The following is a 121,576-nucleotide window of genomic DNA, read 5'->3' as shown; positions in this document are numbered from 1 at the left end:
TTTGAAAACCCGAAAAATGACTTCGAAAAATGTTTTATGAGTTTCCAGTGTTTGGCAAGAGAGGGAAAAATGAAGTCAATGGAAAATGAAGCATTAATCAAAGGAAAATAGGTATGTTTTGAGGGAAAATGACTTTTTTTTTTTTTGGAAGTCATTTTCCAAGGGATGCTTATGCAAAAATTTTCGGGCTTAATTTTTTGCGGGCTTTTGCGAGTCAGCCCAACCTGTAAGATAGGGTTCATGCAATCAAAGTCTACCCCATGCGGGTTGACGGGCCCCGCGGGTCGGCCCGCGATTTTGTTTTTTTTTTTTCAATTCAAAGTTCAAAAAAAAAAAAGTAAAGTCTACGAAATAATATTAATTTTTTCGTATTTAAAAATTAAAAAAAAAGTACATTTTGTAAAATGTTTATATATATATATATATATATATATATATATAAAGAGTGCTATTCACAAAAGAATTTTATCAATAGTATCAAAAAATTAAAATTTTAAAGTATTCATTTCTTTTCATTCTCATATTCATTTTATGAAAAATGAACCAAGCACACAAAGACAGTTTTTCATTGGATAGCCAAACACTAGAAAATAAAATATTTTATGAAAAATGACTCATTTTCTTGCTTTCCAAACGGAGCCTTAATCGAATATTGCATGACTTTTGAATTGAATGCCTCCAAACGTTAAAAGTTCATCAAAGTCTTTGAAAGAGTATGAAAGTTGTGACCGAATAAAGACTGTGTTATTTCTTTATAATATATTTCTTTTAAGTAGAAAAATAAAGTCTGTTTGAAGTTGAATTATTGGCTCTGTTTGGTAAAAAATTGGCCTATAGGTCAATTTTGGCTTATTTAACCACTATTAATTATTTGATTTAGTTAAAATATCAATATAAATGTTTGGTTAATTAGCTTTTTGCAACTCCAAAAGACTAAAATTCAAAAAGCTATTCCAAGCAACTTTTTCAATTAGCTTTTTGAAAAACGAAATTATACCAAACAACTATCAGCTAACAGCTAATTTATCAAACATTTTTCTACACTCAGCTAATGTTATCAACTATTTATACCCTCTAATTAACACAATCAGCTAACAGCTAACATCTATCAGCTAACCGTCATTTTACCAAACATGGCCATTATGTTTTTTTGTTTGAATAAAGTCTACAATTAGTGACCCATGAGCACGGTCAAAATAACAATTAACAAGGCGTTTGGTGGGAGGGAATTTAAATTCCCTTCCCACTTAATTCTCACCTAATTCAAAAGGTCATAAAATGCTTTAGTGTGGCATGGAACTGCAATTCCCCCATTTTCATGGAATTAAAATCTCATGCCCCTGAGATTTTAGGAAGAAAAAAAGCTAGTGACGAGACAAAATTACCCTTCTCTTTTTTTAATCTAAAATTAATACCACAACAACAATGGGCATTTTAGACTTTATACTACTTAGTCTCTTTCCATTCTCATGTATACCAAACATTGAAATTGAAATTTTCAGTAATTCAGTTCCTGTAAACCAAACCCTGAAATTTAAATTATCACTTTATTCCCAGTAATTGATCTCCCATGAAATTGTAATTCCTTTCCCGCGTAATTTTCCCAACCAAATGCTTTGTAAATGATAGTTATAACAGTACTCGCATGGGCAGCTCAACTGATCATAGAGGTGAAAAGTTGGAAGAAGGATAGTTATAACCGTGGTTATAGAGTAAATGCATACAATAAATGCTGATTATATTCTACAACATATTATTCTACTATCAATAAAAATAAATAAATTAAAAAAAAAAAAAAAAAAAAAAAAAAGACAACAACAACAAAACTCAATGATCAAAGGTGGAGGGAACACTACAAAATGACCATCCCCGAACACACTACAAAAAATATATATACACTTTACTAAAAATCATTTGAAGTTATTACAAATTTGAGTTCTCTGTACACTACAAAACTTTCCAAAATATTGTGAATTTGGGTTTGTACTAAACAAAAAAAAAAAAAAAAAAAAAAAAAAAAAACCGTTGTTGTGAATAATAATAATAATAATAATAATAATAATAATAATAATAATAGTATTAGAATTTAGAACAATAGTAGAATGGAGTTGGGAGGAAGATGGCAGAATTCTTTTATGTATTGATTCGGGTGCATTGTACAAATGGGGTGGAAGGTATACTCAATCGTTATGCGTTGGATCCGTGTCCAGCATGCATGTTGGACACGGGTAACAGTGTCGTTAGGCACTGTTATCTTTTCTTTTTTTTTTCTTTTTTTTTTTAAAAAAAATTCAGACCGCTTCGTTATAGAAGTATATGTTCATAATTTTATTACTATATGTTAATAACTGTACATTCATAACTCCATAACTGTACGTTCATAACTCTATAACTGTACATTCATAACTCCATAACTGTACATTCATAACTCCATAACTGTACATTCATAACTCCATAATTATACATTCATAATTTTCGAAGCTCTATGTTCACAATTTTAGAGCTCTATGTTCATAATTTTATCACTATATGTTCATAATTATAAGTTCATAATGTCAGAGCTCTTTGTTCATAATTCGATCAATAACTGTACATTCATAATTCCATAACTGTAGATTCATAATCTCATAACTGTAGATTCATAACTCCATAACTGTAGATTCATAACTCTATAACTGTACATTCATAACTCCATAACTGTACATTCATAATCTTCGAAGCTCTATATTCACAATTTTAAAGCTCCATGGTCATAATTTTATCATTATATGTTCATAATTGTAAGTTCATAATGTTAGAGCTCTGTGTTCATAATTTCATAATTGCATAACTGTACATTCATAATGGCATATCTGTACATTCATAACGGCATAACTGTACATTCATAATCCAAAAAAAAAATAACGCCGTTAACAGCAAAACGCACGTGATTTTTTTTTTTAACTAAATGACGCATTTTTTTTTTTTTAAAACGACGTCGTTTTAGGCCCGTGGGCATAATTTGCCAGGTATAGTATTATGGTTTTGGGTATACCAGTTTAAGGTATAGTATTAGGATGAAAATAAACAAATACGGAGTATTATTTAGGTAAGAAATAGACGACTATTGCAGTTAGCCTAATTAGTTGATCAGACGTTTTTATAATTTATCCGCCCCTATAGGAGGTTCCTTAGTCAACTCCTAAATCTAACTTTAATTTTGTTGGAACTTGGAATTAACTTTATCCAACTTTTGTTGAAACTTGAGATTAACTTTTTCCCATTCAACATTTACTACATACATATAAAATAGAGTAAATACCCAAAATGTCCATCGACTATAGCTAAATTTACAAATTGGTCATCGACTTTTAATTTCAACCAATTAAGTCTTTAACTTTGCAATTTTAACACAATTTGGTCCTTTTGTCTGTTTGACCGTTTGTTGACTGCGCTTTTTGAGGATATATATGTAATTTCATGGTCCATCGTCGGTTTTTTAAGGTTCCGATTGCATTTCTAGACCGCACTATTACATTTGAATCCACTGTCGGCGTTGCACCCCATGCTGGAGAGATTATAGCTTTTGATAGATAGATCGCCGAAGTCCCTAGAGTGGCTCTTCGAGAAAGTCGTGACTCCAAGAGATGTAGGCAAGCTGAACTAGCTCGGGATCCCCAAGCAGCAAGCGGAGAAGCACTCCCCCCCTCCGAAACGGCGCTGTCACCTCTAAGAGCGTTCTCTAAGCTGAACCGGCTTGTGATCCCCAAGCAGCAAGCGGAGAAGCACTTCCCCCTCTGAAACAACGATGTCACCTCCAAGAGCGTTCTCTTGAGCTTTGCACGTGAAACTACATATATATCCTCAAAGATCGCGGTTAACAAACGGTCAAATAGATGGAGGACCAAATCGTGTCAAAATTGCAAAGTTAAGGACTTAATTGGTTGAAATTGAAAGTCGATGACCAATTTGTGAATTTAGCTATAGTCGAGGGATCATTTTGGATATTTACTCTATAAAATATTATCTCTTATGACATTGATGAGCCTTTTTTTTTTTTAGAATACATTGATGAGCTAGTAGCTCGATGTTAGAGAATCTTCTCTCTTATGTAGAAGGGTTGAGTTTGAATTTCATCTTAGACATCTATGACGATTTCTTTTGTTAACACTCCTCATTGGATATCCAAAGGAGGAACGTTATATTGCCTTGTTAACAATCTTAGAGCATCCATATTTGTGCATCTTTCGCGACTTTTTAGAAGATAAATAAATGCCACATGGATGAGAGAGGGTGAGCAGAGAGAAGGTGTAAGGTTCATCTGCAAGCTTTGGGTTATTGTCAGTGTGTAGAGCCCACATGATGGGAAGAACAAACGCCTAAGCTTGTGTTTCAGCCACATTTCGTGCCCTGCACGTGCCCGCTTGGCGCAAAATGCGCCTGACATTTTGTATTTTGTTATTTTTTAAAAATTAAATTTGTTTTTTTTTCTCTCTCTTCTCTCTTATTTTCTCTTTCCTAATAACACTTACAAACCGCAACGAAAATACACTACTATTGATGCTCTTACAAAAAAAAAAGAAGTCAATAGAAAAAAAAAAAAAAAAAATTTGTCGTTTCACTCCCCTGCTCATTTACCCCAAAACCCACATTTTATATTTATTACCCCAACACCCCATTGCAAAATTTACCCCAACCCCCATATAATTGGTAACCTTATTTTAAAACGAGAATGGTATTTTACACATTTTTATCTAATTCTTAAGAATTACACAAAATTGTTGACTTTTTTTTCTCGCTTATTTAGACGTTAAAGTCAAGCTCCCAACAAAATAACAAACTTAAATAATATGCGAATGATCCACCAAAATCACAATTAACAAGTAGAAAAACAACAAAACCTTATTTGGTGGGTCATTCACATATTGCATTTAACGACATTTCAACAGTTTTGTTGATAAAGGACTAAAAATGATAATGTCACAATGATATGTACTTAAAAATAAAAAATAGTTATCAAATTCTGAGAATAATTAAACCATTATAATTGTGAGAATAACGGAAACAAATTATGCGTAATAAATGAGAAAATTCATTTGAAGTTCTATGTAATTTTATAAGAAAATAATAATTTATTAATTATTATTTACACCAATCTATATCTATACTATTAATAAAAGTAAAATCTTCAATTAAAATGTCTTTCACCTGATATGAGATTGTCTTTCAAGTTCTAACGAAAACAATTCACGTTGATGCTCGCATATGTCATGACTATCAACAAACGTCAGGGTCAAACACTAACTCATGTTGAGTTATTACTGAAAAAACAGTATTTAATCACGGTTAATTGTATGTGACTTTTTCCCGAGTCACTCATCCTGATGGTCTAATGGTTTTAACTCTAGACGATGATGGATAAAATTTCGTTACTATTACCAATGTCGTCTCCAAAGAGATTTTCAATAATGTATAATCCAAATCATTGATATTATGTTTTTTTTTTTTAATATACAAAGATGACAAAATTGCTATATATCTACATAGAAAATATATCTTCCGTATAAATAATTTATATAACTGAGTTGCTAGACAACGAGCTAATTAGCCTAATTAATACAAATTCTAAATACTGATATATAAAATCTCTAAAGTTGCAATGCGTATATCTACTATTAATTGTACAATTATTTACTCGAATTTAAGTATTGATAATACCAAAAGACATAATCGGTGCAACTCAATTCTTCAATTATATTATATAAAAATATTCGATGTTATAAATTTTATAATTGTATATGAATCTAAATATTTTTAAAATATTATTACAAATTCATTCCGCTTCCGTGCAACTCAGGTGCGCAAGTACTAGTAATTTATAAAAAGAAGGGAAAATGACACTTTTTACCCCTGAGTTATATACTTATATCACTTTTTCCCCCTCAATTATTTAGGTAAGCACATTAGTCCCCTCAATTATTCTAAAAGTGGTGCTTTTTCCCTCCTGATATATTAAATTGACATTTATACCCTTAAAGTAAACATTTTATTTATTTTACTACTCCAACAAATTATTGCGTATACGTAGGGATGACCACGGTTCGATTTGAATTGAACCGGATACTAAAGCAATCGAATTAATAGTTTACGGTTATAATTCAGATCTAGAACCCAATATTTAAATGTCAATTTATTAAAATTATGTATCAAAAAATTGAATCTGGAACCGTGAACCGGCGGTTCCGGATCTGATTCGCGGTTTTGAACCGTTTTTATTTTAAAATTTTATTTTTTATTTTAAAATAGTCTAAATTCAACAATAAATGTATTTTATTTTTTTTCGGAACATGAACCGTCCGTTCCGGTTCACGATTTTAATAAACTCTAAATATTGAATTTCGATTCTAAATTGTAATTGGAATATTTCGGTTTGGTTGCTATAGTGTTTGTTTAGTTTGAACCAAATTATGGTCATAATTTGTTGGAGAAAAAAATAAATTAAATATTTAGTTTAAGGGTAAATATGTCCATTTAACATTTCAGGGGGAAAAACAGCCACTTCAATAACTTAGGGGGAAAAAATACTATAGGTATATAACTCAGGGGGAAAAAGTGCCATTTTCCCTAAAAAGAATTATAAATACATACATTATACATACATGATGAACTGATCAAGGCGAGAGAAACGTGAAGCAAGAAGAAGCAAAGAGGAACACTGTGAATTTCCCAATGTCGATGACGGCTTCTGTTCAAATCTGGCGGAGATTCTCTCCCCTAGTCGCCCGCCCGGCTATTTACTCTGCCAATTCTTCATTCCTCTCATCACCCTCCTTTGCCTCTTCTTCTCTTTCAATTAAGCCTATTCGCCTCCGCTGCCACTCTGTCCGAGCCGCCGCCACCATGGGGGACACCATCACCGATGCCAAGATGGACGCTGTCCAGCGCCGCCTTATGTTTGACGACGAGTACCTACTCTTATTGTCCCTTTTCTTCTGTTTAATTATTGCTCCGAAGGGTTTTTGTTCTAATTTCTGTAAACCTCGTGCATCGCTGTGTTGTTGGATTGGAGTTGAATGGGCTGAGGGTTTTCATTTTCATTTTCATCTTCATCTTCATCTTCCCTGAATATTAAATTATTAATTAAGTAATTCCAAACAGTAGCTTTTAGGGATATAAATCGCAGAAACCTAGCACCTTCTCGCATATTCTCAATTTTGCGACTGATTCCTGTGTGTTGCAACTCCAAAGATTTTGGCTTTATAGGCCATGCATGGTACTTTAACTTTGCCGGGGCTCGATTTTGTGTCCTTACCAATAATTTACCACTGATTTTGGCTTTCTGAAGTTTGCTTGTTATGAATTGTTTTTTCAAGTCAATATTCAAAGACAGCAGAAGCTTGTTTTCTAGTTTTGATGATCATTTCCACCTATCCTTGTGAAGTTAAAAATGAGTTATTTCTTGGGTGCAGGTGTATTTTGGTGGATGAGAATGACCGTGTTGTTGGTCATGATACCAAGTATAATTGTAAGTCAAATCTATGCCTATAAGAGTTAATTTTCTTTACCATTCAAGTGCTTCTGATAAAATTTCTTTCCTTAATCGTCAAGCATGGAATTCTTGATTTTAGTTACTCCCTATTATTTTCATCATCATTAAAGGGGTGTAATGAGGGCATTTTGTTCAGTTTTGAGTGTTGCTCTTTAGGAATCAGATGACTATTGTCAGCTTCTATTGCTTTCTTCTCTAGTGTTTGATAACCCCCTGATTCTTCTTTATGGTTCCACCAAGTTCCTATTTGTGGCATTTTAGTTCAAGCCTCATATGTCTGACCAGTGAAATTATATGATCAATATGCAGGTCATCTTATGGAGAAGATTGAATCTGAGAATCTGCTTCATAGAGCTTTCAGTGTTTTCTTATTTAATTCAAACTATGAGTTGCTTCTTCAGGTATGTATAGGAAACAATATCAATGATCATTTCAGCACCATTCAGGCCCTGATTGGATGAACACCTTAAATATGTGCTTTAAGATAATTCACTTATCAATAATTACTTTCCAATAGGCTCAAACCTGCTTATATGGAACTTTCATTTCAACTGCTCTTTGAAAACCTGTTTTCAGCTTGTTCTGATAATTGATAAACCAACTTGAATAGTTTATGGAAATATGCCTAAAGAACTTTTCAAAAGATGCAAAACCCTTATTCTTTTTTATCATCTGGTGAAATTTATCTTTCCTTTTCACAAATTTGCATTGATTATATTGTATAATTCCCTCGTTCTTGATATGCACAGCAACGATCTGCGACAAAGGTCACCTTCCCTTTGGTGTGGACTAACACCTGCTGCAGCCATCCTCTGTACCGGGACTCTGAGTTGATTGAAGAGAATGCTCTTGGTATATACTTCTCTTAGTACATCCATGGAATTACCATTTTCGTTCAGCTCATTGTAGTCTGCTTCATATTATAGGTGTGAGGAATGCTGCACAAAGAAAGCTTCTTGATGAACTGGGGATTCCTGCAGAGGATGTCCCAGTTGATGAATTCACAACATTGGGCCGTATCCTTTATAAAGCACCTTCTGATGGGAGATGGGGAGAGCATGAACGTAAGTAATGGTTTTTTTTTTTTTTTTTTTTTTTTGTGACTAGAGAAACCAGCAGTCTGGATAAACCTTATCTTGTGACCGTAGCCAACAAAGGACTACAAGGAGATAAATCATCCTAAGTTGTCCATAGATAACCAACTCAAATCAAGAAGGCCAATAGATCACTGAAAATCAAACTTAAAACCTTGTTGTTACCCGGTCAACAACCCAACATACTTGGCTGGGTTGCCCCACCTTTCTCTTTATCTATGTGAAAATGATCTTTTCAGTTATCTATGCACAAGTGATATGGCTCTTTTCCTGTCTTGCATTGTACACTTTTCATGTTTCATTTACATTAAAACACAAACAAAGCATAGATGCATACCCTGTACTTATGCATGGTTGTAATCATTGGCAGTTGATTATCTTCTCTTCATTGTGAGGGATGTTGGCATGCGCCCGAACCCGGATGAGGTTGCAGATGTTAAATATGTGAATAGGGAACAGCTGAAAGAGATCTTGAGGAAAGCAAATGCTGGAGAGGATGGTATAAAGCTTTCCCCTTGGTTCAGATTAGTCGTCGAAAATTTCTTGTTCAAATGGTGGGATCATGTCGAGAAAGGCACCCTAATGGAAGCTGCAGATATGAAAACCATTCACAAGTTGGCCTAAACAGCCATTGGCTGAGCTTTTGCTAAACCCTTAGATCTACCATTCACTTCACTGAGCAAAAATATATTCTATGGTCTTCTGCTTTGTTTCATGCTTGAAAGTTTCTAGTTTTATGCCATTTTTGGCTGTCAGGAACTTGTAATATATGTGAACTTGCTATCTTTCTTGTGCTATTTTTGGCTGTCAGGAACTTGTAATATATGTGAACTTGCTATCTTTCTTGTGTTATGTAATTCGAGAAATTGCAACCGACTGATATATATGACTACAGTTATGTTAAGCTGGTGCAGTGTAACTGCAGATAATCACTGTTCTTCCATGGAAACTTCAGCTTATTATTGTTACAGAGGAAGAGATAACAAGAGACACTGAAACTGCAAGATACAAGTGATATATGTAAAGATGAAATATACCCAGGGCTGGCTGTTATTCCTCGCCTCCGCTTCTGAAGCAGACAGATTCCGAGTCCTCGGTGTCTTCCTGAAGTGGAGCCGTGTCGTCTCTGGTTATTGTATAGCTCGAAGCAGAAGAATCGACTGTCTCAGCCGGCTCTGCCATAACCTTCTGCCGAAGCATTGCCTTCCTTCTGCTGCTCAGCCTGCGCCTTTTCAACGACTCGGGGACATTTCTTTCCTCCCCAACCCTGTCTTCCGAGGGTTCCAACATTAACCGTTCTTCATCGTACCCCCTAACAGTTGTTGTCAGGACAGGGACCATAAGTGATCTGAAGCAACATAGAGAAACCACGAGGAGCGCCATGTAAATGTACATTGACACCCACACGTAGAACGTCCATTTCCATCTGTACAACAGCTCTTTCATCCAAGGGAGATGAGACTTGAGAACAATCTCGGCCTCGTACACCGCTGGCAGCGCCAGCGTGCTAGCCCGTGGCATCAAGATCACGCGGATTGCCTCTGTTCTTGGATACCCTTCCTTGTGGCTTATCGTTGGAATGACTATCCTCTGAGTTTCAGAGGCTATTCCTAGTAGCAGGGGTACGCCCCAGATGAGTTCTCGCATAAGTCGGATTGGCTGGCTTCTAAACTGTAACATACATGGATGGCTTGATCTTCTCACTATGCCTCCATTGTTTGATATCAGCTCTGCAGCCACCTAATGAAAAGCAATCAACCAAATCATAAAAATTTATTAGCTTTAATCAACTATCAACAACAACTAATTTACCAAACTTGTTTATACAATCAACTAAATCAACTAACGGCTAACAACTATTTAGCTAAGTTCGTTTTGTTGAGCATATAACCATTAATGTGCAATACACGAATAATCAACCAGCAATGTGCAACCCAACTATCAGGCTTTTAGTGCAATCCAACTATCAGCTTAAACTTTTAGTTGTGAAGCACATGCTTCAATTCGGTCATCTCATCATTGAATAAAGTAGTGAATGTTCACAAAAGAATATATATATATATATATAAATTGATTGATTACCTGGAAGATCCCAAGTTCTCTGTTATAATCGGATTCCGGCATTACAAGAAGCAAAGAAACATAGAATGTATGGCCAACAGGAACACCCATTTTCTTACTCTTAGCAACAAATTTAGTGTTATGCGTTTTGAATTCACCGCCGCTTCCGTGAACAAAAGAGAAGATGGCCTTAGGGTGAGCATCTGTGTAGTCAAAATTCAACCTCTCCCTCAACAACACCGGCTCCTCCACCCACATCCTCACCACCGCCACGCCCAAAACCGCCGCCACAACCAACAGAATCGTTAGAATCATCCCAACATACGCCGCCGCTAGTATGCCAACCCCGATTTTCCTCAGCAAACCGCCGCCGCCGCCGCCAACCTCCGACGACGTCGTATCGTTTGCTGCTGCGACCATGCCCGGCTCCACCGCCCTATCCCGCTCGGAACCCGAGAGAAGCGGCGATGAGAGCGCGGATAAGCAGGCGGAGACTGTCTCCGCTTGCACAGATACGAGGTTCGAGAACCACTCCGATAAGTAGTTCCTCGCTTCTTTCGCGTCGGCGAGTTCAGCTTCCCTGTCGGCTATCGGCGCCGGCCGCCGTAGATTTGAAACGGGTCTTCGTGTGTCCGCCATAGCTATCAGCTTGATTCCTTTGCTTCTTACACTGACAACACTTATAATGGCGGGGGAGAAACTCGGACCGGAGCATGCAAGACGAGGAGTTGACACGTAGCCAGGAACACATGTTTCAACGTCAAGTCCTTTTTAATTAAAAATAATTCTTTTACCAATTATCACCAATCCTACGTATATATTTTATTTCGATCTATTAATTATTATTACATTAAAAGCTAGAATTTAGAATAGAATGAATACACATGTTTATGAGTTTATTTGAGATAAATCACTTAAATAAATAATAATTTCGAGTGGAGATTAATAATTACTGATCGATTTATTTATATTTATTATAAGTAAGGGGATACCCTCATATACAATATAGGGAGCAACTTGGTACTAGAGAACTACAAGGTTGAATTTCCGACATTAAGGGCTCTCCTCACTTTGAGAGGTTGGGTCATTGTTTCAAATTTTACTCGTGTGACTAACTGAGCTCTTTATGCGAATTTAATAGTCTATTTATTCTTTTCAAAAGGTTAAATTCCTAACCCCAATGGCCTTCCACACTCCAGTTCGACATGTCCCCTCACTTTAAGAGTTGCAGTTAGACTCGATCTCTGGTCATTCTTTCCAAACTTTATCGATCAAATAAGCAGACTATATAGAACAATAATATTATAGCATATATACCTCCTAGCTACTTGTTACTTTATATTTTTAAATATTGTGAACAGTTATTAATCACTGGAAAGTGTTGATGTTTATTTTTATTTTTATAATTATTTAAAAATATGTACGTCATTAACAAGTGAAAAACTTGGCATATATACGTGATTTTCCTTGGAGAAAATTAGTCAATTCACCGTGCATTATATATAACTTGACATTGTTTAGATTTGATTTAATATAGATAGATCAAACAAGTATGATTCGACTTGATTATATAAAAGGAATTTTAAATTAGTGGGAAAATGAAAAGTTTTGGTGTAAAAATTAAGAATCATTTGATGATTGTCACATGTTTTTTTACCCTAAAAGGCTGAATCCACAACCCTAAGGGCTCTTTGCACTCCGACTCGACAGATTGTCACGTGCTTTCTAATTCTATATATCTTGGTGATTAAAAAGTTAAAGTGACATCACTTCAAAAATGTACACAATTGTCATTTTCGATCAAGGTTAAGGCCCATAACCAAATAAAGAAGATCAATCATATATTAATTAGTTCGAGAGAATTTCGACGACTTTCTACTACTTCCTATTGTTGAAGATTCTCGCACCATAAGAAGTGGGGTATTCGTGATGAGATTATGACTAAATCAGAATATTTTGTGGACTTTTTAATTTATCAAGAAATTGATCATTGAAACCTGGCTTTGTTGATACCAGACATCACATGAATAAATAAATAAATAAATATATATATATATATATATATATATATATAGGTGATAATAATTAAATACTAAATTCATCATAACTAGTGATGGATGTAATATATATGAAGTAAATATATTAATTATTTAGGGCCAAAGATGTTAGGTTTAATCTTAATATTTAAAGATAATAATATTTTGGAAAGAAGAAATGAAAGGAAAAGAAGTTGAAGAAATAATGAAAATAAAATAAAATTGGTAATGAAAGGTGGAAAGAAAAGTGGAAAAAAGAAATGGAAAAAAGGAAGAAAAGGGAAGTAAAAAGTAGTTGTTTATGAGAAGTAGTTAAGAAAGAGAGTGTAGAGAGAGAGAGAGTACAGGTGCCATCCACGCCGCACGTGACAGTAGATGTAGTTGTAGTTGTACTGGCAATATACTTTCTCTCTAACTTCCACTCATACTTTGACGCCCAGCCATGGCCTCTCCCCTCTTTTTGCTACTTTCTCTACGTACAAAATCCATGCAGTCTTTCCCATGCACGCACAATAACCTCTCGTTTGATTCCCATCTTCGAAGAAATTAACGTTGGAGCACCAAATGCGGACGCCGTGGATTATTATTATTGATTTTAATTTCTACTTGATGATCCTCCACGGATTCCCCTGTTTCTGTCTGGCCGGGGATTGATTTTCGTTGTTCTTGAGGTTGTACGTTGTTTAACGGATGAAATAACGCCGTTTGGTTTGGTTTGGTTTGGTTCCGATTCCATTCCTTCGCTTCATGTCTGATTGTTTCATCGTACGTGTCTGCTGCGCCATATCTGAAAACGGAGGACCAGAGCACAAGCACGCAGTATCATTCAAATCAGAAACCCTAGCTAATTAATTCTCTTAATGATTAGGGTTTTCGAGGTTTTGTTTGGTACTGTTGTTGTGTTACGTTATCCACAATTTATCACTCAGAAATCAATTGAATTGAGCTGCTCGGGCGATGCAAGTATCAGACAGAGAGCCGCCGTTCAATGGCAATGAAGATAATAATAATGACGACGAGCGCCGCGGTGATGATGATACCGTGAAGGTTGCTCGAGAAAAAATTGACTGTGAAACTAATAATAATAATAGTAATAGTAATAATAATAATGGTGCAGCGGGGGATTCCAAGCCCCTTGATAAGGCGGTGGCGGACCGCCCTCGGCGGCCGAGCATTGCCGAGAGGAGAGCTGCCAAATGCGGTTTCAAAGCTTCCAGCATCCGGTGCATGGCCTCCGACTCTTCCTCCACCGCCGCGGTGGCGGCTCCCTCTCCCTCGTCTCTCCGGTCATCTTACTTCACTATTTCTCCCGGCATTAGCCCCACGGCTTTGCTAGACTCGCCGGTCATGCTCCCCAACTCTCTTGTATGTAATTATTTTTTTATGCTCGTAAAATGTGATGACTGATATGATCTGACGAATTGACACTTACATATATATGGAGAGAGAGAGACATGCATATATATATAATTGGTTAATAAAATGTATGTTTGTTATGTTGTGCTTTAACACTAGGGACAACAATCTCCTACGACAGGAACAATGCAATTTCCGGCGGCGGAGGATGAAAATTTTGGGTTTAACTTAGCCGGCGTCATAGATCATAATAGTCCAGATGAGATGAAGTCCAGCATAGGTGAATCCTCGGATCCATTTCCTTCAACCTCCGCAAATGAAACGCCGCAGGTTTCATATTCTTCTCAAATGCAGATCACTCCCTCAATACCTTTCGATTTTCCGATGGAATCCTTGGATTGCGGAGTGGAGGTATCGGGTGTCGACACTAACCCTAATTCCAATTCCAATTCGAATCTTATGTTACAGTCGCCGGTTAGTAATTACCGGGAACCGCCATTATCTCCGCTGGGAGAATGCATCAATAATAATGTTAATGGAGAAAGCTGCAGCTCGTATAATAACCAGGAACAGGAGTTGGATCACCGGAGAGGGGCCGCCGCGGCGCCGGCGGCGAAATCGGTAGCTAATAATAATGCGTCTGCCGCCGCCGGTGGCGGCGCCAGTTCGTCGGACGACGGGTACACGTGGAGGAAATACGGGCAGAAGCACGTGAAAGGGAGCGAGTATCCGAGAAGCTATTACAAGTGCACTCATCCCAAATGCACCATGAAGAAAAAGGTAGAGCGTTCGCCGGACGGGCAGATCACGGAGATCGTGTATAAGGGCGCGCATAATCACCCGAAGCAGGCCACGAGTCTCCGGCGATCGCCGCCGTCGTTAGGAGCGGAAAGCTGTTCGTCGGAGATGATGGGCCAAGGCGGCGGATCTTGTTTCAGAGCTCAGGCTCCGATTTGGGCAAACATTCAGCATTATGGCAGCATGCCGGAAAGACCAACATTGGCGTCGAGCAGTGATCTGACGGCGGAGATTTGCGATCCGCTATCTTCGCTGACGACGAGATCGGCGGCCGCCATGAGTGGATTTGAATCCGCAGCAACCCCTGAACCTTCATCTACACTTGCTAGTCAAGATTGCGATGATAATGAAGATGCAGTCACCCAGGGGATCTCCAATTCCCAGTTTGGTGACGATGGAGAATCCGAGCCCAAACGAAGGTATATACATACATACATATTTTTTTTCAATTGAAATCAAATACTGAAATACTTCAACAATTTTCAATACCGATCAATACCTTAAAATTTTCGAGAAATTTTTGGTATTTATGACTATTGTACACATGTACGAGTGTATTCATAAAATTCATCAGGAGAAAAGATGGGTGGTCAACTGAGGCAAGTTTATCAACAAGATCAATCCGGGAACCCAGAGTAGTGCTCCAGATTGAGAGTGAAATTGATATTCTTGACGACGGATATCGCTGGAGAAAATACGGCCAAAAAGTTGTCAAAGGAAATCCAAATCCAAGGTATATATATATATATATATATATATATATATATATATATATATATATATATATATATATATGCTCAATCTCAATTCTAAATTCTCAATTCTCAACTCTTTTCCGGTATATATATAATGGTAGGAGCTATTACAAGTGCACAAGTCCCGGATGTCCGGTGAGGAAGCACGTGGAGAGAGCTTCCGACGATCTGAAATCCGTAATCACCACATACGAGGGGAAGCACAACCACGACGTGCCACCAAACAAGGCGGCCGTAGTGAACTACAACAGCTACAGCGCCGCCCCGGGCACCACGGCCAGCTCAGCCATGGCGAGAGCTCCGGCTCTCGGGGGCGTGGGGGTGCAAGATAATCATCCATCCTTCCCGTTTGAACGGAAACCCATGATTGCAGGTGGCGGTGGGGACGAGCTACTAAGGCCGGAAATGCTGAACTGCTATGCCGGCGACTTCAGGTTCGTGCCATCCTCCATTTACCCGCTCAAATTCCCTCCTCCGCCGTTGCAGGGCCGGAGCAGCCCGCTGACAGCGGCCGCAGCCGCCGCCACCTACAACTACAGCCGGCCTCCGGGCCTGGTGCTGCCGGAATTCCCCATGCCATTACTCCCAATGAGCCTGCCTCCATTCCATGAACTCACCAATTTACCTCCTCTTGCCGATTTTCTGCACTTCAATGACCCTAGCACAAAAGAAGAGCACAAGGAGAATGATCCCCACACATCATTACTATACGAATGAATGAAAAATATGCAGTCCATCATCTTCCATCTTCATCCAATTTTTTGCCTGAATCTTGAAAGAAAGCTCACTTTTGTCTAGACTAGACATTAGAGTAGGAAAGAAAGAAAGTATCATCCATGTATGAGATCAGAGCATCTTTGTCTTCTGGTCGGAACAAGATTTTTCAGACAAGATGAACGTGTGTGAATGGGCATATAACCATAGTCAGATTCTGAAACAACAATGAAATGTAGTACATGTTTTTGGAACAGGACAGCATCAAAATTGCCTTAATTATTCAAGAAATGTTTCACCATCATTTGTCTTCCAAATCAACATGTCAGCACCACAGTTTCCAAATTGAAACCCTGTACACAGCAAACCTAAAGCCCAACAAACAGGAAACAACATTTGGGCCCGCACAAATCGGTTGGTTCCTGAGTGGCATATTGTGGGCAAGGACACAAGATCGAGCCCTGACAGCCGCAGTGGGAGTTCCGGGCACCAGGCACTGGTCCTCCGGACTGTTGCATCACCATAATTTACCCCTCTACAATCTTGTCGGACCAGGGGTGTGGAGGCCCTGGGGGGCAAGGGAATTTCACTTTTTGTGGGCAAGAAAATAACATTTGGGGCGTGGGAAAACATAAGCTACAAACAGTGCTGCACTTTTCACCGGAAATACAAAGCATAGAATGTCAAACTGTACAACAAGAAGTGCAAATTCCTAGACTCAGATGATCCAAACACACTGGAAGAGACAAGGAAACCGAGGGCAAGCAAATGCAAAATTTTACAGTTAGATGCTGAACAGAGCAGGGAAACAATAGTATGGTTATGAGACACTGGAACCGACAAAACCAGCCTGTTGATATGTAGAGAATTGCAGGAACCCAAAAACAGGAAAACTTGAAATGAGTAATGTACAATAAACCAAATCATGGATTCTGAATGATATGAAGATCCTTGACTAAACCCTCACAAATGGACAACAAACAATTACTAAGACAATAAATACTCTGTAAATTATATTTAAACATAACCCGGTATAAAAGAAAGGATTACACTAAATGAAACTCAGAGATTAAGCAATTCATAGGCACAAATGCAAAAGAGGAGGCACAGATAACTAGCCCTGGCACGAAAGCTGTGATCTTGCATATGTTGAAGACATGCTTCACCAATTATGACAAAATTGAGTGCAGAGACATCAGTATGTTCTCTGTTGCAGCAGTAACTCAAATACCATGAATGATGAACATGTTTCAGGTAAAATGCAGAAATAAATCTGAGTTAAGGACTCTAGGGAAGTGGCGGTGATAATTTAAAGAATACACTAACAGCACCATTAGTTACTCCCCAGATATCCAAACTAATACTGGTTTGGTCCTTTATTGCTAGTAATGAAAAAAATTTATGCTATAATGGAGTAAGAATCTCACTTTTAGAACCAAAAAATCTCATTAGTGAGAATTTGTAGAAATGTGTAAAAGTAATATCTATGTTTAAAGTCTTATGGAGCAAGAATCTTTGTGAACAGACAAGAATTTCTCAAGGTAATTATATATATATATATATCCACGGTAGGTAGGACATAGCATATAAAGTGATAGTGTCCACATGGACAACTGCACAATGCAGGTGACAGAGGTTATCCATAAGCATAGAATTTAGGACCCTAGATGCAATATCTAAGGCAAACAGATCCCAAACAGATCCAATAGAGATAAGTACCAACACACGATTAAATTCAATCGGAAAACTCGTCTGACAAGAATGGAAGTGAATGAGTCTTTATTGCAAACATAAAGACATAAAGTCCATTAACCCAGAATGGAAAATAAAAGGCAGAAGGTAGGTAAGTAAGACACTTAGAAGGCATTATTATCAAGTCTGATAACAGAAAGCCCATTGAAAAAAAAAAAATCCAATTGGAACAAAGCCATAACAAAAATAATGATTAGTAATGAAGATAAAAATTGCAACCTGCAATTACACTATACATTACACAAGTGAACATTCATTGCTGCAAAATTACATTCAAAGCAGTAGCAGATGGATCACTAATCTCTCTGTCCTATCAACAACTAATACCATAACAAGAAATAAAATTATGCCACCACAAAATCATTCATCAACCCACTGACCAAAAACAGAGTCTTGATAGAATAATAATAATAATATATATAGATTGAGAAACTGGATGAAAAAGCAAAATTTATGCAAGGAATAAACCTAACTGCAGACTCTAATTCTATTATCTATTAGTACTGAATTTTCTCTTATAACTTTTCTTATGAAAGAAAGAGAGCTGAAGCCAATTGAGAGGTTCAATAAAAGAAGTTGTTGCAGACTTGCAGCATTAGCACTTAGCAATTTAGCAGTTTTGTTATACAGGTAGTTTTTTTTTTTTTGGAAGGTAGGTGAAAAGACAGCCCATTTTGATTGACACTAAAAGCAAAGACCTTTGTAAAAGTATATCACCATAACTTTAGTAAATATAAGAGCATACTCAGAGTTACAGACTGCAACTTTGCAAGTAATATAATTAAGCAGACGACTAAGATGGTAGAAACACACTTGATATTCATAACAATCACAAAAACAACAGCAGTAGTGATTATTCCAGAACAAGTAACTACCACCAACAGATCATCATCATCATTACAAGACCAACGCAGACAATCAGTAAATCAGGATCAAGATTATTCATAATCATGACCTTGAGGACACGGATACGGATATAATTAGCAACAGCAATAGCGAAAACAATCGGACGGCGACGAAGGAGGCTGAGGCTTCGGATTCACTTTTTGAGACTGCCGCGGATCCCCGGTTTGGGCTTGTTAGACTCGCCGCCGGAGGAGGGGGTGGCCGTGGCGTGGAGGTTGTTGAGCTTCGTCTCATCGAACGGGATCTTCGGATGGCGGGCGTCGTGGTGGATCTGCATAGATTTGATGTCCGGCGCGGTGACTTTGCAGAGCGGACACTCCAGCTTCGCATGCCCGCCCTTATCTTGACCCGACCGGTCCGCCAGCCCGGCTTTTCCTCCGCCCCGGTTGGTGGTCGCCGCGTCCACCTTCGCCGCTATCTCCTTCGCCGTGTGCTTCTTCGGCTTCGCCTTTCCCGTCATGGCTACCGCTCGCTCTTCTCCTCTGTACGTGTCCGGACCCGTGTAGTGCGAACTATTTTAGGGTTTGATAATTTGGGTGATAGATGCTCAATACAGGGCTCGTCATCACAATATATATATACACCAAATAACTCTCCCTATTTAATCAGGTTTATAATACCCTAATTTTTTTTATACATGTCCCCTCCGTCAACCATCACCGTTGGATTATAGATTATTTTTTTTAAGATCACCGTTGGATTATAGATTATTGATTACACAATCTCGCAAAAAACTCACGGTAAGTTCATCATATTTTCTATAAATCATTTTCTTTAACTCCTTAAATTTACTTTCTAATATTCACCTGACATTAATATAAATTACTTTATTACTATATCAAAATAGAAATAAATTTGTTTTTACTATATTCACCTCGTGACATTAATATAAAATATTATATTTTTATTTTATAATATTTTTTTTGTTTAAAAAAATAGAAATAAATTTATAAAATTAAAATATAATATTTGGACCAAGAAAGCCCAATAAAGATTCCTAGTACAAAGTAACTTATAAGTTTAATAGGATTGAACTTACTATTCATTCATAATGTAATTAGGATTGAGCTTACTATTCATAATGTAATAAGGATTGAGCTTACTATTCACAAAGTAATATAAGGTTTGAACTTCCTATTTTTAATGTAACAAGGACTCTCAATATTAGACAAATTTTATTTCTTTTAGGGCTCTTTCACAAGAAGAAGAACCAGTAATTCTCAATAATACAAAATATTTATTCTCTCTATATTTCTCATATACTTGTTATAACAAGACCACCCACATGTCATGCCAAAATACCCCCCGCCAGCACTAAGGCTAACCCCATTAGTGACTTTTGGTTGGTTTTGTAAGAGTTTGTGGTTGAGGTGGAAGAGAAATGTGACAGGAGGGAGAGAGAGAAAATTGAATTACTGCAAATATAGTTTTTTCGTGGCCTCATTGCAGACAAAAATTAATGGCTATTCTCATTTCTGGTGCATTAATTGCACCTTTCGCACGCGAGTGTGCTACACGCGCTAGCTAGGTGCGTAACTGAACAATTTTTTTAAAAATTTTTCTTATTTTATTCTTTTTTTTTCCTCCTTCCGTCTCTCCTACATGGCTCCTAAAATTTTGTGGAAAAAAAAAACAATACTATTAAGTTTGCTGACTTCGCTATAGAAAAGTGCCCCGTCATCTTCCCTCATTTTGTTCTCCCTAGAACCATGTTTTCCATTATTTGCCAAAGTGAATTTATATTTTTGTAGGTAAGATATTTAATTTGATATCTTATACACGCAAAATTGATTCTTAAAGTGTACACATTGAATTGAAAAAAAATAGAGCTTTGAAATGCTTTCAAGTAAACATTTATCCCACATAAAAAAAGTACGTGAATTTTTACTAGTATAATACAATTCAAATTTTAAAAGATTTTGAAATGTATAGTATTAGAGGTTCTCTCTCGTGTACGTCAAACCTAGAAGATCGATGGTTGACTAAGATATGAGGATGATTAATTCTTGTCATTTTCACGAGTTATAATATTTAACTCCAATTTTTAAACTAATGATTTAATTTGTAACCGTTGCAACATCATAAGGTATTTCATAATAAAGTGGGGCTTACACCATTAGTACTAATTACTCCCCGACCAATATATACTTTGTTCTCTAGACACCAAAAAGCTCTCTAAAATGTTGCAATCACTTTCAATAAAACTCTCAAGTGTTCTACATTTATTCTAGTTTGCAAAATAATATATTTGAACGCTTAAATATACTATGTTAATTTATTGTATTATGAAAAAATGACGCTTCAACGCTCATAGCACCATCAATAAGAAATAAATCAATTTTAAGGTGTGTATTACACACGCCTTGGATTAACCGAGAAAGTAGTAAACTAATTTTGAGGAATTTTTAATTTCAAATTTTTATTGAAAAAATTCATACAATTATTGTTGAAACTTTGTGTGTGTGTGTGTTTTATGATGATTATATGTAAAATTTAGTAATATAATGTATAGGGCTCACTCATCCTGTGATTGCGGTAAGTCAATTACGCTTAACCATAGAGTTTTTTGGCTATCTAATTGCTATATCCTACTTAAAATGTGTTGATGATAAATATGTGGACATTAACCATTTAACCACATCCCTTCATGGTAAGCCACAACGCAACGTCTCGAATCGAGCAGGGGCTGGACTCGGCCAACCCGGCCGACGCCCAACACATTTCATTATGTAACAAATATATTAAATTATATTATATTATTCTAAAAAAAATTGACCTTCCTAAATTGGTTATTAGTTAGTTGCTATTAATGTTTGAATCTAAATTTATATGTGTACATTTTTGTGTTTTTTTTTTTTTTTTGGAATTATAATTTGAAATATTTAGTTGTATAAAGTGTCTATTTTGATATATTATGTTCGCAAAAATGACGTTGAGATGTAATCTTTAAAATGATGTGTATATAAACTTATAGACACTGCAACAACTCAACAAGGTCAAGTTAATTTATATTTTATAATTAGGCTACAAACTATAAAAGTTTAATATTAAATTAATTTTTTTTATATGTTTGCTATTGTTAGGCATAAGTTAATGTATTAAATGTTTAGATATAATTATTACAAGAAATAAAGATTTGTGCGTTTTTCTCATCGAAAAAGCCTTTATAATATGTTTAAAAAACTTTATAATGTATTCATGTTGTCATATTATATAATTAGTATTTTAATGTTGCAATATTTTTATTTTGGTAATATTTTATTGTCTGAGATTTTTTTTAAAAAATAAAAAATTGTACCCTTCAAAAATTTGGTGTACAATTGTATACATTTAGTATATGACAATTAAAAAATTAATTTTAATTTCAAGTTTAAAAAACAAAAGTAAATTATCAAGAATAATATTGAAATGATAGCATTTTATTTTTCTTTTAGTCAATGTGTTATAAAATGAGCTATAAGTTATCGAGACAATACTTGTTATTACAATTTAATTATGACAATCTTTCTAAATTCTAGGAAGTTGTTTTAAGCATCCTCAATAGAATGAGTTCTTTTATTGATTTTTTCAGATACATATATGAGAGAGAAAAAAATAATGAAGAGAAAGAAAAAACAAAACAAAACAAAACAAAACAAAAAGAAAAAGAAAAAGGGACCAGAAAAACATTCCATCACGCGCCCAGCCATTTGTCCTTCGCACGCGACTTTGCCCAATCTGCTTTGTTTTCTTCTACCATTCGGTGAACCCCACAAAAGTATTGATTTTGCAAGAGAAAACTCCACACAAAAAACTTCATCTCCCATTTGTGAGCAAACAACATAGATGGATTTTTCTACCTAAAAAATTGTAAAAAAAAAACCATAGATTTAGATACTCTATTAAAACTGGTTATACACAACACAAAAATACAAAAATTATGACTCTTTAAATTAGCTTTTACAACGTTTCTTGAGTAACTTCATCCGAAAGAATAGCATTAAACGATTGGGCAGGGAATTGTCACTCCTTTTCTCCTTGGTGGGTTGATTTCTTGATGATATTTCTTTTCCCTTAAAAGAAAAAAAAAAAAAAAAACTGTGCATTAAAATGGTGCTTAAAACTGTAAAAATAATAACTAAAAATAAAAATTAAGAGTTGAGATTTCAAATATATATATTTGAAAGTACAAAAATCCACAAATTTTATCTGATTTGTAAAAGAAAGGAAACATGCCATTGCCAACTCCTATAACTGGTTTAGTAATTTAGTATAATAACCTAAGTTCAGGTACAAGGACAACAAAATTGTATAGAAGTATAGATAAACTGAAAATATAAGAGTTACTAGGAAACAAAACTTGAAGGTAAATTTTGACCAAAACTGAGAGTTGGTAAAAATTTAACAAAAAAGTTGGTGTAAATTTGTAAAATAGAAAAAGATTTGGCTAATAATGCAACTTCAATTATTAAGCCAAAAAGACTAAGATAGGTCAGGATAGGAGCTAAACTGAAGTGATCCTGGGCTTCTGTACACTCTCTTCTCCTCCATACAGTAAGCGCCTCTTCCTTGAGCCATAGTAGCGGTAGATGATGCTCTGAAGGGAATACCGGATGCAAGAAGCATCATATTCATCGAGAAACCTAATGTCAGATTCTCTCCACTTCACGCCAGCAAAATGTTTGTACTCTTCCAACACAGACGACAGACGCCAATTCTGCAGTTTCCTCAGGCACCCCACGAGACAACCAGTTCGGTGCTGCAGCAGTAAACAAGGCATATTGAGTTAGGAACCACCAGACTAAGCATCACAGAAGCACAAAATGGCCTCTAACTTCAAAGAAAGACACTAGTTATGACTGAAAATTAAAAAGGGATTGAACCCCAAACCCGAGGGCACCTCGGTGGAGGAGGTAAATAGCAAAATGTGTCTCAACAAACTACAGGTTCCCCAAATTGCTTGTACACCAAATAGTAGAATATAGAACTCATGGATAAGTAAATGTAGACACAATATTTTTTAGTATTCTAAGATACAGAGTGGCCAGGAAAACATATACTGAGATTGACCATATTGTCAGACAAACTAGGAAGGGTTAACTAGTATGTTACCTTTCCACGCTTGCAATGGATCAGCACTGGATGATTTCTCACATCTACAAACAGAATAGAAGGAAGAATCAATACACATTAAGTAATTTCCGACCAAAAAAGGACAGTTATAGAGTTACAAAGATTAGATCACAAGAGTAAGAGTTATACCAATTAAGACTTTGAGAGCCTCTGTTATGGCACTCCTGGGGATAGCAGATGGCTCCTACAAAGCGGAGAAACTATCAATTTACAAACTAAAAAAGGGAAATTCCATAACATGATCCCAAAATTGGGTCAACCTGCAAATAATTAATAGGGAATAGAACACAAAAATACTCATTCAGAGACATAGAAACTCATTAGAACAATATAAAAGAGATCAAAGAGCATACATATATCAGGACATAAAAAATTTGCAAGTGCCTTCATTTTGTAAGACCACCCAGACATTGGGCATAACTCAATCTAGCCCTATAACATCTCTCTATTTGAAAAATAAAAAACCCCCCAAGAGGGTACTTCATTATTAGGATTCTGTATTTTATCAGTTTTAGAATTCCTTCTCCTTTTCTGTGTATTACTGTGACTCTACCTTTACCCGTCCTGTCTTGTCCTAAGCTGAGACTAATTCTTGTATCTCTATAAATACATCTCTTCCTATACTTTGAAAATATGATTGATCAATAACAAAACACTTTGTAAATTATCTATATTCTCATCTTTATGACATACAACTTTTGTTTAAAGATTATAATTGAACCCCTTGTATGAATTGTTAAACCAAATTATTTGCTAGATTTCCAAAGTAATGGCTACATCAACATAGATAAGGAAGATTCAAGGGAAAATGACAAGAGAGAATAAGAAATTACCTTGGTGCCTTCCATCCCAAATTGGAAAAGCTTAACTTTGTTAAGGCGGAGAAACTCCTTATTCTCTTCAGGGTAAGGCTCCGGACACAGATATCTGCACAGGAATAACGAGATTTTCAATCCCACATCCACTCAAACAAATCCGACGAAATTAAAATTCAAAACGCATACATACGTACATGATAGAGCGAAGATTAAGGGATTGAATAAAGGGGAAATTAGACGGCTGCGGAAACCCTGATCTGTAAATGCAGAAATCTTCCACCGCCGCGAAGTTGGGCGGCGGCACAAACACCCCGCCGATTAAACCAACCCGTTTCTCGTCTTCTCCTCCCTCAAGAATCACACACATTTTGTTTTGCCTCCGAAATAATCTTTCTTCGATAAAAGATTCTTCTCTCTATCTGCGGAATTCACAGACAACTAATGCTGCACCGTCACCATAACCGCCATCATCATCAATTCAGAATCATCGTCATCGTGATGGTAGAAGGAGAGGAAGAGAGATCCATTGTTGTTTCTATTTAGGGAAAAAATCAAAAAAACCGGGAAGTAATAAACCTGAGCCCCCTATCCTAAGCAGGGAGGCGGGGGGGTTTGGGGTATTGACGGAAGTTGGATAGGAGGGGGAATCCTATTTAGGATTTCTAGATTTATTTGGAGTTTATGTCATAATAAAGATAAAGATTGGGAATACCAAAATTTATAAACAATCCATTATCCAATCAAACTCAATCAAATTATAGATACCAGATGTCCTATTAAAAATGAACGCACACGTAATATTTATAAAATTCTACCCACTTTGATGGACATGACCAAATATTAGTGCGCACAAGACAATGAATATGTTCACTTTAAACATAATTCGCTGTCGAAGTTCGAACATTGATCTCTTCACTCAAATACTGTTTACTAAACCATTGAGTTAAGCATCTGCGAGCAAATCCTATAGTTATTTATAGAATTATTGGTTAACCCATAAACAAGTTGCAATTGTATGTCGAGTCCAAGGAAACTCAATCTGAATTTTGGGTACAGATAATTAATCTAAATTTTAATTTACAGAAAAGTTCACAACAGGTACTTCAATGTGCGTTTTGTTTTGGGTGAAGACCACAATGACATAAACAAGACTAGGTTCTTTATTTAACCAATTCAATTCAAGAAAGTTGATAAACAACTCTCTTAAGAGTCGAAATTAAAATCTTGTGATTACCAATTCAATTATCCGACCAATTTGGTTAGGGGTTACCTTTCAACTTAACCTAAATTTAGCAAGTTAGCAAGTCGATTGGGGCATCACTGGTTGAAGTTTGCATGATGTACAATTATATAGACCATTATAAATACTTAGAGAAAAGGGTCAAATAGGCCCCTAAACTTTAGGGCAAAGGTCAATTAGCCCATTAAACTTTACAAAAGTGTAATTAAACCTTAAACATGTAAAATTGGTTCAATGAAGGCCAAAAATTGATAAATGACCTGTTATTATAGGTCATTCAATTATGGCGACATATTCCGACTACCGGTGAAGGATTCCGGCCACCGGTGAAAAGATCCGGTCACCGGCGACAAAATTCGGCCGTCCGGTTGTCATCTGGTGACCGAAAAGATACCGACATTCGAGACGGTCCGTTTCGATGAGTCAACATATCCGTCAGTCGGTCCTTTCCGATGAGTCAACATATCCGTCAGCCATAAGAAAGCAGAAACCCTAGCTTAACTAATACCAGATGAGAACTAGCTTAACTAATACCAGATGAGAACTGATAGAATTGTATTAAATGAATGTAATTAAACAAGTATAGATCATAGGTATATATACAAGGAGAATCATAAGAGACTAGGATACGGAGTCATAGGGAGACTAGGATAGAAAATCATAGACTAACTCAAATACAGAGTCCTAATGGCCCGTTTGGTTCACGGAATAGGCCGGGAATGGCATGGCATTCCCAGTAATAGGCCTATTCCGTTGTTTGGTAACCATTTCTATTACCAATAATAATATTCCTGGTAATAGCCTATTACCTCAAATAAGGTAATAGCATTCCTTATTACCTCAAATAAGGTAATAGCTATTACTAGGGGGCCCCCTGGTATTAGCCTATTACTGAACGCTCATGAATAGATTTTAGAATTTATTTCTTTTTTTTACCCCTTTCTTTAATCTAATTTTTTTATCATATATATAAATTTATCCTATTTCACCACCGTCGTCGCCGCTACCACTATCACCGCCGCCGCCACCACCACCATCGTCGTCGTCACCATCACCACCATCGTCGCCGCCGCCGCCACCACCGCACCATCACCGCCGCCACCACCACCACCATCACCGCCGCCGCCACCACCACCACCACCACCACCATCGCCGCCGCCGCCGCCACCACCACCATCGCCACAACCGTCACCGTCCCCACCACCGCCGCCGCCCCCACCACTGCCACCGCCGCCACCACCACTACCACCACCGCCACCGTCGCCACCACCATCACCACCACCGCCACTGCCACCACCATCGCCGCCGCCGCCGCCACCGCCACCAGAACCACCACACAGCAGCACCACCGCCACCACCACCACCACCACTACCACCACCGCCACAACCGTCGCTGCCCCCACCACCACTGCCACAACCGTCACCGTCAACACCACCACTGCCACCACCACCACCACCGCCGCCACCACCACCATCACCATCGTCACCATCGCCACCATCACATATTTTTATAAGGGTATTTATGTCTTTTAAAACATATTTCATTTCTATTCCTTAAATCAACCAAACACTGTAATATAATTCCTAAAGTCTATTCCTTCAGCGAACCAAACAATAGAATACAAATCCTATTCTATTCCTTGCCTATTCTATTCCTTATGGAATAGCATTCCTATTACCTCAAAATTCATTCCGTGAACCAAACGTGCTGTAATAGTATGAACTCAAACCTGTTCGCCAATCTAATTTAGTAATTTAATTACATTGTCAAATAACATATTAATATGTTATCAAAGTGTTAAACTTATTACACTAATTAAAATTTTAAGGCAACTTTATATGACTTATTTTACCATTAGGTTAGAATAAAAAATGTAATAAGAAACCAATATTTTATATTATCATCTCTAACGTAATTAACTAATTATAATAATAAAACACCAAGTTTTTTTTATAAAATTATATATTTTTACTTACTTATTAAACTGGTAAAAGACCAGGACTATGTGGTCTAATGGTATTTGGATTGGACTTCCATTTAGAAGGTTGTAAGTTCGAACCTCAGTGGAAGCGTTATTAGCTCTTTGTGTTTCAGTGAGTTGAGAAAGTATATGAACAGATATTACCATGTAATAGAGCTGAATATTTGGGAGAATTTTATGCTATAATTAATAATATTTTTTTATTGATAAATAAAAAATAGAGAAAACAAAGATTTTTATTTTTTATTTTACATTTTCTTTCATTTTAAAAATAGAGATTACGGATTAGAAAAAAATGGAGAAAAATTTTTAGAATTTTAAAGTAAAATTATTTAATTTACATACGCTTTGGGTGAAATTCGCTTTGTAATTCTAATTGATAAAAAGTCACAAAGAAAAAAAAATAAATTTAGATTTCTCGCAACTAATCGACTTTAATTGAAAAGACCAATTTAACCGTATAATTTACTTGACTGGAGTTTTCAGATAATATGAACTATTTAATTATATACAAACAAACAATATGAAATAAAACGAAAATGGGATAAATATAGGAAGTGCTAAATTATATGTCATCTAGAAGATCGTTGAATGTGATGTATGATTGAAGACCAATGGTCGAGACTCGAGATAATGTAAACATATTGACTATACAAAACTTAATAATTCAAACATTTTGACTCTGACTTTGACTACGATATTATAATCATAATTGTCATTTACTTGCTATTCATTTGTTGATTCAATAATGCTTCTTTAAAAAAATAATTTGTAAATTCAAATTTTATATTTAATAGTATTTTTTATTTGTTTTTAAATATATAAATTTTATATATTAATAGTGAACTACTAAGGATGTTTTTGGTTCAAACATTGAAATTGAAATGATAATCAGAATCAAATACTTTGTAATGATAATGAGTTTAAGCAGAAGATGTCACTTTATTTAGTAATAAATAGGAATTGGAATCAAAATAAATAAATTAATAAATTAATATAAAAATATATAATACATATATGTGTATATACATTAAAATTACATATTTAATGCATAGACAATGGTCTTTTTATTTTTATTTTTCATTTTTTCTCCCTTATTTTTGATTCTATTGTTCAAAAGTAGAATAGTAAAAGTGTAATGAGTTTTGTAATTAGCAAATCCCTTAGTTTGGTTGGAGGGAATTGCAATTCCCTCATTTTCATGGAATTAGAATCACATGACCCTCCCATCGTATTTCAATTCCGTGGTTTTTAGGAAAAAAACACTGAGATAAAATTATCCGCAATAGTTATGTTGTGGAACCGTGTTCACCATGTGCATGGTGAACACGGGATAGATCTATAATTTCTAAGCTGTATATTCATAATTGCTATATTTTAGATTCATAACATCTATACTGTAGATTCATAATTTCTATACTGTAGATTCATAATTTTGTACTGTAGATTCAAAATATATGTACTGCGAAGACGAAATAATGCATTTGCGAAGAGAGAAACGTCGTTAACAACAAATGAAAAACAAAATTATGAATCTACAGCATAGAAATTATAGATCTACCTCTGTGTTCACCATACGCATGGTAAACACATTTCCACAACATAATTTGCGAATTATCCCTATCTTTTTTTAAACTTAAAATTGATATTTGACATCTCCTTCTCGATCATAGCATATTTCTTCTTTTACTTTCAACACAAACCGTCAATCAATAGGACAACATTAATCAATTGCAAATATATTTTCTTAAAACTCTCTTATCTATTTTATTGCTTTTATTTATGATTTATCTTACCAAACAGGGCCAATATAATACAAAATCTTCATATAAATACGTTTTTTTTTTTTTTAAAGGTCATATAAATAAGTTATTATTAACAAATTTATGAGTTCACCTACGACATTTATTGAATAATTTATTAACCCTTAATATATTGGCCTATTAACTAGATTTAAAACAAAGGTTTCGTTTGGTAAAATAGTTAATTTTGAATGCTACTGGGACTCTATTATAATGTAGTATCTGTTCATATACTTTCTCAAGTATATTGAAACACAAAAAACTAATAACGTCTCCACTAAGATTTGAACTCACAACCTTTTAAATGAAAGTCCAACCCAGGTACCATTAGACCACATAGTATTGATAATTTTGACCAATTTAATTTGACCAATATTAATTTTTTGACTTGGTTAAAAAATCATTATAAGTGTTTGGTTAATTAACTTTTTGTAACTCCAAAATGCTAAAAATCAAAAAGTTGTTCAAAGCAACTTTTTCAATTAACTTTTTGAGAAAGAAAATTATACCAAACAACTATCACTAACAACTAATTTACCAAACACCTTTCTACAATCAGGTAATGTCATTAACTAGTTATACCCTCTAATTAACCCAATCAAATAATAATCATTTACCAAACTGAGCAAAATTTTATCTCTGTTTACTTATCAAAGACTTACTTATCAAACACGTAGTCTTTGATAATTAAAAACCAGCAATCAATTTAATCGATATCTTAAATCAATTAATTACTTAATACAAATATAAATCAATACTTACACCTTAATATATCACTCTTTCAAAAGGCTGAACCCCAACACTAAGGGCCCCCCACACCTAATATATCACGACTCATGACTACTTCATGCATTTGTCAAGACTCAATAAAATCTATCTTGTTGAAGTTTGGTTGTGATGAAGGAATTATTGGTAGGGATGACCACGGTTCAATTCGAACCGTAATCGTTACTGTGCTAACCGAATCAGAACCGGAACCGTCCGTACGGTTCTGATTCTGGTTCCAAAACCGAAACTTTAAGGTTCCTATTCCGGTTCCAGTTATAGAAAATTAAGAACTGGAACCGCCGATTCTGATTCTGAACGGTACGGTTCTGGTTCAGAACCGTAAATTTTTTTTAAAAAAAAATTAAAAATAAAATAAAATAGCCAGTAGACCACAGGCCTAGTGGCCTACTGGCCACTGTCGCCACATGCAACAAACAATATACACATACCATACAATTTCTTAATTAAAAAAAAAAAAATTCCGGTTAGAATCGGCGGTTCGAATCGTCTATTTTCGAAATCGGAATCAGAATCGTGATCATGCCTAATTATTGGAGAAATGAAGTGTAATTTGGTGAGAAAATAATAAAGTGATAATTTAAATTCATTGTTTGGTAAGCAAGATTTTTTTTTTTTTTTTTTAGTAATGGTAAACATGAATATAATTATTAGGAATTGAAAGGAAAAAAGTAAATAAAGACTAAAATGCCATTGTATAATAATAATAATAATAATAATAATAATAATAATAATAACAATAAGTGTAAAATGGTAATTCACCATGGAATTACAATTCCACAAAGTATGGAATTGTCAATTCTATGGTTGGATGGAATTGCAATTTCATAGAGTTTTGTATGAATGAAATTACAATTCCATCCTATCAAACACCCCATTCGTTCGATAACTATGAAGTTCTAAATTTGACCTTTTATTCCAAATGTTTAATGACATTCTCAGTTTAAATTGATACCAACCTAAGTAGTTTACCTCTTTATGGCCATTCACTTATTAGGGTCGCATAGCATGCTTCATCTATAGGCTTTCCATTAAATCAAACAAATCTTTACGTTGCTTGTCCGAACAGCTCAGTTGATTCCTGGATCGTGTGCAAGGAGACACATAATTAGATCCTGTCAGCTGTAATTTAAAAATTTCATTAAATGTGGTGAATTTCTTGCGAACACCAGTCACCGATTATGAGTCCTCTTACTTATTGAGTCGTTGAATAATTTGTCCTTCTACTATATATATTATATATATATTTTTTTTTGAATGCTACTATATATATTATATAAAATCAAAACACTTATCTGAAACGTAATATAAACGCGTAATTGTTGTACAAGAATTTGACTAGGGACTGCATAATTGAGTTCTCCATCGGCAAGAAGTCTGCAAATTAATTAAAGTGGTTATGGACTATTCTACATTTAAGAATAACAGGTCAAGGGCAAATTCCAACTTCCTTTCTTCTTCTCCAATATTCTGTTAGGTCAGGGTGTAGGGACGTTTAAAATTAGAAATTTAACATTTTAGGGGAGAAACAAATTCCAACCTAATAGTCTTGTTTGGATGTTGTGTGAAGCATTGTTTGCTGAAGCACTCGAGAAGATACAAGTCAAGAGTTCAAATCATGCGGATGTAACAATACTATATAGTATTCGTCAAAATTAGTTTCATGTTTTGAGATAAGAATATTTAGGGTGTGTTTGGTTCGCACATAGGAATCGGAATCGGAATGGGTATTAAATACTTGGTAATGATAATGGATTTTGGTGAAAATATTTAACATGTTTGGTAGTATGGTGGAATGAGAATGGTTAATAATAGTAGTGTTTGAGAATGAATAAGGGAATGAAACCCTTATTGTATTTGGGTATGGGTTTTTCAATTGATGGGGTATTCGAAACCCATAGTAGTGTTCTAAAAATCTATCAACCAAACAAACCCTTAGTATAACCCATTCCTATGTGCAAAACCCACCAACCAAACACACCCTTAATATAATATTATGCAACATGCCGTGTGAGCCAATAGTTATATCATAGACTTAGGTTCAACATACACAATTTACATATTAAATATTCATAATTTATCTTTTATAAAATTGTGAACATTCTTAATATAAATTATGTATTTGGATGCAAGATGGATCCGGATCCATCTTGTCGTGGAGCAACTCATAATGAGTTTTTACATTCTTGTCTATGAGTACGACGTTAGACTTGTTTTGTATCTTTTCATAATTGGGTTAGGTGATGAGATGTGGAGGATAGTTTATCTTAACATTAAGGCATTAGATATAGTTAATTCGAGTGGATTTAATAAGTTTGTATCTTAACCTTTCATAATGCATCCATTTGGCGAATATTTTAATTCATACTATTTCATTTTAGATATTTTGATAAGAGTAAATTCTATCAGAGGTCCCTTGTCTTTGGTGACAATTTTAAATTTAGTTACAGATTATCACTTTTACTATTTAACATCTTAGACTATTGTTTTTGGACACTTTTAGTCATTTTCATGACTTTTCCTATTTTTAGTAAGGGCATTTTTGTCTCTTCATATTTTTCTTTTGTTATTTTTTTCTGATTTCAACTTGTTCAATTGGTTTAGAACTTTAGGTAACTCTGATATTTAGGGACCAAAAATGCGATTTTCCTTCCTATAAATGAAGACAATAATGTCTCATAGTTTTCTGGAAAAAAAAAAAAAATCGAAGATGGTTATTACACAACTACTAGAAGACAAGAATGTCTATAGTTTGTCCGTATGAGTTTAACTCACTAGTTTAGTAGGCAGTATTTGAGAGAAAAGATAAAAGTTTGAATTTCAACCGCGACAGTGTGGAGTTTATGTCCAAAGTGAACACATTCATTGTGTGCATCGACATTTAGCCATGTCTATTGAGTCATTGAATCATCGACCTACCATAATTTACATCCTCACAGATATTATATCGAGCTAGAATGTAGGAGATCTTTGAAATTGTGGATTCAACTTTTGGGAAAAGAAGAATGTCTCATAATTGTTTTCTCAAAACTGTTGTGTTTATGTTTTAATTTACTTGATTTATTTATTATACTCCGTTAAGGAAGGAGGATTTAACGTTACAGTAACCGGGACGGAAAAGAAGGGAGTTGCAGGCGACAGGAAGATGCCTCTTTAATTTCCACGCACTTAATTCCTTAAACCGTTCAATGTCGTCGCCGTAGTCTTCGCGCCACTGACTTCTTCCCCTCTCACTCATCACTTCCCCTATACCCAAAACAATTCATAAATCTTAAAAAAATAAAAATAAATAAAACATTCCCCCCAGAGATTATTGTCTCGACATAGGATACAATACGCACACTGGTATTTGATCTATCATCTTCGTCAGAACATGAAAAACTCATTTGTAAGCCATTTGTTTCTCTCTCTTACGTATATATGTCGAGCAGCCATGGTGTATATATATATATATATATATATATATATATATGTATATATTCATTGCATCCATGCAATGTTCTTGCCTAGCTTCTTGAATCGGGTTTCTAATTATTAATGTTTTTTCCTGTTATAGAATAGAATATAATAATGGCCATGCAGAATATATATGTACATATATATATATATATATATATATATATATATATATATATGCTTGTATAGCGCAGTTTTAGGATCCTAAATGGTGTTTTGTTTGCTGATATAATGGCGTTGATTTGTTCTAGGATTAACGTAACCTCTGATGATAGATTCTGGGGAATGTCTGCATTTCTAAACAGACTTACTCTTTCATTTGAATTTGATTTAATTTAATATGTTTTTGTTGGTAATTAACCTGAAAACAGGCGTCTATAGTGAGAGACCAGAAGAGGGGGAGGTCGATTATATGCCTGCTTTTTCCTGCAGCTTCTCTCTTCTTTCTGCTGCTCTTCATAGGGAGTTCATCTATTCAAATTCGTAAGGAGGTAAGAAAGGCCAATAATATACGACGCTCCTACTGGAAGACGAATTTGGAACCTTTAATTTGTGGTTACCGAGTCAACAGTCTGGTTGGAGAAGTGCAGAAATGTTGTATTTTTTTGTAAGTTTGGTTGGAATTGTTGTTTAATTTATGTGCAGAAACTTATGAGATGGAGAAAGGAGGACAAGGAGGATGTAGATTCATGTCAGGTTTGTTCTTCAATATAATTTGCCCTAATTTTCTGCACAAGTTTTGGGTCCTGTTGAGTAGCCCAAGTAGTAAGTGTTTGATAATTTGTCACATCTGGTTTAGAATACATGCAGACCTCCTGGAAGTGAGTCATTGCCAGAAGGCATTGTTGCCAAGGATTCTAACCTGGAAAGGCGGCCGCTCTGGGGTTCTCCAAAGGTACCATAATCTTATCTGTCTCCACCAATGTGCAAAACTACATCTCATTATTGCAACTTCTTTGCATCACAGGAATTAGAGCATGCTGGAAACCTGTTTGCAGTTGCAGCTGGGATCAAGCAGAAAGAAAAAGTGGACAAGATGGTGCAAAAGGTGAAGCTTTCAAATTTAAAATTTTGGGTGATAACTGTTGAGCATATAATATATATAAACATAAATGTGCATTCCAACTATCAGCTTAAGCTTTTAGTTGAGAGGACATAAAAAATGTCATAACTGATCGACTCAAACTAAGAAGGCCATTAGGCCATGAACTTACAACTTTCTGGTTATCATTTTTTTGACATTATTTATAGTTCATAGTTATGATGCTTTCTCTGTATGGAATTGCAGTTCCTTTCATATAATTTCACAGTAATGATTTTCCATTATGATGGCATTGTTGATGAATGGAAGGACTTTAAATGGAGCAATATTGTGATACACATTTCAGCTCTCAACCAAACCAAATGGTATGTCGAATTGACTGATGCGTTTTAACTAAAAGTCTAAACTGATAGTTGAGTTATATATAGACAAATATTTTTAACATAGTATTATTATGTTGTTATTACACAATTATTATTCAGGTGGTTTGCAAAGAGGTTCTTACATCCAGATATAGTTGCAGCATATGGATACGTTTTTGTATGGGATGAAGACCTTGGAGTTGAAAACTTCAACCCAGAAAAGTATGCATATTGCAAGTTCTTTAAATGGTTTTTTTTTTTTTTTTTGGCGGTTTCTGATGATGGATCTTGTATGTGGCGTGTAGTTATATGTCCATTGTGAAAAATGAAGGGCTTGAGATTTCACAGCCGGCATTGGATCCTGGAAAATCAGAGGTGCATCATCAGATTACAGCGCGAGGAAGGAGATCAAAGGTGCACAGGTAGTGTTTGTGTTTTTGTCACAAAGAAGATTTTTCTGTATTGGTGTGTTCCAGAGCTTTAATCTGCTGCAATATAATGGTGTTCATACTTAATGCTAATCGCCATTGCAGGAGGACTTATAAGCTTGGGGACAAGGGCATTCTGTGCAACAGAAGTAGTATGACTCCCCCTTGCACTGGGTACAGAATTTATATGCAGAAACAGCTCTGTATAGTTTCTTGAACTGAACTCTTTTCTGCTGCAAATTCTCTCACTCAGAATCGAAAGAACAATCTTTGCAGGTTTATTGAAGTGATGGCTCCCGTATTTTCCAAGGCGGCATGGCGCTGTGTATGGTATATGATCCAGGTTTTCCCTTTATTTCCCATTTATGGTTCCATTTCACCAAAAAAAAAAAATCGAGAATTTCTCCCGTTAGTAAATGCACCCCAGAATTGAAAACACTTCCATTCCATGTTCTTATTCTAGTAGTCTGACAATCACTATAGTTTTCTCCCTTTTTTTTGATTGTAACAGAATGATTTGATCCATGCTTGGGGATTGGACATGCAACTTGGTCATTGTGCACAGGTGATTCAAAACTCATGATCCTCTCAGTTTGTTTTCTCCTAGGAACCAGAAAGGTGGTTATGGCTGACAGATTGACAGTAGTGTATAAGTAGGTGTCTTTGTTCCTTGTTTCTTAGGGAGATCGAACGGTCAAGATTGGTGTTGTTGATGCGGAGTACCTCGTGCATTATGGGCTTCCAACGTTAGGAGAGCCGTCAGGAAAAAAGTTCAAACAATCATCAGAAAACAAGAACAAGAACAAGAACAAGAACAACGAGGTCAGAAACAAGTTATGCAAATTCTAAAAGTCTAAACGGATAATAAGCCTACATAATATCTTCAATTGCAGGCGACAACAAAAACAAGAACAAGAACAACCACATCCCACTCAATTGACTTCAGAGTCGAAGTAAGTCTCTCTTTCTGACCATATATATATAATATATAAACATAAATGTGCACTCCAACTATCAGCTTATTCAGTTTGGCATCAAAGATCTGATAAAAAAAGACAATATGGAGAGTGCTAAACAATCCTTTTGACAATTAAGATGATGTTGTAGGTGAGAAGACAGTCTTATAATGAATACAAGGTGTTCAAGAGGCGATGGAAGAAGGCTGCTGAGATGGATAAATGTTGGATAGATAAGTATCCGAATGATACATCGTATATTATTATATGAAGTAAAGAACAAAATAGGTATTTCAAAAACATCATATATTTTATGAAGTAAAGAACAAAATAGGGCGTTTCAAAAGCATATTAGCTCTTTATTTTTAAGATTCTTAATCCTTTTCCTAGGAGTAGGATGATTAGTATAAAGGTAGGGGTGTTGGCATAAATGATTGTGGAAATTAGAAAATGAGAAAGTATTTGTTGTGAGTAGCCATTCTATAGGGTTTTTGCATTGTACTGGTCACGTGCAAATTCTTGAATGATCTTCCAAAAAAAAAAAACAAAATAAAAAAAATCACAAGATATAAAGAGAGAAGATGACTATAGCTTCCATCATCATCATCTTCCTGGCTTGTCCTCTATGAGCACATGGGTTGTTTGGACATTGTCATCCCAAAAGAAAATGAGATTTTAGGTCAAAGAGATTCCCCAACACTATTTGTAATTTGAGATCTGATTTGTACATCCCCACCCCCACTCCTACAGTCCCACTCCCATAAACACAATCTTGTTCATATTGTATCACACTCTAAATTATAGTATCATTCATTCAATGTGAAATTCCAAAGTAAACATTGACTTGTAGATTGTTGAAGGAAGCATTTGTCTATGTTCCAACAAGACAACATAGATTTATGTAATGAAAATTGACTTTGAGGTACAATTTAATTGGTTGCCTAATTCAAAATATAAAAGTAATAGTTTGTTTTGCTAGTCGTTACTTTGTCCAGTTGCCATGTATGGGCTCAAATCCAATATGAATTTGTCCGGTTGTGAACACTAATGTACAAACGCTTAAAACAAATTCGAGTCCTTTACTCAATAGTGGATTTTGGTGTAATTTTTGAAAAGTTTTGGTAGGTGTGATTAGGAAAAAGAAAATAATAGCCACTCTGAGCTGCCCCAGTGGGCACGTGGGAAACATACACCCGCTGGGCTGCAAATTGCGCTGCAAGAGCCTATTTTGCTTTTCTTTTTGTTTTTTTGTTTGTTTGTTTGTTTTTTTTTTTAAATTTTTATCTCTGCAAAATCTTAAGGTGTTGCAAGAGAAAAAAAATCATGAAAAGCTTTGTTTCCCATTTGTCTAAACGCTTCATCTTTGGATTTTACTGTTCCAAAATCTCACCAAAATACACAAATGGAGATGCTCTAAGGCTATAAAGTATATCAAAGTTCTAGTGCAAGACCAGGTGGAGACACTCTCGAGTTTGTGGTAAAAAACAAACTTATTGACCTTTGTAACTTCAAAGGTAGTTACAATGCAATGAATTGCCACTCTATCATGAAGTCAATAAAGCAAAGTATAACATCACAACATTATTGTTGTAACAAAATGGTAGCTTGGCTTCATTGCCCTGACCTACTTCCACCCCTCCATAATTGTTAGGGTGGCTACCATTCATAATTCACTTGTCATCCCATAAAGTCTCATCTAATTTATTTATTGCCATTGGTCAAGATAATGAAGGTTCTTTCCCCCCTACTTCCCTCTCTAATCCGCCATTCTAGGGTGGGCACCAGCAAGAGATCTGTAGGGGCTGTGCCTTATTTATCAGGACAACCAAATCAATTTCCATACATAACCATCTCACCTCTTCAACATAAATACACACCAAACCAAACCTTGTAGACCTCACGCCTCCGGAAAGGATTGCACCCTAGACCGGAGGGCCCCACCTACCCCTGCTCGCTCTCGAGGCATGGTGGAGATAACTAATAAGTCGCATAATGTTCCTCAACGGCCACGGGGTACTCACAAGGCTAATTCTATAGGAGCTGAACTATGAACAGAACTCTTAACTTTCTTTAAATTGGTCAACCAGTTCAACTATGCCTCCAGACACCAGAGACCATAAGATTGGCCTAGACTCGATTTAGTTGCAGAAAAGCAAGAGGATCTCGAAACACGAGCCCTTTCCATTGCGTGAGGGAAGCACGCAAAACCATCTCAGTTCTCACTATAGTCAACCTAGCCCAACGAAGAACCGGATAAACGTTGAAGAGCATATGAAAGGGGCACAAAAAAGTCGAAATCTAATCCAAGAATTAGTCAAAACACTAGACAAAAGGGCCAAAGGGTACAAACACACAATGCAAAAGGCTAAATAGCAGCAGGGTGGCAATATCATTTGTTCATTATAAAATATGGCCCCAGCATTATAGTCATATGCACACACCTACCCATTGTCAGACTCAAGTGTAAACAAATAATTGATGATCCAAACATTCAAACAAATAATATTATCTTAATCCCTGTACTAAGTATCTCTGTAAACAAATAATGCTATTCTTAATCCCTGTAATAAGTATCTCTGTAAACAAATAATGTTATATCTTAATCCCTGTAATAAGTATACCTGCAAAACATCCTCACAAGCCAAACATCATCAATCACTAATATATAGAAGAATTTAAAGGAAATATAATGATATAATTAACCCAACTAAGCTTTCATTATGAGAGACAAGCTTTCTTATCTCACACTCAAAGCTCAAAAACAACCTAGTTCTTGGTTCTACTACTTCCAGAACAACCACATAAATTAACACTAAAACAAGGACTAAGTAGCAGCAAAAAATTAACTGGAAATAGCTGTCCTGTCCTCTCCTGTCCCCAAAACAATTATAGACAAGAAATAAACAAATAATCTAGAACAGATATTCCTACTCCTTTCACACACTCAACACAATCAGATTTACTAGTAACTAAATTAATTTCCTTTTTTTTTTTTCCTTAATCAAATAGGGAGCATTAAAGAAGATAGATACAGTACTTTTTTTTCTGCTTCTAGAGATGGCATCCAAAGCAATTACAGGTCTTGGGAGTGAAAGAGCAGAAGCCAAAGGGCCTGTTTGGGATGTTGCAGTTGATGGCATAGCAGCAGGGGGTTGGGAGGCAGTAGCCTTTTCCGCCGCCGCCGCCGCCGCAGCAGGTGCAGAGGGCGCAAATCTGGAAGCTGCCGAGCTTCCTCCGGGTGTCATTCAGCATCACCGCCATCTTCTCCGCCTTCCCCGGCTCGAGAAGCGGCACCCACCCTTCATTTTCCGGCGCCGCCGACACGTTTGCCTAAAAACCCACACCAAGAAAACGGACATAAGCCTGGGAAAAAAGCCAAGAAAATCAAATCTAGAGAAAAAATAAAAAAAAGGGATGAAAGGGTACACTGCCCAGTGCCCAGAACACTCACCGGAGAGTCTATGGTTCCATGGGAAGTAATGAATAGCAGGATGAATAGAAGGGAGGAGAGAACCCTACTACTGGCAGTAGGAGACATTTTTGTGCTTTTGAATTTCTTTCCTTTTTATCTTTTTCTCTCTTTCCCTTTCAGCTAGCGGTGGTGGACGGTGGTGGTGGTGGAGGAAACAGTGGGTGTTTGGGCTTTAGGCCTACAAATCTTCTTCCCCCAAATCTTGAAAATGTGGGTGCCTGATTTCTTGTTGATTCCAATCTAAAGATATATAAAGTGGGTGTGTGGGGGGCTGTGCTTTAATGGCATTCAAGTGTCAACAACTTGGTGAATTTGGATTTTGGAAAAAAAAAAAAAAACTTATTTTAATGGTAGCAATAATAATGCAGAATATACAATGGGGAGGGGAAGAAGAAAGTGAAACCAAATTATATAAAGTGGGTGCCACAGTAACTCAGTGAGTGAGAGTGAGAGTGAGAGTGAACGTCATTACATTATGGGTTGGGTTGGTTCTCTACTTAACTTGGAATCAACTACTCCGACACGTGGTCTACGTAAATACTATTGTTTTTCCCCACCAAATTATATTTCCAACTCATACTTTCATTAAATATTTGTCAAATTATATTATAGATTTCATGAACCCGTCTCTGGAAGTGTAAGGGACGTGAGGTTTGTAATTTTATAACCCGTCTCTAAAAGTATATTTGGTATAAGGGATGTGAGGTTTATAGATTTCATTAACCCGTTTCTGAAAGTATATTTGGTGTGATTTCATTAACCCGTTCCAGGAAGTATATTTGGGGTAAGGGATGTGAGGTTACATCTATTAAGTACTCTTACATTGCTTTTCAATATTTCTCTCGTAATCTTACATTATATCTCAGAAGGAATCTTATTACCCCTACTCTCACGAGTAACTCAATTAGTTCATGAGTGAAAGATTGCACCTAACAATGCAAGATCAAATCTTGAGAGTCGTAATATGTGAATTTTAACATCACTATAAGCATCCAGCATTATCTTTCTACTCAAGGAACCGCTAAGTCACCATGATTTAACTCCAATTTTAACCATCAAACACAGATATTCTTTTTACCCTATTCCCATATCCATATTTTCTAACCATCCAAACGCAGCCGACAATTATATAAAATAATCTTAATGTATATACAGAAGTGTGGGGAACAAAGAGTTGAAATACACAGAAAACTTTTCTCAAGTATAAAGCAAACAGTAATATAGAAATGGACAAACAAATTTGCATAGAGTCAGATCTCAGTAACTAGACAAACATGTAGGCATGATGGAATTTGGCTGTTAGTGATATTACTACTCATTTTGTACTCATTATCCTACAGAATTGCTATACAACTTTAGTTCACTGTATACACATAAAACAATATCATTCCATATGTTGTGCATCTTGTCCCAAGATCTCCCATGTAGCAACCATAACTGCTTATATCTCTGCCTTCAATTCTGAAGTTATTAAGATTGATAAATCTCATGTTTTCAAAAAAAAAAAATGATAAATCTCATGATAAATCAGAAGTCAGTAGTCTCAAGTGATGATAAAAAGTGGCATGCAAAGTATTAGCTGATAAAGTGTTAAGAGTCGTACATTTCTAAGAAGAGATCGAGCTTTATCTTGATTATATAAATTCTCTAGATCTTGCATAATAATGCACGAGCAATAAGGTGAACATAGAAAGCAATAAGGTGAGCGCAGAAGACATTATGTGTTAGTAGTGGTGGCTTAAAGAATGAAGATTCTCAGCTGCAAATGCAGTGAAATATCAAATCATAGATACTATGGGAGAAAAAGAATAGTTGCTTGTTTCCTATGTTCACAATGGAGGCTTCTTTAATCTTTATGGCAGGGAGAGTTGGGGATTTTCAAGAAAAAGCTTTATACAGCAATAGTTCAATATTTTACAGCCAACCAGTTAAAGGGAGTTTTTAAAAGTTGAGCAGCTTTTTACGGTCTAAAGCAACAATGTTCAATAGATAGTCTGCTTAATCACAAGTGACTCTAATCAGAGGCCATTACGAAAGAAAGAAAGAAAGAAAAGAAGAACAACTTCACAGTTAAAATTACCTCTTGACAATACCATAGTGTTAAGGAGTGGGCCATTTAATCTCTCCCGCAGTGAATCAGAGAGCTCGTCTGTTCTTTTGACTGCTGTAGTCACCAGGATCTCCCCTTGATGACTCCTGCAAAGATAAAAATCTGTCTTCCAAAAGAAGAATTAGACAAAGCAAAACGGAGATCAAAAGAGATCACACCAAGAAAAAACAAAAGGAAGAAGATTGAATGAGAGCAGGCATTGGTATCAAGCTGGGCTGCTGGGGACTGGGACAGAATTGATTCACAAAGAGTAGAAAAATGGCTCTGGGAACAGAATATTTCATGGTTAACTTCAAAAAGTGCAATAACATATGTGGAGATTTATTCAGGGCACCAAAGTGAAGCTCTACATCAACATTGTCAAGTGAATGCATTATCAGCACAGAATGGCTTTAATAGAATTATGTACATCTCCAACAATGGAAATGAATTTACAGGCAACTGTTATTAATTCTAAAGGAGTTCGAAGACACTGATACTGGCTGTAACCAAGAGGAAGATCATCCTTCTGTGTCAATGTTATTACCACCAGATGGCATCTGTCTCACTTTTGAGAATGACAGTCACCTGGGCTCCGTGGAACTTGCCTCAACAAGCACCTTCTGAAGACAAAGTCAAAGTACCAGTTCCTGATGAAGAACCCAAGAAATGCCGAACAGTAGGAGCGTTAGTTGTAGATGATGGTGAGATATTGTAGGTGAAAACTCCCATTGGGTGATCAAACTTGCAACTTGGACCAAACTTGCATATCCCATACCGGGAATAAAAAGCACATAATGGTTCTCCCTACAAAGCATAGATAAGGAAATTAAAGTTGTTTCTACTTGGCTAGCTTCATTATTTGAAAGAAAATCAACATGAAGAGCAAAACAAGTATTGAATACTTTTTTTTATCATGATGCCAATATTATTAAGCCAAATAATTAACAACTATCTTCATCCTAACGGCTACATGCACCTACACTTATTCTCAGATAGAAGTACTAATGCTTTAAGTTGTATCCAGTTAGATATGAGATTCATGCCAAATAATATAGAGAAAATTGGAGATTAACTCACTGGGCGTAGAGGAAGTCCAATTGGACTCAACAAAGAATCAGGAGGAGGAATCAATCTTTCCCTCGGATGATGGAATTTACAAACAGCACCAAACTTGCAATCCCCAGTCTTCATGTAGAATTGGCATTCTGGCTGACCTGGTCGTTCAGGGAAGACGTTCTCTCTCTGCAATGCATAATACCCCATAGGTAATGTACCAGCACGATAAGAAGGATTCATCCCTTGAGATCCCACGTTTGCCACCTCACTGGAACGAGACAATCCATAAGCCTGACTATTTCCTACTGTCAGCTGTTGGCTCTCAGGGGATGAAACTGAACCAAGTTGTCCCTGGAAAGGAGTCCTAAAAAAGAATCAGAGTCTAGGATATTCCTGTAATGTTTCCATGTCCCAAGTTAACAAAATCTCATCAAATGCATGTCATGCAAGAAAATTAACCATTTTCAGAATACAATCCATATGGGGTCCTCTTTTCTTTTTCTTCCACATAATTCATAGAGAATTCATCTTCCCTCACATGTCTACCACGTGGATGCTATTCTACCTAGTTGTTTAATTCGGTATCCAATAAATATATTACGTAACGTTAGCTATAGATCAAATCCTAAAGCACAAAATCAGCATCTGAACTTTTATCTCTGTTATTCTGCATTATTTTAATGAAGAAAATATAGTGTGTTATCTCAGTCATTTTTTTGAGGCTCTGAATGACAACAGATATAAAAATATTGACTCAGCAGATATTTAAGCAAAACACACACATTTGCATACAAAAACGGAAAACATTGAACTACTTAGCAAAATGCCATTGTGAAGCTCACACTGTATGCAAATCCTGGAACTGATACTACCCCTTGAGGAACAATCAGGGGTGTGTAACTTGAAGGACCTTGCCAACGTGGATTGGTAATAAAAGAAGCTCTTGACAAGGGATATGATAGCTGACCAGGAGTAGTTGGAGAATGGACGGGAGGATAAGCAGGAGAACCACGTAGAGGGACCATCATATTAGATGGTTGAGGATGGTGAAATTTACAAGTGCTCCCAAACTTGCATTGTCCAGTTCTCATATAATAGGGGCATTCAATGTCATTCTGAGACAATGAACAAATGATTATATTACAATACTTATCTGTTCAAGCATAAATATCTGTCAAAAGGGCAATGGTATCCTTGACCTATATCACATATCATATTCACAGCACAAACTTCACACACTAACTTCAAAAGGGCAATGGGGTTTCATATGATTGGTAGTCATCATCAGAAAGTAATGAAAATGAGTTCAAACTGAGAGGTAAGCTGAAATATGTTCTAGAACAAATTAATAGCAAATGATATGCTTTAAAATTAATCCATCACCCCCATAGTCTGTCATGAAAAAATAGGCTTTATGTTAATAGAAGGCCAACTGTATTTAACGGAGGAAATAGAAGGCAATACCGGGCGAAGTGGATAGCCCAAGACATTTAGAGCAACTCTTCCAGCAATCCCAGCCTTATCTCTAGGATGGTGAAACTTGCAGGTGGCCCCAAACTTGCAAGCTCCCGTCTTCAAGTAGTACTGATCAATAATTCAAAATAATTCATTCACAATTTGAAAATAATAGATGAAAAAAACTCATTGAAACATGGGCCCCAGCAAAAGAAGAATGTTATGGGGCCACGGCTACAACGAATGCACTTTTGGCATTAGTAAATCCATGGTATAGATTATAAACAAAGTTGTAAACACTAAGATCTTATGACAAATATATATATATATTTATATATATATATATATATATATACACACACACATACACACACATATGAGAATAATCTAGTCATGACTGGAAGGGGAAAGAATTGGGGAAGAGTTTCTCTCCAGTCACGAGATTAGAGAATTTGACCACTTATCATTATGAAATATATGTCATCAATATGTAGATTAAAAACAAAGATGGATGGTTCCAGATTTCACGTCATGGATAAGTGAGAGATGGATTGGATATTACTCCATTAAGCAATCTTCTCCTAAAGGCACAGACACATAAATTTGGCTTTCTTACCTGGCATTCTGGCTGCCCTACTCGTTCTGGATACTCACCTTTCATCCTTGCCGCAGCAATTGCCTACAAGTTAAACTTTCTAAGTCTATAAATTCCTGACATAGAAATGAAAGAACACAAGAATATGTAGAAGCAAGATCTAAATGAGTCCATGAATACCAACAATTAGACACAAGTCAAAGGCATAAAAAGAATGCTACATGTTTGCATGAACACTAGTGAAGCTTGAAATTGAATTTTGCATGGCAGACACACGCCTAAGGGAAAAATGTACCTATTCAGCAGATGTTAAATTGGTATGTCCATTCCATCCAACTTGTTCAAAAAATCAACAAGATCTATTATGCATGTCCATCTAATATGACTCCTGTGTTTTATTATGTAAGCTCGGTTTCATCAAGAACCCATTACCACTCCAAAATCAGGGCCAAAAGCTGTAAATCTATTATCTATGTCTTATTTTCTTCTTCTCTCTCTCTCTCTCTCTAGAACTCCTCCAAAGTCCAAACTCTAAAACATGACAGTATTGCAAATGAAAAGTGCATTTTACTGGGTACCCTTTTCTTATCTATTTTTGCATTTAGTATTTCAGAAACATTGCTCTTACCAGTTTCCTGTTAGATGGATGGTTAAATCGACAAGATGCTCCAAATCTACAAAGACCAGTTCTGATGTAGTAAGAACAATCTGGTTCACCATCACGTACTGGATATGTCCCAGACTCCATTGTCTCCATTGATCTCAAACTCAGTTGCCACAGTGTTTCTGAAATAGTAACAAGTCAGTAATTAATTGCAGCATTAAATAGTATAGTAATGTACTCCAAACTGATATTCAAATTAAATAACTACAATTTCCATAAATTTCTTGCCCCAAATTTCCATAAATTTCTAAAGATATGCAATTTCACATCATTTGAATTCAAGAAGACAAGAACCAAAATCCTTACCTATATGCAAGAGCTTTAGAGAAAATAAAACTCAACATAAATACGATAAATTTAATTCAATTTCCAACAGCAAAGCACTAAAATTTCAAAAACTGAAAAGCACCAAGCACCCAGGTCCTCTTTTCCTTCTTCCATAAAAGTTAAAAACTTGCAGAACTATTTCAACCAAGTTGATGTCTTGATGAGAATTTATGTCCCTATAAATTACAGAAATCCCAAAAAACGTGAAAAGCCTGATAATGTATCGACAAAGCCATTCATGGCTCGTCTTCAAATTACTCTTCCACATGACGTTACCACTGCTTCCCTTTACTTTATGCTCCCCCATTGTGATAGCAAAACGAAAACTTCATATGATCAACTACAATCTAAAATAAAATTCAAATTTTATTAAGCACATTAGGGCAATCATTGCTCGTGCACAGAGTAAAGAGAAAAGGAACGCCGATTTCTAGATAATACTTATTTTGGAAAGAAGAGAGATAGAGAGAGAGAACGGGGGATCAAATACCGAAAAATAACCCAGCAGTAAAAAAAATAAAAAAATTCCCACTTTTTTTTATACTTTTATCGGTGTTAATTAAAAAAACAAAAGAAAAGAAAACGCAACAGTGGCATCGACTTCATCGCTGATCCTCCCTTAAAGAGAGGAGACGCGTAGAGAGAGAAAGGCGGACCTTGGGCGAGGGGCGGAGACAGAGAGGAAGGACCTTCGGTGACGGAGGCCATGGAAGCAGAAATTCCGGCGGCGGCTTCAAAATCCATCATGTGGAAGAAGAAGAAGAAGAAGAAGGAGACGATGATGATGATGCGGAGGAGGAGGAGGAGGATGAGAGTGCGGTGGTGCTTCTTCCATCAGCAGCAGCACCGCCGTCCCTCCAGAATTCCCATTGATTCCGAGAGACCAAAGGCCCGCTGTTGCCCTTCCCAACCCCCGATCAAAAATGCGGCAGCAGCTCGGGAGAGGGATAAAAATAATGAACCGAAATGAAATTATTATTTTTATTAAAAAAAATTAAAATCGGAGTGGAAGAAAAGTAGCGTTCTCTCTTCTCCACACAAATAACAGAGGGAGAGAGAGAGATAGGAAGAGAGAGAAGGAGAGAAAAAGGAGCGAATAAAAGCCGCCCACTCCCAGACAGAGAGAGAGGAAGCTCTTTTTTTTTTTTTTTTTTTTTTTGGGGTTTACGGCACGAATTTAGTTTACTGGGTTCGAATTTCGACAGTTCCAGTCTGAGAATTATATTCAAAGTAAAAATGAAGTATTTCGTTAAATTTAATTAGGGATTTAATTTTTTGAGGGGAAAGAGAAGAAGCTTTCACCCGCTTTTAATCTCCAACCGACGCCTCTTGTCTTCCCCACTCGCGGGCGTGATTCTTAACCTACCACTGCCCCGTTCCCGCTTTCGCAATATCATTAGCTCCCAGCAGCCCATCCAATCATAAATTGTTATTGGGACTCTATTACTCCAAAGAGTTAACCAAACAGATGAAATAAGATTCTCGAACTATAATGTTACAAATTTTATTCTTATTAACATTAAAAAAAAATATTTTTAATACAAGTTACTTCTTTTGAGTTTCTAAGTAAATAAAGTTTAATTCTCGTATCTAAAAGTTACTAATTCAATTATTTCTAATGATATGTATCACATATTAGTGGTATATTATTGATCATTTTAAAATTTTATTAATTGTAACATCTACAATATATATATATATATATATATATATATTAAATGAATCAATTTTAAAATTATTTATTAATTGATACATCAAAAAATAAAGTTGGAACATGTATAACACTGCTCTTAATAAATTAAAATAACTTATAAATGTGTGACTGACTGACTGTAACAATATGACATATCATGTTTTTTTTATAGGTGGGAAAAAATTGGTGAACAAATAGTTGCTTTCATGGTAAAAGTAAGAAATAAAAAAGTTGAGTGTTATAATAATATATATAATTAGACAGAGCAATATTTGTCAGGAATGAATCTTATGCCTTAAACGGGACAAATTACGTCTAAAATGATACAATTGATTAGTTATAATATCAAATAAGAGACCTGATTTTGGTTAATGATTACTCAAATAGTGACACTTTGAGCATAATATTTTGTTTGAGTAGTTGAGGCCTTGAGTGTCATCTAATATTATTCATGTTTTCAGTGTCCTTAATTATAATTTGAGTTAATACCCAAAATCGTCCTCGACTATAGTGGTTTTTCTCAATTTCATCCTAAACGACTTTGGTGACCTAGTATCGTCCCAGACTTTTGTGTTTCGCTCAATTTAGTCCTCCATTTGTTATTCCGTCAAATTGGTGTTAAATTTAGGGACAATTCAGTAATGTCAATATTGATCTCTCTTTACTTTCAACTTGTGAAGTGCGAAATTCCTCTTTCTTGTACGAATTACACCCAGAATTACTCCCGGACCTGCAAATCAAATTTTATATTTGCAGTTTTAGGAGTAATTCTGGGACTAATTCGTAAAAAAAAAAAAAAAAAAAAGGGATTTCGCAGTTCACATGTCTATGAGTAAAGAGATGCCAATATTAAAATTACTTAATTGTCTATTTATTTAACACCAAATGGATAGAATAACAAATGAGGGACTAAATTGAGTAAAAACACAAAAGTATGGGACGAAATTGAGCGAAACATAAAAGTCTGGGACGATATTAGGTCACCAAAGTCGTTTAGGACGAAATTGAGAAAAACCACTATAGTCGAGAACGATTTTGGGTATTAACTCATTATAATTTGATGGCAAAAACTTGTGCGAAACCGTTTTAAAGATTTTTATATGTAAGATAGGTTAAAAAAAATATAAAAATATAATACTAATTAGGAATAAAGTGTATTATTTATATGGAGAAGTATAATACTTTTGAAAAAAATGTAATACTTTTACATTTTGATTTAAAAGTAATAAAGTATTATATTTTTCTCCATAAGTATTACTCCATACATTTTTTCTTGTAAGTAACAAACACATACCAACATTACTTACAATGAAAATTATAATACTTTTAATGAAAAAATATAATACTTTTAGGTCACAAGTTTGAATTTCAATGGGACAGTAACTCTTTGTGTTTCAATAGATTAAGAAAATATATATGGACAGATATTATGGAGTATATTGTAACAGAGTCAATAGTACTAAAAAAAAATGAATTAAATTTGTAGGAGCTATCCCCATCAGTTCATAAATGATAAATTAATGCGCCTCATTAGTTGCAAGTTGCAACCTTCACGGTAGAAAGTCTTTGTACTAAAATCCTCTATGGCTATTTTGGAAATAGGTTCATAATAATACAAATCATTCAGCATAGTTTGTGAAATTTTATTATGTATGTTATCAAACATTAGGTACTCTCAAAATATTATTACATATAAAATAAGTATTGTGTGAGACAATCCCACGTGATAGAAATATATAGTTACTATCTAAAAGTGTGTAGTAATAAACTTCACTCCAAAAAGACCCACAAAGGATTTATTTTCCTGTTTTGCCTTCACCAATCAGTACAAATGCATACCAGAAGAGGTTTTAGCACATTGCTCCACTAGTCACCGACTCACCGAGAATGATAAACAATTAACTTCAAGTTTCAGCTACTGTTTCAGTGATTGTTGTCGATTGAACTTTTTATTTTTTTTTAATTAAGGCTAAGTACTTACTCCGTATTAATCTTTGATCTTGTCATATTCGTATTCACTTTTTAGGATTTTTTTTTTTTTAATGACGAAAAAATTTATAGTGTATACTTAAATGTGTGCACGGAATAAACCTTGTTTATATGTAATAGCCTACAAATTACACCAAAAAAAAAAAAAATGTAAACTACTAAGAAAATCATATTTTCTCAAAAAAAAAAAAAAAAAAAAACTAAGAAGATCATATGCAACAAGCTTGAATAAGAAGGTGTTGACTAGAACTTTCTAACTTATTTATACTAAAATACTTCTAAAACTTTATCTATAATAAATGTGCTCATGAATATTGCAAGGGTATGCAACGATCAATTTTGGTAGGTTTTTAGTTAATAACTAAAAGAATGTTAATAGAGTTGTACCCGACCAAAGGACTAAAACACCTAACATCTTTTAACTTCATAACCAATAATCATTCATTGCATATTTCTACATTTAAATGCCTATTGAATTTTTAATCATCAACATAATTATAACCGACCAATAACCAACCGAAATAACCGAAATTTTTTGAACTTCATGTATCACAACTGATAACTAACGGAATATTGAAAATTTCAGTCAATTCGATTATTAGTAATCAGTTACTAAATCGGTAACTTTATTTACTCACCCATAATTGCAATTGAGGGAGAAGAGTGAGTGTATAGGTCCTAACTAATCGATCTAAAATTTAGTTCAGAAGATTTGCACTACCTTGCACACACTATTCAATTAGATCAAATTTTGTAGAACCTAGTACTATAGTACTGTACTGCTGTATAAATGTAACCGGACAATAAGTTAATGACCACTTGTAAGAACTTGTTACCTTAGCGAGTGCATATAGCAGTGTCCTTTGACATAAAAACAGCATAGGTAGGTACTAGTGGATATCAGCAATGAAAACAGTATAGGCACAACTGCCCAATGCTTGCTCATATGTAAGAATCTGAAAGTTTGAAACCAGCATAAATACACCAACTTTCAGGAATGACCAAAAAATACTGCAACAGATTAAAGGTGAGTATCCAAAATGAGAAAGGAAGTGTCATAAAATTACCGTTTTGTTGATAAACATAACTCAAGATCAGTTTCACTCGAGAAAACATAGTATTCCAACTACAGATAGTGCCGCATATCATAACATTACCATATTAGTCCCTACTTAATGTTCTGGATCTCTTCAAGCATCACTACGGCTTGATCACAAAGAGTGGCTGAGGATAGAAATTTGAGATATTGGAGAGCTTATAAAAGGATTTGAAGGAAAAAGGAGAGTACAGAAAATGAATCAAATGTTAATGAGAAAACTCACAGTATCAACGCTGACGGGCTTGCCATCCTCAGCAAGGATCTCAACTATTGTTCCCGATTGATCAGCCTGGAGAGAAGTGTATTTTTTTTAAGGTTAAGAAATCACAGACATTGAAAGGGTATAGTCACAGAAAAGCAAATTGACATCACCAATCATCTTGAAGAACTAGTGCAACACTAAATCATGCTGCTAAAAGAGGTGTAGTTATGCAAATACAGAGACCATTGGACTGTGTAACACCAAAAGAGAAGAAAAAAATTTGAGGTCTCGGACACAGATCGGGCAAAACATGTTGATAATGCGGGGAGGATGTTTATGAAGGGGATAGAGTGCATTGTTTACACATACCCTCAAGGGAAGAGGATCAAACATTAAAGCACTGTAATATCATGAGGTTTTGAGTTCTTGATCAAGGCCACAAAATAAGTTTGCCCACGAATAAGCTATAAATTTATGATGCTAGAATAAGAAAAGAATGCTTACTTCAATTTCATTCATCAATTTCATGGCTTCAATAATGCACAAAACTTGTCCCTTCTGTACTTTGTCTCCAACCTGCATTAAAATTCCATTCATGCCAAGAATTTCAGGTGTGTGTGTGTGTAGAAAGAGAGAGAAGAAGAAGAATAGAAATACTACCTTCACAAATGGTGGTTCACTGGGTCCTGGACTTCGATAGAAAGTTCCTGCCATGGGGCATTTCAGTGGAGGCAAAGATGACTCAGATGGCTTGGTTTTTTGAGGGAGAGGTGCCTGGGCTGGGCCTGGAACTGGAGGAGGTGCTGGTACAGATGAAGGGAGTGCACTGGGTTGTATAGCTGGCATGTAGTGTGACTGGACTGGCGGAGTATGAGGAGGAGGAGCAGCAGATGGTGGTTGCAAGGCCTCCTTTTTACGGATTATCAGTTCACAGTCAAGTTGTTTCAACTTGAGCTCCGCAATATCTCTGGAATCAACTAGCCTTCAAAATATAGAACATTAAATTATTACTACTCGGATAATTGTGTGGAGATGATAAAAGTATCAAAAGGTTATGCATGAATACTTGACAAGAGTTGAAACTTGGCTTAGGAACTCAGCTATCGACTCTTCAGAGGCCAAAACTGCAGGCGAAGTCTCACTCGAGAGCTTGACATCATTGGATGCCGATGATACTTCAGGCTCCGGAGGAGTACCAGGTGCAGCATTTGATGATCCATCCACAGAAACCTTAAGAAAAAGCACATCCATGAAGAAATTCTGAAATTTCCTCTAACAAAATCCGCGAAAGGGAACTTACCTTATTCAATTGTGCTTTTGCTACAACAGAGTGATTCCAGTTGGAATGCAAATCCTGCCCGAGGGAGATTGAAATCATCACACACTTCTCAAAGCAATAGTGCCATCGATTTTATCTCACAAATGAAATATAGATTTGAATCATAACAGTAAGAGAATACCAGTTCCCAAATACAAACACTGAAACGGAATCAAGGAACAGATTACATGTTCCAAATTTAATTTTCTTCCATTATCCTGAATGGAATAAGCATTTCTGTTTATGCAATCCAAGTAGTATATTTTCATCTTTCATTTTCCTGTTCTTTTGTTCCATCAGAAACTTCACAATCCGAACAGAGAAAGATTATTCTCAGCTACTCTTTATAATTATAACAGAATTTTCCTCTAGCATACTAACAAGTAACAAATCACCAATTTTAATTCCAGTAATTTCTTTGTTCCTGCTTTCACATTAAGCTTTTCCTTTCCTCAGTAAATTCAAGAGTTTAACCGGAACGATATTCTCATTCCTATTTCTGCTTGCAACAATTCTCAGTTCATTTTTCGTAAAACCAAAGGAACACAAAAATAAGTAATTAATGTTTTGTTCTACAGAACAAAAAGAGATCCTGCATGCATGGAAGACCACCATACATACATATATAAACGCGCAAATCAATAAATAAATAACAAAAAATAGAAGGCGGTTCAAGCATTTAACCAGAATTGCGCATCTTAAACCATACAAGTATTAACTAATTAAGTATACAAGTACAACGCATGAAATGCTATGCAGGGGTGGGGGAGGAGTCGAGAGATGGATACCTTAGAAGAGGAGAACCGGAGCTTGAGCTTGAGCTTGGGATGAGATTGCGAGTAGTGGTGGCGGAAGAGAGGCAAACATTTTGATGAGTTCAGAACATTTCTCGTCGCCGTCGCCGCAGAAGCTGAGGTAGTGGCGGCGGCTGCAGCGGTAGCTCCGACGGAAGTAGCCATTTGGCAAAGAGCTTCAACAGAAATACAGAAAAAGAGAAGGGATATTTCCTCCGAGAAATTCGATCATCCGAGAGAGACAGGTGTCGGATAGAGGGAGGTTATGATTTATGAAATCCAATTGGAAGAGGAACAGAAACAAGACAGAGCGGAGCAGGCTTTCAGACCTTGAGAGACTTGAGATAAAAGAAACGATGTCGTTTCCGGTGGCACAGCGTCCTTTAGGATAAAGCAAAAAAATGATTGTCCGTACTATCCAAGAAATACGTCAAATTTCAACAATCTGGGTATTTAGTATATTTAGTAATGTCAAATAGTTGAGAAGTGGGTAAAGGTTGATAGAGCAAGCAGATTTAGAGTTATATTATGTTACAAAATAGAGAGAACAAAAACAAAGATAAAATATATACCATAATTATAGAACAGTATTATTATAGGCAGGGATGTAAATTGTAAAGTAGCAAATAAAAAACGATCAATAAGTTAGGGTTAGTTAATTTAGGGCAATTTCATCAAATAGCACCAAAGGATTATAGCTAACTAGTTTGATAGCAAATTAGTACAAGTCAAACCTAACTTCATCTACTCAGTAAAAGTAGATTCGTTGATCAGACTTTTCAATTATGTCTGATTAATCGAGTGCTCCATATTTGATCAAATTTTTCAATCATGTCTGATTAGTCAAGAGCTTCACAGTATTGGTCCATAGACCAATTGAGCTAGCTATAACTCTATCAAAGCCTTGGAACATAGATTTAAGCCTTATAGCCGGAAACATTCAGCATTTCTCCCCTGCCACTTGAAATAAACAAAAGCAACAGAGAATAGATTCTCTATTTACTATCAAGAGCTCAAAAGAATCATCTCTCCGGTGCTGCGCTATCCATAAAAGTTCTTTGCTACTAGACAAGCTAGAATCCAAATTTTGACGGACAAGTTTACTGAACTTAGGCAGAAAATCTAGAATTTCTTCTCTTCAGAACTTAAGGAGGTCAACAAATATTCAAGAACGACTTCAGCCAATGCATAGAGATTATATTCTAAGATTTAATAACTGAAATGGTGAGTTTTTAAAATACAAAATTTCAGTAAGAAAGAATAGAAGTTTGAAGAAAAATCAGTTTGAGCAAGCCAACTCAAGTGCAGGTGCACATTCATCATTGATAAGATCACTAGACATAGCATAAGGTATTCTATGGCGTTTTAGTATACGGGAAGTGGCTACTTTTGCCAAATCGTAGTTCAAAACAATCACCCTCTCATCATCCAGATCGAACCTTATTCTCTCTTTGCTATTATCCTCCACAAGCTTGCGTAAGTGTTTCAAATTCTCAACTTCAACACCATTAACCTTATTGACCTGCATTGCATACCAAATAGTTTCAACTATTTTGAAGCAAAAAAAAAAAAAAAAACGCAGTGACCAGAAACCTGGGCTGTGAATGGGATAAAGATTAAATGCAAAAGAACAATGACTACTGTATCAGATGCCTACACTCAGAAACAATGCAAAAAACAAGAGAAAGAAAAGAGGAATAAGGGTTGGGGGAGAGACTATATTACCTGCAATTCTGCAAGACGCTCATACCCAGTATTAATATCATCTAACAAGACCTACATTAAGTCAATTAGTCATGTTAAACAGAGAATAAAGCTACCACAGGAAGTATAAGGTTAGAAAGGAGTGAAAGCTAAAAATACCTGAGAAAGAATAACAAGTTGTTCTCCAGGTTTTGTTGGAAGTTTCCTGAGTGCTCTTTCACACAACCGCCGAGGTGAGGTATTGTACCAGTCTTCTCCATACTCATGAAGGTATGGTTGAGTTAAAGGAATGAAGACAAGACCAGCAAAAATGAAAAAACTGGGAAGCTTATCAAATTGATGAACCGGAACAAGGGGTTTCAGCTGCATAAATATTAACAGTAGTTACAGCAAACTCTTCATTCAATACTTCCAGCAATGTTGATATAACGCAACTATGCAAGGCTTAAAAAGGTACAGTATTACTAAATATTACACCTGTAGTGTATTCACTATTTAGCATTATTGTGTTTGAAGCCTAAACCAAGTGTTATTGGTTACACCAAAATATTTCATGTGTTGGTGGTTTAAAGTTATTGTGATTTTCCATTAACTTCTAAAGATCACAATTGTTTTTAATCCTATGTTCTCCCTTTTGTCCACCATTAAGGGCATTTAGAGATTAATATTATTATTTTTTGTTTTTGCTCCATATTAGTACATCTAGTTGCAATAGGTTTTTTTCAAATGTTATAACACACCAGAACTTGAACAAAAAAGTGTCCAAGGAGATATTGTCAATTTGCAATCTCAGAGCCAATACTAATGGTTGAGACATGCTATCCAATCACATTAAACCATACTTCCACAGACACTTTGCTGGTTAAAAAGCACAGTATTTTAAAATATAGCCTGCAAAAAGCAAATAATCAGAATGAACAACTTACTGGAAAAAGTTTGATGCTAAACTCATGCTTCTCACCATTTCTCAGTACTTTGAGTACTGCAGTTTCATTAGGTTTCTTCATAGAAACCAAGTGATCAAATGTTATTCGCTCTCTGTTTCGAAAATGAACTGTAAAGCACAGACAATCAGTAGTACTCAGACAACCAAAAAATATTGGAACAAATGCAAGAGTAATAAATCTCAATATTTCTGAACTTATATAGTTATGCACATATTTAAGCAGAGCATCAGGTCAATACTGCAATCTTCAAAAATTCCTGTTATCCATGACCCTGAGGGAACATGTATGTTATGTAATTATTTGTCACTCAATTGCAGAAAAGAACCTCAAAATTAAATGAGCCCAAAAAACATACACATTTAAATACATTCAATTTAGATAGATTGCTGATTCAAAGGCAGTGCAGGCATTCCCCCAGAACTCATCTCTTTCATTTCACATGGCTATGCCATTGATGAGTACCAATAGGGCCAAACTTCAATGTTTTCTTAAATACATAATTTTTTCAAAGTAAAAGAGGAAATGCAAAATATGAAGTGCCCAAAAAGCTTACCTGTTCCGTCATTGGCTATAGGTATGCCATCAAATGAGAGAATGATATCATCTTTTCTCAACACCTTATAAGCATCAGAAAGTGGGTTGATTTTGCTCACAAGCACCCCAGTCAACTCTGGACCCATTTGAAAGTATTCGCGAAGCTGCAAATTTTCTGTAGGTTGGCATGACAAGCCCATAGAGCAAAACCCAACATAACTTCCATTCTCTTCTACTCCAGATATAAAATGTCTTATTACAGGGACAGGAATTATGTAACTGAAAGATCCAAGGAACAAAAACAAAAACAAAAAAAAACAAAAAAAAAATTGTAAAAAACAGACAAACAAGCCCATCAAACTCTTAAGTGACTTTAACTATAATTGAGAACTCAAAATCAATGTGATTACTGTGCATAAAGTTGCAGCTATAAGAAATGTAAACTATCAATTTGCCAAGTTCATCAGTTTTGTGCTAAAGTTAGCATTTTGGAGAAGAAAATAACCGAGAATAGAAAGAAATAGGATAAAAGGCACTGGTTTTAATTAATATTCTACTAAAATAAAGGAATTTAGTTCATAATAGGACTTATTCAAAATGACAATTAAGATTTAAGAAATAAAGATACAAATAACATATAATGAATACTAATTCTATTTTTCATACAAATGGCATGATCTTTAAATAAAATAGACGATACATTTGTTTGTAGTTATTAAAAAAAAAAAAAAAAAAGTTGTCCAGGTTGTTATTTGTGCATCGGTATCTTATTAAGCCTCCAAAAAGACATGATGTAAATTAAAGAGAGTTCTCACAAATTCAATTTAATAAAAATGGAACTAAGTCTCAAGTTATACCCAATATTCTCTGCACCAGAGAGGTTCTGGAAAGCAACCCCAGCAACTTTGTTGCCCATGATTGCTGGCCCTCCACTATTTCCAGGATTTATAGCTGCATCAATTTGTATTGCCAAGAGTTGACTTGCACCATGTACATATTGTGTAGGTTCAACCCTTGAGACAACACCTTTTGTGACAGATATGTTGTCTCCCCCTACAACCAAGCAAAATTTAATTGAAATAGTTGTTTAGAAAGATCATACTTGTTCAAAATGCCTAGCCTGAGTACTAAACTTACAAAAAGGCAGTGAATTTCATTAATCACACAAAGTTATAATCCAAGGTAAGAGGCTGACTGTTGGACCACTGGGGTGGAGGGTGGGGTACCCAAACAAAGTTCATAAAACTGAAAAACTTCCATTTTACCTTTAATCGATTGAAATAGAATGATATTACCTTGAGGATAACCAACTACAGCAACACCTTCTTGAAGAAATGGAATGTCTCCAAGCTCTAAAGAGTTTGTACCCTCCCAGAACTCTTCATTCTGAACCACTAGAATAGCCAAGTCACATTCATGGCCAACTGCCTGGACTTCAGCTTTATACTTGGTTGGAGAGCCATGCTTTCTTACTAGTACAAAGGTATGATCGGCCACAACGTGAGCATTTGTCAGGATCCTCCTTCCAGGAATAACAAAGCCTAAGGGAATAACACAAGTGTAAGACTTCAGAAGATCTTCACATCAGAAAACTATAACCAAGTGAACTTTCAAAATCAAAAAGAAAAAATGACAATATAAAACTTGATTTGCATATGACATTTATGTTAGTCATGCAATACAAACATATGATAATTCTACAGTCCTACACATGAAAACATTTTACTTTGAACACAGACAACATAATATGGATATAACAGAGAACCAAAAAACAAAAAAGGAAATAGCATCTGTTGAGCATAACTAGTAAGATTTAGTTAGATTTCAGAGAAATTTAGTACAATTTCTACTAGCATATTCAAGCATGATCCTCAACGGCTATGGGCTATGGCATTCATGTCATCTAGCTAATTAGCTTATCTCATTTCCTTCAAAAATCATCCTACAACATAGCAGGGCAAAATGTTCATGGAGAAGCAATCTCACAAGTGTGTGAGCACAGGTCATCCCCAATTCTGAAGAGAATATGAAATGCAGCCTACGTTGGAACAAATAACTGCCTCAAAGCGACTCTTCTTAAATAACAAAAGAAGATTTTATTGGTAGATAGAGGGGAGAGGATCACATCACGGCTCGTTGGCAACCTCTAGGCTCTAGTCAAAGGATAAATACAGGTGATAGACTTTGGCAGACTAGTGAGAAGTATTAATCACATTTCAACCTCATATTAATGATTACCGCTTGGATCTGACAAGGTTGAAAGCTAATTCAGCAAAACTTATCAGCTTTAAATATATGAGCTTGGGATTAAATTTCCAACTCTAAATGCTACTTGGGGAATATTCAAAAAGAAACAAACTGGAGTCTAATTCCAATTTTCTATATGCTTCCTCCTGGTTCACGCTTACTAAGATCAATAAACCAGTACTCCATCTACCTGCTGTATCAAGAAACTGATGTTTCTTTGTTTGCATTAATGGTGATTAAAACCTGAGGTCCCCTCTGCTTTTTTGGCAGTTCTAACAAATTGCTTTGGGTCAAATGGGGGATAAGGAGCTTTTCCATTACAAAATTATACAGCATTCCAAGTTCAGCTATGCCATAGTTAACTTCAAGTGTAACATTCAAATTGCAAGCACCTCAACAGGAAACAATTAAAGGAAAAATACTTTGATTGAAAGCCGATTTGAAAAGCTGAAATTTTGAGGGGGAAAAGTGAGGAAAAGATTGCATCCTAATTACTTTATATTATAGCTAAACATATAAAGATGCTATTTGCTTAAACATAACATGTTTACTCATAGGCTTCAAATGCATACAGATAAGTCTCGATGCATATGTATGTCTAGTCTAGGACCTCTAGGTGTATTAAGTTTAAAAATGGAGCGGGAAAAGACATTAAAAAATTCAAACCAGAGCCGGTAGATTCGCGCTGGGATTTATTCTGCCAAGGTAGGAAGTAGCTAGGACTGCTGGAAACGGTGAAAATCTTAACCACAGAATCCAATGCGAGCTCAATCGCGTAATAAGCATCCGAAATGCTGCTTGTTGTGGAAAGAGACTCCGCCGGCGATTCCGAATTAATTAGTTGAACACCATCCGCGGCGGCGCCGCAGTTATTGTCATCCAATCCATTTTCCGCGCTTGTGCTCGCAGTGGAAAATAATACGGAGGAACTGTATTTGAACCCGTCTGCTGAACAAGGGCGAAATGAATGGTAATAGAAGTTGTCACTGTCACAGCGTGCGGGGACTTTGCTAGCGGAGGCTACCCGATCGGCGGAAAGTGGGTTGCGGCGGCGAAAGTAGCCAGCTGAGAGTCTTCGTGCCACACGAAGGGCCGATCGTGTTCCCAGCATCGCTTTTCTGAAGCTACCTCTTGAAGCTTGCGCTTTGGACTGGCTGCTTTTGAGCTACCGCTAGTATGCCGCCATTTTTTCCAAACATGTGGAAGCAGTATTATACTGTGATTCGTAGGGTGCGCCCTGAACGGGCCAACTAACGGACCTGGATAGCCAAACGGGTTGTCGAAATGGATCTTTATCGGTTCGGATCGACTTACTATTCGGTCCCCTTGTCACCCTGTGCACTTACAAACTACGGAGTATTGGGAGCAATAAATTAAGAATAATGTTACATATCAATGATTTTATGGTCTAGTGAAATGAAAATAGTCAATATTAGTTGTTTGACTTGGTCAAATAGTTAATATAAGTGTTTGATTAATTAATTTTTTTAGCATATTGATGCAGTAAATTTGTTCGGGTATAAGTATTCATATATTATTGAGTAGTGTGGATTTGAAAATAGTGGCTCGGGTTATCGTGATCGAAGGTTGGAGGTTCCTGAGCTTATAATTATTCTAGAGAGATAGCCAAAAGCTAGTCCACATCTACAAACATCTAGCGGGGTATTTATATGATAAAGGAAGGGACACATATCGGGAGGTGGACATGTATGCCATGTTGCAAAAAACGTTAGGCGCCGATTTTTTGTTTTTTTTTATTTTTATTTCTTTTATTAAAAATAAAATTAAAATTTTAAAATTTTTAAAATTTAGTAATAAAACATAAGGTTTCCGTAGTTATTTCTTACAAACTATTTACGTAAGTGGTTGTAAAAGAGTTCAAAAGATTGTTTAAACCATCTAAATACATAAAAAAAAATAATAATAAGAGCAAAATAAGCATTTTTTGAGAAATTAGTGGACCAAACCGCATGCGGTGGATAGATCTCGAAAAAATACGCGATTTGAAAAAAAAATTTTGTCCAAAACGGACAACTGAGTCAAAAGTTATACCTTCTCAAACTTTTCCCACTTTACAACGCAAAAATTAAAAAAATAAAAATTTAAATTCAACGCCGGTTTAGCCGGCTAGACGGTCTAGGCGCGATTTTTGCAACCATGACGCGCACGTGTCCCCATGCACAAAGAATTGGATAGCCACCAAATTAGCCAATAGGAGTATATTAGATTAGCCAATAGTCACCAAGCTTGGTTGCCAATGTGTCCTTTTAAGGGCTTATATAGTGGACTCGGGGCTCTAGCCGATCAACCAGATAGGGTTCGAGCATAATGGGTTTAGAGATAGGTCCGTTAAGTCAACTGGCTGCTTAACTCATATGTCGGATTGGTCAGATGTTTTTCTCATGTCGAGTCGGGTCGGAAGCAGGCCCCCACAACCTGTATAGCCGGGTCTGATCAAGTGTTATGTAGGTACAAATAAGTATGACAGGGTATATTCCTCATCACAAATTATTCCTCTGAAACGTTAAACTTCAAAAAGCTGGTCAAACTCTCAATGCAACTTTTTGAAAAAATACATTATTTTTACAAAACACTCCCCGATACTTTATTCTTTTTAAGCAACGAGACTATGTAGACGAGTTCAACAGTCTCGCTACTCTCATTGTCTCTTCACGGTACTACACAACAGGATGCTTGAACCCATCGACGGGGCTCATAAGCTCGTTGCCTAGTGCTGTGAATGTAATTAGCAACGGGACATGTGATTACTGATTAGTGTTCACGGGCTTCCTATAAACATATGTTTATTTATTTTTATATAAATCATGTAATAATAATAATAATAATATTATTATTATTATTATTATAGGTTACAATAACATAATACATTAATGTCTTTAAATGTCTATTTAGATGTAATCATTTATAAGTTAATTTATCAAAGACATTTTTACAAACCGTTAATGTCATCAGGCTATTAGCTAGTTAAAATTGCTTACCCAATCCGCTAACAGTTAGCAATTATGTCAATCCGTAATTAACTTTATTTTATTTTTAATACCCAAATACAAAAATAAAATTTAAAAATTGAAAATAATTTTTGCAAGTTTCAAAAGAAACATAAAAATATAAAAGAGTAGCAATTTTTTTCATTAAAAACTCGATGGGAAATCATGCCACGTGGCAAGACCGAACGGCTCGGAGGTACCAACCCGCCATGCTCCGCGGGCATAATACGGAGTCGAATTCATCAGAGAAATCCGGGTTTAAGTATTCAACCGTATCATATTTTCCAGTTATCTGTACCAGAAAAGCCTTCACAGTTCCTCCAAAAGCCCAGAACCCTTCTCCCCCTTCATCTGTTTACATTCGTAGATGGCGGCGGCTGCGAGGAACGCACTGCTAAAGTACTTGAGAGTAGAAGCAGTGGCACTGCGAAACCCTAATCGAATCCCTAACTGTGGCGGCTCATTGACTCAGCTGCTGAGACAGAAGCGCCATTTCTCGGAGGAAGTGAGAGGCTCCTTCCTCGACAAGTCGGAAGTCACCGATCGCGTCTGCAACATCGTCAAAAACTTCCAGAAAGTGGATCCTGCCAAGGTATCCCTCTACGCGTTCCCGCATTCTCTTTTTGTCCATTTAATTTATGGAGAGAATATAATTTGGGATTTCGGATTGTTGACATGGTAATTTGATGCAAACACGAATCTAATCTATGAGTTATCATTACTAGTGGTGCCGTGTTTATTACTAGTATATGCTTCTGTCAATGTATTCCGCGTACTAGAAGTCTAGAATTGATCTTCAGTTTTGAAAGCAAGGAGAGAAAATAAAATCCAAGTTTTATTTTATTGTCTTATTTTTATGATGAGCAATGCAAGGATTATCTCAGCAGAAAAGAATGTTCAGTTTTATACTTTAACTAAATAAAAGGATGCTTTCAAGGATTTTTTTCTTCTTTGTTTTATCTGAGCTGGAATGCGATGAAGTATGAAATGTGTTATATATCCAACTTGATTGAAGGCTAGGTAGTTATCTGAGCTTGAATGCGTAGGTATGAAATGTGCTGTATATCCAACTTGATTGAAGGCTAAGTAGTTATCTGAGCTTGAATGCGTTTAAGTATGAAATATGTTGTATATCCAACTTGATTAAAGGCGGGCAGCTGGCTTTTAAGGTGATTTTTGAGGTGATTGTTGTGATAACTGTTAAATTGCTTATTATGTGAAAAAGATAAATTTTCTGGTTTGATTCTCTGCAATGTCCAAAAAAACTTGTGAAATGGACACGTTAATATATTTTTGAAGAGGATTAATCTTACCCCTTTCCTTTTGCCTCATTCCAAAGTGGGGTAAATTGGTGGCTCTATAAGAGTAGAAGAGCCTTCGGTGATCCTAGCTTGGCAGTTTCGTACTGATACTCGAAATTGATCACACAACCTTGAAGGTTGTCTTTGCAACTAATAACAATATAAAACTTCTGAAATAACCAATAAATTACATTCTGATTTGTTGTTGTTGTTGTTAATATGAATCCTCTTCTAATATGGATCTTGAATTCTGTATTCTTAAGGCTCGTTTGGAAACATGGGGCATCATGGGATGGGGTAAAATTATTGCAAGCACCTCTTATCTTGCTCACATAGGAGAATATCATTACAGCAAGATGGTAGGAAATGGGATTATAATATATCTCCCATATCCATCCTTGGAAGTTGGAAATCAAATACGGCATATGCATTTTGTTAAAACAAAATTAACGAAATAGGGATACAAAATAATTTTTAAAAATAATTAGGTAGAGGAAACAAAATAGAAGTCCCAATCTATGCCAGACTGCTCAAGTTTGCATTTTAGTGTGAATGCCAACAAGAACAGGGTGAAAGTTCTATGATTTTAAAATCAACCTTTTCATTTTCCATGTAACTGTTTACTAGCTTTTGGTGGGATTTATCTCAATTTCCCTTCCAGTATTCTGCATGACATTATTTCAACTTGCTGGGTCAGATTCAACTTTTTCTTTCCATACTTTCATCCTTTTCACTTGTGTATTCAAAAATTCCAAGTGCTTTTCCATGGGGATTTATTTATGTCTCTAATTTCCCCTGCAGGTTACCCCAAATGCTAATTTCCAAAGTGATCTCGGTTTAGATAGCCTGGACGCCGTGGAAATTGTTATGGCCCTGGAAGAAGAGTTTGGATTTGAGATTCCTGACAATGAAGCAGACAAGATCAACTCAATCAATCTTGCTGTGGACTTTATTGCATCCCACCCTCAGGCAAAATAAGGGAATGTCGAGTTGCTAGAGGAACCTATTTATTCCTATTCTAGTTGAAAACTTTAATTGCTTGTTGGTCTTGTTGGAGCATGTTTGAACTACACTGCATTTACAGAGGCTATTCCACATTCACATAATTCCAGTCATGGAAACTCTGCCTTTTTTAAGGATACCAGATAACCAGTTTCACTTCATTGATCCTTGGATATCTGCCAGATTTTTGGTGTTATGTTGAAATAAACTGATGGCTGTATTGCACTTCACACATTTAAATTTTTTTATTACATTGAATGTGGAACAGAAGCGTTCTCTTCCAGGTTTAACACTCTTCCTGGTTCGTTTTACTTGTTTTTGTAAACCAGTGTTGTGAACATGATCCTATCAATGAGGCATGTAAGATGTCATTAAAGTTATTAATCTAAAACCGAATAAATGCATATTTATTTAAAGTACACAAATGTTTAATTCTTCTCATACTCTCATAGTACAATATATATATATATATATATATATATATATATATATATATATATATATATATATATATATTTTTTTTTTTTTTTTTTTGGGGGTCAAATGTCACTTTACGACAGTGATGAGAAACACAAACTGTACAGCGTACCGAGAGCAAAATAGAACGATTGATTTCCTTGTTATGCTCCTACATGAGCATTATGGATAATGCACAAGGATCAACCATGCATAATTATATATGTTTGCTTAGGACACTTCATGACCTATCAAAAAAAATTGTTTTACAATTAGTGTGGGTAAGATAGCGAGTCTCTCATTTCTCCCAATTTAATCAAAAGTCTCATAGTTCGTCTTTGTAGTTTCTTCCAATTTAATCAAAAAATCTCATGATCCGTCTTTGAAAGAGGTGGATAAGTGAGTGGATCATAATATTTTCTAATATTAATAATATTTTTATAATTTTATTATTTAGTATGAAAATTCTCGTACTTAAATATCACAAGTTTAATTATATCAAAATAAAATTTATTCAATACACACCAAGTAAAAAAAAAAAAAAGTCTCACAAATCCTAGAATTTGTGATGAAATCAAAATATTAACAATATTATTTGTGATTTCTATTTCCAATAACATCCACTATATTTAAAAAAAAAAAAAAATTTCAAAAAGCTTTGAGGAAGAGCAAACTTTTTCTAGCATTTTCCCTCCTTTTGGGCGTAGCTTTGTAGAAGAAATGGTGGTATAATTTAAAGCACTCCGCGAATAAAGAGACAACGCGAGGAAATTTGAACAGAATTTGGAGAAATTTTGCCCCAAAATCGTCACTCTCTCAGCTATCGAGTGATTCCGGCGCGAGTGGTGATGGACTCAACTGCTACAGCTACTGCCGGCGCCGGTATTTCAACTCCCCGGTGGAATGTGGATCGACCTTTCCTTACCGGCCGTTTCCACCAGGTCTTCATCTCCATCTCCCATTTCACTTGATGATTTTGCAGTTCAAATTCTTCTTCTTCATCCTATTCTTTTGTTTTCAGGAAACGAAATCTACATTTTCGGAATCCAAGGGTTTCTCCAAGGATTCTTTCAGGTAGTTACTTCATATCAGCTCATTTTCAAAGTTGAAATATGGCTTGGATCCGTTCAACTTTGTCACTGTTATCTTACAGCTGTCATTTAGTAAGGAAAAAATTGAAGTTCAAAGTTCTGCGAATATAGGGAAGTGACAATCATTGCTGCTATTTTTCTAATTTCTATTATGAAAGCTTTTGTTTCTTAATCTTAAAGAATAAGAGGTAAAAGATGTGTTTGTTTTCTCACAGTTCTGGAGTGGACAAGGCGATAGGTTGCTACCATGCTGCAATTCAGGTATTCAAAAATATTGATATGTTTTAAAAAGTTTTAATATCTGTGTCTAGTGAATACCTGATTTCTTCAATTTACCCAAAAAATAAATAAATTATGTTCTGCATGGCCAAACTGACACATAACTTTTAATTGTCTTTCTGCACCATATGCAGGAACTGATTGTAATTGATGACCTATTGTCTGCTTTGATTGGAATTGAAGGACGCTATATTTCAATAAAAAGAGTCCGAGGGAAGGAAGATAGTATATCTTTCCAGGTTGACGCATCTATGGATTTGGCACTCCAGGTATGATTCTTTTTAATGGTCGGAAAGGGAAAAAAGGAATACATGAACAGTTGTCTTATTGATCTAAATGTTATGAAGTTTTACTGTAGGAATTTGAAGTCATTGAACTTTCCAAAGTGAAATTTCAAAGAACCAGAAATTGCTCTAACTTTTGTGAAGAGCTCTGTTACTCATATTTATTTATTTAAGTGGTACAAGTTTATTGACTGAGCAAAAAGATATAAATTGTAGATCATATCTTAAAGGAACTCAACAACTAATTTCATTTAGAATGTAGCTGAATGCTAATTGTGCTTAAGAAAATATATTATGGACACATCAGCAAGTTTGTTTGCGATAACTATTTGATCAATTATAACAATATAATTACATAAACCTGCAGGAATCTTCAAAAAGGCTGTTCCCTTTATGTGAGAGTTATTTGCTGATCAATCAATTTGTTGAGACAAGATCGCAGTTCAAAACTGGCTTAGTTAATCATGCCTTTGCAGCTGCTTTAAGAGCACTTCTTCTAGTAGGTTTCACATGATATTCACTGTAATTTAAGATTTCCAGAATACTTATATTGCTATTCCACAGTATTGCTTTTGAACTTTGGTTGCAGTTGATCATCTCCATGTCATTGTTTATACTTGCTGTATGTCTGTAACTCTTAGCCTTGAGCTTAGAGTACACATTACCCAACCAACATTTGGTTAAACTTTGGTTGTGTTGGAAAAAGATTTTTGTTCTTAGGAGATTATGGGTTGCTTTAATTTACAAGGGTGGGAAAAGGGTCAGAAGAATAGCTACATGAAAGAAGGATGTTGTCTTGGTCCTACAGATGAAACAAAATTGATACTTCCATTGGATTTTTTTGGCTGTTTTCCCATACTATTATCACAAGTTTTAGCATATGCATGGCAGAACCCTTTTGATGTGGCTATAAAATTTGAGCATCTAGAAGTTGAAAGAAGATTCAATTAGAGAAAAGTAAAATAATAAGTGAAATAAAATTCCCCATCTCAGGATTATCAAGCCATGGTGGCTCAGCTTGAGCATCAGTTTCGGTTAGGAAGGCTTTCTATACAAGGATTGTGGTTCTACTGTCAGGTATTTAGACTCTAGTTCCTTTTGTTTGTTCATCTTTTATTTTGGAGATATCCTGATAATTGCTAAACTGTTTCATTTAGCCAATGATGGGTTCAATGCAAGCTTTATCCATAGTGGTGAAAAAGGCTTCAGGCAGTGATATATCTGGTTCTGCAGTCATTAATCTTTTGCAAAGCCAGGTACGTACTTAGAGTGTTTGAGTAAACCTTGGATTTGTTTAATCTGCTATACTTGAAACCTCAAATTTCTTTAGTGTTAGAAATTTATCTTTCTGATCATTTGTTTCCAGGCTAAGGCAATGTCTGGTGATCATGTAGTCAGGTCTTTGCTGGAAAAGATGCTGCAATCAGCAAACAGTGCATATCTTGGGATACTAGAAAGGTACTCTGTACTACATAAATATGAAAAGAGGTCACATTCATAGTTTACTGAATCTCTTGCACCCCCATCTCATCTTCATCCAACTAGGGTTTGGTTGCATTAGTTTGGTGGGTTGCATCTTATTACGAAGTGAAGACTAATCATTAGTTTCACATTACATGAAATTTAGCTAAAACTGCTGGTATGTCAATTTCTATGCATTGAGTGTTTTTGAAAATGGTTTATTAGCTGAAATTAAAGGTGAACCATCCTGCCTGTCATGGGCTATGGCCAAGTCTCTGGTGCTGCCATTAGGCATCTGGGATCTTGTTTATAACTCTATCTTTAAAAGGAAGTTTAGCTAAAACTGCTGGTATGTCAATTTCTATGCATTGAGTGTTTGAAAATGGTTTATTAGCTGAAATTAAAGGTGAACCATCCTGCCTGTCATGGGCTACGGCCAAGTCTCTGGTGCTGCCATCAGGCATCTGGGATCTTGTTTATAACTCTATCTTTAAAAGGAAGTTTCTACTGTTTCTTTGGGTCAGTAGTAGTTATTTTCATTGCTCAAACCAAAATCATTAATACATTTCAGGTGGGTGTATGAGGGAAAGATTGATGACCCTTATGGCGAATTTTTTATTGCTGAGAACAAGTCTCTTCATAAGGTAAGGAGTTTTTTTGTTTTTTTTGTTTTTTTTTTTTTTTTTTAATGGGAAAGTAACACTTTTAGTCCCTTAGTTGTGACTGTGGTGTAGATTTAGTCTCTCAGTTATTTGCAGTGTATATTACTATATTTAGTTTCTAAGTTTTTAACGAAGTGGCAGATTTGATCCCTAGGGCTTTTAAAAAAAAACCCTTACTTTAGGGACCAAATCCACCACTTCATTTACAAAGTGTAATTTTTTCTTTTTAAAAGTATTGGGTTAAAAGGCATGAGATATTGTATACAAAGACTTGCATCAGAACTATGCCTTAGTTGATATCTCTCCCTCTTATGTAGGAGAGTCTCACGGAAGATTATGATGCCAAGTATTGGCAACAACGTTACAGCCTCGAGGGTGACATTCCAAGTTTTCTTGCAAGTGCTGCTGAAACAATTTTAACAACTGGAAAATATTTGAATGTCATGAGAGAGTGTGGACACAGTATTCAGGTTTATAACATAATTTAACAAAATATGTTTTTATATGCTTTCTTTTCTTTGTTATCACCTACAGCATTGTTAGCAGATATTCTTGATCAGGGGTTACTTTTGGTAGGTTCCCGTGGCAGAAAATTCAAAGTTGACTAGTTTTGGTTCAAATCACCATTATCTTGAGTGCATCAAGGCTGCTTATGATTTTGCCAGTGGTGAGCTATTAAATCTAGTTAAAGAAAAGGTGAGAAGTGAAATAACTTGTCCTTTTGGCAAAAAACAGTAAGAATTTTTAGTTAAGTGAAATTCTTAATTTTCATATTGTTTTTGGCAGTATGATCTTATGGCAAAGTTGCGGTCTATCAAGCACTACCTTCTTCTTGATCAGGTATTAACAATTCAGCAAAGCAATGTAATAGGCCTAGGAATTAAGAAGTCAATTGGTGATTGAGTGGGTAGTTTCTGGTGATGAATTCCAAATATATTGTTCCCCCAATTCTTTATGGTAATATGCATGAGTCAATGACTCAATGCATTTTTGGTTCTGTAGCTATTAAATGGTGCACTTTCTAGACCTTGCTTCTAGATTAATTCTGTTGTTCACATTTCATTATCTCTTTATTCTATTTGTTGTCTGCCCACTCTGCGTAGAAAGAATAGGTTTGTTCATCTAATCCTCCCTAGAGGCCACATTGTGGTAGTTTCATGCCCTCATGCATGGACTATGGCTTTGTGTTTTTACAAGCATGCATGTCTAAAATATGTTTCTGGGTGTACTTTTTTGGGATAGGGCATGGGGGGCAGTATTGGATTCTTGACTACATTGGTTACTGATTTTACTCTTTATCTTCATTAAAAGATGCCCTATTCCTCAATCAACTTACTTTTGTAACCATTTTTTGACTGATTATGCAGGGTGATTTCTTGGTTCACTTCATGGATATAGCTAGAGAGGAGCTCATGAAGAAGCCAGATGAGATTTCAGTGGAGAAACTTCAGGTCTTTTTTACTTTACATAAATACTCTGTAGTTGTTTAGGGATTATACGTTTGATAGTTCTTTTCATAATCAATCTTCTATATTGATAAAATGTCTGAGCTCAAAATATCCTGATATTTGGATCATATGTTTTCGTATTATGTAGTCTCTTTTGGACCTTGCTCTGCGAACCACAGCTGCTGCAGCTGATCCTTGCCATGAGGACTTGTCATGTTGTGTGGTAAGTAGCACTTTCACCAATGAAGAGGAGATAAAAAAGGACTATCACTTTCAATTCTGAGAACATGACGATGAATCTGCAAGAGTGTATTGACTTTCAATTTCTGGTTTCAGGAGAGAACTACTTTGTTAAAAAGGTTGAGTACTCTAAAAGATCTTGAAGTTATTCAGTTTGTTTCAGATGGTCACAATTTAGAGGAACCAATAAGCATTACTGGCTTGGAAACATTTTCTTTGAATTACAAGGTATGAAATGCATATTATTTTAAATGTGTGTATTTCAAAAGGCATTATCTTTACATTGAATGAATATATTGAGTTGCTCATACACCATTGCGGTAACAAACAGTATTTTTTTCTTACATTTGCTGCTTTTATCTGATGTATCTTGTTAGGTTGTAATTTCAACTAGCTGCCTCTTTCTATAGTTATTATGGTATTGATCTTTTATTGTAGGCCGCCTGGCTTACTTAATTGCATCCAGGGTGTAAATTCTGTTCTATATTCCTTTTCTCATTCTGAAATGCTGTTATTCTTGGCCTGCAACTTATGAACTTATGGGGATTTAACATAAAATATATAATAAAATAAAGGTAATACATTTGAAATGTTTCTCCATCCATGTTGCCTACAATTGTGGTTCTTATAAGTTGTTTGAATTTCAGGTTCAATGGCCATTGTCCCTCGTAATATCAAGGAAGGCCCTGATAAAATACCAACTAATTTTTCGCTTTCTATTTCACTGTAAACATGTTGACCGACAGCTCTCTGGGGCATGGCAAGTACATCAAGTATGTGGCTTAAACTTCTTTATCAACTGTTGGCAAACTTTTTATCTGCTCTCCTCTGACATGTATTTTTCTTCTATTTGTAGGGTGTCCGGAAACTTGATATGCATGGCACTGCAGTCTCTGTATCATCATTACTATGTCGCAATATGCTAAAATTTATTAACAGCCTCCTGCACTACCTGACATCTGAGGCAAGTCTTACCAATAATGAAAAGAAAAGTGTGGAAAATACTTCTATATTTATGTTATCTGTTGATAGCTGTTTGAGGGTATAATTTTCACTTTTACTGTATTTGGTTGTGGGAATGTGCCAAATGTGTGAAATCGTTGTTTCTTTTATAGTTAATTCCAGCAACGGTCCTCCGACTATATTGATTTTCCAAAATTAGTCATTGACTTTTAATTTGGACACTTTACGTCCCTTGACTTTTAATTTCTTTCCAATTGAGGTCCTTTCGTCAGATTACACTAAATTGGACTTTAAATGAAAGGGTAAAGTAGTTATTTCATATGCCTAATGTATAATTCTTCGTATTTCTCCCTGGTATGCGCGACTTCAGACATCAGATTCACTTAATTGCTTAATCCCAAAATCCACTTGAAAGAACAAAATTCCATTAGAGTTTAAGCAATTAAGTGAATCTGATGTCCGAAGTCGCGTATACAAGGAAGAAATACGAATAATTATACATTAGGCAAATGGAATAAATACTTTTCACTTTCATTTAAAGTCCACTTTACCGTAATCTGATGAAAGGACCTCAATTGGAAAGAAGTTGAAAGTCAAGGGATGTAAAGTGTTCAAATTAAAAGTCGGGGACTAATTTTCAAAAATCAATATAGCCGGAGGACCATTGCTGAAATTAACTCTTTCTTTTAATTGCATGAGTAATTGGAATTTTGGATCAGTTATTGTAGGTTTTGAACTAAATGATGACTCTTTAATACGGAGTACTGTTTTTTTTTTTTTTTTTTTTTTGCTAATTTTTTAATCAGTACAATTTGTTCACAAAAGAGACACCAATATGGTGCATCCAACTTAAGGCCGGTTTCCACAGAAATAAAACTCTCGAACAAATGTGTTCCAATCAATGCACAGGGGATACAATCCTGTCAAACATCATTTCATATTAAACTATGTTTCTTCACTGTTGGACAGAGGTTCCATTGCAGGTATTTACTGATGTTGTCTATGTTCTTTAGGTTCTTGAGCCTAATTGGCATGTAATGCAGAGCAGACTTCAAACTGCAAAAAGCATTGATGAGGTGAGAGGTCTCATACTCTCATGAGATTCATGTTTACTAAGATGGTCAATTCAAGATGCATGATTTAATCATATATTTATGTTACTAACTGCTTTGGCAGCTGTGTATCTCACCTGATCTAGTTTGTCTAATTGAATTCCCTACTTCCACCTACCTTTACCTGGTAAACAGGTGATACAGTACCACGATTTTTTTCTTGACAAGTGCCTGAGAGAATGTTTGCTTCTCTCACCTGCTATTCTGAAGGTAAATCTTTAGTCCCTTCTATTGGCTTCAAACTTGGTGGAAGTGTAGAATACTTCTGAATTCTAACTGGCTGTTATTCTTTTTATGCAGAAGGTTGAGCGTTTAAAATCTCTATGTCTACAATATGCAGCAGCTACTCAACGGCTAATTACCACTGCCTTTGAGGCTCCTGTGACAGGGACTTTGCCTCAGGATGCACCTCAGATGGAAAAGTTCAGTCGATTAAAGCTGAGGTCCCGATCACAGAAGCTGAAACCAGCTAGTGAAGATGCCACAGTATTTGAATCCATTATGTAAGTTATCAAGATGGCTCGATTTTCTCTCAACCCTTCATTTCCCATTTGTGTGTATTAATTCACGAATACTCTGCAGGAAGTTCGAGAGGGAATTCACAGCTGAGCTGCAGAGCCTGGGACCAATTTTTAGCAGTGGTTCTCGAGCAGAGCCATATTTAACTCATCTTGCACAGTGGATTCTTGGTGTAGGGAACGACCAATAAGTTACAATGTCTTTTCTCACAGCCGTGGCGCTTTGAAGGTGTGCATTTCAGTTTAAGAATAGTGCTGTTGTGTATGTTTTTGCTAGTTTGTCATTAATGTTAATTGACTATATATCTTTAATGAAAGTGTGAAACGGGCTTTTTATAGGCTTCAACAAGGCACTTCATACACGCATCTTGCTTTTGAACTATTCCATGTTTTCACTCACTAAACAATTTTAAACTTTTAACCAAAACAAATGAGAAAGTAGAATATCTAAAGCCAGTTGTACGTTCAATTAGGAGATTTAAACACTGAAATACTGAATAGAAATAAATTAGCAGCCTCAAATTGTCTTTGGCTACTCACAAGGAAGCATCTACATTAGGGCCTTTAATCGAGGCCTTTTGGTATCGTACCTTTTCAATCTCCTTCTCAAGGAAGTCTAGAATTGTGTCAGTTACATTGTTTGGGACACACCCAGCATCCAACATAATCTTTAAAAACTTGTAAGCTTCTTTAAGTCGCCCTGCCTTGCTGTGAACCTCAATAAGTGTATTGTAAGTGACAACATCAGGATTTATCCCAGTGCTTTTCATCTGTTGAAAAAGCTTGTTTGCTTCCTCAATCCTCCCTGCTTTGCCTAGTGTATTAATCAAGGTGTTATACATCACAATATCAAGGTAACCACCCTGCTTCATTAGTCTATCAAGGACAGCACTGGCCAGATCTGCCCTTCCCATCTTTCCTAGGCCTTGAATAATCACATTATATGTTGCTATATCTGCAGGGCAAACTTTATCACCCATTTCACGCAGAACTCCCCATGCCTCATTGAAGTATCCCTTCTTGACAAACGAACTCATCATAGAATTATATGTGTAGCTTACAGGATCAGCACCAGTGTTTGTGAAAATCTCAAATAACTTGCAGGCTAAGCTCAATTTCCCCTTAGCCAGGAATATTGACAAGAAGGTATTGACCATGTCCATATCAAATGAATCTGCATCCTTACCATCCACACGTTTCCCTCTGGAAAGTGTAAACATATGTGGAGAGAAATTGCCAGAGCTCGCTTGACTAGCGAGCAGATCCATGTATGGGGATGATGACCAAGGATCAGTTTCATCATCACAGAGGCTGGTGTAAGCCTCTGTCTCTACTGAATCTCCAACTCTTAAAATATCTGTGAAGTCACCGCTATATGGAAACATTGCCATAAAATCCTTTTCCTTACTCTGTCGAACTTCCAGCATAGCCTCCATAGATTTTCTCCACCTTAGAACAATAGGAACTAAATTCTTGTCCCTAATATGCTTCATAAGCCTCTCCATCCAGTCCCAGCGTCCTTCCCGATAAATCGTAATCAAGAGTGAAGTTATAGTAACCAAATCAACAGCAAAGCCTCTGGCTTCCATCTCTTCCACCAACTCCATTGCTTTGTCAAGCCCGCCTTCCCTGCAGAGATGCAAAACAACAATGCTGTAACTAATCCCATCCACGAAACTATTACTCTTCTTCTTCAAATCACAGAACAATGTATAAGCAGCCACAGCCCTTCCATTCTTAAACAGGCCATCGATGAGAATATTATATGTCCAACAACTAGCCCTAACACCATCATCTTCAATCATTTTCTCAAACAGATTGCATGCATCTGTTAACTTCCTAGCCTTTAGCAATCCATTCAAGAGGGAGTTATAAACAATGGTATCAGGACACAACCCATTATACTGCATCTCACTGAATATTTTCATGGCATCATTTACTCGGTATGATCTCGAGCATCCCTGGATGAGAATGCGGTAAGTAAAGTAATCGGGTTCAAGACCTGAGGAACCCTTCATTTCCTCCCAGACAACGAGAGCATCCTTCACCTTCCCGAGCACGCAGAGGACTTGAATTAGGCTGTTATAAGTGCAGAGATCAGGGGTAAAGGCATTACCCCTCTCCTTCATTTCTTTGAACAGCATAAGGGAAGTGGCCAAATTTCCCCATAGCCCAAAAGTGTGAATGCAGATATTATAACCCCATCTGTCTAATGGGAAAGGATTCTTCCTTTCTCTGAGCTTATCAAAGACTTGCTTGAATTGAGCTCTCATTTCAGCCCTCTTGAGGCCAACCAGCAACTCATTACAGGCTAGGGCATCTTCTACGAATTCACCATTCGTATTATCATCATTACTGTTACTGGATTCCAACAGTTTCAGGAATATGGATAAGGCCATTTTCACCTGATTCTTATGGACTAGGGCAATCAGAACGGAGTTATACACATCATTGCTCAAGCAATTGCGAACAATGTCATCGGAAAACTTGCTTCCTACAAACTCCAAAATCTCGAGCGCGGTATCGAACTTACCGACCCGTATGAAGGAGTCGAGGAGCAGCTTGAAAGTGGCGGAATCGAGGTTCGCGCCGTCGTGGCTCATGGAGTCCAGCAGCCCGAAGATGTCGCCGTGGTAGCCGCGGCAACCGCAAACGGTTTTGAAAATCTGGGAGTAGGTGGCGGCGGAGTGTCTGAAGTCGGGGCGGAGAGAGCACCATCGGAAGAAATCCAGCCTCTTGGAGACGTCGAGGGAGTTGCGGCGGAGGACTTGGAGGACGACGTCTTCGGAAAGGGGAACGGCGGCGGAGTCACTTCCATTTCCGTCGAGGTTCTGCGATCCTCCGGGCTTCGCTAAAGCTTTGGCGATGGAAGCGACGACGAGCAGATTCCCAATGTTGGAGGCTGTTGCGGTGGAGAAGGAAGAAACCCGTCTCCTTGCTATCATCTACTCTACATTCGCGTTTTCTATATGTTTTCCTGTCTTCCCAAACTCTATTATCGACCATAGTAGAACACTAGAACCTGTTCGGTTGGCCCAGTGAACATTTTTAATAAAAGTAATGAATATGTCCAGTTGTTCGGAAATTAGGGAGGAAATGAATTATAATTTAATGAATAAAATAGGACATAATTTTCTCTAGAATTGTAATTCAATTACATCCCACCAAACAGACAGTAAAAAGAGTTTGAATCTGTAGAACATAATTTTCTGCTAGACGCATAATTTTTGAGAAGAAAAAAAAATAATGACACTCATTCGTCTAGTTGACCATACTTCCTTATTATCAAATTTGTAATTTTTACATTTTGTTTTAATATTTCTATAATACTCTCTCATTTTCAGAAAACATATACATTCACGTCATAATAATAAATTAATACATATTTTTTAATATATATAAATATATAAAGAACATACAAATGCTGCCAAATGACTGCAAAAATTGCGTGTTGCAAACTTACAACACAATTAACAATTAAAAATATTATTTTTATTTTTCTTTCACATCACTTTACAAGTCTCATCCTTTTATTAATAGGATTAGCCTAACCACCTTAAATTTTTTACATTTTTTAATTCTTTCATCCAACTCACATAAAACTGACCAAAAAAAAAAAAAAAAAAAAAAAAAAAAACTAAACTAAACTAAATTAAATTCGTGTTTCACGTTGCTCTTAGAAGTGTTTAAGAGAAAGCATGCAATGGTACTAGCTAGCTAGGACCCAGTCGTCTGGCCCAACACAAGCTTCATTATTTGTTTAATTTAAACAAGAAAAATGATTATATATTTAAGATTTCATCCGTAAATTTTTCATATATTATATAGCTATTAACTTATTATTATTATTATTATTATATAATTTATATCCATAATGCAATACGGAAAAAGTTAAATATATCATTAACCAGTAATAAAACGTACGATATGCATATATAAAATAATACTGTAAAATATTACGTATAAAATAAATTGAAAACTGGAAACAAAAAATAGAGTTAATTCCAGCAATAGTCCTCCGACTATAGTGATTTTCCAAAATTAGTCCTCGACTTTTAATTTGGACACTTTAGGTCCCTTGACTTTTAATTTATTTCCAATTGAGGTCCTTTCGTTAGAATATGGTTCATTAGACTTTAAATGAAGGGGTAAACTCGTCCTTTCACATGCCTATGTATTATTCTTCGTATTTCTCCCTTCGTATTTCGTTGTTATACCTTGTAAACATCTCAATAATAGAGAAACGCACACACGAGTAGTCAGCAAATGGAGAACGACGAGGAACATTTTAGGGTTTCGACTAAGATTATCTTCATATATATCGCATATACAATGGAGAAATATTAAGAATAATACATAGGCAGGTGAAATGATGAGTTTACCCCTTCATTTAAAATTCAATTAACTGTATTCTGACGAAAGGACCTCAATTGAAAAGAAATTGAAAGTCAGGGGACCTAAAGTGTCCAAATTAAAAGTCAAGGACTAATTTTGAAAAATCAATATAGTCAGAGGACCATTGTTGGAATTAACTCACAAAAAATAACAAAATTGAGTAATGAGAGTACAAGTAGAACAAGTGATTTGTCCAAATCGGGTGGTCCCAACGTGTGACGTGGCGGGAGACCCCTTTCTTTAAATACTACTACTCCGAGAGTGAAAAATTGGAAAAAAATAGTCCAACTTGCGCCACAACTACAGCCTCCAGTTTCCTCTTCACTTCTTTCACTGTTTACTTGAAGCTGAGCTAAGAAGAACGGTGTCGCTACTCGCTACCACTATGTCTGCGGTGGCGTTGCAGTGCCCGATGGCCGGCACGAGGAAGAACGCGCCACCAGCATTCAGCAAATCGCCTCCGCCCAGCGCGGCGGAGACGCTGCTCGTTTTCCGGCCAAAAACAAAGCATTTCACCAAGGTTGTTGCAAATGCTAGTGGAAGTTGCGGTGCGGATAATGCTTCTGTTTCCCTCGCCCAAACTGCCTCCGTTTCTTCTCCTTCGCCTCCTCTCTCTCGGTACCTTTTTTTGTTTTGTTGTTTTTTGTTTTTTATTTTTATTTTTTTAGTACTACTTACTCTATAACGATATATATCTGTCTGTAATACAAACACATAATATGCAATGCAAAACATTTTGTGCTTAGATGGTATGTAGTGACCTTTTCTACTGGAGGTCATGAGATTGATCTTTAGTGGAGACATTGTTGACTTTTTATGCTCTTAATATATTGAGAAAGTATGTTTGAACAGATACTACAATGTAATAGAGTCTGCATTCAAAATTTGGTCATTGATAAATGGTAACTAAAAATTAGGTTGGAGGAACCAAATGTTGCAAGGATTTAAAAGCACCAAATGTAAAAAATTAATAATTAGGACCAAATGCGGAAATATGGGATCAAAAGTGGAAAAAACTCATTCGAAGATACTGAGCAAGTGGATCCCTTTTTTGCAAGTCTAACTAACTTTGTATATATCTCAGGGTAAAGCGCCATACCATCTCGGTGTTTGTTGGGGATGAAAGTGGTATCATAAATCGAATAGCTGGAGTTTTTGCCCGTAGAGGTTATAACATTGAGTCTCTTGCTGTTGGGTTGAATAAAGACAGGGCGCTCTTCACCATAGTTGTCTCTGGAACTGAAAAGGTTTTGCAGCAAGTTGTAGAGCAGCTCAACAAGCTCGTCAATGTCTTGAAGGTTATTTCCTACTTTTCCTGTAAAAAAAAACAATTTGGATGGTGGATTTTTTACTGTCTGCACTCAGTAATTCCGTGCTGTCTCATTGATCAGGTGGATGATCTGTCCATGGAGCCTCAAGTAGAACGAGAATTGATGCTAATAAAAGTTAATGCAGAGCCAGACACAAATGCAGAAGTATATTCAAATCCTTATTTTGTCAATCTGTTCCATACAATTTAGTTCCTGTTCACTTGTTCTAGCTTCTTTTAAGTCATTGAACGTATGAGTCTAATTTGAGGCTCTTCATGTTGGATTTGATATTCAGATAATGTGGTTGGTAGATATCTTTAGAGCAAAAATTGTTGATAAATCAGATCACTCCGTGACCATAGAGGTAACTACTATTTGCTTTTTCATGCGATTTTATTTCCATAAGGGTTCTGTCTTTTACTCGGTTTTTGTTCCTGGATTTAGTACGATTAGCAATTATTGTAATCAGGATAGTTGTCAGATTTTTACTGCAGCATTAATGTGTTCAACTAATACTAGTAGGTGCTAGTGTACGTGTTACCACCAGATTAGCATTTGAGTATTCTTGTATCTGGTCTGTATTGCACCTGTGGTTAGGAGTCAAACTGTGGCCTGTGTACACACAGATTGGAAGCCTCAACATGTCAAAACACACACACACATATAGGCTAATATTCAAGTGCATTCACATGTTCCCGTGAGACCCTTCGAAAATGCACACAAGCTACTACACGAATGCACACAGGGTAGCTTGGTGCATTCATGCTGGGCGAATTGCACACAATCTAGTCTGTGACATTTATCAATGTACTGTAAAGCATGTCCAAATGCACCGTGCTACCTAATTCTCATTGATTATATATATATATATATATATATATATATATTTCAACATATATTTAGACTTCACATATTTAGAGTTTGTTAGTTTGATTATTTTTATTAAAAATATTACAGTATTTTTAAAGGACTTGTGGTTTTTCCTCCATTACTTACAAACTTAAAATCCTAAACCCTAAGCCCCAATATGGCTGTATATACTTGTTTATTGAAGTACCCTGCTTATTATTGGCCCAGGTAACAGGTGACCCAGGAAAGATGGCAGCTGTTCTTAGAAATTTGAAGAAGTTTGGAATAAAGGAGCTTGCTAGAACCGGAAAGGTTCATTTTCAATCTTTGAAATGCATTAATACTCACAAACCTATATGGCCATAACTGCTTTAGAATTACCACTTCCCCATTAACCAATCATTTACCGTTAGCTTGTTAAAATTTAGGATCCCTCGGAGAAGAAATTGAGTAGATATTGTGTGAGTATGGTAAGGGGAGATCATATAAATGTCCTTTCTAGCCATCTAAAAAAATTATTTCCTGCATGCTTTCAAAGCTAAATTTTATCCTAAGGTAAGATGGTTATGATAACTACATAAGGTTCTTCTCTTTCTATGTTGCCACGCAAGACGAGCCGTCTATTAAAAATGTTGAATGTTTACATAATTGCGAACACAGATTTCTCTGAGACGTGAAAAGCTGGGTGAGACAGCCCCCTTTTGGAGGTTTTCTGCAGCTTCTTATCCCGACCTTGAGCAGACGGTGTCTGGGGCAGATACTCTAAAAGACGTCAGTCAGACAATGAACGGCAAATTGAATAATGACTCTCGGGTTTGTAATTCTACTGTTTCAGTTCTACAATACGTTCTATCATTCTCAAGCTTGTTCAACTTGTATAAAGGATATAATATATTTGCGTGTATATCTTAGCCGGTCTGTATGTCAAGTTAGGCCAACTCACTGCATTTGACTAAACTACAGTCTACATGGTAATGAAGGAAATTATTTCAAGTACACTTCAATTGGATTGTTGATTCTATTGCGTTCGAGATATCTCTTTATATCTACATGCCATGCCAAATATTGCAGTATATATCTATTCTCTATCAATTAATTAGAAAACATAATTAATATATGATTGGTTAAGTTTCTTCATTAAGGGGTGTTTGGTAAATGGTTGTTAGCTGATTGGATTAGTGGGTTTGACTAGTTGATAGCATTAGCTGATTGTAGAAAAGTGTTTGCTAAATTAGTTGTTAGTTGTTAGCTGATTACATACAAATTGACCTTCTCAAAAAGCTGATCGAAAAAGCTACTTTGAGCAGCTTTTTTAATTTTAGCATTTTGGAGCAATAAGTTGTTACAAAAAGCTAATTAATCAAACACTCATATTGATTGTTTAACCAAGTCAAATAGCTAATAGTGGTCAAATAAGCCAAAATTGGCTGATAGGCTAACTATTTTACCAAACATGGCCCTTAATGTTTTGGATTGACTAAGTTCTTTTGTTTGAATGAAGGGTGATGTTTATCCTGTGGAAGCGTATGATGACTTCTCCGTTAATAAAGTTCTTGATGCTCACTGGGGAGTTCTCTATGATGAAGATGTAAGAAAATTATCAACCACTCAGATCATCTTTTTTATATGTTTATTTGTCCATTAAGCTTGAAAGTAGAGGAAAACCTTAACATATAGACTGCAATACTACTGCATAACTGATGGGAGACTGACTAATATTGCATTATATGATTCTAACGGGACCACTGCTAAGGGTGCCAATACAGGTTTAGTAAGCATAATCTCATCTATTGTTGCAGTCAAGTGGGCTTCAATCACACACGCTAACCATGCTTGTTAATGATTCACCTGGAGTTCTGAATCTGGTTACGGGGGTTATATCTCGAAGAGGCTATAATGTTCAGGTCATTCTTTATCCTGTTTATGTTAAACTTTTCTAATTGAAAATCAGTAAAATAAAACATAAGAATTTATTTTGGCACAGAGTCTCGCTGTAGGCCCTGCTGAAAAAGAGGGGCTATCACGCATTACAACAGTCGTTCCTGGAACTGATGAAACTATTCGAAAATTGGTTCGCCAATTTTACAAGCTGGTCGATATTCACGAGGTGAAGTCATTTCTGTTCTCTATTAGTATTTGCTGTTGGAAATTCTGATTTTGCTTGCCCGTGTGTATCACTGTGAGATCGAAAGGCTAATATGAGGTTGGCGGATTGTTCAGGTTCAAGATATAACTCATTTACCTTTTGCCGAGAGGGAACTGATGCTGATCAAAATTGCTGCTAATGCTGCTGCCAGGAGGGATGTCCTTGATATCGCCAAAATTTTCCGGGCCAAACCAGTTGATGTGTCTCATCATACGATAACTCTGGAGGTAGGACTAACCGACTAACATTATAAAATTTAAGATTCTTGTTATGGTCTACCATGCATGTTGTTCCTCTCAATTATGCTGCAGGAGCTTTCACTCTATCATCTTACTGAAAGAATCTTGAAATTTAGTATCCATCTTCCCAGATGGATTGATTTTAAATAATGAAAAACGAGAACCATCAGATGCTGATAGTAACTAATTCAACTGAAACCAATTTATTTTATCAAACTTGCTCAATCCTATTGTATCAAGCTAAATCTGGGAACTCAAATTTCAACCTGATTATTATATTGCCAATTCTTGCAGTTGACTGGAGATTTTAACAAGTTGCTCGCATTGCAAAGGCTGTTGGAGCCTTTTGGTATTTGTGAGGTTTGTTTTCCCAAACTTTCATCCAAAACTCATAGTTTGCTTCACATTGAGCATATGAATTGAAGGCCATGAGGTCCTGGAGCGAAACGATCCACTTGGACACAATAGTTCTTAGTTCCACGAGGAGTATCTCGACTTTTAGATGATCGAAGTGGATGCGAAACGATCCACTTGTAATGTCTTGATCGAGCTGTGCATTTATACACATCATCATTTTCTTTCCTGCTGCAGGTGGCACGGACAGGGCGTGTGGCTCTGGTACGCGAGTCTCGGGTGGATTCAACATCCCTCCGAGGATATTCTCTCCCTTCGTAAGATTATAACCTAAAACACTACAATGCATATAATGTTCCACTTGCTTGTTAGACCAGTAGATAACACTCTGCAATCTCTTCATTGTTGGTTCCCTACCTGTTGAAATTAAAAACTAGCATACCATATATGGAAATCTAGATTGTGTTGCTTTTCTACAGTGCTTCTGGTTTCTCATAAATCCATTTTTCAAACTCTCATAATACTACTGATTCTAAGTTTCTAACACATGTATGTAGTTTTCTTTTGGAATCAATGAACAATATAATCGCTTTACCGGGGTCCACCATGTCCAGATTATGTACCTACAGTTAATATATTATGTACTTGTTATTACTGATGGTATATAATAATATAATATATTATTGACAAGTGGTGAATCCTGGTCCACGATATAATTTACGACGAATCAAGTGTCAGATCAGAGATGGGTTCATCTTTGGTGTATGCATGTATCCAACCAGCTAGCTACAAAAGGTCTTAGAATGCAGCCTCTCCAAACAAGAGATACATGCATTTGAGACATGAAATGATCAATCAAATTGACTATAAATAGTCATTTTAATTTATTATAAAATTAGAGGAAGTGAAATTGATGTTAGAGAGGCCTTCAATTCCATGATGCTTTAGCCTCAAGCTCAGCATATATAGCATAGCAGCACTGTAGGGGTGGGGTGGGGGGTGAAAAGGATTCAATTTATTTTGTTCACATGCATTGGCAGATAGAAGAATGGATTTGATGAGAAATGGAGTAGGGGGACCTCACGCCTGGGATGGACAGCCTAATCATCTCTTCAACTTTCTGCTTTCATTCCCTCATGCCTTTGTTATGGTCCAATCTGAACAGCCACAGCCTCAGCCAGAAGAATTATATATATATATATATATATATATATATATATATATATATATATATATATATATATATATATATATATGTATATGTATGTATGTGTGTGTGTGTGTGTGTATTTGTGCAGTAGTAAATAGTGCCGATTTTACTTTTATATATTTTGCAGTGGCAGTGAATGATTAGTGTAATGTGTTACGTGTGCAAATCCAAGAAGATACAGCCAACATTATATTCAAAGTTCACTGCTTAGCTGACTTTGCTCCCATATTTCATTTCTCCTGATAAACTCAACCCAGAGCTGTGTGAGAGAGAAAACATTAAACATGTATGGACTATGGGGTATATTCCGGCCAGTCTCAACATGTTTTTTTCCAAATTCATTCAACATTGTTATGATAAACCCTTCCACTTAACCTGGTGTGGTTGAGTAAAAGGGACTCATTCATCCTTAATTAAAGGCCGTGTCTACAATTCAGACTTAGTCTGTGTCCGTCGGTGGAAACTTTGGATACACCCAAAAAAAATGATAATTGACGGAAAATTTATCATTGCTCTATTCAACGATGAAAAATAGAAATTAAGCAAGGCAACTCATGAAATCTCCCCATGCAAATATTTACAAATACTTCATTGCTAATTATAATAACTAGAAAATAAATTGCCTTGGACACACAATTGAATTGATTAACCAATTCAAAATAAATTTGTAAATTTTACTTTGTTAGCAACTTAGGCTCCCAATAACATGGTCTATAAGCATTTGGGGATTAAGAAAATAGAAAATGGACTTACTTATACATTCACCTAAATAATAGGTTGTTCAATGATATGGATAAACTTGAGTTAGATTCAATTTCCATTTTTTTCCATATAGAAGGAAAAAAAAAAACAATAAAATCAACTATGAAGGGAAAATGGTGCTGATTTATTTTTTAAGTGACAAGTATAGATTTTTATTTTTTTATTTTTAAATACACATTTATTTAAATTGATTGAGTGAGCGGACTGTTACTTTCAAACACTGACAAAGTGGATGCAGTAAAAAAATTTCAGGGCCAAAACTAGGTAGGCAATAATAATAGTCAATTGTGATTGTTGATGAGTCAAAAGTCTTTGTTTTAAAAAAAAAATAAAAAATAAAAATCTTTACCATATATATTTATTTACACGTTGGGGATTGGGAGAGACTAGGGTTGGGCATGATTCCTATGATATTACCGAGGCCATTTATTTGTTTTTGTTTTTACAGCGGAGAGAGAGTATAAGAGAGAGACAGGCTTTAAATAGTTTATTATACGTACAAAGCAATTTATTTATTTATTTTTTAAATAAAACTAAAAATTTGGAGGAGAGGGGGGTGGGTGGCCATGTGGTTTTTACCGTCTTTTGATTCCCTTTCTTGACGGTCAAACATATCAGTGGGATATTTTGCACCCTTCGAGATGACAATCAACCCCTCTTCCACCCTACACTTCCCCCCTAAACTATTCACACTTGCTCACATTGTCCCTATCATATCTTCCACTATATAATTTCTTCACTTTTAAGCCTAAATAATGTTTAATAAATCATTCTCATAAAAAATCAAACTTAAAATTTTATAATTACTAAATTAATTGTCTGATCAACTTGACTGAAATTATTCTAAAAATAAAGATTGGGATAGCTGATTGATGCATGTGCATTGTAACATTTGTAAGGTAAATAGATGTGCAGATTCAATGGTTATAAAATTTGAAGGTATTCCAATTGATTTTTACATGTTTAGTGTTTCAATCTTGAGAGATTCGTTCACGTATGATGGTTAATTGATTGTGTAGGAGAAATATTACCATATTTTATGTAGTTAATATCTTGTGTCGGTCTTTATGTTATATGAAGAAAAGATTAAATTAATAAAATATTAATCTTTTGAGTTTTATCACATTCTTGTTATGAGAGTTATATTATTTGTAATATTATTTTACTTTATATATTTCTTAATATAACAATCAACTATTGATATATAAGGGATTACTAGCTTATTTTCTTTCCCTTCTTAATTAATAAGAGGTGCATGGTGAGAATTATATACATACAACTTAAGGGATTATCAACGTTTTCCAAAATAAAGGAATTCATTTTATTGTGAGTATCAGAATTCATTTTTTATATTTGAAAACTCTATTTTATTCCAATGTTCCAGTAAACATATAGTTAAAGTTTTGAATAAATTCTTTTTTATCTCTCTTGATCACATATCAATCAACATTTGCACAAACGGGATGTAATATGATAAACATTGTACAACTTATGAATTTATACTTAATTGTAATATACCTTTCATTCCCGCACTTCAAATAAAATGAGAATTAAATAAAAAATTGATATGATTCTTGCCAACATTTTAGAAGTTATATTAATATATAAGAGTAAATATCCAAAATGATCCATCGACTATAGCTAAATTCACAAATTGGTCCTTGACTTTTAATTTCAACCAATTAAGTCCTCAACTTTGCAATTTTAACACAATTTGGTCCTTTGTCTATTTGACCGTTTGTTGACTGCGCTTTTTAGGATATATATGTAATTTCATGGTCCATCGTCGGTTTTTTAAGGTTTCGGTTGCATTTCTAGACCGCACTGTTACATTTGAATCCACTGTCGGTGCTGCACCCCATGCCGAAGAGATTATAGCTTTTGATAGATAGATCGCCGAAGTCCCTGGAGTGGCTCTTCGAGAAAGCCGTGACTCCAAGCGATGTAGGTAAGTTGAACCGGCTCGGGATCCCTAAGCAACAAGCGGAGAAGCACTTCCCCCCTCCGAAACGGCGCTCTCACCTCCAAGAGCGTTCTCTAAGCTGGACCGACTCGTGATCCCCAAGCAGCAAGTGGAGAAGCACTTCCCCATCCGAAACACCGATGTCACCTCCAAGAGTGTTCTCTTGAGCTTTGCACGTGAAACTACATATATATCCTCAAAGATCGCGGTCAACAAACGGTCAAATAGATGGAGGACCAAATCGTGTCAAAATTGCAAAGTTAATGACTTAATTGGTTGAAATTGAAAGTCGATGACCAATTTGTGAATTTAGCTATAGTCGAGAGACCATTTTAGGTATTTACTCTTAATATATAATACAAAGGACAAAATTTGAAGCTAGGGTTATGAAGAGAGATGGATGTTATTGGAGCAACCGAGCAAATTAAAGTATCTTTGATTTAAAGTAAAAGATAAAATTGTATTAAATAAACAAGTTTAGAGTAGAAGGGACAATAATTAATTGAGTCAAACTAAGTAAGGCATGCGTGTGTCTAGGGTGGATTTGTAAGCCCTTAATAATAATAAAAGAATCCAAAGAGCCGCACGACAAGGGTTAGTGTCCTCGCTTAGCCCTACACCTACCCAACCCTTCTCCATTTTTTACCCTACCCTTTTTCCCTTTGTTTTGGGAATATTTATTACAATTTTATTTTTCATCACATTTTCTCTACCGTGTAACTTACAAAATGCATGCAAAATCATATTTTATATCAATAAAATTTAGTATGCCATTTAACTTAGGAACGACAAGGATGGATGTATGTAGCTTTGGCGGTGTTATACAAGTATTCAAGCTTTTACATGACGTTAGATTCAAGGGAGGAAGTATTATATTTTTCTTTATAAGAAATACTTATTCGATCACGATTAATATTATATTTTTCAGCATAATATTACATTTTTTAATATATGTATAACATTTTCATATTGACCTAACCAATATCACATACAAAGATATGTGACCAGTCTCACACAAGTTTTATTGATTGATTTTTTTTTTTTTTTTTGAGAACATGTATTTATTGATAAGAATTGACATTTTTCAGTTCTATCCAAAAATATTGATAGTTGTAAGCTTCCAAAAGTGAGTCTTATTTTCTTTTTGATACATTAGATTTTACAGCTTATGCTAGATTAATGTTAATCTTTTCTAAAAAATCCTGCTAATTTAAGTGTCTTCAAAATTCATGTCCAAGAGTCATTGAAGGAGGTAAATTGCAAGTTGCCTAAGCAGCCTCCCAGACCCCAGTCAGTCGTTGACTCTACGCACAAGAGACTTATCTCCACACTTCTACTAACTTGAAGAGTCCAATCTCCAATCTAGATAGCCCAAGTGCCTAAACTCTAGCATAGAAAGCTCTAACTTCAAGATGTTGTTGGTGAAAGTCGGACTTCCACCGTGCTACTAAAATTGTAACTCTAGATTAAGTGATCTACAATATAAGCTAACCCTGAGGGATGTTATTTTCTTTTATTGATAAGGTTGCACCATGGTAAGAGCCATTATGTATATGTACAAATGTATAAATTGTATGTATATATACAATTCCTCATACCCCCTCTTTCTCTCTCCACTTTGCAATCTATCTGCAAAAAGCCAAAAGATACTTGGGTATATTTATTTACAACCTTTTATTAGTAAAAACATATTAAAAGGGAAAAGAAGACAAAGTGTCAGCCATGCTCATGCATGTATCAATTATTGTTATCTGCGCAGTGGAGAGAGAGGAAGAGAGAGTCCCCCGTTCCTAGCGGGGGAGCAGTTTCATCATCCATACTACCTAAAGCTACAAAACTATTATTTTAACTAATGAGAAAAACTTGAAATCACTATTTAAAATATGTAATAAATAAATTTAAAAAATAAGAAATTATATGTATGTATGCATGTTTTTTATGCAATAATGTGTTTAGTGTTGTGCGTGATAACATTTTTGAAGAAAATTTGATTTGAAAAAGATCGTGAGATGTATTATATTTGATGATACTTGAATTGATGTGTTTAATGAGTAATAATATAATCTTATATATTGATTATAAGATAGTGAAATACGTACTATAGCTATAACATTGATGTTTTGATTTAATCAAGTTGTATACTAATCATGCGTTCTTTTTACGTTATATATATTCTAGACGTATTCTCATTTTCTACTTTCAACTTTTTATTTCACACACAAAATTTTGATGTAGACATTTGTACTGAAACTTATATGAAAAAATAGCTTATCAGTACTCGCTATATCATGGAGTAAGATTGAAAGTCTATGTAATAGATTCGCCGAATCATGCCTATTAAAAGTAGGCCAATGACTTTGTGGTCTAGCACATAGTGACTCCTGTATGGGAGGTCATGGATTCGAGCTTCAGTGGAGGCAATATGAACTCTTTATACTTCAGTAGGTTGAGAAAGTAGTTATATAAACAGATACTGCAATGTAACAGAATCAGTACTATTTAATTTTATTTATTTATTTTTTGAAGTAGGGCATACATATGTATGTGTGTGTGTATGATGAAATGGATGGAATATAATGAATGATGTAACGTGAGAGTTATGGGTTAGAATTGAAGATGGGAAATTGGCATGAAATGAAGGTGAAAAGGGTGTTGGTTGGTTAGTGGTTAGATTAGGGGGTGTGACAGTGGCAGTGGCAGTCTGACATTGATGTGACCTTTGTCCAACTCGGCATGCGCCAGGCCACCACCTCCCAACCCGCCCCTATTTTAGTATCTATCAAAAATTCTATTCTATACACCCATATTGTATCTATTACTACTTTGTATTTTTAAAAAATATTTGACTATTTTATATTTCTGACCATGTATATGCTACAATTATATTATATATATATATATATATATGACACTGTAAAAGAATTTTATAATATTTATATGTTATTAACTAAGATTGCATTACAATGGGGTACGATACGCAATTTTTCACGCCTCTATAGATCATCAATTAAAAGACACTTTAAATCAAAGTTTATTTGGTATATATATCCGCAGATTAGTGAATAAGCTTGCTCATGCTTTGACTAAAGTAACAAGTATAGTACTCATTCTGGTCTTTTTACTTGGTTATTTTATTTTCTCACTTGTATTGAACATTTGATTTATAAAGTTTAATGGAAATTTCATTTTACCTAAACAAAAGGAGGAAATTTTACATAATAATAAAAAAAGGTTTAATGTCATCAATGAGATGTCAAAGTTTTGTAGCTTAGTAATTAGGGAAGAACCACCCTGCAATTAGCGTAATAATTGATTTCAATGTAAATATACTTCAACATATATGTATAGTTTCAATCACATTATTTCTCCTTTCAAAAAGAAAAAAAAAAAAAGAAAAATCACATTATTTCTGAAATTCACAAGCTAGTTATGTTAGAAGACTCCAAAAAATTCTCTTATAGTGCGGGTGGCTCTTGGGGTTTGAGATTCAAGCTGTTGGATATGATGAAGTAGTAAAAATTCTTAAGGGGTAAGGAAATATTTTAAATAATTTAAAAAGTGTCATTAAATTCAATGTTTGCCAACACCTACCCTCTCAATCGAACTCATTGAACAGTACCTTCTTAGTGTAATTTATCTATATTGTGTAATTTGTGGATTATTATACAAGAACGAGATTTACTTAATACACACCAACCATCGAGTAGTGGCACCAAGTTTTTCCGATCATTATTCCATGGACTATGACCCCGTTTGGTAAAAAATTGGCCTATGGGCCAATTTTAGCTTATTTGACCACTATTAATTGTTTGATTTAGTTAAAATATCAATATAAATGTTTGGTTAAATAACTTTTTGCAACTCCAAAAGGCTAAAATTGAAAAAACTACCCCAAGTAACTTTTTCAATTAGCTTTTTGAGAAAAGAAATTATACCAAACAACTAACTAACAGCTAACAGCTAACAGCTAATTTACCAAACACTTTTCTACAATCAGCTAATATTATCAACTATTTATACCATCTAATTAACACAATCAGCTAACAACTAACATCTATCAGCTAACAGCTATTTTACCAAACAGGGCCTATATGGTCAACTCGTGAATACAATGTACATTTTGGTATACTAAATGTACATTATTTTATGTATTATCAAGTAATGTACGTTCAATACATAATAATATATATACATATATACATATATATATATATATTGAATATGTGTATCTTATTCATGTTGACATAAAAATTTGCCAAAAGTTTCCCGTCAACCAAAATATAAATAAAAATTTCTTAAAGGTGTAAGGACATATTTTACATAATTTAGAAACTGCCAATAAATTTCAAGGTTTTATATTTATTTTTTATTTGAAAATGTTCATTAGAAAATTTCAATTCACACCGTTGACATTTTTTCTCTTACTAACTCCAAATAGTTTATTTTCAACATTTAATTAATATTTATAAAGAGAAAACTTATATGATTATTTTTTGCAGCATATAATTTTTTTAAATACAACTTTGGTTGTAAAGTCTAAAAAAAAAAAAAAAATCAAAATCCATGCTCACCATGATTATGAAAGTTTGTCATTTAATTAATATATAGAAGTTAGTCTCTTGCCAAGCACCTTGTGGTCATATGACATGTAATGACCTCCCCATGTAGGAGGTTATGAGATCGAGCCTCAATGGAGGAGTTGTTGAAAAAAAAAAAAAAAAGTAGAACAACGTTAACTCCTACACAAGCACATCAAATTAATTGCCCACACAATATGCATGGGGAGGTTCACGTTTCCCTCTCATATTTTACTCATTTCAACGATGATTCAATATTTTACTCATTTGAACGATAATTCTTGAATCACGCTCAAATTATATTCAATATTACGAAATTATTATAAATATAATCTTTGACGAAGTCGCACTTAAATGATATGTAATCCCAATTCCAAATGTAAAATTGTTTGTCCAGATGCTTAATGTATCTCTCAATAACTACTCACCATGACAGCTGTAGTACCAAGTTGACCTTTAACACGTCTCGCATCAACAATTACTTTAGCAGTGTCCCCACACGTTTTAATTATTTATCCCATCTCACAATAGTTTCAAACTTAAGTTGTGTTCTAACCAGCACAATTTGATTTTTTTTTTTTTTTTTTTTTTTTTGTATAAAGAGTGCTTAAATTCACAAATTATAACTATTGACACTTGTTTTTGTTCTTGTACATAGTGTGTTGGCTGATAATGCTTAGTCAGTTAGTCTAGTCTAATGACATTTCTCATTTTTATCAAAAAAAAAAAAAAAAAAAAAAGAAGTTGCTATTCCCAAAAAAAAAAAATATCAAAAAAAAAAGTTGCTAAAATGAAAGTCTGAGCCGTACATTTAAATAGAAAATGTTATAACATAGTATGTAAAACCATGTGATTTTTTATAATAGAAAGTGACAAAAATATATTTAATTACATTCCAAATTTAAGTCCTATAATGCACGTTGGGATGAATTAAACATCTGAAGGGCGAGTTAGTCATTAGAACTATTAAATGATAGTCAAAGATATCATCCATGAAGTTCCAAAGATTGTAATTGTTTAGGCTTGTTTTACGATTACGAAACTATCACATGCAATGCTCATTGGATATCCCACATGTAAAGGAGTTAAATGACTCAACTGTCCTATAACAACATACAATCTTTTGAGAGAAGAAGAACACACAATCTTCGGCCCCCATAAATAACTCAGTTGGTCAAATGAGTGAAATTTGAGAACATTGATCCGGTAGGGATCGAGTCTCACCCGCGACAGTGTGAGAGCAATTTACACCCTCTCCTATGCTCTGTGGGATGGGACGTGGGGCTCCTTGGGATTGCGGATCCATTTCGTGTATCAAGAAAAATGAATTACAACATTGAAAAGTATAGTTGAATATGTTGGTGAAACGTTATTAGTTTACCTAAATAGTTATAAGTTTAATTGTTGTTAACATAATCTTAATCAAATTCATTACACAAGATCTATACAGTACAAATTTTTTTTTAGAATTTATTGTTCACCAAAAAATAAACATAATTTCAGAGATTTTCTCAGAAAAAAAAAAAAAAAAACAGGATACTATCATATTTTTTACCCGTAATTATTTAAAAAGTGGAGAGATGAATAGGGCAAAAATTCACAAAATTTCAATAGTGTCCCTTAATATTGTTCACTAAATTTAATGATAGATTTGATGCATATTGTTCGACCACTGAATGCTCTATGCGTCTCATTTTATTATTACAGATTCAAGTAACTTAAGAAGTTTAGGCTTAAAAAAAAACGTAAAGAAATCTAATTTTTAAGAATATATATATATATATATATATATATATATATATATATATATATATATATAAATTTAAGAAGTATTTTTTTTCATGTAAATTGGTAATATACAAATATTATTTAAAAATAAATAATTAATTTATTAATAAGAGAAATCATGACAGCAGGCTACAGTTAAGAATTTGATTTTTACTATCCTCGTGTACTTTTTAATTATTCATATTCTCCGTTTTTCTCGAAAGGTGGAATTCTGAGAGAGAGAGAGAGAGAGAAAGAGAGTTAAGGTGTTCATATTATATGAATAGCTTCACTTTGCCTTGGAAGAAATGACTTTCTCTTCTTCTTCATTATTTGAACCTCTCTTCTTCTCCTTCAAATCACGCAAAAATGGCAACTTCTCTCTTTTCTGATCATCAAACTCATACTTCTTGATTCTGTTACCACCCTGCAACTTCATCGTCTTTCCATGCATCAGCTTTCGGTTTTGATTCTGTGTTCTTAGGATTTTTTTTTTTTAATTTTTATTTTAAGAATGTTTTGCTGAGTTTCTGGATATATATATGGCGGCTTCCATGAACAACTGGCTAGGCTTCTCTCTTTCTCCTCACCAGGACCCTCAGCCCCAGGAGATCTCGTCCATCTCCGCTTCTGATGACGTCTCCGCCGCCGCCGCCGCCGGAGACTGCTTTGATCTTAGCTGCCGGAGAATGCTCCCCTCCACCTCCCCCTTCGGCATACTCGAAGGTTTCAGCTCTAGAAATCACCAGTCCCAAGGTCAGTACTAAATAAATCTAGGTTAAGCTTGTGTTGTGTCTTTTGAGTGACGAGGAAACTCACAGCCACTTTTGGATGGTTTTTTGAGTTTGAACTAGCAATTGGAAGTTGAACTCGTAACCTTGTAGTTACTAAGTAAAGTTTTCTGTCTTGTTAATTATTAGTTTTTGCAGTTTGTGTGGTTTAAAACCCTAATAGTTTTAATGGAAGTTCATCAATGGCGGTAAATTAAACATCTTGTGTTGTGTTTACACACGTTGTCTCATGCATATATAAAATATGTTGTAGATTGGAGTCATATGAAAGACGCGGAAACGATGATTTTCAGTCAACACGGCCTCGAAAGCCAGCAAGAAGTTGCACCCAAGCTGGAGAACTTTCTGGGAATCGGAAGAGACCGGCAGCTTCAAGCTTGCACCACCACCGCCGCCGCCGCCGCCGCTAACGCTAACAATAACCCTACTTTTGGGCTCTCGATGATAAAGAACTGGCTGCGCACTAACAAGACTACCAGTGACAGCGGCGGTTGTGTGGTGGCGGCCGGCATGATGAGCAGCTCTCAAGCCCAGTGCCTGTCGCTGTCCATGGGCGCGGCGTCGCAGCCCAGCTCCGCCGCCGCCGCCGCAGCTCTCCCGCTCCTGAATATCAGCGGCGGCGAGAACGATCATCTTCATCACGTTATTGCTGCAACTACTAGTAGCGCCGCAGGTTGTCTGTCGGAGAGCGAGAACAACAGTCAACAGACTGAAAACGGAACCAGCAGCCAGTCTCCGGCTACCGCCATCGCCGACGCACAAACTTCCACCGCTACGGCCAACGGACTTGACGCCACGTCCCGGAAATCCATCGACACCTTTGGTCAGAGAACTTCTATTTACCGCGGCGTCACAAGGTACAATATAATAAATAATAATTCTAAGTGAGAGTTACATAGTCCCATATCAACTAAAAGCTTAAGCTACCATGACTTTTAGTTTGGCTCTGATATCAAATTAAAATATGGGCTTCATCTCAATAAAAATTTTAAACTAATAGTTGGATGCTCACGTGAAATCTAATCCTTTTGTAATTCTTTTGTTATCAGCACAATATAGTGATTGCGGGTATTTTTTGAATCAAATCTCAATCTTTTATACTTGCAAATTAAAATTGATTTTGAAATTTGTTTGAGTTGGGTGCAGGCATCGATGGACTGGGAGATACGAGGCACATTTGTGGGATAATAGCTGTAGGAGAGAGGGACAAACCCGCAAAGGAAGGCAAGGTAAACTGTGCACCACTCTAGCAACAACCTACTCAATTCCTTAAACACTACAGTTGCAACTTCCTTAAATTATTGTCTGCCACTGTTTTCTGCTGCTCTAATTACTGCTAATATAATTAATCTAATCTGTTTTCCTGTGGTTTGTGTTTGGCGTCGTCCCACGTACTGTTCCACTGCTTGCAGTTTACTTGGGTAAGTGAAAACGAAACCCGTATTCCAATATCATTATTCGTTGAAACAAAACACATTTTTCAATATGGTGTAACACTGTAATGTAATGTTCTGTAGGAGGTTATGACAAGGAAGAAAAGGCGGCCCGAGCTTACGATTTAGCTGCACTTAAGTACTGGGGTCCTACTACCACCACTAATTTTCCGGTGAGTATATATATATATATATACATATACGCAGCAGTCATCCATGGTTTTGATGTAAATTTTTATGTATGTATAATGTGTTTTAATTTCAGATTAGCAACTATGAGAAAGAACTTGAGGAGATGAAACATATGACCAGACAAGAGTATGTCGCGTCATTACGAAGGTGAGACTATTCCCTTTTCCAGGAATCTTATTATAAACTGAAACAACTTAACATTACAAGGGTTATAATATGTTACATGTCTTAGCTTGTGACTAAAACGTAATAATTTTCATTTCATCATTACTATAATATTTGTTGTCATTTCACCATGGTGTTTATATATGTTGCAGGAAAAGCAGCGGATTCTCCCGTGGTGCATCCATTTATCGCGGTGTAACAAGGTAACTAGAATACATTATATTACAGTTTATGAATAAAATTGATTATAATTTTATATATATATATATATATATATATATATATATATATATATAAATTTTCAATATGAAACTCTCAACGGGTGTATTGCGGGCAGGCACCATCAGCATGGAAGATGGCAGGCCAGGATTGGAAGAGTAGCTGGAAACAAGGATCTTTACTTGGGCACTTTCAGTAAGCCATTCTCCTTTCATTACTGTTATGTTATAATATAATTGAAAAATATGTTTGGTCACAAGTTTAAATGGTAAAATTATATATTTATTATTTATATATATTATGGGCAGTGTGGTCTTAGCTTTTTATTATTATTATTTATTATTATTAGTATATACGTTGTTTGAAATTAAATATATATATATATATATATATGTGGCGATTAGGCACGCAGGAGGAAGCGGCGGAGGCGTATGACATCGCCGCCATAAGATTCCGGGGACTGAACGCCGTTACCAACTTCGAGATCAGTCGATACGACGTGAAGAGCATAATGGACAGCGCCACCTTGCCCATAGGCGCGGCGGCGAAGCGGCTCAAGGATGCGGAGCAGCAGTCGGAGAGGTCACAAAGAACAGTAGAAGACACCCACAACATCGGACTGCTCTCACATTTCACCGACGGAATCACCTACGGCGCCGCCGCCGCCGCCGCTCACCACCACGGCTGGCCCTCCCTCGCTTTCCAGCAAGCTCAGCCGCTGAACATGCATTACCCCTACGCCCACCCCCAGAGGCTCCCCCTCTGGTGCAAGCAAGAACAACATCAACCGCACGATAACGCTGACGTCACTCACGGTGGCATTCAAGATATTCATCAGCTTCAGCTCGGGTACAACAGCGCCGCCGCCGCCGCCGCCGCGGCAGCGCACAATAACTCTCTGCAGCCTTCCGTGATACACAATCTGATGGGGTTGGACTCCTCTTCAATGGAGCTTAGCTATGGCGTCACCGGAGAGGGAGGAGGTAACAACAACGTTAACGGCGGCTTCGTGATGATGCCGATTGGACACGATGGGACCCTCCCGACAAACGGGTTCGGAGAAAACGAGGTGAAGCCGCTCGGTTACAGCGACAACATGTTCGGTTCTTCTTCATCTTCCCCGGATCCATACAATCAAGAAAGAAGCTTTTACCTCTACAACTCCCAGCAACCGCCGAACCCCGCCGCCACCTGCAACAACTGGGTCCCAACGGCCGTTCCGACCATCACGGCAAGGGCGGGAAACATGGCCGCCGTTTGTCACGCCACTCCGGCCACTTTTCCGGCGTGGAATGATACATAGAAAGTCTAACCAGTGGGTCCTTCAGTTATGGCGAAAGATCAAGTTAGAAGGTGTATTATAACTAGTTTTTATTTTTTGAATTCTCGTTTTATTATTACTTCAAATGAATTGAACCAAGAAAAATAGGGATCTTGATAGCTTTTTCTTTGGTGCTTAGCTTGGTGGATATTTATATATATTGTAATGAATTTTGGTACTCGATCAACAGAAGTTCATGAATAGCATGTGATTTCATCACCTGCTATGATTTTGGGAACTTCTGTTGAAGGGATCCTCGGAAAGGTAAATTAAACACCATATATCATATATATATATATGCTTTCTAACGTCACAATACAATGATGCAATAATCTTCTCTTTACTCTATATCTACTGCATATATAAACTTTATATATTATTGCATACATGAATATAATCTACATATATCACTAGATTTATATCATCATTGTTGTAACTTGGAGAGTATGTAGTGGTTGAGTCAAAGTGATTCATTCCTTCTTTACTAAAGGTCAATGGTTTGATCTTGGGTTTAGGTATTGAGCATCTTTAAATTCAGCCGGGATTAATTACTATGTGTTCAACGGTGAAAATTCGGACTACACTCAAAAATAACATTAGTTGTGTGTAAATACCCCTAGCTTAAAGTTTAACTAGACTGAAATTTTAAAACTTTGAAATTTGTCACAGTTCAATGCCATACTCTTAAAACTATTACTGAACAAAAAAATTTAAAAAAAGAATTAATTTAACCCTTAAACAATTATATAATAAATAAAATAAGATTGATACTAATTATTGGTTGAACCAACTATTTTTTTTATAAATTTTATATATAAATTTTATACGCTAAAATTAAGCGTTTTTTTAGTACTGGCCTGCCCAAATCAAGAAAAAAGTTAACTTAAAATCTTATTCAACTTCAAATATAATTGTTTTTTTTTTTTTTTGGTACGGAAAAGACTAACTATACACTTTGATAACTCCGTCAAATCCCGACCCTTTACGCGACTTTCATTATTGAAAAAAGAAAGTCTACAAACAAAGAATGGAATCAATGGAGTTTTGAGAACACCTATGGTGAGTGGTTTATCGGCGGCGTGAACAGGCGGAAGAGAAAGGACGCGTTCGGAAATGGAGAGCTCTGCTCATTGAACACCTGGAGTGTCACTGAATCACTGATGATTGTATAAGCTAAGCTAGGAAAATGAGGTTTTTCCTAAGGTAATGGTTTTTCTGATTTCTGGACAACTGTAATTTGATCCGCGATGATCAGTATCGTTTTCAGCTTTTGCTTGACGGCGGCCGTGCTGGCATTGGCATCACCTGGCGGCGGCGTTGCAGGAGGAGGAGGAGGAGGAGGAGCAGCTTTCGTGAACGAAAGTGAAATTTATACTAATAATAACAGTGGTAATGGAGCGGTTATAGAGTTACAGGGCGGACCAGAGGATGTGGCGTGGATTGTTCAGCTCTCTGATCTGCACTTTAGCGCACACCATCCGGAGAGAGCCGTCGACTTCAAGGACATCGTGGGCCCTACTCTCGCCATGGTTAATCCTTCCCTGGTATTCATCACTGGTGACCTTACCGGTAACTCTTTGCTTCATTCCACGCGTTCGCTTTAGTTGTCTTCCCTCATATCAATGTTGACACATTTTATGTGAAATGTTCAGCTTGTTAATCATAACAATCTCTATGATTCTTAACCATCCTGGGACTAATTTCACTTGGGAAGAAATGGGGACAATTCCAGTTTGAGTTCCAGAGATTTCAGGTTTCTAAATTGCAAATAAATAATTAAATGTGGACTCTCTGTTTTTTTACCACACTTCTAGGAAGTGATTGCAAGTGAAGGCAAGATATCAAGGTCAACTTTGTAGGCTAGTTACTCTAATGCACAGGAAGAACTGATTGCAGACTAAGTTCATTTATCATTCTCCCAAGTCCCATGCTCATCACATGGACAATTCATAGCTAAAATTGGGTGTCAGAACTTTGAGAAGCTAGGGAAATTGAAGTCCCAGGTTTTTAGTAGAAGCTGTTTGAGGAACTAGGCATTGTAAATGATAACAGTGAGGCTTCGACTTCTCAAGGATGGGAAGGTTGAGATGGGTATGGTAGTTGCTATGTATTTGTTGGCCCCTAATTTACTTTAGCTCATATTCTCCAAAAAGCATAAACTGGGCCAAGTACCAAAAAGTGAAAAAGGATTTTAAAGCCAATTAAGTCAAAAATCTCTTGTTCAACAACCTTCACATTTGAGGCTGATAAAAAAAAAAAAAAAGTCTTCTTTCAATGAACTCCAGTTAGGCCAAACAAGCACTAGAAATCATTTGAAGCTTGATATTCACTGACTGAGCTTTTTAGATATTATAAATGACATTCCCGATTCCTTGTAGGAGATTCTCATTTTCCTTTCCCAGTAATCCTAGTCATTGAAACTGTAAACAAGTTTCTCAATAAGGCTACAGTGATGGAAAAATTGGTTTTGGGTTAAAGTGTGCAACCGCGCATGGGAGAATTTATGGGTTACTGGAAAGAAACCTAATATTCTTTTGAAAGCACTTCCGTTTCAGTTTCTCCTGATGTTTCCAATAACTGAACACACTCGTTTAACATTTAATTATTTGAACCATCACCGTGTGGAACACTCTTATTATATCCATTTCTCGACTTCTACCAGATGCAAAAAGCAAAGATTTACTAACAACAAAGCAAGATGAAGCGGAGTGGGCAGAATATCAGAAAGTGATGGGAGATGTTATTAAAAGGAGTGGACTGAAGATAAACAATTTCTTTGATCTAAGAGGAAATCATGATACTTACGGTGCAAGCATTGGTGGTGCATTTGATTTTTACTCAAAATATAGCATCAATGCACAGCTGAGAAGAACTGGACTGGTCAACAGTGTTAGAGTTCAGGTTAGTCCCTCTCCAGTTTCTGTTGCTGTAAGACCTATTGAAGGGTGCAAAATGCTGATGATGATAAATAATTTTTAAAAAAAAGTAAATAAGAAAAATATTTCTGCTGTTATGAGGTTCCCTCGACATTTTTTGGCTGCTAATATGGCCCCCCCTATTTGTATACGCTCCTATTCCAATTTTTTTTTTTTTTTTTTTTTTTTTTTTTTTTTTTTTTGTTTGAAAGCCGCTCCTATTCCATTTTAATTGATCTACTTTGACTGCACAAAGCCGACATGTGTTTTGAAATCAAAGTGTGAATTAAGTGTTGTGAAAGGATTAGTTAGACTTCTCTTTCTTTTTGTGGGTAACTCTAATTCTTGAAGATCATAAAACATGCCAATTATGGGAGTTGGTGAACCATTTTGGGGTGGACTAAAATTAGAAGTTAATCATTTTGAGCCTAGAGGGAATATCTGTTTTGTCATCTCCGCCAATTGTTACCTTTAATGTTTATTCAGTTATTGCTATTGCTATTGCACAATCATTTTTTTCAATTCCAACTGCCTTGAGATTGAAAAGATTAGATATTGTTTCACATTGACATTACCTATTGCAATTATCTTGCCTTTCTATTTCGGTTTTGAGTTGGTAATTGACCTTTGCTGAGATCATATGCACTTCAACCGTAAAACCATTTTCACCGTATAAAGTGTAAAGAGGATTGTTGCATGCCCCTTTTGGTTTATTTATTGGTCATGCTCAATGGTTTATACTCTAAACTATTCTCTTACAAATTTAATCAATCCATTTGGAGATTTCTTTGTTTGGTTTGGTTGCGCTAATAATACTAGCATGTTTTGTTTTAGGTAAAATGCTTTAATCCTTTCAGCATTTTTTCATTCTTTAATGCGTGCACTCCATCATCCAGACTGGCACACACAGTATACTTTTTGTCGGGTTTGACAGCACAATGTCTTCAGGGTTACGAGGCCCAACTAACTTATTTGGTCATCCAACTGATCAGCTATTAACTGAAATAAACTCAGAACTCTCACAATGGAACACTCAACCTACAAAATCTGTTCTCAAGATTTCATTTGGGCACTTTCCCCTTTCCCTTTCTGCCCCAGCATATTCTGGGAGGACTCTGAAGGATGTATTTCTGGACCAATCTGTGTCCATTTACTTGTGTGGGCATCTACATAGAACATTTGGAACAAATTTAAAATGGGTTCATGAAAGACCTAAACACTTTTCTATGAAGGCCAATGAAGTTCACGAGTTTTGGGAGTGGGAATTGGGTGATTGGAAGAAGAGCAGAACAATGCGCATCTTGGCCATTGATAGAGGCTGCATATCATTTATTGATGTTGACTTCAGATTGGGTATGAAAGAAACTATTATATTGCCTACATTCCCACTTGACTCGCGTTTTATTTTGGACAAGTCTCAGTCAGTGGATCCTACATTTTACAGCTATATCAGAGCGCTTGTGTTTTCTTCATTACCAATGGTGTCTGTTGTGGCCAGAATCTATGATTCAAGGCCTGGAAATCTCATGTTAGCATTCGAGTCTCCAATGAAGAAAATTGGGAATGCCTCAAGGGGGGACCTCTATAGTTGCCCCTGGAATTTCAAAGCCTTTGAAGATCCATCACCTGAACGATTCTTGTTACAAATAGAGGCAGTTGATATTAGAGTAAGATCATCTTTGACTGAATTACGACCATTTTCTGTTGGTGGTCGACGTGCTATGCTCTCACAGAATTGGAAAGAGTTTATTGTTATGGGTTATCAATGGGATGCTTTATATTACCCATTGTTGTGGTCCTTCTACATGTTTATTCTATCCACTCTACTAATTCCAAAAGCCATATTATCATTTTCTAGAAAGCAATATACTTACAAAAATTTCAATACGAACAGAGGACTAGCAAGTTATGTAACATGGATTACGATGGAACTATACAGTATTCCACGGGTATGGTGCTGTATAATTGCTTACTTGTTTTACTTCATATTATGTCCTTGGCTTTGTGGCCAAGGTCTTGTGGATGGAAAAAAGTTATACATGACCTATCGAGGTTGGGCATTGAAGTTCAACTCAAAAGAACAACAGTTTGAAGGGTTTCCGGATATAATGGTGATTGTTATTCCACACCTTTATGTTGTGGTTTTGCCTACTGTGTTTGTAATTGGAGCATTGGTTGCCGAAACAGGAATTCACCGAGATAATATACGTGTACTTTCCAGTAAAAAAGAGGATGATTATGATGCAAAGAATAAGGGATCGAATTCATTTACTCATGGAAGAAATTATAGCTTGAAACTGGTACTTTTTCGTGTGCGATGGATTAGGAAAGTTCTCCTGGTGTTTTGTCTGACAATTTGTTGTATCCATTTTTTGGTAAGTTCTGACTCATCCATTTCAGGCATTTGAGAATTCACTTTTTGTTTCCACTTTCTGGGACCCTATTTGAAGTCTAATCGTGTTCTGTATTCTTGATATGATAGGTTTTGTTTCAAGATTTTTAGATAGCTCATGTGTTTCAATTTTATTTTTTAATTGCAAATAAAACATCTGCTTTAACTTAAAATATTTGGAATGTAATGGAGTTATGGAGGGGATTGTGCTACACATGATTCAGAAGAAGGGAAAAAGAATTTTTTAAATATGTAAAGGATTTTCTCTAATTTTAAAAGATGGCTAGTGTACCTTTCTCATTACTAGCAAAAACTATATGTTTTAGATAACACAAGAAGCTATAGCTGATAACATAGGTGTTCTCTTCTCCTTACCTTCTTTTTTTGCATTTTAGGAAATAGTAGTATCTATTGGGGTTGGCTTACTTACTGTTGATCCATATTTACTTTATCTATGCAGAGTTGCCTAGCTCTTTCCAAAGCATATGAGATGAACCCATTTGTCCACTTCCCAATTTATAGCATGTCTATTCCACTGTTAATGGTGTATGCAATCTACAGAACTGGTAGCACTTTTTAGAAAGTAAGCCTGTAAATGCTGATCTTTATACATCTTATATGGCTTTCTTGTAAAAAAAAATAAAATTCTAAAGTATTATTAATATTAATAATAAGCTCAAATCTGTTTTGGATGAGAAACTGTTTCCCCGACTTGATACTAGTATAAGTTTCTTTGATGGTGCTGTTGATATAAAAATTTGCTTTGTTGCGTATCATCTCTGTTCGCCTAGTCTTTAAATGTGACAGTATTGAAGGCTGACCTTGAAGCAAAGGCATGAAAGAAAGTGTGTCTGCCGGCCCTTTGATCATCTTCAAAAGCATTTATAATGGCTTCTTCCTACGGACATGACAAGGTATTTGAACCCCAAGGTGAGATATAAACTGGCAATCTTTATACTTGGTCTTTACTGATTAGGGATGTATGTATTGTCATAACCATAGACAGAATATGATCTTCATTTTTTTACTAACTAGAACTACACTGTCATCACCTCTATAGTTAGCCCAGTAAAATTTGACTTGTTTGACCACTATTAGATGTTTAACTTGGTTAAACAATCAATATGAGTGTTTGATTAATTTTTTTGTAACATTTTATTGCTCCAAAATACTAAAATTCAAAAAACTGTTCAAAATAACTTTTTCAATAAATTTTTTGAGAAAATCATTTTATAAGTAATCAACTAACAGCTAATTTACCAAACATATTTTTATAAATCAACTAATGCTATCAACTAGTTAAGCTCATTAATCCAATCAACTAATAGCTATTTACCAAACATCCCCGAGTATTGAAGATAGTGAGGAAGACCCAAATCTCTCCCTTTAACTCTCTCCTTACTACTCCTGTTTATGTATAGTGTTCAGATAAAATAAAAATTACAGTATGTAACTGTGTTTTTCTTTCTTAACAAGGTAATATATCAGACAGGCAACACGAGCATGGAGAAAAAGAGAGCCATAAAGATAGAATATAGTACTTTTATAGTCTAAATCTGTCTGCTTGCGGCCACAAAATGCACTGGCCTGAGTAAAAGATATATGGGTATGCAGTAGCAGTATTAAATGGAAAGGTATGGGAGGTGTTGCAACTACTTTACTATGTAGTAAATGCAATAAATACAATATTCCCTTCTATACCAGGATCCCCTAAAACAGGCTTCAAAATCGTCACAAAGTGTGCTCTCTCATGGGAGATTTGTCAACCTTTCTGAACGGGAATAGGAAAAAGAATCGTTGTAACATATTGTTCAGCCAAAGAATGCTGCTCCAATCATATACCTGAAACAATTTCCCTGTACAGCTCAAACTCTATAGCACATACCATCAAAAGATGATTAAGGATTTACTATTTCATGCAAAACCAACTCTTTCTTGGGAGTTATATTATATGTACTACCATTTTATTATAAATCGTTGATTATAAGAGGCCACCTTTTTTTATTTTACTTGCATCACCAATGCAATGTTACTCCTAAAAAAACAAGGTTGCAGTCCATGGTTCTCTTACAAAAATTTGGTTTGTCAAAAAGAAAAAGGAAATAACAGTAAATTCTGGGCAGAAATTATACACCTCTTTCCCAGTTTCCCATCCTTGGACGCATAAGGTGTAAGAGATTAGAAACTCAGTGTATCACTGAGATGTAACAATTACTTCACTAAAATTTTATACAGTTAATAATATGTTGCAGTATGACAGCACAGAGGTACTAAGCAGATACTGCAAGGGAACTATGAGATCACACCCCATCTGAAAAAGACAGATGCATACCTATGATAATTTCATCTAGGGAGAAGTGGTTCTCTTTCATCGTGTTTAACACGGTGAGTTGCCTGTAAAAATGAGGAAAATAAGGCATGTCAGAGTCAGCCCACATAATCTTCAAAAAAGAACCAGTAAGAGTATTTTTAGCAGTATATGAACACTCACATCCTCATGGGCTCCAGCTGCCATATCTAAAAATGATGTGTCCTTCGACCTGCAAACATTTTCCACAGCCAATTGATGAAAATGTTTACCACACCATATATGATTATATGATATATAACACACTGCACAGCTGAAAATAAAATATTAAGGAAAATGGGTACCTGAAGTTATTCTCAGTCTCTATTATTTCAAGACTACCATTCTGTGTCTCATCCTTGACTTTTGATGCGGTTGAAAAGAACTGAACAGACCAAAGTTAAGATAAGATGAGATAGGTAATATATACACATTGCCATCTTTCAGTCACTTTTCCAGCAGGAAGTTTATCCTCAGGCTTTTAGAATAGCTAAAATGAAAGACAGGAGTATGTATTTTCAGGGAACTTTTTGAAAATGTACTAAACATGAAATGGAGGAAATTCACAAGAAGAAAAAAAAAAAAGGAACTAAACAATAAACTTTCATCAATTACCTGATGCATTGAGATGAACACAATAGAGATCCCTAAAATGAAATTCATAGTCAAGGTATGACCAAACAGAACAGCAGATGCTATTCCAGTAAAAATTGTGGCGACAGTTGATGAATACTTCTTCAGGATTGTATCTACATCAACAAAATGAAGCTTTGATAAATTTTAATGCATTTCAATAGTAGTGGCAAGATTATAGAATCTATACAAGTAAAATTGAACTAGAAAACTAAAACACAATAGTTATGAAACGCTAGCTTTCAATCATTCTTTTCAATTCTACCCTTTCCTTTTTGTATTAAAGATATCAATCAGAAAAATATGTCCTTGTAATTTGTAAATCATTTTATACTCATCAACTACTTTTACTTTATATTCAATTTGCTAGTGTATCATCTTTTAGTTTACACTTTTCAGGTAACTTCTAACAGCTAGTTGTGCCAAACAGAGTTTTCGAGTATCAAATCTTGTGTCAAAATTTAGTCAAATAAAACAACAACTTTCCTAAGATCACGCATAACCTAACCTAACCTGATCAGGTACGCTTACTAATGTATGCAGTGGCATACAGATATCTAAACTGTAAGAAATCTAAAATAGTCTGAAAGATGCTTACCTGCATATTTGAAGAAAAATGAGGACAAGATGCCTTGTGCAGCATTGTTGCATATCAAAAACATAGTTGCCTTTGAGTGTCCTCGTAAAATATCCAAGCTATCAGGTCCTAGACAACATTTGTACATTATTAAGCAACCAGCATGGGGAGATACTATATGCATGCGCATTTGAATACATTGATACAATCAAAGAGCTAAGGTAAATATTACAAAATGGAAGATGGAATTAAATTTACTGACAGGTTTCTTATTACTAAAATACTGAAATGTTAGAATGCAGTTTAATACAAAATTTAAAGACATGATTGTCAATGCATACCTTTGAAAAGGGCAGATATAAGTATTCCGAGAAAATTGAAGATTGCACCATAACCGTATAAAAATAAGTTCTGCATACATAAAATTTATTCTTTAAATGAAGCATGTAAATAAGTGAATGAACAACTCACCTAGTGAAGAGCTTTGGGGAAGGTAAATGAATAGCAGTATCTATTGACTAAGCAATTGAAAAATCAAACTGCATTATTTTGCCCAAGACTTTATAACTCAAAGGAAGGTTGTGCAGTTGTGCAGTTGTGCTTGTGCTTGTGCATGAGTACTTTTGGAGTTTCGGTATTCCAAGGGGAAGTTTTAACTTCAGTCTGTTAGGTACTGCTAACTTTTGGAACTAATAAAAACTGCTAGTACTTTAACAGAAGCTACATACACCTCCCCAAACCCCTTCCCCAAGGGAAAAGAACAAATAAAATCGCATAGAGTATAGCCAATGGAATAGAACCTGAAGATAAATGCTTGTGTCAAACTGGCTCTTCAAAGCATACTCATTATAAACTGAAGCCAGGGACGGAACAGTAACCTGAAATTTTTAGATTATAGCAGTGGCTAAATTCCCTCAACTTGGATAGAGAGTTTGTAGTTCAAACAAGTATACAAAAAACAATGCATAGTATAAGCATCAGTTCTCTTTGGTGAACAATATAACTTCTACATCATTTTATTTATGGTAATCATTGGAAAGGAAAACGAAAAGAAGTCACAAACAGAACATTAATCAAAAAAATATATTTGTGAATGTAATACCCTTTGGATTAGTGTCCAGTCCCATACTTTATGGTAATCATTGGAAAGGAAAAAGAAAAGAAGTCACAAACAGAATATTAATTAAAAAAAAAATGTGGGAATGTAATACCCTTTGGATTAGTGTCCAGTCCCACCTTAAACATTATGGTGCTCCAAAGGCATAAACGTTGAAAGAGTGGTATTTTATGCAGTAGTTGGGTATAACAAACTATAGTACCGCCAAGAATCTACAATTAACTTCTAATTCCTTCGTTTAAGTTGAAAAAAAAAAGGAAAATTATGCAAGTAAACATGTTTTCTATTTTTTGTTCTTTAATTTTTCATTGTTTCCAGAAAAAAAAAAAAAAAAAAAAAAAAAAAAGAGAGATTTCATAGCACCCTTAATATCTGCTTGTACAAAGATGAAATTAATGTCCAGAAGTTTGACACCAAATGGTTTACACTTCACTTACAAAAATCAGTGTGTATAGATATGCTCCTGTTGCTACAGGAAGCCCCATAGCTGTAGAGCCCTCGGGTAGAGACCGCAGCTGATTCACGCTAATACCTATAAGCAGAAGTGCAAGAGCTTCCCACTATGGCAAAGAACAGAGTTTCAGACAAAACTATATGAGTATGTGAAGGGTTTTTACAGATAACAAAACATATAATAGCTCACAATTTATCACAGTATAAGAACCAAAAAGCATGGGCCTCCCACAACTCACCTGAAGTATGGAAAATCGTCTTCTCATGACCACCTTTAACAAAATTGCTATGACCAAAACCTGTTAGTCAAACAGATAATCAGAAATGGAACTTCAAGGAAAGGGTCACATAAAAAGACAGATCTTATACATTTTGTTAAAGAAAAATCTTGACATCTAGTACATAAACATCCAGAATCATAAGCAAAGTGACCAACTTTCTTTTCCTCTTGCTACAACATCATGGTAGAATTGAACTTAATATTCAATTATAATAGCCACCATGAAAATGATATGTACCATATAATTTATTTTATTTCACAATCCTTTTGTAACTTTCTATGCAAGCACCACCTTGGGCTTTGTGAATAATATCATTACTAAGCAAAAGAATAATTTTATTTCATTACACTATTAGTCACTTAAATTGATTTGGCTACTTAAGTACAGATGCTGTTTGGATTTATGGGAGAAGCTTGTTGGAATGTTTCAAACAAACTTTCGGGGACTCTGTGAATGGGAAAAGCTAGCAGCCTAGCAACATTTTGTAGATGCAGTTTTTGATGTGTTTGGCAAGAAGAAAGTGCAGGAAAATTTGGTGTCATTGTCTTTATAAATTGTTAGTGCCTTCCACTTGGGTGAGGATACATTCCTCTGAATATATAGAGAAAATAAAGAAAGAAAAATGAAAAATTAGAAGGAAAGTATTGATGTGAAGCAAAATCAGTTACAGGGAAACATCCAAGGCAGTCTATAATGAACAGAAAAACTTATCAATGTGCACCCGAGACATTACACATTTTAGTGTTTACTCATGAACATCAAAGATTATAATACCTTTAGGTTACTCAGCATCTTAACTGTTGCAGGGTTAAAATACAGCTGCAAAGGAAACATGTATTAGAACTTAGAATCTGTCAGAGAGTAATACTAATTATTATTCAAATAGACAAGCAGTTACTTTTTTTTTTTTTTTTTAATAAAAGACTAAATAGGCGAATCATCATCATTGATAGGAATGGCAATGCTTAGGGACTAAAGATCTTCAATTACATAAGAGGAATATCAGAAAAGATCAATTACAAAACAGTAAGGTAACAGTAAGCTCTTCAATCCCGTCAGAGATTGATCCCAAGTAATCCCAAATGCAGAAAGTAATAAAACTAGATCAATTATCAGCTTTTAATGGACAAATTGAAAATGAGCAAATACAAGAATCCTTGTATGGTATTTTGTATCTTTATGCTATTTCACATGAGAATCACAAAACTGTAGTTAAATTCTAAACAGAAGAAGATGCATAGTAACTTGTGAGACACAGAAAGTTCAGTATCTTATTTCCAGGGTCATCCATTTCACACAGAAAACCTTTCCCACAAAGAGTTCTATAAAGCTTACCTGCATGATGAACTTCAGGTAGTTATTAATAGCATAAAATAGAGCTGGAACAGCCAGAAGACAATTGTTCTTCGCTGCCTGCAAGCAAAAAGGAAGAGGAAAGCATTAACTTTGACATAACATTTGGCTAATTTTGATACCACTATGGTCTTGAGAAAACACTGTAGTCAACACAGCACAACTGGAAAGTTTTTACAAAATGAAATTCTTTACTCCACAATAAAAAATTTTAAGAGGCTAAAGAAGAAAACTGAAACCACAGGTATGATTACATGAATTAGCCTCTAGATAGAACATCTAACCCTAAACAATGCCGTAACTGTAGTGAAGGTTCTACATTTTCAAGACAATGTACAATATCAACACTGCTGCAATCTAAATAAAAGGTGAAACTCATATTCTATAGTGTAGTTCTATGATTCTATCACTCACTCATTCAATATAACTTCATATCTTATCAGAGAAACAATTGAAAGTGGCATTAACTGTTCTAACCTGGACAAATGTAGAAGGAGAAAGAAGAGACTTTTCTCCAGGTTTCTGATTCCTACTCTGCAAAAGGTATAAGATTTTTAAATGCATGGAACCAGAAAAAAAAAATGATAATACAGCAATATGTTAAAGCAATCAGAAAATCGAGACTACCTGCAAGCACAGCATCACGCATGCAAAGATAACCTTCGCGATCTCGGTCAAAAAATTGACACTAATGGGACTAAAGTTAAAATTCCCATCCACTTTTGACATATACACCAGTATAGGCTGCAACCGAAGCAAAACAACGAAGAATGCAAAGAATTTACAAAGACAAACTCATTTGAAAACCGACAAATTCGCAACTCAAGCAAAACAACACAATTATCAGCTCGGATTATCTAGGAGAACTGACAGCAAAAATGATAAACTGAATTCCGTAGGCATACCTGTAAGCCAACCAGGATGCAGTCACCGACGACCAAAAACACATTAAAGGCGCGCGTTTTCAATGAGACGTCCGTCCGGTGGCGATCGTAGGCCTTGGACACCGCCCTGGAGTGGGGCGAGAGCCCCAACTTGGAGTGACAAACACTGCATTCCACCACTCCTCCTCTGCCGCCGCCGCCATGGATATTCATGTTCCCGATTCCCGATTCCCGTCTCCCTCCCCCTCGCTCCGAGCTCCGATTCGCGTACGGTGCCTCCGTTAACCGATCTCGATCAACCGAAATGCAATCAACGAAGCACGAAGATCAGATCAAGCTCGAATCGATCTGGATCTAACGTTTCACAGATTCGGATCCGGTTTCGCGAGAGCAATGGAGACGAAGTTTATTGAGCAGAAAGCAAACGGGGCGTTGTCACATTTGAAGTGCGGATCCGATGGCGGTAGCTCTTCACGGCGTAAACGTAAGAGTTTTATGCAGTTGGGACGTCGCTGCCTCTACAACGCACTTTGACCAGCAGCGATTGTATTTACCTTTCCTCGCAGCAGTCATTAATTAATTAATTATTCGGTAATGACTAATTAGTTAGGTATTTTAAGCTGCCAACAAAGTACTTTACCGCGAGTTAGGCAAGATTAGTACTGTAATAACATTACCGCAATTTAGTCAAACTTCACACGTTTGCCTTTAACCTCCAGCGACTCATTTCTTTACACCTGCACCAAATCTTTTATGGAGTACACTACTCAATTTTTTACCATTTAAGTCATTCCTAATAGATACGATTAATTTACTTATAAAGTTATAAGGTATACATTTAAATAATAATATAAAATAATGAACAATTTATAATAAATTGTACTTTTTGCGTGTAAATACAAATTGTTTATTTTTCGTCAGATCACGATGTGCCTTTAGCCGGCTCTAATCATATGAGATCTCTTTAAATTCGTATCATATTCAGACTAGTGCACGACCACTCACGCCAACCTAATTAATTTTATGTTTCTAATTGTTTTCTTTATTACTCCGTATATTAAAATGCCAAAAATATTGTTCATTTTTTAAAATACAATAATATTTCTTTCTTTAATTTTTTTTGAAAGGAAATTTCTCTCTTTAATCAATAATTTGAATACGTATGTATTTAATGTTTTGCATAGAAATTTAAAAAAATGTGTATCTAATCAACAAATTTTTAGTACTACTGACTCTGTTTAGAACTACGTTCTCAACCTACTGAAGCATACGCTTCACTGAGCTCAAACTTATGACCTCCTATTTGAAAATGTCACTTCATGCCACTAAAATGTCATTTGCCAATATTTTTTTTTATTTGAAAAAATATATATTATTGTATTGTTCCAATTGGATAAAACAATATGTCTTGCATCTTGTGTGATTCCGATTGATTAACTTATAGTAAAATCATCAAATTCATTAGTACATATCAATCTTGCATTTTTTATGATTTTGATTGATTAACTTATAGTAAACGAATCTAATTCATTAATACATTATATCTTTATTTACATTTGTCTATCGACAATTAGATTTACATAATTTGTGATATTGATTCTCATATATTTACTGATTTTTATTTTCTCTTGTCCCCTCACTCAAATATGTGCATACCTACATGGCTATTGCGGTACCCCGATACTTACCTAACATCATTTATGATTAAATAATGTTAGTTGTATGTTTGTTTTTTTTCTTTTGAATGCAAATAATGTTGTATGTATTTTCATTTAATATTCAAATCTTTTAAGCATTTTACAAAATTACAGTGACACGCTCATATTAATTCATTTTTTTAAAATAGCACAAAAATTTCTCCTTTTTTTTTTTTTTTCATTCAATAAAATTATACTCCGCAACATATAGCCATAGTTCTACTATAGAAGAAGTCACAAGAGCAACTTGTCAAACAATTTCAAATAAAATTTATTAATTATTAAAAAAATAAAAATTACATTTTTCATTTAACAGATAAGCATGTAATCAACGTTGCAGAGATATCGATTTACTCAAATCTCATTATCTCATTATCATGGTAATGTTATCAATATAATCATCGAGTTTAACATTATCAAATTAAATTCGACTCCATTAAATTTGGACCATTCAAATTGAAATTTAATTAATTCGGTTGATAACTTTATAAAGTAAAAAGTTCAAATTCGTGTGTGTGGATTACATTTATTTAATTCAAAAGATCACTTTACTTGTTTGTTAGTAAAGAAATAGTCTCTTACCATTAATTTATATTTATAATGATGATTTTATGAGATTGAATTGCTCGAATCCTGATGCTTCGGTTGAAAGTTATTAATTTATACTTATACTGATAATTTTATGGGATCAAATTGCTCGAATCTTGATGCTTCGATTGAAAGTTATTAATTTATATCTATAATGATGATTTTATGAGATCAAATTGCTCGAATCCTGATGCTTCGGTTGAAAATTATTAGAATCATAAGCCACTAGACTATAATGATTATAGTGAACTAAAAGATCTCCAAATGCTTGACAAATGTATCACCTTGATTTGCCTCTCATCTATATTATACATGAGACCGCACTACTTTGCTACATAAATAAGTAGAACGTCATACTCTTTAGTACACAAGATATAAAGTAGCGAGTTGGTAGTTCAAACCTTGTTTGTAGTACCTCATTACCATTTTGCTTTCTTCTTTTGGGCCGCTATGCTTCCTTCCTTCCTAACCCACCAAGGCTTTTATTTTTCTTGGGCTAAAACATCACAAATAAAAACGGATACCCCATTGGGCCAAGATCTTCGTTCCCAATAAAATAGCCACTCAGTGTCCGGCAAATTATATTATGCACCGCGGTGCATAATCGATTATGCATCGCGCGTCTTTTTTTTTTTTTTAAATGAAAATTAACAGTGTTTATTTCCGCCGTTTCGCACCCTTTTGCAAAAAGTAACTCTGTTATTCAGTGTCATTTTGTATACACTGCAGTTTCAGTTGAACACAACTACAGTTTCATTTCGATATAACTATAGTTTCATTCGATATTTATAGACTCAAATATGTGAAAATGTTATTTAATTTTATTTTATATACACTATAGTTTTATTAAAACACAACTACATTTCCTCAAAAAAAAAAAAAAAAAAAACACAACTACATGATCATTTTGATATAATTACAGTTTCATTGTACAATATACACTTAAATATGTGAAATGTTATTCAGTTTCAGTTTATATACACTGCAGTTTCATTTCACTATAACTACAGTATCATTTTGATATAACTGCAGTGTCGGTTTGGATATACTGTAGTGTCAGTTGGTGTTTAATACACCAAACAAACGGACTCCGTTAACTCTAACGGCGGGCCGTTTCTTTACTTAAAGAAACGGCGCCGTATATGAACCGCGGTGCATAATCAATTATGCACCGCGGTCTATAATATAACAACTGTCAGTGTCCCATGGTCCCAACATATATATAATAATTTAAAAAACATACAAACGTAAAATCTAAAGTCTATCTAATAATAATTGTTATATTACTTGATTATACTTAAATATGATAAAAATGGAGTGGTTCATAGTAGGCCTTTTCTTTACAAATTGAATTGCAACATAACTCCCTTTGTATGCAATGTCTAATTATCAATCTCCAACCTTCTGCTCAACAAAAAATGGAGATTGATAGATGGATGATGTACAAGGAGTAATGACTAATGAATGGTTTAGTAGTACAGAGAAAGATATAGTGGTAGGCCATGGTGATGACTTGACTGTTAACCTAAACTGTGGCAGCATTCAGAGAAAGAAAATCTGATATCTTGTTGGTGTAAAAGTCTGGCTGTATTTTGTTTTTGGAATCTTGAAGGGTTGATAAACTCGTCACACCTGGAAACACAGTTGAAACTACCTGGTTAATGGCTATGTACTGATTGAGAATCAAAATGAAGATGAATTTGCACTTTGGTTATTACCTGAGAGAACAAGAAGAGTTTTGCATCCACCATTTTGGCCGAAAAGTATGTCGGTGTCGAGCCTGTCACCAACCATGCATATCTGGGATTTCTGGATGTTGAATCTGTTATGGGTTCCAATGAATTGAAGACGAGTAAGATATCGAGAGAGAAGATCGAGAGTTACAAGATAACGCATTATATTATATTTGGATTATTTGGGATCATACTCGTTTGCTAAGTAGTCCATCATGAAAGTTGAAGGCTTCCCTACAACCAGAGGCTCACGCTGTGTTGATCCTACTAGGGCACCAACCATTGAGCCACCACCTGAAACAAGCAACGTAACGATATGCAATCACAGAAACTCTCGAGGATCGATGAGCATTTAACACTCCTATTTGTGCTCCAAATCACAATTAAATAGCTGCTACTACCAACTTAATATTTTGTTAAGATATTGAACAAGCTAGCTAAGGGTTCAGAAAACAAAACCTGCCCATTCTTGAGCATCCGTTAGATGAGTGACAGCATCACGGTTTGTTGCAATGAAAAGACACCCCGGGTTTTCACGTATACACAGAGTTCCGTACCTTGATGATGGAAACCAAAGTTATGGATTAAGCACGAGAAACACAAAACAGAAAGAGATTGTTAGAGATACAGAAACAACGGGCCTCTAAAAAACTAAGGACATACACAGAGATGAAGTTTGAATACTTTCGGGTATTTGGCATTTTTCAATTTGATCTTTTCAGTAATAAATTCTACTAGTTAAGCAGGCTAGCTGCAACGATCAGTTGTGTCAGGAGGATAAAATACAGGGAAACTTACTGAACTTTGTAGTAATTGAAATAACGATCAAATCCAACGACAACTGCCCCGACCTGAATGGAGATTGACAGAGCTTTCAGTACAAGTGCATTTATAGAGTTGCGTTACAATAGCTTTTTGCTTAATCCATAACAAAAACGTTAAACTAGAAGTGAGGAATAATATATCCTTACATCCTCATCATGCTCCATCAAAAATCCAGGTTTCAGTTCTATCTTTTTATCGCCATCTGCCTGCATGAGATGATATGCAAATAAGCTAAGACAGGAGTTGAAAATAAACAAGTTATCAAGTAAAGGCCAAGATGAATACGAGGTCTCAAGAATCAACAGAAGAAGGCATATGGTTGAATAAACCTTTAGCAATCTAAAGAACCAAAATCCACAAAAGTAACTAAACTTGCAGTCTAGTATTTCTGCAGATATGACAATCTGGCAAAAGTGACGGTGTTCACTTATTGACCATTTATTGGAATTGGGAAACATATAACATGTCAGAAACAATGTGTATACTAGAGATAATTGTGGAGTGACGTGAAAATTGTTGATATTTTGACATACCGGGCCCCCAATATACTGAAACCCAGCTAACTCGAGCTCCTTCAATATTCCATCCTCACCAATCACGTAAACCTTAAAAACAAACGCAAGTTCAAGTCTTAGCCAACTGGGAATTAATAATGCAAAACTACAAGGAATCTTAGCAGCTTAACAAACATTATACAGACTGCACTATCTAAGTCTATTCACATGACACTAGAAAGTAAGAGAGCTACAAAAAAGAAAGAAAAGGAAAACAGTACAAAACCTCTAAGTCCTCAAAATTTTCAAGAATCGTGGTGGTAGTAATGATTCTATATGAAATCGAAAAAAATGTTCAGGGCAGCAAAAGTATTGTACGAGAACACGTGTGCTTAAGAAAAGAAATTAGAGTTCACCAGAACTAACATAGGTTAAATATACAGTGTAGGTCAAGATACTATATCACTGCCTATTCTTACTGGCAAAAGTCATCGCACTTACTTAGTATGCATGTGCTAACAATGTACAAATACCTATCCAGCGTACCTTTTTATCTTTGGGGAAATCAATGGACTTCAAGTACGCCGCAGCAGCAAATGATGATGCAAAAATTTCTTCCTGACATGGGGAAAACACTTTAAATAACTGACCATAAAAGTTCTGATAAAAAAGAGTCTAGACAGACCTCAGTGACACTAAGGCCAAGCGTCTCAAATTTTTTCCCGTATTGCTTCCTAGATTTTGTCGAGTTGTTGGTGACAAAAACTAATCTCTTTCCCTGAAGAACGAAAGAACACGAAAAGCAAGTGAACAGTGAAGAGAAAACAACTTTCTTTTAAGGATACAACAAATTAAAGTAACAGTCAATCCAATGCTAAGCCTGATATAGTCTTCATTGTAAAGAAATTGCTGACCTTTGCCCTCAGCATGTCCAGAGTTTCGGGAACCCCACTGATCAGTTTATCTCCCTTCCATATAACTCCTGTAAGATACAGTACAGAAATGATAAACCCACAACCAATAGGTGTACCCTCTCAACTAAAACCGCCTCAGCTGATACTTGAACTAAACATTTATATTTTATACATTATTTGCTCAACACTCCCTAGTAACAGCATAAAGCACTAATATGCGAATTTTCAGCAATAAGCTGTCTTTATGCTCAAAATCATTCATAAATTCACTAGGGAGGTTATAAATCCTAATTGTTTTCAAGAATTACTACTTTAACCATTTTTTTTAATACATTAGGTATCTTTACACCAAACTAATCCTAAGCCTCAGAGCTGCTAGAAAAGGTAAATTACGAGTCGTCTTGTAAGTACTCAGTACATAGTTTGGCAATTTATAACATGGACCAGGGTCCACAACTCCACATAACATTATGGATCCTGGATCAAAACGACGAGGTACAGAATTCATACCACAAGACACATACACATGTTATATATGTACTTATTTTTCAAATCTAATTTAGGTACATAATTTGTATTCACAGGTAAAATTTCATAATCACAAGACACAAAAATTCATAACAGAAAACACAATTACTAATTTGTTTCAGGTACAGAATTCATACTCTTAAAGTACATTAAGAATTTCATAAAACAAGACACAAAAACTTACATCATAAGATACATACACATTGTGAACTCTGGTCCATGATATTAGCAGTTAGCACAAGTAAAACTGTCAATACCCTCCGAGGCTCGCTCTTTGGCTGACCTCCCACCCCCTACCTATATAGCAAAGCCCATTTTGAGAGCTGTATGCAGAGGAGTCTTCATCTACTCGGATTGGTCAAGTTCTCACTAAATCAAAGTGCTAGGTAGAACCAACCTAGTTACCCGCGGGGCTTAACCAGCTAATTTTTATTTTTTTACGTGGAGTGCTAGGATCGAGCTAGTACGCTATCATCATCGGATCGGAAAGCATACATTAATAATTTCAAGCATTTACTGTTACATAAGCAGAATAACAAATGCGCAGAGCAGAAACAAAATAGGGTCACGAAGAAATGGGAGTTTGGCGGAGATTACCATCGCAATCAAAGATGAAGGTCTCGACGGAATCGATGAGTTGCTCGGCATTCGTGAGGGGCTGGGCGGAAGCCGAAACCTTCATTCTCGAATTCATATTCCGAAAAGAGGATTTCCAGCGGATTGCTGCGGGCCTAAATGGCAGTGGGTTTAAGGAGAAGGTTTTGGGATTGCAGCAGCCAGAGGAAGAAGAAGGAGGTGTAAGAGAAACAGAGACTGTCACTCTGCTGCACTGCATTTTTGGGTGTCTTTTCTCCTTTTCTTCCTTTTCTTTTCTCCCTAATAATTTTCTCGTTCGCTCCTGACATCTGGGTGGTTGTAGGCAAATTATTGTGTGAAAAACGAGTCGTTACGTTAAAAAAATAAAAATAAAAATGTATGCTTCCAATAATGAGCTTTTTTGAAGTAAAATAATGTATTTTATAAATTAGAATAGTTTATTTTATAATTTAAAATAATGTATTTTACGTCTTAAAATAAAAATTTTGAAATAAAATAATATGTTTATGTATTTTTAGATTGTGGTTTACACGGCTTACATTCACGCAATAATAGGGCGTTTGGTTCAGTGTAATTTAGTTGTAGTTTGAATTGAAATTCAGTAGATGCCTCAATTAAATTACGTTGTTTGGTTATAGGAAATTGCAATTCTCTCCATTTGTTAAATTGCAATTCATGGGGTACCCCTGAATTGTAATTTAATGAATTTGATAAAGAAAAAAATATATGAAATGACAGTACTATCTTTGGTTATTATTACTATTATTATTATTACATAAGTGCATTTTTGTTTTTATACCACTTCTTTCATTCTCAATTCTAATAATTCATTTCTCATTATCAAACAACGTAATTTGAATCTTATTTTATTTCCTCCTTATTCTTTTATCACTGAAATTACAATTTCTTTCATTCTTAATTCCTTCAACCAAAAGCTGTAATAATTGTTAATTGTACTTTACAACCAATGCATTCTAGGCCCACCCATCCAGTTTTCTTAAGGCAACAGTTTGTGTGGATGCTTCCTCTGCCGGCCCCACGCCTATCCAAAGCTAGAAATGTTTGGCTCAGGAGATCCACGCAACAAATCCATTGACATCCCCTCCTCTTTCATTTTTATTTTTTTGGTAACAGGAAACCATAGTGATGTGTATCATATATATGTTACACAGAAAAATATCATAGAAGTCATTAAAAGGATACTGATAAAAATTAAACACGTAACTTTCTAGTATAAAAATTATATTTTCCTACTTTCGAGATAATAAATAAATTATTTTTAACACTATGTAATGTTGATTAATTTACAATAATCAATGAATAAAAAATAATTTTATTACCATGCTAGTGAATTAAAGCCATGAGATAACATTAGGGGGGACAATATCATTGTTCTTATTCAAAATGACCTATCAACTATAATAATTTCATCACTTTAATGTTTAATTTCTAATTTTGTTCAATAATATTTTTTATTATCAAAGGTGTACATATGTTAGTCATTAATAATTAATCTTTCAATCGATTAAAATAGGTACAAATTTAATAATTAAAAATATTATGAGATGGAACTAAAAGTTTAAAACTAAAAATTATAAAATCAATAGAGTTAAAGAACTGTTTTTGTCATTTTGATAACTATAACACTGAAAAATTACTGTTCTTGTTTGAGATTCGGGCCGATAAAGTTTGGGCTACATCAACTTTTGATATTTGGGCCTAGAAAGTTTTATTTTGTCCAACTTTAATTCCCAACTCGCCAACACGTCCGCAAATTATGCTGTGCATCTATGCACCATGCATGGTGCATACGGATGCAAAAACGACGTCGTTTTAATAAAATGCGTGTCTCCCCTTTAAAAAAAAAATCAGGTTCGATTCTCAGTAACAACATATGAACTATAATTCCATAATCGATGAACTATAATTCCATAATCGATGAACTATAATTCCATAATCTAATCTATGAACTAAAAATTTCTGAATGAATGAACTAAAATTCCATAATCTATAAACTAAAATTTCAGAATCGATGAACTACAATTCCATAATCGATGAACTATAATTCCATAATCAATGAACTATAATTCCATAATCTATGAACTAAAATTCCAGAATGAATGAACAATATAATGTTGTTGCTGGGAATCGAACCTGAATTTTTTTAAAAAGGGAGACGCGCGTTTTTTAATAAAACGACGTCGTTTTGGCATCCGTATGCACCATGCATGGTGCATACGGATGCACAGCATAACGATTGCACCCGAACGGGCTGTGTTGATATGTTCAGTACTTCGGTTTTGGACTTGTGGACTTGATCTGAATAATTTATTGTTGAACTCAAAAGGTTGAATTTCTAATCCTAAGAGTTTCTTGCTACCTGACTCGACAGGACATATAGAATTATGTAAATCATGCTAACTCAGCTGAATATAGAGGCTAGATTCCTTACTGCGCATAAGGAGCCCCCTCACTTTGAGATGTGGTTGCTCTCACACTATCGTTGGTGAGACTCGATCTCGAGTTATAGTTCCAAAACTTCACTTCTGTAACCAACTGAGATGTCCATGCGGACAATATGATCTGAATAATGTATGTGTTTTATGCCAAACACATATGAAGTGTTTTAAGATTAAATTTTGTATACTACTTCACAAAAGCATTAATTTTTTTTAAAACAATTTTTATATTTTCACAACCTCAACGTTGTTAGTACCCAACAATATATAGAAATATAGTTTGGAAGAATATATAGAAATATAGTGATGTTATCTCATAGCCTATTTTTGTACGTCTCAAACTCAAAGCATATGTTTTGTCTTTGTCGAACTGCCTTCGACAATACGGATGTTCATGCCATTCTTTCCTAGTACGTTGTTATATATTGTCACAAGAAAATAAAATAAATACAATTAAAGTGATAATATGACCATGTAAAATTAATATCTAATAATGTACAATATAATAGACTTATACAAAAGTGAATAATGATTTTTAAAAAAAATCATGAATACAAATTTGTTTGCTTTTAACATTATTTTACTTTTTAGACCCAAGGCTCTATCACAAGTCCGTTGGAGGACGAACGGGGAACAACTCCCACGGAATTCTTCCCTAGACATCAAACAATTGACTAAAACCTTGTACGAAAGATAATTCAGCAAGAAGTAACACGGGAAAGTCTTGTGCAACACTATATGATTTATGGTGTAATAAATTGTCATAATTTGAACTTTGATTTTTCAGTAAAGTCATGTCATCTAGGTGAAGTCTGCATTTTGACTCTAATCAGCAATTGATAATGAGGAGGTAAACTAACCTAATTTGTTCATAACTAACAAACTCAAACCAATAAAGTCAATAGACAACTCTCACTTAGAGTTAAACTTGGAATCTTGTAGTTACCAAATCAACTTTCCAACTAACTTGAGTGGATCGATTGTCCCGTCATAATTTGAACTTACTCAAAATGAATTTAGAAATCCAAATGCAATAACACCCGTTACAGAATAGCCTTCAATAAGGCGATTTATTTAATCGGAAAATGTAGATATTTAACTTCTTCTCCCAAAATGTTGAATCCCCAACCACAAGGTCAGGGTCCCCAACACCCTGCTCCGACAGAACAGTTGAGGAGATGTAAATCGCGGTGACTCATTGATGCGACAGAAATTCGAATCTTGGTCTCTTCTTCCGTTTCCTCCAATACTGCATATTGAATCAGTAAACTAAACTCGTGCAGTGATGTAAATATTTAACTAGTAAGAGGAGTACGACTGTACGAGTGGTGCAAGATGAATGAACATGCCCGCATTATTGCCTTAGGAATCCCATGACGTTTGTAAAAGAACTACAATTGTTGACTGCGTTAATGCCGGCATTAGTAGGGTTGTTAGTACTTTAGTAAGCTGGTGCATGGCCGATTATAATTGGTTATATTGGCCCCGCCCGGCCCCTTTTTGCCTCTCTTCCTCCTAATCTTCCTACTTTCAATTTGTCAATTACTGCCTCGTACTAACCTCAATCTTAATTTCCTCGTCATAAGATCAACCACTTTTGAGGCTTTAATTGCTTCAATTATTAATTCATTTTTGTAGCTTATCAAAATAATTAATTTCGAGTATATTAACATTTTTACTTTTATCTCTGATTACTGGATCAATATAATTAATCTCATTTTACTTACCATGTTTACTAACAACTTGTTTAAACTGACTAAATCCAATCTATTTTTTAAAAATAATTCTTTATGAAGAAGGTTAGAAGTTTGATTATTGTATTTTAAATTGAATTTGATAAACTTAAAAAATCAATACCAACAACATAATTAAATTAATAGTAAAAGTATAAATACTAAATTGATATTAAATTGTCAAAGAACTTAGAACAAAAGTGGTTGATAAGTAGTTAATAGTCTTTTTAGTGCGATTTATGTTTATTGTGTAGACATAAATACAAAATTAACTAATGCACATTTTTAGGTAGTTACTACGGGTCTCTTTCGTCAAAAAAAAAAAAAAAAAAAAAAAAAAAAAAAAGAACTCACACAAGACTATAT

At 35.4% G+C, this 121,576-nt stretch overlaps 18 protein-coding genes across 27 annotated transcripts; 8 read left to right on the top strand and 10 right to left on the bottom strand.

The window, feature by feature from the left end:
- Positions 1–6,627: 6,627 nt before the first annotated feature.
- On the top strand, positions 6,628–9,504 carry LOC109188410 (isopentenyl-diphosphate Delta-isomerase I-like). Its single transcript, XM_019339074.1, has 6 exons — positions 6,628–6,944; positions 7,449–7,504; positions 7,838–7,929; positions 8,278–8,380; positions 8,455–8,592; positions 8,993–9,504. The coding sequence occupies exons 1-6, from the start codon at positions 6,709–6,711 to the stop codon at positions 9,244–9,246; spliced, it is 879 nt and encodes a 292-aa protein (XP_019194619.1). The 5' UTR covers positions 6,628–6,708; the 3' UTR covers positions 9,247–9,504.
- LOC109188409 (seipin-1) lies at positions 9,341–11,326 on the bottom strand. The gene is made up of 2 exons (XM_019339073.1): positions 10,705–11,326; positions 9,341–10,362 (listed from the first exon to the last, which is right to left on the bottom strand). Exons 1-2 carry the CDS (start codon positions 11,320–11,322, stop codon positions 9,673–9,675), a joined length of 1,308 nt encoding a protein of 435 aa, XP_019194618.1. The 5' UTR covers positions 11,323–11,326; the 3' UTR covers positions 9,341–9,672.
- Positions 11,327–13,676: 2,350 nt separating this feature from the next.
- Positions 13,677–16,456, top strand: LOC109187425 (WRKY transcription factor WRKY24-like). Its single transcript, XM_019337611.1, has 5 exons — positions 13,677–14,084; positions 14,235–14,555; positions 14,586–15,292; positions 15,448–15,606; positions 15,730–16,456. Exons 1-5 carry the CDS (start codon positions 13,677–13,679, stop codon positions 16,343–16,345), a joined length of 2,211 nt encoding a protein of 736 aa, XP_019193156.1. The 3' UTR covers positions 16,346–16,456.
- Positions 16,457–18,796: 2,340 nt separating this feature from the next.
- LOC109188224 lies at positions 18,797–19,586 on the bottom strand. The gene has a single exon (XM_019338808.1). It carries the CDS (start codon positions 19,458–19,460, stop codon positions 19,134–19,136), a length of 327 nt encoding a protein of 108 aa, XP_019194353.1. The 5' UTR covers positions 19,461–19,586; the 3' UTR covers positions 18,797–19,133.
- Positions 19,587–22,515: 2,929 nt separating this feature from the next.
- Positions 22,516–25,605, bottom strand: LOC109188223 (probable tyrosine-protein phosphatase At1g05000). 2 transcript variants are annotated; one of them, XM_019338806.1, is made up of 7 exons: positions 25,125–25,605; positions 24,946–25,039; positions 24,242–24,296; positions 24,092–24,135; positions 23,490–23,738; positions 22,944–23,052; positions 22,516–22,839 (listed from the first exon to the last, which is right to left on the bottom strand). In XM_019338806.1, the coding sequence occupies exons 1-7, from the start codon at positions 25,295–25,297 to the stop codon at positions 22,796–22,798; spliced, it is 768 nt and encodes a 255-aa protein (XP_019194351.1). In that variant the 5' UTR covers positions 25,298–25,605; the 3' UTR covers positions 22,516–22,795. The 2 variants fall into 2 exon arrangements, with proteins under 2 accessions (XP_019194351.1, XP_019194352.1); XM_019338807.1 differs by having other exon boundaries at positions 22,947–23,052.
- An 8,363-nt stretch (positions 25,606–33,968) lies between these two features.
- LOC109187957 lies at positions 33,969–54,967 on the top strand. 3 transcript variants are annotated; one of them, XM_019338397.1, is made up of 14 exons: positions 33,970–34,128; positions 34,568–34,687; positions 34,842–34,892; positions 34,996–35,091; positions 35,164–35,244; positions 35,485–35,603; positions 35,721–35,822; positions 35,906–36,022; positions 36,134–36,202; positions 36,305–36,371; positions 36,540–36,593; positions 36,710–36,850; positions 36,922–36,981; positions 37,136–37,458. In XM_019338397.1, the coding sequence occupies exons 1-14, from the start codon at positions 34,114–34,116 to the stop codon at positions 37,253–37,255; spliced, it is 1,212 nt and encodes a 403-aa protein (XP_019193942.1). In that variant the 5' UTR covers positions 33,970–34,113; the 3' UTR covers positions 37,256–37,458. The 3 variants fall into 3 exon arrangements, with proteins under 3 accessions (XP_019193944.1, XP_019193942.1, XP_019193943.1); XM_019338398.1 differs by lacking the exons at positions 36,922–36,981; positions 37,136–37,458 and adding an exon at positions 54,891–54,967 and having other exon boundaries at positions 36,710–36,798; XM_019338399.1 differs by lacking the exons at positions 36,922–36,981; positions 37,136–37,458 and having other exon boundaries at positions 33,969–34,128; positions 36,686–36,746.
- On the bottom strand, positions 39,791–40,938 carry LOC109187960. Its single transcript, XM_019338401.1, has 2 exons — positions 40,436–40,938; positions 39,791–40,314 (listed from the first exon to the last, which is right to left on the bottom strand). The coding sequence occupies exons 1-2, from the start codon at positions 40,520–40,522 to the stop codon at positions 40,036–40,038; spliced, it is 366 nt and encodes a 121-aa protein (XP_019193946.1). The 5' UTR covers positions 40,523–40,938; the 3' UTR covers positions 39,791–40,035.
- On the bottom strand, positions 42,845–47,749 carry LOC109187956 (zinc finger CCCH domain-containing protein ZFN-like). The gene is made up of 7 exons (XM_019338396.1): positions 47,302–47,749; positions 46,283–46,440; positions 45,676–45,738; positions 45,069–45,188; positions 44,447–44,719; positions 43,626–43,955; positions 42,845–43,352 (listed from the first exon to the last, which is right to left on the bottom strand). The coding sequence occupies exons 1-7, from the start codon at positions 47,390–47,392 to the stop codon at positions 43,155–43,157; spliced, it is 1,233 nt and encodes a 410-aa protein (XP_019193941.1). The 5' UTR covers positions 47,393–47,749; the 3' UTR covers positions 42,845–43,154.
- Positions 51,326–54,051, bottom strand: LOC109187959 (biotin carboxyl carrier protein of acetyl-CoA carboxylase, chloroplastic). Its single transcript, XM_019338400.1, has 7 exons — positions 53,735–54,051; positions 52,929–52,982; positions 52,695–52,858; positions 52,289–52,610; positions 52,133–52,204; positions 51,650–51,715; positions 51,326–51,551 (listed from the first exon to the last, which is right to left on the bottom strand). Exons 1-7 carry the CDS (start codon positions 53,903–53,905, stop codon positions 51,528–51,530), a joined length of 873 nt encoding a protein of 290 aa, XP_019193945.1. The 5' UTR covers positions 53,906–54,051; the 3' UTR covers positions 51,326–51,527.
- LOC109187955 (protease Do-like 10, mitochondrial) lies at positions 54,917–60,437 on the bottom strand. The gene is made up of 8 exons (XM_019338395.1): positions 59,839–60,437; positions 58,221–58,466; positions 57,783–57,978; positions 56,945–57,204; positions 56,371–56,498; positions 55,604–55,807; positions 55,466–55,516; positions 54,917–55,262 (listed from the first exon to the last, which is right to left on the bottom strand). Exons 1-8 carry the CDS (start codon positions 60,281–60,283, stop codon positions 55,020–55,022), a joined length of 1,773 nt encoding a protein of 590 aa, XP_019193940.1. The 5' UTR covers positions 60,284–60,437; the 3' UTR covers positions 54,917–55,019.
- Positions 60,438–62,416: 1,979 nt separating this feature from the next.
- Positions 62,417–64,794, top strand: LOC109188123 (acyl carrier protein 2, mitochondrial-like). Its single transcript, XM_019338661.1, has 2 exons — positions 62,417–62,772; positions 64,283–64,794. Exons 1-2 carry the CDS (start codon positions 62,548–62,550, stop codon positions 64,457–64,459), a joined length of 402 nt encoding a protein of 133 aa, XP_019194206.1. The 5' UTR covers positions 62,417–62,547; the 3' UTR covers positions 64,460–64,794.
- Positions 64,795–65,598: 804 nt separating this feature from the next.
- Positions 65,599–73,983, top strand: LOC109188122 (gamma-tubulin complex component 2). 2 transcript variants are annotated; one of them, XM_019338660.1, is made up of 22 exons: positions 65,599–65,880; positions 65,961–66,013; positions 66,246–66,291; positions 66,444–66,578; positions 66,961–67,092; positions 67,587–67,670; positions 67,751–67,849; positions 67,960–68,051; positions 68,626–68,698; positions 69,034–69,186; positions 69,293–69,412; positions 69,503–69,556; positions 70,084–70,167; positions 70,313–70,387; positions 70,501–70,632; positions 71,052–71,177; positions 71,261–71,368; positions 72,381–72,443; positions 72,615–72,689; positions 72,780–72,982; positions 73,062–73,226; positions 73,959–73,983. In XM_019338660.1, the coding sequence occupies exons 1-21, from the start codon at positions 65,788–65,790 to the stop codon at positions 73,186–73,188; spliced, it is 2,127 nt and encodes a 708-aa protein (XP_019194205.1). In that variant the 5' UTR covers positions 65,599–65,787; the 3' UTR covers positions 73,189–73,226; positions 73,959–73,983. The 2 variants fall into 2 exon arrangements, with proteins under 2 accessions (XP_019194205.1, XP_019194204.1); XM_019338659.1 differs by lacking the exon at positions 73,959–73,983 and having other exon boundaries at positions 73,062–73,343.
- Positions 73,442–76,036, bottom strand: LOC109188121 (pentatricopeptide repeat-containing protein At4g01570). The gene has a single exon (XM_019338658.1). The coding sequence runs from the start codon at positions 75,940–75,942 to the stop codon at positions 73,534–73,536; it is 2,409 nt and encodes an 802-aa protein (XP_019194203.1). The 5' UTR covers positions 75,943–76,036; the 3' UTR covers positions 73,442–73,533.
- Positions 76,037–77,645: 1,609 nt separating this feature from the next.
- LOC109187881 (acetolactate synthase small subunit 1, chloroplastic-like) lies at positions 77,646–82,768 on the top strand. Of its 2 annotated transcripts, XM_019338262.1 has the most exons (12): positions 77,646–78,010; positions 78,477–78,690; positions 78,784–78,867; positions 78,998–79,066; positions 79,780–79,863; positions 80,212–80,364; positions 81,053–81,139; positions 81,351–81,455; positions 81,536–81,658; positions 81,772–81,924; positions 82,231–82,296; positions 82,528–82,768. In XM_019338262.1, exons 1-12 carry the CDS (start codon positions 77,778–77,780, stop codon positions 82,609–82,611), a joined length of 1,455 nt encoding a protein of 484 aa, XP_019193807.1. In that variant the 5' UTR covers positions 77,646–77,777; the 3' UTR covers positions 82,612–82,768. The 2 variants fall into 2 exon arrangements, with proteins under 2 accessions (XP_019193807.1, XP_019193808.1); XM_019338263.1 differs by lacking the exon at positions 79,780–79,863.
- A 10,034-nt stretch (positions 82,769–92,802) lies between these two features.
- On the top strand, positions 92,803–96,980 carry LOC109187880 (AP2-like ethylene-responsive transcription factor PLT2). 2 transcript variants are annotated; one of them, XM_019338261.1, is made up of 10 exons: positions 92,803–93,325; positions 93,614–94,217; positions 94,507–94,589; positions 94,773–94,781; positions 94,878–94,966; positions 95,059–95,132; positions 95,303–95,353; positions 95,488–95,564; positions 95,774–96,597; positions 96,640–96,980. In XM_019338261.1, exons 1-10 carry the CDS (start codon positions 93,112–93,114, stop codon positions 96,670–96,672), a joined length of 2,058 nt encoding a protein of 685 aa, XP_019193806.1. In that variant the 5' UTR covers positions 92,803–93,111; the 3' UTR covers positions 96,673–96,980. The 2 variants fall into 2 exon arrangements, with proteins under 2 accessions (XP_019193806.1, XP_019193805.1); XM_019338260.1 differs by having other exon boundaries at positions 95,774–96,980.
- On the bottom strand, positions 95,980–110,171 carry LOC109187883 (CMP-sialic acid transporter 2-like). Of its 2 annotated transcripts, XM_019338266.1 has the most exons (16): positions 109,664–110,171; positions 109,386–109,502; positions 109,236–109,292; positions 108,741–108,818; positions 108,180–108,224; positions 107,364–107,423; positions 107,109–107,231; positions 106,355–106,432; positions 105,896–105,965; positions 105,576–105,683; positions 104,960–105,093; positions 104,650–104,729; positions 104,489–104,537; positions 104,330–104,391; positions 103,802–103,839; positions 95,980–95,993 (listed from the first exon to the last, which is right to left on the bottom strand). In XM_019338266.1, exons 1-14 carry the CDS (start codon positions 109,853–109,855, stop codon positions 104,341–104,343), a joined length of 1,242 nt encoding a protein of 413 aa, XP_019193811.1. In that variant the 5' UTR covers positions 109,856–110,171; the 3' UTR covers positions 95,980–95,993; positions 103,802–103,839; positions 104,330–104,340. The 2 variants fall into 2 exon arrangements, with proteins under 2 accessions (XP_019193811.1, XP_019193810.1); XM_019338265.1 differs by lacking the exon at positions 95,980–95,993 and having other exon boundaries at positions 103,522–103,839.
- Positions 97,680–104,096, top strand: LOC109187879 (putative metallophosphoesterase At3g03305). 3 transcript variants are annotated; one of them, XM_019338259.1, is made up of 6 exons: positions 97,680–97,893; positions 97,958–98,259; positions 99,353–99,591; positions 100,502–101,980; positions 102,458–103,056; positions 103,360–103,715. In XM_019338259.1, exons 1-5 carry the CDS (start codon positions 97,877–97,879, stop codon positions 102,575–102,577), a joined length of 2,157 nt encoding a protein of 718 aa, XP_019193804.1. In that variant the 5' UTR covers positions 97,680–97,876; the 3' UTR covers positions 102,578–103,056; positions 103,360–103,715. The 3 variants fall into 3 exon arrangements, with proteins under 3 accessions (XP_019193804.1, XP_019193802.1, XP_019193803.1); XM_019338257.1 differs by having other exon boundaries at positions 97,680–98,259; positions 102,458–102,927; positions 103,474–104,096; XM_019338258.1 differs by having other exon boundaries at positions 97,680–98,259; positions 102,458–102,911; positions 103,474–103,715.
- A 3,018-nt stretch (positions 110,172–113,189) lies between the features above and the next one.
- Positions 113,190–117,328, bottom strand: LOC109187884 (phosphoglycolate phosphatase 1B, chloroplastic-like). The gene is made up of 11 exons (XM_019338267.1): positions 117,019–117,328; positions 115,894–115,961; positions 115,665–115,757; positions 115,526–115,597; positions 115,019–115,090; positions 114,632–114,691; positions 114,459–114,511; positions 114,120–114,217; positions 113,855–113,954; positions 113,646–113,749; positions 113,190–113,559 (listed from the first exon to the last, which is right to left on the bottom strand). The coding sequence occupies exons 1-11, from the start codon at positions 117,254–117,256 to the stop codon at positions 113,453–113,455; spliced, it is 1,065 nt and encodes a 354-aa protein (XP_019193812.1). The 5' UTR covers positions 117,257–117,328; the 3' UTR covers positions 113,190–113,452.
- Positions 117,329–121,576: the final 4,248 nt, after the last annotated feature.

This window comes from Ipomoea nil, unplaced genomic scaffold (assembly GCF_001879475.1).
Source record: "Ipomoea nil cultivar Tokyo-kokei standard unplaced genomic scaffold, Asagao_1.1 scaffold1421, whole genome shotgun sequence".
In the NCBI taxonomy this organism is placed as follows: Eukaryota; Viridiplantae; Streptophyta; class Magnoliopsida; order Solanales; family Convolvulaceae; genus Ipomoea; species Ipomoea nil.
Note: the sequence above shows the minus strand (reverse complement) of the source record. Positions and strands in the feature narration are given on the sequence as shown.

Bases quoted from the DNA above. Each gene is read 5' to 3' on its own strand.
- LOC109188410 (XM_019339074.1), top strand. From the start codon at position 6,709: ATGTCGATGACGGCTTCTGTTCAAATCTGGCGGAGATTCTCTCCCCTA. The intron at 6,945-7,448 runs GTACCTACTCTT...TCTTGGGTGCAG, and splicing joins CGCCTTATGTTTGACGACGA to GTGTATTTTGGTGGATGAGA. The intron at 8,593-8,992 runs GTAAGTAATGGT...AATCATTGGCAG, and splicing joins GAGATGGGGAGAGCATGAAC to TTGATTATCTTCTCTTCATT.
- LOC109188409 (XM_019339073.1), bottom strand. From the start codon at position 11,322: ATGGCGGACACACGAAGACCCGTTTCAAATCTACGGCGGCCGGCGCCG. The intron at 10,363-10,704 runs GTAATCAATCAA...GCTTTTCATTAG, and splicing joins GAGAACTTGGGATCTTCCAG to GTGGCTGCAGAGCTGATATC.
- LOC109187425 (XM_019337611.1), top strand. From the start codon at position 13,677: ATGCAAGTATCAGACAGAGAGCCGCCGTTCAATGGCAATGAAGATAAT. The intron at 14,085-14,234 runs GTATGTAATTAT...CTTTAACACTAG, and splicing joins TCATGCTCCCCAACTCTCTT to GGACAACAATCTCCTACGAC. The intron at 15,607-15,729 runs GTATATATATAT...ATATAATGGTAG, and splicing joins AAAGGAAATCCAAATCCAAG to GAGCTATTACAAGTGCACAA.
- LOC109188224 (XM_019338808.1), bottom strand. From the start codon at position 19,460: ATGACGGGAAAGGCGAAGCCGAAGAAGCACACGGCGAAGGAGATAGCG.
- LOC109188223 (XM_019338806.1), bottom strand. From the start codon at position 25,297: ATGTGTGTGATTCTTGAGGGAGGAGAAGACGAGAAACGGGTTGGTTTA. The intron at 24,297-24,945 runs GTAATTTCTTAT...TCCGCTTTGTAG, and splicing joins TTGGGATGGAAGGCACCAAG to GAGCCATCTGCTATCCCCAG. The intron at 24,136-24,241 runs GTATAACTCTTA...TTCTGTTTGTAG, and splicing joins GGCTCTCAAAGTCTTAATTG to ATGTGAGAAATCATCCAGTG.
- LOC109187957 (XM_019338397.1), top strand. The intron at 34,893-34,995 runs GTTTGTTCTTCA...CATCTGGTTTAG, and splicing joins AGGATGTAGATTCATGTCAG to AATACATGCAGACCTCCTGG. The intron at 36,851-36,921 runs GTCAGAAACAAG...CTTCAATTGCAG, and splicing joins ACAAGAACAAGAACAACGAG to GCGACAACAAAAACAAGAAC.
- LOC109187960 (XM_019338401.1), bottom strand. From the start codon at position 40,522: ATGTCTCCTACTGCCAGTAGTAGGGTTCTCTCCTCCCTTCTATTCATC. The intron at 40,315-40,435 runs GTGAGTGTTCTG...GTGGGTTTTTAG, and splicing joins ATGGAACCATAGACTCTCCG to GCAAACGTGTCGGCGGCGCC.
- LOC109187956 (XM_019338396.1), bottom strand. From the start codon at position 47,392: ATGATGGATTTTGAAGCCGCCGCCGGAATTTCTGCTTCCATGGCCTCC. The intron at 45,189-45,675 runs GTAAGAAAGCCA...ATTATTGATCAG, and splicing joins TAGGGCAGCCAGAATGCCAG to TACTACTTGAAGACGGGAGC. The intron at 43,956-44,446 runs GTGAGCTTCACA...ACTCCTTTCCAG, and splicing joins TTCCAGGATTTGCATACAGT to GGACAACTTGGTTCAGTTTC.
- LOC109187959 (XM_019338400.1), bottom strand. From the start codon at position 53,905: ATGGCTACTTCCGTCGGAGCTACCGCTGCAGCCGCCGCCACTACCTCA. The intron at 52,611-52,694 runs GTATTCATGCAT...TATATTTTGAAG, and splicing joins CAAGTTTCAACTCTTGTCAA to GCTAGTTGATTCCAGAGATA. The intron at 52,205-52,288 runs GTAGTATTTCTA...ATTTTAATGCAG, and splicing joins GTGAACCACCATTTGTGAAG to GTTGGAGACAAAGTACAGAA.
- LOC109187955 (XM_019338395.1), bottom strand. From the start codon at position 60,283: ATGCTGGGAACACGATCGGCCCTTCGTGTGGCACGAAGACTCTCAGCT. The intron at 57,979-58,220 runs GTAATATCATTC...GCTTGGTTGTAG, and splicing joins TGTAGTTGGTTATCCTCAAG to GGGGAGACAACATATCTGTC. The intron at 55,517-55,603 runs GTATTTTTAGCT...GACTTAATGTAG, and splicing joins AACTTGTTATTCTTTCTCAG to GTCTTGTTAGATGATATTAA.
- LOC109188123 (XM_019338661.1), top strand. From the start codon at position 62,548: ATGGCGGCGGCTGCGAGGAACGCACTGCTAAAGTACTTGAGAGTAGAA. The intron at 62,773-64,282 runs GTATCCCTCTAC...TTTCCCCTGCAG, and splicing joins AGAAAGTGGATCCTGCCAAG to GTTACCCCAAATGCTAATTT.
- LOC109188122 (XM_019338660.1), top strand. From the start codon at position 65,788: ATGGACTCAACTGCTACAGCTACTGCCGGCGCCGGTATTTCAACTCCC. The intron at 68,699-69,033 runs GTAAGGAGTTTT...CCTCTTATGTAG, and splicing joins AGAACAAGTCTCTTCATAAG to GAGAGTCTCACGGAAGATTA. The intron at 72,444-72,614 runs GTGAGAGGTCTC...CCTGGTAAACAG, and splicing joins CTGCAAAAAGCATTGATGAG to GTGATACAGTACCACGATTT.
- LOC109188121 (XM_019338658.1), bottom strand. From the start codon at position 75,942: ATGATAGCAAGGAGACGGGTTTCTTCCTTCTCCACCGCAACAGCCTCC.
- LOC109187881 (XM_019338262.1), top strand. From the start codon at position 77,778: ATGTCTGCGGTGGCGTTGCAGTGCCCGATGGCCGGCACGAGGAAGAAC. The intron at 78,691-78,783 runs GTTATTTCCTAC...CTCATTGATCAG, and splicing joins AGCTCGTCAATGTCTTGAAG to GTGGATGATCTGTCCATGGA. The intron at 81,456-81,535 runs GTCATTCTTTAT...ATTTTGGCACAG, and splicing joins GAAGAGGCTATAATGTTCAG to AGTCTCGCTGTAGGCCCTGC.
- LOC109187880 (XM_019338260.1), top strand. From the start codon at position 93,112: ATGGCGGCTTCCATGAACAACTGGCTAGGCTTCTCTCTTTCTCCTCAC. The intron at 94,218-94,506 runs GTACAATATAAT...AGTTGGGTGCAG, and splicing joins ATTTACCGCGGCGTCACAAG to GCATCGATGGACTGGGAGAT. The intron at 94,967-95,058 runs GTGAGTATATAT...TTTTAATTTCAG, and splicing joins CTACCACCACTAATTTTCCG to ATTAGCAACTATGAGAAAGA.
- LOC109187879 (XM_019338257.1), top strand. From the start codon at position 97,938: ATGATCAGTATCGTTTTCAGCTTTTGCTTGACGGCGGCCGTGCTGGCA. The intron at 98,260-99,352 runs GTAACTCTTTGC...GACTTCTACCAG, and splicing joins CATCACTGGTGACCTTACCG to ATGCAAAAAGCAAAGATTTA. The intron at 101,981-102,457 runs GTAAGTTCTGAC...TTATCTATGCAG, and splicing joins TTTGTTGTATCCATTTTTTG to AGTTGCCTAGCTCTTTCCAA.
- LOC109187883 (XM_019338266.1), bottom strand. From the start codon at position 109,855: ATGAATATCCATGGCGGCGGCGGCAGAGGAGGAGTGGTGGAATGCAGT. The intron at 109,293-109,385 runs GTAGTCTCGATT...TACCTTTTGCAG, and splicing joins GCGTGATGCTGTGCTTGCAG to AGTAGGAATCAGAAACCTGG. The intron at 108,819-109,235 runs GTTAGAACAGTT...TTTTGCTTGCAG, and splicing joins CTCCTTCTACATTTGTCCAG to GCAGCGAAGAACAATTGTCT.
- LOC109187884 (XM_019338267.1), bottom strand. From the start codon at position 117,256: ATGCAGTGCAGCAGAGTGACAGTCTCTGTTTCTCTTACACCTCCTTCT. The intron at 114,512-114,631 runs GTAAGGATATAT...ATCTCCATTCAG, and splicing joins TGATGGAGCATGATGAGGAT to GTCGGGGCAGTTGTCGTTGG. The intron at 113,955-114,119 runs GTTTTGTTTTCT...TGCTTGTTTCAG, and splicing joins GGATGCTCAAGAATGGGCAG to GTGGTGGCTCAATGGTTGGT.